At 36.6% G+C, this 144,179-nt stretch overlaps 7 protein-coding genes across 13 annotated transcripts; 2 read left to right on the plus strand and 5 right to left on the minus strand.

Moving 5' to 3' along the window:
- Positions 1-2,850: 2,850 nt before the first annotated feature.
- On the plus strand, positions 2,851-9,836 carry LOC122045867 (thylakoid lumenal 29 kDa protein, chloroplastic-like). 2 transcript variants are annotated; one of them, XM_042606270.1, is made up of 11 exons: positions 2,851-3,038; positions 3,140-3,259; positions 4,943-5,027; positions 5,094-5,128; positions 5,230-5,295; positions 5,400-5,440; positions 5,557-5,687; positions 6,063-6,169; positions 7,756-7,893; positions 8,524-8,658; positions 9,462-9,836. In XM_042606270.1, the coding sequence occupies exons 1-11, from the start codon at positions 2,976-2,978 to the stop codon at positions 9,570-9,572; spliced, it is 1,032 nt and encodes a 343-aa protein (XP_042462204.1). In that variant the 5' UTR covers positions 2,851-2,975; the 3' UTR covers positions 9,573-9,836. The 2 variants fall into 2 exon arrangements, with proteins under 2 accessions (XP_042462204.1, XP_042462205.1); XM_042606271.1 differs by having other exon boundaries at positions 3,143-3,259.
- A 384-nt stretch (positions 9,837-10,220) lies between these two features.
- Positions 10,221-49,456, minus strand: LOC122045868 (protein virilizer homolog). Its single transcript, XM_042606272.1, has 31 exons — positions 49,417-49,456; positions 43,962-44,031; positions 43,771-43,854; positions 39,753-39,841; positions 39,040-39,163; positions 36,056-36,718; positions 35,595-35,963; positions 35,407-35,511; positions 34,909-35,091; positions 34,591-34,732; positions 34,264-34,445; positions 33,565-33,650; positions 33,447-33,495; positions 33,311-33,377; positions 32,740-33,221; positions 32,559-32,658; positions 31,231-31,364; positions 30,493-30,560; positions 30,206-30,422; positions 29,896-30,111; positions 29,651-29,803; positions 29,520-29,573; positions 29,232-29,443; positions 29,062-29,128; positions 26,876-27,171; positions 13,805-13,973; positions 13,569-13,638; positions 12,196-13,493; positions 11,244-12,077; positions 11,091-11,162; positions 10,221-10,616 (listed from the first exon to the last, which is right to left on the minus strand). Exons 2-31 carry the CDS (start codon positions 43,968-43,970, stop codon positions 10,596-10,598), a joined length of 6,615 nt encoding a protein of 2,204 aa, XP_042462206.1. The 5' UTR covers positions 43,971-44,031; positions 49,417-49,456; the 3' UTR covers positions 10,221-10,595.
- A 2,081-nt stretch (positions 49,457-51,537) lies between these two features.
- LOC122045870 (protein virilizer homolog) lies at positions 51,538-90,801 on the minus strand. Its single transcript, XM_042606273.1, has 31 exons — positions 90,762-90,801; positions 85,274-85,343; positions 85,083-85,166; positions 81,065-81,153; positions 80,353-80,476; positions 77,368-78,030; positions 76,907-77,275; positions 76,719-76,823; positions 76,221-76,403; positions 75,903-76,044; positions 75,576-75,757; positions 74,877-74,962; positions 74,759-74,807; positions 74,623-74,689; positions 74,052-74,533; positions 73,871-73,970; positions 72,543-72,676; positions 71,761-71,828; positions 71,474-71,690; positions 71,164-71,379; positions 70,919-71,071; positions 70,788-70,841; positions 70,500-70,711; positions 70,330-70,396; positions 68,144-68,439; positions 55,113-55,281; positions 54,877-54,946; positions 53,504-54,801; positions 52,552-53,385; positions 52,399-52,470; positions 51,538-51,943 (listed from the first exon to the last, which is right to left on the minus strand). The coding sequence occupies exons 2-31, from the start codon at positions 85,280-85,282 to the stop codon at positions 51,923-51,925; spliced, it is 6,615 nt and encodes a 2,204-aa protein (XP_042462207.1). The 5' UTR covers positions 85,283-85,343; positions 90,762-90,801; the 3' UTR covers positions 51,538-51,922.
- A 7,665-nt stretch (positions 90,802-98,466) lies between these two features.
- On the plus strand, positions 98,467-99,914 carry LOC122045872 (pentatricopeptide repeat-containing protein At5g61370, mitochondrial-like). The gene has a single exon (XM_042606277.1). The coding sequence runs from the start codon at positions 98,512-98,514 to the stop codon at positions 99,904-99,906; it is 1,395 nt and encodes a 464-aa protein (XP_042462211.1). The 5' UTR covers positions 98,467-98,511; the 3' UTR covers positions 99,907-99,914.
- Positions 99,915-100,435: 521 nt separating this feature from the next.
- Positions 100,436-107,767, minus strand: LOC122045871 (UDP-xylose transporter 1-like). Of its 5 annotated transcripts, XR_006130141.1 has the most exons (12): positions 107,252-107,736; positions 106,427-106,564; positions 106,129-106,351; positions 103,771-106,042; positions 103,481-103,579; positions 102,409-102,531; positions 102,127-102,270; positions 101,850-102,034; positions 101,704-101,771; positions 101,490-101,622; positions 101,215-101,376; positions 100,436-101,094 (listed from the first exon to the last, which is right to left on the minus strand). XR_006130141.1 is itself a non-coding variant. In XM_042606276.1 (7 exons), the coding sequence occupies exons 1-7, from the start codon at positions 102,251-102,253 to the stop codon at positions 100,589-100,591; spliced, it is 1,062 nt and encodes a 353-aa protein (XP_042462210.1). In that variant the 5' UTR covers positions 102,254-102,262; the 3' UTR covers positions 100,436-100,588. The 5 variants fall into 5 exon arrangements, 2 of the variants coding, with proteins under 2 accessions (XP_042462210.1, XP_042462208.1); XR_006130140.1 differs by having other exon boundaries at positions 103,771-106,351; positions 107,252-107,767; XR_006130139.1 differs by having other exon boundaries at positions 103,771-106,564; positions 107,252-107,767.
- Positions 107,768-112,283: 4,516 nt separating this feature from the next.
- LOC122045873 (non-specific lipid transfer protein GPI-anchored 7-like) lies at positions 112,284-114,565 on the minus strand. 2 transcript variants are annotated; one of them, XM_042606279.1, is made up of 2 exons: positions 114,174-114,565; positions 112,284-112,575 (listed from the first exon to the last, which is right to left on the minus strand). In XM_042606279.1, exons 1-2 carry the CDS (start codon positions 114,547-114,549, stop codon positions 112,496-112,498), a joined length of 456 nt encoding a protein of 151 aa, XP_042462213.1. In that variant the 5' UTR covers positions 114,550-114,565; the 3' UTR covers positions 112,284-112,495. The 2 variants fall into 2 exon arrangements, with proteins under 2 accessions (XP_042462213.1, XP_042462212.1); XM_042606278.1 differs by lacking the exon at positions 112,284-112,575 and adding an exon at positions 112,594-114,026.
- An 11,241-nt stretch (positions 114,566-125,806) lies between these two features.
- On the minus strand, positions 125,807-127,625 carry LOC122045874. Its single transcript, XM_042606280.1, has 2 exons — positions 127,213-127,625; positions 125,807-126,494 (listed from the first exon to the last, which is right to left on the minus strand). The coding sequence occupies exons 1-2, from the start codon at positions 127,230-127,232 to the stop codon at positions 125,891-125,893; spliced, it is 624 nt and encodes a 207-aa protein (XP_042462214.1). The 5' UTR covers positions 127,233-127,625; the 3' UTR covers positions 125,807-125,890.
- Between the last annotated feature and the right edge of the window lie 16,554 nt (positions 127,626-144,179).

Here is a 144,179-nt window from a genome sequence, read left to right on the forward strand (position 1 = left end):
ATAAATGACAAGATCAAGCAAATAGAGGTAAACAGAAGCATGCAATCTATTATTATTGTTATTTTTCTAACCAGACATAATGAAAATTTAAAGAATTTACCTCTAATAGAGGCCTAACTTAACACTCAATGAAATTATTATTTGTTTTCTATCATCAAACACAAGATAAATTTATAGAAACAATTAAGCATATAAAATATAACTTTAATCTACTTCATAATTAAGCAGTCTAAATCATTTTCCTTTTTCTTTTCATAGTGGTATATTTAATCGTGCATAAGAAAAATAAGTAGGAAGAAACTCCGCCTAGGTCAATAGGGGAGCCTGATCGGCTCGTTGTGGAGTGGCGGCGGAAGCAAGAGCGACAGTCAAGGAGCAGAGGTGGCCATAGTGACAGCAAGGACAACGGCGACATGGGAAGGGACGACGGCATGAGGGGAGTTTTAAAGTGTGCTTGGTTCAAATTATCATGTATAACTTTGGTTATGTGATTATCAGGTAATCACATAATCAAGGTTATGGGAAATAAAACATAATCAAATGTTGTTTGATTCAATCTAGATAATAAAAAAAAAACTTATTTGTTTGAAGATTTTAATGAATAATCTAGTTTAATATTTTATTATATTATCCTTAGTTACAAAACCAACTATATTTATTTTTTTTCACGTTTTTCTTTATATATTTATATATATTTTTTTTATTTTGTTTGTTTTTTTATGTTTTTTATTTTTTTAAGTTTTTTTTTACATTTTTTTGTTTTTTAAATTTTTATGTTTTTTACATTTTTTATTTTTTTATGTTTTTTATTTTTTATTTTTTATTTTTTATTTTTTATTTTTTTTAGATTTTTTACATTTTTTTGTTTTAATTTTTTTTTATTTTTTTATTTTTTTTATAAAAAAAATTACGTTTTTTAAATTTTTTTATTTTTTCTATTTTTTTTAATGATTTTCTATTTTTAAGTTTTTTTATGATTTTTTTATTTTTTAAATTTTTTTATGTTTTTTTTTATTTTAATTTTAATTTTTATATTTTCCTATTTTTTCTTTATGCTTTTCTTTGTGTTACATTTTTCTCTTATCCGAAAATATTTTGGATAAAAAAAAATTCGTTAACCTCGGAATCAAGAAAAATCTCAGTTTTTCGAGGTTTTTCGATTTCTGATTGCATGTTCCTTTTGTTGACGTGTCGGACATGAAACATTACTTGGGAATCATCAATTACCTAAATCAAAAAAAAAAATTGTTGATAATTTTAAATGGATAACTAAGGTTATTAAGAATAATCCTAATCAAACGCAGAATTATTTTTATTAAATCGAACATTAATTTTGGAGAGAAGAAGAAGGATAGCAAAAAGAGATGTCAGGGGACAAACAAATGTGTGTTTTAATCTCACTTTTTCGAAAAAAGTATATGAAGTTTCAACAATTACAACTACATCCCATTTTTAGATTTTTTGTTTACTTTCGTAGATATAACACACTATTCTCAAAATGCTTAATTGTGAATCCATTTAAATGGATGATTGTTGCTAAGGTTTTTTTTGGTTTGAGGTGCACGCACCAAGGAAAAGGGAGTTTATAATGAACATTTGAGTGGATGAATTGGCCGACCTTATCTTTTATAGTCATCCTCGATATATATATATATATATATATATATATATATATATATATATATATATATATATATATATATATATACGGAAAAATATTATCCTACGACACACATTCGTATGGATCGGTGTGGTGGATCGATCCACTGATCGATTCACCCTCGCTAGATCGATCGGTGGATCGATCCAGTAGGCGCGAGAAGACGAAGCGGGGCTGTAGACGCGAGAAGATGAAGCGGGCCAGAATCGCCGTCGATTCTAGCCGTGATCCGGTCGGAATCCGATCGTTGCCAGAATTGGCAGCGCTACGTCTGCTAGCGTCGCGGTCGATTTTGATCACGAAACGGCCAGATTCCAGCCTCCATCTGGCCAGAATCCGATCGCGATCCGATCGGATTCCGACCGGATCGCGGCCAGAATCGACAACGATTTTGGCCCGCTTTGTCTTCTCGCGCCTGCTAGGGATGAATCGATCAGTGGATCGATTCAGCCCCGTTGGATCGATCAATGGATCGATCCAGCACTAATTTTGATGAGCGCCGCACCAAATCACACGGAGCGTGCAGCAGAATAACAGGCAAGCTAAGGTTAGCGTCAAAGAAACAATATCTAACAATCCCTAACAGATCTTAGGTGAGGGTGTAGTTAAGGCGTCAAACAACCGCGAAATTAGTCAATGTGTCCCGATAATAAAATGTGGACTTATTGTAATGTGTTACCCATATTAAATGAGAGGATCGATAATAAAAAAACAAACTTCTTTTACTAACGTATCGATCCTCTCTATGAGTGGTTGATTTCAAATCTTGTATCATACATACAACAGGTGATGTTGTAGAAGGAGAGGGTCGGTCAGGCAGTATTTACAAGCACAATGCAATGCAAAAACAATGACAAAGAAGTTGGTGCATCGCCTAGAATCTCCTTCTAATTGTTATGGATTTACTAGTCTTCGTTTGTAGAAATAATATTTTATTATCTTGTCAACCTAATATAACAAGCACTGCACTCAGGGTCCTCTTGTTATCATATTTCTTTAGTGAGTTAGTTAGTTAGTTGGGCTAAAATTAATATTGATGCATGAATTCAATTAAAAATTTCTTTAAAAAACAGTTTGCAATGAAATTTGAATATATAAATAGTTGATACAGATTGATTTATTTATAAATATTCATTAATATACTATTAATAACGATATATACGAATTGGATAAGGGAGTGAGGTGGTTGACGCCAAGCGTCCGTCGCCTATTTGGGTCCTTTCGCGATAAGAAGATTACGCTTCGCTATCCGTCCGCTTCGACGCCATGAGCGAAACCTAGCGCGTGGTGTCGCAGTGAAGCATCAATTCGAAGAATGGCGGCAGTTTCCTTCCTCTCCGCCCCGACTTTACTCCGCTTCCGTCCTCGCTCTCTTCTAGTATGCTTGCGACTCTCTTGCTTTGCATTCTCTTGCCGCTTTGATGTGCATTTGTGTGGATTGCACTAAGTTTGTTGTTTTTTTGCCCTATTACCTGATAGAAGCAAAGAGGGGTTTGCTGCTATCTCAAAGCCGATGACTTTGCCCTTGCCGACGCAGGCGAAAGATGCCTGCCGACTAGAAGGGATGTTCTTAAATGCTTGGGTGCTGCAGTTGGCATGGTATGTCTATCATTTTCGGCTGCATTTGGATCCCATCTGCTTGTTATTCATGTATCTCATCTGCTTGGAGCATAATAAAAGATTGTTTAGGTAGTGTCTGTGTAGCTATATGTTCCTTCAATGTCCAAGAATAGGGGCGGAGCTAGGATCTGAGTTCAGTGTTGCCAACAATATAATATATATAGTTAATAAGGGTGGCCAGGTGCAAGAAGCCCCGCCAATACGGGGTCACATGAAAGAGTCTATTGTACACTGTCTTTCCCTGCTTTGCAAGAGGTTGTTTTCGAGACTTGAATCTACGACCTCTAGGTCACATGACAACAACTTTATCATTGCGCCAGGCGGCTCGAGAGACTACCACATCGCTGCCTTGCATTTTTTTAGTTGAATAAAAAAAAAGTATAGAATTACCTTAGAGCAGAATTCCTTGCTTGCTACAAGAGGGAAGGTGATGAACGAGAAGTTTAGGTTTAATGTAAAAAATTAAATCATAAGATTAATATGTTTAATTAATTAATATTTAAATATAATGACATTAATAAAAAACTTATTTGTGAAACAAAAAAAAATGATACAGAAAATGTTAATGTCGTGTTTAAATTTACAACTAACCAACATAAGAAAGGGATGGAGGAACTAGTGGTTCTCGCTCGAGGGTGGTGTCCTCACTCCTAGATCCGACCTGGGTCCCTTTGGGTCGAGGCTTCTGCCTCATCAGTAGCGTTGTCGCCGCCGCCGCTTCTGGGGGGTGTTGGAAGGCCCAAAACCCGGTTCGCATCGTTCATCTTATGGTGCGCAAAAGATGTTTGATCGATGACAATGGATCTCAGATTTCGCTACAAAATTTTCACATAATAGCAGTAAGCTTTTCTTCCATATATTATTTTTCATCGTTCAATTTATTTTGATCTTAATGTTTTTATCGTTTGAATTTGATCTCAAAGCGGTTTTTGACCACATGAATTTTTGTTGATTAAATTGATTATCAATGGTCTAACAATTTAAGTTCGTTATTGTGCTCAATCGACTTGACTTAATTGGTGTGTTTCTCAAAAGCCACCAATTTAGTTATTTATTATCAATTGAATTGGTGGTTTTTTTACCATAGCTTATGGCGTCAACTGATTAAATATCAAAAATCAAACACATGGAAATGTTAAGATGATGCCTAGAGAAATTGTAATTTTCTAAGTGGTGGGCATAAAATTGATGAGAAAATAGGTTTTGGGGCACATGGGCAGAGCTTTATCTGGGCCCATGCCTCCACCCATGTTCGAGAATGTAAGAGAATCTAGGCGTGTAAACAAGAATAATCTTTATCCCTTGTGAATTCCCCTGACCTTCCTCTTTGTTGAAGAAAATGAAGAAATGATGTTTTTTTATTATATTCCATTCCAGAAACTTGTTTCTACATTGTAAACAAGAATAACCTCTATTCCTTGCAAATTCCACGCAATGTACTTGCTATTAGTAGAAGATTGAATATTGCAAAAAGAAATAATAATATTTTTTATTCATGTCCCACATTCTGATTTAATATTGCTAGAGCTGGTTCTTCCCTTGTGAAATCAGACACATTCTTGGGCTATGATTATGCTTTTGCATTACTTGTTCCTGTTATGCAAAAACCTGTTGATGCATTGAAAGAAAGATCAATGACCCTATGCTAATTGTGCCAAATAGGAATTGGTTGCAACCTCAGGGCCATTCGCCGAAGTTTCCTATGCTGCTGATTTGATTCAACGTCGGCAGCGTTCTGAGTTCCAATGTAAGCTTCACTTTTTGAAGTAAGCACATTTTCTCAGGATTAAGTTTCCTTTTATTTTGGTTGCAGCAAGTATCAAAGATACTCTCTCTAAAGCTATAAAGGTAGCTGTAACATAAGCTTTGTCAAGCCTCATATCAATGATGGGCTAAATTTTGAATCTGGTATATCCTGAGATGTTTACTTTTTTTTGCATCATTTAAAGGAACATTCAGATCTTATTCCATCCATACTTATTCTCGCACTGAATGATGCCATGACATATGACAAGGTAACACCTCTATTACTCATCCAAGATAGGAGGATACTTTTCCTTTCATTTCATGTAATACAGTTAAGCTGTGCAGTCAGCTGAGTTTGAAAGTATATTTCTAGGCTACAAAATCTGGAGGCCCCAATGGATCAATTCGCTTAAGGTATGTGTATGATTACACACAAAAAAGTCTCATTTCTATAGATTTTCTGTATCTTCTACTCTCAGATTTGGTTGCATAACCAGATTCTTCCATTAATCCTTTTTCCTTCTCATTAGCCCTGAAATAGGGAGACCTGAAAATAGCGGGCTTTCTGCTTCATTGGATCTCCTAGTTGATGCCAAGAAAGAGATAGACTCATATTCCAAAGGTGGTCCAATTTCATTTGCAGACCTTATCCAGTATGCTGGTGAGCTAATTGTTAGTGTAGAAGCAATATATTGAAAAGATACTAATTCTTACATAGAATGTCCAAGATCTTCTGCTTCGAAGACAGTATATTAAAGTTTATCATCTTAATCTACAATGTGCAGTTTTTATGATATATCCTTTATGAAAAAATAGCAGGCTTTAGGAGTTAGGACTACTTTTTTCATTTCTTATCTACAATGCTTCCATATTAAGGATTGATAACTTGGAACCTGTGCTGATAATATTTAGAGCGAAGTGATATGGTCATAGTTTAGTGACCTCAGTCACTTGTATGTTTGTATTATAATTTCCATTGAATTTGCAGCATTTATAATGGACTTTTATTTGACTTTAATGAACTCTATAAACACAGCCCAATCAGCTTTAAAGAAAACCTTTATTGATTCTGCAATCAAGAAATGTGGAGGGAAGGAAGACAAAGGAATATTTCTTTATTCGGTATATGGCTCTAATGGTCAGGTTGGTTCCTTAAATGAGAAATTTATTTATTTTTCCAAAAAGAGTTAATACTATTTTCTTATCCTCCCCTAGAAATGCTAATAAGTTCATCATGATCAAATGACAACACCTCAAGAAACTTACTTGATTTAGAACATGGGTTGATTCATTTGTAACCAATATCTCAAGTAACCTACTTGACTAAGAGCGTGGGTTGATTCATCTAGTGTAAACATCTTTTTTCTCTGGTATCTAGAGACATATTTGAATTTTATATCATTTCATTTATTTTATTTTGTTATTGTAATAATGGATAGAATAATCAATTGCTGAGGTCCCCATGATTCTCATAAGTTGATGTCTTTTTACAATGTCATGCCTTTTGATTTTGGGTGCAAAACCTCCACCTATAGATTGGAAGGCAATGTGAGAATTATGAATTGAAATATTCTTGAAATCTCTCGTCTTCTTTCTGTAATATTCTTTTTTTGGTTATCTATTCTCCTCTTCTTTGCTCTTTTCTTCTTCCTCCGTTTTCCTCTATTTTTTTCACCCCTTTCTATCCTCCTCTTCTTCATTCTTTTCTTCTTCCTCCGTTTTCCTCTATTTTTTCACCCCCTTCTTTCTTCCTGTATCAAATTCATTCTCTCCTATTCTCCTCATTATCGCATATCCTTTTCTAATAAAATAGCATGCACCTATGAACTGATACATGATAAAGAAAGAGGGCAGTGAATTGTTTATCAGTAAAATTTATCATTGTTTATGAAATATATGGATGACAAGTAACAACTTCCATCCAATTTTTAAGAATGATTCAAGAAAAAACTGTGTTACAGTGCACCAGTTGAGCACGCATTAGCAAAATCAGTGAAGATATCCATCAATTTGTTTTAAATAGCAGCTGGATCTGCCAGATATTAGATATTATTATGATTCTTATGACTGGATAATGCCCCAATTCATGATTGGTATGTTTATCCTTTCTATTATGATCCACTATGTCTTCTGTGGGCAAAATCCTCTAGACTTTTAGTCTCGTGTATTGGTATTAACAACTGTTGGTAAGAACCCCCTTCAGTTCACTATTGAATTTCAACCTCAAGTGCTAAGCACCATTGTGCTGGAGGAACAAATGCTAAGTTGCGATCTATCTCCTTAATTCCATTTACTCCAATATAGAGGATGCTAATTTTGTTGTAGTTTTTAACGTCACGCTGGTGTCAAATCATTACACAATCTTTTTTATTTTTTAAAGAGATGCAGCATCTTTTTATGTGGGAGTCATTGTTAAATATACTGTGTCCCTACTGCCGGTAAATCTTACAGATATTTCATCAGCAAGCTGATCATGCTGCAGAGTTTTTAATTTTTAATTCAATTTTCAGTTTACCTTTTCATGGGAATTGACTGATGCCTCCACAGTTTCTGAAAGAAAATTGAGGTCATCTTTGGTACATTCAATAAGAATTGAATCATTTAATACAGAGAAAGTAGAGATGTGAGTGGAGAACCTGTATTAGATGAACTGTGTTGAAATTCTCTATTTGATGAGCTGTGTTAAAACATTCTGAAGATGAAATGATGCACCTTTCCCATTTGTTCAGTGGGGCTTGTTTGACAGACAATTTGGGCGAAAAGATGCTGAGGCTCCTGATCCAGAAGGAAGAATCCCTCAATGGAACAAGGCTTCCGTTCAGGAAATGAAAGAAAAGTTCATTGCCATTGGCTTTGGTCCTCGCCAGGTACTTTCCTTACAAAATTTAGCCGCCATTTGCAACTTATTTAGATGTTCAAAATTTCAATTCCAGACCAACATCTGATAAAAAAACTGATATCATTTAATAAGATTTGTCAGGACATCTAGTTTCTATTTATGCCCTGCTAACTCTTCAACAAAAGTCCTATCGTATCAATGTGGCAAAAGACGATTCACTCACCCCAGCGCCCCCACCAACCTATCCCTGGGCCATCCCTGAGCCAAGGCATGAGGGAAGATATGCTCGGATGCGCCGAGTTTCGACCCCATGACCTAATGTGGCAACACCCCATGTCTTGACCACCACACCGTCCCAAGGGGACAACTCCTGCCATATCAAGACCCAACAAGAACTGCTCATCTAGGATTTTCAACATGCAAATCATTCTCCTAATATGATTCTGTGAGATAAGAGCATCCTTTTTAGTATAAATGATAGCACATTTGCAAAATTCTTTTGAGCGTCCAACATACTTTCTTTCCTCTAGAATCTAGGATTAACTCTAGTAATCGACATCTGAATTCTTTGGATCTCTCCATCAGTATATATATCCCTCAATTTATTTTTAAACTTTTTGCTCATATATTTCTTAAGAATTAGTTCACAATTTTGCAGCTTGCAGTGATGTCTGCATTTCTCGGTCCTGATCAGTTGGCAACAGAGAGCTTTTTGTCAACTGATCCTGATGTCCGACCATGGGTTGAGAAGTATCAACGAAGCCGAGAAACTGTATCTCAAACCGATTATGAGGTGATTATAATTACGAATACTAAACTTCAGCAATTGTTTTTATTAGCCTTTGTCATTTTACTGTTCCTACTACAACTGGCTATTCTTAGTCTTAGGGTTATTTTCTTTTTGTTTACTGTAGAAATTTCATGTCGAACAAAAAATTGATTGTGTTCTTCAAATGAAACCCAGTTCAATGTGATTGATCTATATCACCTACCCAGCCTATTGGTTCCAGATGTGACAGACCCATCGAACCCAACAGTCATCCCCCTACACAAACTGATCTGCTTAACTCGTTTGGCATGCCCCTCCCAACTGCTTTCGATCAGCTTGCATCTGCAATCCAAGCAACTTGACTAGTTTGTTAGCTCAGTTTGACCATTTTTTTTTTTTTGGCTTGTTTGGCTCGTTTAGCTTAACTAGTCCGTCTTGGATCCTTCATCTATCATGGCTCAACAGGATTGCCTGACCATCTCTGCTTGATTGGTTCGTTCAGCTCAACTAGCCCAATCACTTTGCTCTGCTTGATTTGCTTGAGCGATGCACTCAGCCTGAGTGGTGTGCTCGATTATTTGTCTGGCCCCACTGATGAGTCTGCTTGTTCCGCGTTCATAATATATATTTTGGAGGGTTGACTTGGGTAAGAAAAGCATATTTGACAAAACAAAGAAGAAGAAGCAAACTTTTATGTCACATAGATCCTCCTACGTCATTAAATTTGATCCCTTCTTAACCAACAGTGATAGGTTTCTTTAGTAGGTGCACATACTTGCAAAAATTCATTACCACTGTTGTGATCTAATGGTTGTCGTTCATTTCAGGTTGATCTTATAACAACACTCACAAAACTGAGCACTCTAGGCCAGCAAATAGATTATGAAGCATACACATATCCTCCGAAGAAGATCGAGTTGAGCAAATTAAAATTGTGAAGAAACTCTTAGGTGCTTGCCTCTGTGATTAGTGGGTATTTATGCATAAAGCTTGGAGCATTGGTATAGGCAGCGCAATTCTTGGCAATGGAAGTTTTGTTGTTCTTCTCAAGTTGTAAAACTTAGTTATTATATAAATATAGTCCCTTGTTCTAGGGAAAACATTAGTGATGGCAATTTCTCTACAAACCAACAATGATATTAAGCTTGTTCTGTTTCAGACTTGTTTAGATGTGTTTTTTTAACTCGAGTACGAGTTTTTAACTTTTGGTCTCATGAGATCTTCACAATCGTGCATGGTTTGGTAAGTCTCATTTGGTACCTCAAACCGGACGAATATTGTAGAAATCAACTTTTAATGTGCATAAATTATACTCAAAATCTACTTGGTAAATGATTTCGAGGAAAAATTATCTACCTAAATTATAAAAAGAAACAAAAATGTGCATAATTTGGATCATTAAACATTTCTAAACACCCATTATGATATGAAAAGTAATATGTTGCAACATAACATTTCAGTTTAGTTCTATACATTAATACAAAAAAATGACGCTGAATGAACTGTTATTAGCTTAGATTTAAGCATTTAAGATTAACAAGTACTTCTAACTTGTAATAGATCATGCAACAATGTAAAAAAAAAAATACAAACAAAAGATTGTGAGATAAACCAGAATCGTTGAGAATTCACATGTGGGATTTTGTCTCGTTTGTAAACATGCGCCCACCATTGTCTTTAACCTATGCTCCCTAAAAATTCCATGGGAGAAATTCGAGTAATACAAGTCACCCAGATGGGAAAATTCCCAACAGGATTGAACACAAATATTACAACTGCACGAATAATGTACAAAAATGTTTGAACACGTAAAAAAAAATAGATATTTATTGTTTTTGCAGGGTGACATGGAGGAAGCCTTCTGTCTGCTTCTGCCGAAAATCGCACAAAATGCATTGCTAGGATTCTAACTTCATTTGGCTTATAGAAGAAACACGCATTCTCGGTTCCTTTTCTAAGGTCTACTGTTGGCCTAGTCGTTCCTGCATGAGCAAAGTTGGAACAATCAGACAGAATCAGGATCGGTGTTGTTAAAACTGGGGTAGGTGAACAAGTGGCACTTTCAGTTCCAGTTTTTCCAGTTAGCTGGGCATAATCTGGTTCAACCAGGATATGGTTTTGCTTCAGGTTCAAGATTAAAAAGTGGAACCAGCCAGTCTGATCAAATTTTGAAAACAGGAAATAGAACAGAATAGGACAACCATTAGCAGTTCTAGGTTTGAAGACCATTCAAATTGTAGAAATGGGAATATATTGAACAATTAATGAAAGGTGGAGCATTCATAAGTATGTAACCATGACAGCTGCATCTTAACTACGAAAATGAAGCTTGAATGCCAAGTAGCACAATTTTTTAACTGTTTTGTAATAAAATACTTGAGTAAAGAAGACAAGATCATCTCATAGTTTACTAGTAAAAGAAAATGAATTGAGATAAAGTTGGACATGGATGAAACCTGAAGCATTTGCATTAACTTTGGATGCTGCTCCAAAAGCTGGCAAAGCTTGTCCCGGTCACTCAGCAAGGACTAGCAAACCAAAAAAAAACTCAGACGCAGGAGCAAAAAATACAAGACCATGGAAAATACAACTTAGTATCAGACAGACACCTGGATGGCTTCGGGAGAAGAAAAATATTGCTGCAAAGTCATCCCTGAATCTTTTTGTTGAAATTGGGAATTTTCAGCTTGGAGATTTTGAGCCGGTTGTTGAACTTGCTCAAGCATTGACTGCGTGGGTTGCAAGAGAGATTCCTGTTGTTGTGTTTGATAATAAAGTTGTACTCGTGGAACCTGAATTTGCTGGGGAACCTGCAATTGATTAACCTGAACTTGGACAGGATTTTGCTGAAGCTGTATGGCTTGATCAGATTGGGTTTGCAAATGTTGATTGGGCAGTGCAAGTTGCTGAGCAGGGCGTGGCAATTGTGGTTGAGGTGGTGGTGGCCGGGGTAGTACAGACTGCAAAGCAAACTGAGAGCCAGTAAAATGTTGTGAAAGGCTAGATGTGTTTTGGATATTCTGCATCGACGATGAACTGAAAAATGTCCCAGATACAGAAGCAGGCCGGTTTATAAATAAAGGAGGTGAAAACATAGGTAACGAATAAGATGTGAAGCTATTTCCAGATACAGACAAAGCTCCATAATTTGTGCTATTCAGGTTATTGGAAGCTATATGAGTCTGGGCTCCGGAATTGGTTATTGGATTGCTAACTTGAGCCTGGGAACCAGAAAATATTTTAGATGAATGATTAACTGAAGCAGAGAATGGTGGTGGCACAGGAGGGAGAGGCGGCACTGATTGTACTGAGGTAGTAGAAGTAAAGCTGTCAGAACGAAATCTACTGCTAGACGTCATATTCCAATGTAACTTGGAATCAACACCAGGCTGAGCATTTGCAAATGAACTACTGCTAGTTGATGGTGCATTATCTGATTGAGGCTGCAAAACAAAAATAGAGAGCTCATTTTCCCAAATAATCAAAAAGGTAACCTCTGAGTTATAAAAAGTTCATCATTATTACAGATGTGGTCATATTATAAAATTTGCTGATACCTACATCAAAAAATCGTGGAGGGTATCCTGAAGGGATTGGAGGTTGCATATCCCTTCCACTGTTTGAGAAAGGCAATGTGTGGCTTCCAGCAGGCTCTAAAATGTGAGTTGATGCAGCAACAGGAGGGGGCATTGGGGGCAAAGGAGGCTGGTTCATTAGAAGTCTTGATTTGTCATGTGATACAGAAGATATGGAACCGTCAGTACCTCTCTGTGGGCTGTTACTATGATGAAGTGTTGAGGATGACAAAGGTGCAGCAGGGGATAGATTCTGTGTGTGGTGTGAAAATCCCATAGTCTTTGACAGATGGTGAATAGAAATTCTTGACCCATCATTAGGAGACACATATTTTGATTCCTCAGATTGCTCACAAGAAGAATTTTCACCAGCCATGCCAGTAAAGTTCTCTGAAGAAGCATGCACTTCTTGAGACGCTGGAACTTCAGACATTGAAGCTAATTTCCCTAAAGGATTACCAGCACGTAAGCTTCCATCTCTACTTGATGAAGGTGGTTCTACAGAAAGCCGAGTTGTCTCGTCTGCATCACCTTCAATATCTGCAGCAACCAAACTTGGCGAACTTTCTCCAATGACAACAGGGGGACACAAACTTTCGTCTGGTTGAGGGAATGGTAATTGTTCGTCAGATTCTGATTCCTCATCAAACACAATATTGATCCCTTGAAGATCATCGTCTAGATCTGTCTTCATTGGCTGTGGTTTATCTGGCTTACCAGAATAGCTGGAATTGGCATGCATCAAGTGCTTGAACTGTGAGCTATCACCGACTGCTGTGTTCATAGTGTTTTGGCGCTCCTTTTGTCTTGCCATAAATTCATCCACATGTATCGACGGAGGTCTTCCACTAATGGAAATCCCACGAACAGAACTTCCTGCATTTGGTCCATTACTTGCACCGTCAATGTTTCTCTCCCTAGCAACATAATCATCAACATGCATGGAAGGCGGTCTACTGGTGTTAGGCTTCCTATGGCGAAATGTGTCTCGCCGCGTAGGTGCTGAAGAAGCACTAGCAATACTCATTCCTCGAGACAATGCACTAGATCCAACCGCTTCAGGCCCAAGGCTCTCACGTGCACGTTTGTTTGGTCCATCTGCCAAAGCCAATTTTCTTCTAGAAGAGAGGGCCGGTGTCAATTGTCTATCAAGAGAAGAATCAACACAGTCCCACATGAATTTCTCTGCAAATTCTCCGGTAGAAAATTCATTACTAATTTCTTTAACATCTTGGTTCAACATCCAAATGTTTGACAATGGTAATTCATCAGACCTTGACATTTCTGTCAAATATGGCATCATAAGTGATGGAATAAGTAAAGATTGAACAATAACACAAGGGTTATAAGAATCTTCACCTGAAACAGAGCCAAAAGAACTGGAAGGGCCTTGCAATAACGATAACATCGACTTTAAGGAATCCTTGACCTGCAAGTTAAAGTGTGCAAATAATAGACAAAAAGCCATTATACCCTACTATTGGGGTTGCCTACATAAATATAATCCCTCATTGTAACTTATGCTATATGTACTAAATTTTAATCGTATAACCTAATATTTCAGGGAAAAAAAATAGAAATTATACTAATCATACCTGACAGAGTGTTGCCTTTCCTACCAATAGAGCTATATCCTCATCATCAATAATTTTCTGCTCCAAATTTTCAATTGTATCACACACATTTTTCAACTTCTCATCTTCAGTATGATTGACATCAGATGAAAGCCCAAAAAGGCATTTTAAAATCGAGATTCCGTCCAACCTAAGGCAATATAACCAAAATGACACACCATAACATCATACATACCTTACATGGAAATTTGGATGCCATAAGGAAGAATAAACAATATGGAAATACAAATGAAGACACTTAAAGGCTAAAGGGAACCAATAATGGATAAGTTGAGTGTTATACATCTCAGACAATTATATTATAGATGTATAACTTTGTAAAGTGAGTTTATGCATATATTACATTACTACTCGCACTTCTCTTGATTTTCATGTTTTTCCCCCCAAATGCACGAAAAGATGGCCTTTAAGTGTCATACTCTGTCATGAACTAAATAGTCTTAGTCCCTCTACATCAAACCAATTGATAATTTATAAGTTGTTGGATATTTTTTTGTAGTTAATTAAGGTGCTTATGATTTTAACTTTATTCTATTATTGTGACTAATGCTTATGCTAGAAATTCACAAAGATTTCCAAGGGCCATGATTGAAGGAACATCTGATGGAACTCTTTTGTATATAATGTTTAATGATTTTTGTACTCTTCTATTGTGTTTAATATTTGAATTTCTTAATTATCTAGAATTTGATAAGGTATCACCAGTCATGTTTAAAATTGTTATAGATTTTTGTATGGATTGAGCAATAATATAACAATGAAACTATGAAATTTTAGTCTGTAATCTTGGATTTGATCAAGAATTTTCTATTAAACCCTTCAAATTCTGGTATCCGCTATTTTTTCACAGAAATTTACTGTGATAAGCTTTTGTTAATGTTTTCCACTGTTGTTCTTAATGCTGTTTGAATATTTTAAAATTTCTGCTATGGTGTTTTAGTTAGAAAAACTCCGCCTCCGCCTATGACCAACCAGTCATGGCCGGTCCCAAGTCCGAATAAAGGAATGGTTGCGCTAGGTTGTCAGGTAGCATTAAAACTATGGTTGTTTAATGAATGTATCAATTAAACTGTTTGCTAATACTATGCTATTCTCCGGAAGAAACGCATTGCAGGATCCGACTTTAACGTCTCGACAAGGACCGCTATATCTCCCAAACTAGAGGGTAGCGCTAAATATACAAGAGTTTGCATTGCAGGGTCCGACTGTAATGTATCAGCAAGGACCACTACATCTCCCTGAGAACTTGGGTGTAATGTTAAATAGGCAAGAGTTCTCACACCATAGGTTGAATAAGAACAAATATGATAGAAAAACTAATAATATAAGATTTGGAACATAGGAAACCTGACTGGTAAATCAATGGAGGTAGTAGATACGATGATTAAGAAAAGAATTAGTATTTTATGTGTACAAGAGACAAAATGAGTAGGGGAGAAGACAAAGATGATAGAGAACTCGAGTTTTAAGTTATGGTACACTGGAAAGAGAAAAGCAAGAAATGAAGTGGGTATTGTTATAGATAGTTCGCAAAAGGATGAAGTTGTAGAAATAATTAGAAAAGAGGATCGAATTATAGCCCTTAAGATAATAATGGCGAAATAAACTATGAACATAATTAGCATATATGCACTGCAAGCAAGTAGGATTCTGTGAAGCTATCAAATCAAAATTTTGGGACGACTTATATGAAGTATTACAAAACATTCCATCAAATGAAATAATTTTAATAGGAGGGGATCTAAATGGGCATGTCAGAATGAAAAATGAGGAATATAAGAGGGTACATGGGAGTTATAGGTTTGAAACGAGAAATGAAGAGAAAACTATATTAGATTTTGTGATATAATATAACCTTATATATTAGCTAATGCATTTTTGAAGAAAAGGGAAGAACACTTAATTACATTCAAAAATGAGAATAATAAATCACAAATTAACTTCCCAACATAGGTCAGTAATATTGAATATACGCCTCAAGCATAATATCAATAGAAAGAAAATATATACGACTCCTAGAATTAAGTGGTGGAAGTTAAAGGATGGGAAATAAAATATATTTAAGGAAAAGGCATGAGTACAAGTATTAGGTGAAATATATGGTGACTCTAATATGACATGGGATAAGATGGTATCAAAATTAAAAATAGTAGCTAAAAGTGTACTTGATGAGTCAAAGAGACATGCACCACTAAATAAAGAATCTTGTGGTAAAATGAGAAAGTATAAGATAAAGTGAAGGAAAAAACAAACAACTTATAAAAAATTATTTATTCGTAACAACGAGGAAAATTTTAAAAATATATACAATAGCTAAAAAACAAATACTAAGAAAGTAGTGAATGAGCAAAGAATAAAACTTTTGAACGATTATATCAAAAATTAAATACAAAAGAAGGGGAAAGAGGCATTTATATAATAGCTAAGTAAGAGAAAGGAAGACAAGTCTAAATAAAATATATTAAAGATGAATGTAATAGGATAATAGTAAGCGATGGAGAAATAAAAGGACGATGGAAGAGATATTTTATCAATTTTTTAATAAAGATTTAGCTGACCAATTTAACTTAGGTATTTTAAATAGGTAAAATAAGTATAGAAATTTAAATTTTTATCGTAGAATTCAAATTTCAGAAGTAGAACAAGCTATAAATGGGATGCACAATGGAAAAATCGTTTGATCAAATGATATTCCGATAGAGGTATGACAGTTCTTAGGGAAACAAGGTATTAAATGACTTACAAAATTATTTAATATGATATTGAATTAGAGGATAAGTACTCTAGTTCCTTTATATAAAAATAAGGGAGACATAAAATTATACAAATTATAGAAATATTAAACTAATGAGTAATACCATAAAACTTTGAGAAAAAATAATAAAAAAATTAAGGAAACCACGATGACTGAAAATCAATTTGGGTTCATGGCTGGAAGGTCGACAATAAAACATATACATCTTCTTAGATAACTAATTGAAAAATATCGAGAGCAAAAACAAAATCTACACATGGTATTCATTGACTTAGAAAAACTTATGATAGAGACCCAAGAGAAATTATACGCAGAATGTTAAAAAAGAGAGATGTTAGCGTAACATATATTGAACTAATTAAGGATATGCACGAGAATATAACGACCAGAGTAAAAACTTCATGCAAAATAACTGAAGCATTTCCAATAAAGATAAAGTTACATCAAGGATCAGCCTTAGTCCCTATCTTTTTATCCTAATTATGGACGGACTCACTACACACATTCAAAACACGGTAACGTGATGCATGTTGTTTGCAAATGATATTGTTTTGGTATATAAACAAATGAAAGAGTAAATGCTAAACTAAAATTTGGACGGAAAACACTAGAAGGGAAAGGTTTTAGACTTAGTAGAATAAAGACCGAATATATGAAATTTAAGTTTAGCAATATTAAATATAACGAGACAATTGTTAAGATAGGAGATAATGAGTTATCCAGAAATGAGAGTTTTAAATATTTAGTATCATTTTTGCAAAACGATGGAGGGATTGAGAAAGATGCCTTACATAGAATACAAGCAGGATAATTGAAATGGAGGAAAGCATCGAGTATTTTATGTAACCGTAAAGTACCTCTAAAACTTAAAGGAAAGTTCTATAAAATCATAGTTAGACATACTATGTTATATGGAGCTGAATGTTGGGTTATAACTAGAACACATGAGCAGAAGATGAGAATCGCAGAGATGAGGATGCTAAAGTGGATGTGTGGACATACGAGGATGAGTAGAATAAAAAATGAGAACATTAGAGAGAAAGTTACATCTGTTGAGGGAAAACGAGAGGCACGTTTAAGATGGTGCAGGCATATACTTAGACAATCAATAAATGCTCCTCCAGTTAAGCGATGTGAAACAATAACAAACACGCATATCAAACGAGGAAAAAGTACAAAAAAGACTTGGTTAGTAACAAAAAAAAATAAGATAAAATTTATTTAAGTATAAATGATGATATAGTAGGAGATAAAGTTCAATGGCATAAAACGATCCATATAGTCAACCCCATCTAGTGGGATAAGGTTTGGCTATTAATAGTTGTGTTTTAGTTACAAACAATCTAAACAAATGGCATAAGTGCAACCGTTAGAATTGAATCGACATCTGTTGGGGGAATGGTGGAAGGGATTGAGTTATTGATGTGAGATGGATCCAGAAAAAAAGGGTGCCAGAATTTAGGACAAAGTGGTTGAAAGATATGAAATAAATTGCTTGCAGCTTAGTTTACTTCTAGTGACTGTGAATTTGTGCTTGTTATGTGCAAATTCAAGTATTTAATTCTTGTCCATGGGATCTTGGTGCTAGCATCGGTTAATAATGCAGTAAATTGTTATGCCAAGTGTCTTCATCACTTTGAGCCGGGACATTTGAATGTCTACTAAGAAACCTCAGAAGCTCAAAGCATAGTTACCATATTTTCTTTAACATGGACGATAGTTGATGGTAAATATGAGGCCTAACAAGTGCAAAATTAATTTGAAACAACTCAAAGCAACAGATAGGATGGCAACATACTAAAAAAATTTATTATCACAAACTGCATTCATTTCCTTGTCATCAAAACAGCAAGTTATTAAAGGACAACTGAAGATCATAGATGTTACAGCACCTCCTTTCAAATGACACTTCTACCTTCTATCTTCTTTTTATTTTTTTTAATTTTACTTTTTAAATTAATTTTATTTATTATTTATTTCATCAATACTTATATATTTTTAAATTTTATTTAATTTTTATTTAGTTTTATTTTTTTAACTAATTTTATTTATTATTTTTTCCATAGTTATATTTTTTTCAATTTTATTTAATTTTTATTTAATTTTATTTTTTTAATCAATTTTGTTTATTATTATTTTCATCCATATTTTATTTTTCAATTTTATTTAATTTTTATTTAATTTTATTTTTTTAATCAATTTTATTTATTATTTTTTTCATCAATCAATACTGGTATTTTTTTCAATTTTATTAATTTTTATTTAATTTTATTTATTATTTTTTATCAATTTTATTTATTTTTTTATTTTATTTAATTTTTAACATATGTCATAATCTCTCCCTTCTTTTAAATTACCTTCCTAATTCGACACTTAAACTATCTTCATCCAACTCTTGACACACATCAGCACCTTCTCTCCCTTTAAATCATCCCTTCCTTCAACTCTTGATACATTTAAATTACCTATCCTCGAACCATTGACACATGTCAAAACACCCTCCTCCCTTTAAATTATCCCTCTTCAACGCTTGACATATATCAGAACCTCCCCTCCCTTTAAATTACTCACCCTCTAATCCTTGACACATGTCAGAACCTCTCATCCCATTAAATTCCCCCCCTTCCAACCCTTGACACATATCAAAATCTCTCATCCCTTTAAATTACCCCCTTCCAACCCTTGACACATGCCAGAACTTCTCTCTCTTTAAATTACCCACCCTTCAATCCTTGACATATGTCAAAACACCCCTCTCCCTTTAAATTATCCCTCCAACCCTTAACACATGTCAGAACCCCCCCTCCCCTTAAATTACCCATCCTTCAATTCTTGACACATGTCAGAACCTCCCCTCCCCTTAAATTACCCATCCTTCAACTCTTGACACATGTCAGAACCTCCCCCTTTAAATCCTCCTCTCACACTTCATTTTTAGTCACTCTTCAGTCACACCTCCCTCCACTGCTATCTCCCTCTCAACCTCTCCTTCTCTTTTCTTGAAACATAGTTATCTTCTTAGCCATTACTTTTCGTAATTCATAGAAGAAAATTATGGATGACTATTTGAGTTTATTTTCAGATAGTTGGTCAATTAAAAATAATGTTCCTAGTGGAAAGAGTATCTCCAACAATAGTCGCGATTATACAGTCGAATTTACCATAGATCAGGTTAGTTATTATCGTTGTTTTATGCATATTCGTTATTTATTTTATAAGTAGAGAAATTATGTTAAAATTGGATAATGTCATACTTATACATCTTTGTTATAATTTTTTATATAGATATTTAAAAGTAGAGAAGATATGATAAATTGGGAAAAAGAAAGTTGGCCTGAAGAATGGTATTGTAGTGATTATTAAAAATTCTGCTAATTTAAAAGTGGCAAACTGCCAAAATGTCATCTTATGTGTGAAAGAGGTGGAAAATACAAACCGCCATGATATCTAGTTGATGAGCAATCCTTAAAAAAAATACTAAGACTAAAAAATGTGAATGTCCATTTGAGCCAGGAGGTATACTAATACCTCCTGATGATGTGATGTGGAGTTTAAGGGTTGTCTATGGTTTTCATAATCATAAATTAGCAGAATATATTAATGGTCATAAATACCCGTGTAAGTTAAAACCAATAGAGAAAGAATTTATGCTCAACATGGCTAACAGCACACCTCATGAAATTCTTAGTATTTTGAAGGAAAGAGACTCATCAAACACTACGGGGATCAAAAACATTTACAATACCATTTTCACAAATAAATCCGCTAAACGAGGCGGCCTAAATTCTATTCAGTATGTCTTGGAGCAATTAATCAAGAAAGAATACCTCCATAATTACCGTACAAATCCAAACACCAACGAAATCACAAATATTCTTTGGGTTCATCCAAAAAGTCTAGAGTTGTCTGTCAAGTTTTCGTCTGTGTTGATCATTGATGCCACATACAAGACCAATGAGTATCAAATACCATCATTGAAGGTTGTGGGCATCGCATCCACAATGCAAACTTATCACTTATGTTCGCATATCTTACTAATGAGTTGATATATGTATGCACCTCGGGAGCAATTCAAATCAAAAGTATAGTCACTTTATAGCTTTATTATTTCAATTTTGTTCATTATAGTACTTTTCAATTCTTTTCAGTATTAAAACACAATGCATTTTTTTCTTACAGGACAGAGTCTGCACATGCGAGACTGAAGTTATATTTGGGAGATACTATGTCATCCTTACAAACATCTTTTGAAAAAATACATAAGATGTTGAGAATTCAGTTCGGGGATATTAAGAAGTCGTTCGAGAGATCTCTCAACATTTCACGCCATCAACATTTACATGATGACATTTTCAGTCAAATAAGGTGTCGGATTTCATTAGAGACAATGGAGTTAATTTTTGATCAGCTAAAATGTGTTGAGAAAGCATCTCACCAGCTAGCCGAGATGCAACTGTTCTATCAAAATTGTATACGGATTGTCATGCGAGCACGATCTTGCACATTACCGTTACTTTTTCATTCCAATTCCGCTACAGAGTATAAACGCGATTGTTTATGCACGTACATCAGGACATCTCACGTTGTTGAGATATTAGATGGGATGGATCCACATATGCGAAAGCATATGATAGACAATTTTTTCGATATGATAGATTCATCTCAAAGTACAGCTCAAGTCCCTTCATACAACACAGAACATAGAGATCGACCTACGGATAGAGATGAGCAAAGTGGGCGTCGCATACCTTCTTTTGCAAATGCATCCACTTCAGAATCTAGGATCTAGGGTCTCTCAAACTTAGGGAGAGGAAGACGTGGAAGGGGGTCAAAGGTTCACAATACTCAAACGACCCATGATCACTCTCCAGTTCTACCCATCCATGATACTTATATTGAGAAATTACCTATACCTCTACAGCATTATATTTCTTACACTGTTGATGTTAAACCTGATGGTCATTGTGGATTTAGGGCAATAGCTGCACTAATTGGGTATGGTGAAGAAGATTGATTTCAAGTACGATTTGAACTTATAGAAGAGATTCAACAAAATAAGGATCTATATGATCAATTTTATTCAGATCGAAATTTGGTAGTCAATCTATTATTCTCATTGAATTGGTTCAAGCCATCGGCACTAGAAATGTATTGGATGGACTCTATGTCATTGTATCAAGGTGCTATCTTGTACTACATACATTTGGTGAGAATGTTGGGAGTTTTTTTACTCACTTTCCATTAAGAACTCCAGTTCCAAACTAAGAGCGTCGAGAAATAGCTATTGCCCATGTTGGCAATCACTTCGTGCAAGTTTTCTTACACCCTCATTACCCTGTACCACCCATTCCAACGTGATGATGGTGACATTCATCGAACGAATCTAACTGATGAGTCACTCGTTATAGGACACGTGTTCATTTATGGTACGAAGTAATAGGTACACCACCACCAAACGCGTCAGGAGCAGAATTTAGAGGCAATATTGATTACAATTTCTATTTTTATATATTTTTGTTTTTTTTTATTATTACATGTACTCTTTATTTGAAAAAAATGTTTGTTCCTAAGTTATGATATTAATTGTTAGTATTTTTTTGTTAGTTTCAAATATATAATTTTTATTTTGATCCATATTGTTATACTTTTTTTAATCTTTACAAATAATAACTGTTAAAATCTACAACTAAAAAATAAATAAAAGATTATAAACATATAATTAAAAAAAATATTCAAAAAAAATAAAACTGTTAAAAAAATAAAATTAATAAAAAAAATAATCTAGTTAAAAACAAAACAAAACCAATAATAAAAAAAAACAAAACTAAAAAAAAATCCCATAGAAGCCTTTAAAAAAAAATCCCATAGAAGCCTTTAAAAAAAAGCACTCTCATATAGAAAGGGTATAAGCGTAAAAGGCTAGAAACAAAGAGCAACTTTAGGGTGGAGCGGGGGAGGAGAATGTGTCAGGGGAGGTGCGAAAAGCACCTCTCGATGTTTACCCACTTCAGTCAGTGCATAAAGAAAACCTATTTGAGTTTTTTCTTGTTCCTTTTCAAGAAAAATTGGCTGAAAATTGGTAATCTGCACAATACATGTGAGCACATGACGATTTTGACAAAGGTTGAGCCACAGCTACCAAATCAAGGCAGTGATCCCAACGATATATTTGAGTTACTAAACCATTAAATTATTAAGAAGCAATGGCCATCGGTCATTTTAGATAATAACAAAAGTAGAGAAGTATAAAATTAGGGACGTGCCACTTGATTAGATCCAACCAACACCTCTGCCACTATGAAATTGCAGTACATCAGCAATAAAAAATTTCACAGAAAAAAGTCCATCTTAAATTCTGATATTTATATGTGATAGCCACTGCCATCACAGTGCCAGGCAACTTTATTGTGCACCTAGTCAGATCAATCCATAGAATCATTGGTTCAACTAGTCACGCCAAATTACTAGGTTAGACCAATTGATCTGAATCAAGACAACAGTGTTGAAAAGAGATAATGGGAAATAAAGGATTAAAATAATAGAGATGATAAGGATTACATAAAATGAGGAATAAAATCATAAACTTTCAAATTAAGTACAATGTAATTATTTGGCTTAATTTAGGGTTTTTTTTTCCTAAGGTAGAGATCATAGAGTTGTATATATATTTGTATCATCTTTCAATGAGAAATACATAGATTTCTTCATAATTCTTTTATACTTCCATTGATTTCATGGTATCAGAGCAAGGTCCCAATCACATCAAGAATTCGACCATAGATTCGTCAAATTCTCTTGGAACCATCGTCGCAACTTTGGGTGTGAATCATTTTCTACATATTGGTCAAATTTCAAAGAATGGTTTCAAGCCGTGCTTTTGGTGATTCGAGGAAAAAGAAAAATGGGTTATATAACTCGTGAAACACCAATCCCATCTAGTGATGCAACGTACAATGCATGGAAAATCGAAAATTCCATTGTTATGACTTGGTTAATCAATTCAATGGAGCCTCAAATTGGAAGAACTTATCTATTCTATAATAATGCTCAAGAAATATGGAAGGTAGTCCAAGAGATGTACTCAGATCTTCAAAACACATCCTAATATTTTGAAATCTGATCAAATATGCATAACATGCAGCAAGGATCAATGTCAATGACTGAGTATTACAATCGTCTGATTGATCTATCACAAAAAAATGGATCTTTTTTACACAATTCCATGGAAGTGTGTTGAAGATGGAGTGTAGTATAACAAATCCCTTGAAAAATATCAGATATTCGACTTTTTTCAAGGCCTCAACAAAGACTTGGATGAACGCATTCTAGGAGTCAAACCTCTTCCTTCACTCCATGAAATATTTTCTCAAATTCGACGAGAAGAAAGCAAGAAGAAAGTTATGATGAAGCCTTCCACTCTTAACGTTGTAGAAGAGCAACCACAAGGATCCGCCCTTGGCAGCCACTCAACCACAATTTCATAAACAGAGAGAAAATAAACTATGATGTGAGCATTGTGGGAAGTCAAATCACACCAAAGGAACTTGTTGGCATAAAAAAATCCCCAGGTCAAGGGATAGGAAAACCATCAGCTCACAAAAAAGACGGTAAAGTCCCTATTACTCATGAAGACTCCTCTCGCACCTTTTACTCATGAACAAATGGAGATTTTGAAGTCCCTACTCCACAAAAACCAAAATCCTGAAATTTTGGACTCCACTTCTAAGGCTTCAACCACCCAACAAGGTAATATCTCATCAACCTTATTATCACAAAGGAATGATAAAGATAAATGGATTGTTGACAATGGTGCATCTGATCACATGACATGGCAATGTATAGTTTTTTCAAATTACAAAACATGCACCAATGAAGTAAAAGTTTTAGTAGCAAATGGAAATACAATTACAGTGGCAGGAATTGGAGATGTTCTTGTTCCAGGACTTCAATTGAAATATGTCTTGCATGTTCCAAATTCAAAATGCAGTTTCTTATCTATTAGCAAAATAATTAAGGAACAAAACAGTAAAGTAACATTTCTTTATAATCATTGTGTATTTAAATATTCGTCTTCGGGGAAGATGATTGACAATGTTGAAGAACTTAGATTGAGAATTACATCAATTAGATGTTTTAAATGCATTTCTAAATGGGACTCTAAATGAAGAAGTCTATATGAAGATACCCCTGGGTTCGAGAACAAGGAAACATAAGGAGTTTGCAAGTTGAAGAAGTCCCTATACGTATTAAAGCAATATCCTAGGGCGTGATTCACTCGATTCAGCACTGTCATGAAAAGCTTGGGTATACACAGAGTCAAGCAGATCAGTCTCTATTCATTAGACAGTCAAGGGATGGAAAGAAATCTATTTTGATTGTGTATGTTGATGATATGGTGATCACGGGTGATGACAATGATGAGGTTGCAAACCTGAAAGGGCTGCTACAATCTGAATTCAAGGTAAAAGACCTTGGAAGACTTCAATATTTCCTTGGAATGGAAATAGTTAGAAACAAAACTGGGACTTTCATTTTACAAAGGAAATATACCATCATCTACTAAAGGAAATAGGAAAACATAGCTGTCGTCCAGCAAGTACTCTAATGGAAAAAAATTGAAGGCAACAAAATACAAAAGATGATGCTCCACTTAATAAAGAGAGGTATCAACGTCTTGTCGGAAAACTAATCTATTTATCACTTACTAAGCCTGATATTGCCTATAGTGTTAGCATAGTTAGTCAATTTATGCACGCCCCCACTGTGAGACATCAAATTGCAGTGGACTAGATTCTTTGATATTTAAAAGGGACTCCAGGGGAAGGTATACTTCTCAAGAAAAGTGATAATGGAATAGTTGAAGGATTTCCCGATGCTGATTAGGCTAGTTCACTTGAAGATAATATTGGACTAAAGTTTGGGAGAATGTTGTTACATGGCGGAGCAAGAAACAAACAGTTGTTTCAAGTAGTGTAGAAGCAGAATATTGACTCATCGCACAAGGGATGTGTGAATTAATTTGGATTGAACGACTATAGTCAAACCAATATGTTCAATTTGAAGACCACATGAAGTTGTATAGTGATAGTAAATCAATTAATGCAGTGGTTCACAATCCTATTCAACATGATCGGACTAAGCATGTTCATATCGACAGAAACTTTATAAAATATGAGATTGAACATGGGAAGATCCATCTTTACTATGTACCTTCAAAATCATAAGATGTTGACCTTCTTACTAAACCATTACTAAAGAAAATGTCGGAAGAAAATGTGTCGAAGTTGTGAATGATCAATATCGATTCACCAATTTGAGGAGTGTTGGAAAGAGATCATGGAAAATAAGGAATCAAAATAATATCAGAAAAAAATGATAAGGATTACGTAAAATAAGGAATAAAATCATAATCTTTCAAATTAGGTATGATATAATTATTTGGCTTAATTATAGGGATTTTTTCCTAAGGTAGAAATCATAGAGTTGTATATATATTTGTATCATCTTTCAATGAGAAATATACAGATTTCTTCATAATTATTTTCTACTTCCATTGATTTCAAACAGAAGCATGGATTAACCCAACATATAAAGGTCGAAACCCAATTGCGGCGCACCGGGATTTTCTTCCAATGGGATGACAACACTAAGAATGTGGCCGCTTGGATAGGCATCTGCGAGCGCTTCCCAATTTACCTTGGTAGCCGATGGAAAACTTTCTGATAACCTCCAGGATTAGTCAGTTCGAAGAGCGAGATACCTAGATTCAAAAAAAAATACAGCTCATCCCCATCCTCAAAGTCTTCTTACTTCTTTCCTCTTATTTAGAGCCATCAGCATGACACGAAGGCTATATTGTTTCTACAGCAGATATTTTAAACCTTGTATAGAATTGCTTAGTATTGCAACAGAAGGCCTAGTCCTAATTGGCAGAATTGGTCAACACCGATATGGATAGTTTGATTTGAGTATCAGGCTAATGGCAATGGTCAATCTGATTTTTTTCTCAGGAATGACGTCTCACAAAGAAAAGAAAGATTTAGAAGTTTAAGAAAAAACTAGAGATACAAAGAGAATAACTATAAAGTATAAATTACTTAAATTACATTATAAATTCAAGGATATCTAATAAAATTTGCTCAAATTGAGAGTGAAAATGAATGAAATTGAGTAAAAAATTGTTAAATTAGCGGTCACTTTAAACCAATGGCATACATGGATAGGAAAAAAAACATCATAAAACAAAGAAATTCACACTGTGGCAAGAACAAACTTACTTGTCATCTTGTGCGGTTAGATGTAATGCAGACAGAGACAATGAACAAAGTATATCAACCACAACAGCCTCAGAACCCTCCTTGGCATCTAATGACTGGGCAAGTTTTATCAAGCAAGAAAGGAAAGGAGAAGATCTCCAATCGTTCGCAACATACATATTTCCATCACTAGTCCCCTCATCACGTTTTTGTTTATCAAAAACTACAGACGCAAGAGCACTTCTTCCCTGACAGCATGAAACTATTGCCATAAAAGTGAGAAGACATGATAGCAACTCCCTTCCTACAGGTAAAACCTGGTAATGCAAAAGGTTAGATGGTCATTGTTCTTAAAGAAATTAAAACATTTCCATTGAAATCCAATAAAACTATAAAAGGATACAAGTTGAGCTACAAAAAACTTGATAATGGCAATCTGATATGGCAAACACATCATTAGTTATATTATTTAGATGAGTTACTAGAATCTGTTGAAAAATATTTTACCTATGTTTGGTGCACATTAAGGAAAACAGTTTCCCTTCACAAGGTCAAAACAATCAAGAAGTTTGCCCAAGCAGGCCTGCTCAATCAAATTGACCAGAATGCATCGGCTTGTGTACAAGTAGTTTCAGTTTTGTATTAACTATTACAGTTGCCTCTAATTATTTCTATAATTATTTCAATCGCATGTCTTGTTTCACTCGAGTGAAACCATACAACCCATGATCATAGCGCTTTGACAGGCTACCTCTTGCAATTCTAGAAACAAATACAGGATGTTAGAAGATGCTTTGGTAGGCACTTAGAGTAAGGTTAAGCTTTAAAACTATAACTTGGAGTCAGCTTGCTCATAAAGATGATCTTCAAGAGTAATTAATCCTGCATCAGATTTTGTTAACTAATTTGGTAAAAAGTTACACATAGAAAGAGATTTGGTCCAGCAGGCAGACTGCAAGACAGCTATAACAGCACCCCCATCAGAAATTAACACCTAGCTTAAAACTCTCATATTTACTCAAACCAAGCATAAAACTGCAAGGTCCTTAGCTTACTTTTCATGATCTTAGAAAGTTAGGAATCAAATCTCATAGTTTAACTTTCATATTTAAATACTTTATGAATAGTTGATAGTTGTTCAAGAGTACCAACTAGTCCACAAATAATTGAGAATAATTGAAGTTGCTTGTATCAAGTTTTAAACTTGGTGGGCGACACAGTTGCAGTGATCCATCAAAATGAAACTATTTTGGTATCGTTCATTCGTTCTAAAGTGCCAACATATGGTGCATGTGGGAAATTGAAGGTGAAGAGAGAAAGAGATGAAGAAGAAGAGAAGTTACCTAAGCACTAATCCTCAAGTGGATAGTACGATTTCAACACCATAGCACCATGTTGTTCTAACACTCTGCACACTTCAGATATGCTGAAGCATAACAAGACTATTGAAATTATAAAAAGGCAGCCCGGTGCACGAAGCTCCCGCAGTGCGGGATCCTGGGGAAGGATCCATTGTACGCGGTCTTACCCTACTTTTTGCAAAAGACTGTTTCCAGGATTCGAACGCGTGACCTTTTAGTCACATGGCAACAACTTTACCGTTGCGCCAAGGCTCCCCTTCAAATGGATTAGATTTAATTTTGTTAAAGCTTACTACGACATATTCAAATGGATTTACTCCAATAAATTCTTCACTTAAATTTTCTAGTATTAATAAGAGTATATGATATATCAATTAGTAATTGAATCAAAATTGACTTTACTCATTTTACTTCAAGGCATTGAGATGAATTTATACAAAGTTTACTCTAATCTTCCACTTGTTACTTGTAAAATGAAGCTACAACAATTAGATAATCAACTGTGTTAAGCTTAAAAAAATAGCAAATATTCTTTATATCCATCTTGATGCATACCAAGGCATATATAATGCTAGCATACATGATATCAATACAAGTGGTAATTTTGCTAATTTATTGGAAGAGTACATTTTGACTGACTCCCGATACAATACAAGATTCGAACCACGGTTTGTATGATGGTCAATGCAATAGCAATCTTACATAAGAAAATGGCATAAATGAATGCAGGGTAAGTGTGGAATGAGTCAAGTGATCTTGCAAAATAAAAATTGATGAGGTTAACACTACCATAAAAAACACTCCCAACAGTTTGTAACAAAATTAAGAACAAAATTTCAAACTTACCTGTAATAGTACAAGGATTTGATGTACAATAAAGAAACTTTCTTCATTGATGATGCTATCTACTTCCCTATAAATTCAAAGAATACTATTATATATACTCACAAGATGAATATATGACATGATATCAGAATAGGAAAAAAGGGAGAAACCAAATATAATAATTTACTGACCTCTCTAGTGATGGACTTTGTTTTACAGGGGATTGTGAAGTGAACACCAATGACAGAGACTTTAATACAGGAAAGCTCCAAGTAAGCATAGAAATGTTTTTAGAGGGAACTCTACTATCAAGAGATAGCTTTCCCTCCGTTTTAAATATATTACAGCATCTTAGAAGAACTTTTCCCATTATTCTTAATGCCTGCATCTTAAGTAATAACAACTGGAAAAGACAAACTAACTGAATCAGTACTTTCTGGTTGAAAAAAAAAAGCACAGTGAAATATAACCTAAGTCACCTTGGCGTGGGGATGTTCCAACAAACTAGAAATGAAATGCAGTAACTGATACACCTGAAAAATAAATAAAATTATGATGATATGTTTAAGTTCTCTTTAGAAAGTAAATTATAATGATATTGTTACATAACCTTAAAAGTATCCATTTCTGATGAGGAGGTTTCATCAATATGAGAATCCAGCCAAGAAAATATTGGGCGCAGCAGGACAACTGCACATTCTTCTTTTTGGCAAGCAATGCGAATAATGAAAACCCGGAGCATATCTTGTATAACAAGTAGAGCCTATAGAAAGCAGCAATTAAGCTATGTGATGTGAACCAATTTAAAGTATAAGAGAAATTCAAAAATCTGCAGCATCTGAAGTCAATACATACAGAAAATGCAAAATGCAACACAATTTGGCCAACTCTGTCAAGTTGGGGTGTCAACCGAATGAGTAAAACTGATGTGTGTTCCGGATGCAAATGCCAGTTGATGTCTTTTTCTGCTTGAGGGCCTAATAATGTCCCAATACTCAAGGTTCGAAGTGCGCTTAGCGGAGGCATTTCATTTTTCCACAACCAGATGTCTTCATCTGGAAATAGATCACCCTTCACATGGAAATGAAACACAAATGGTAATATCAAGACATTAAAATCTTTTGAACGTTAAATGAAGAATTATAAGTCATTAAAAGATGCAAACCAGAAGGCAAAAGATACTGCAAGCATCTTTTGGACCCAAAGCAAGTGATGAAGTTGCCTGAACACTCTCGAGAATGCAGTGAAAAAGGCCAGGTGTCCAACCAAAGACTGGCCAGCATGCAAGTGACGATGTAAGCAGATGACAAACAGCACTAAAACCAACAGTGGAGCTTGGATAGGGGAATGACAAATCTGCGGCACATGCTGCTAATTTCAGACTGCAAAATAAAAGTTCATCTTTAGATGTGCAGAGCAAGTGATCATTCTAAGGAAAAAAGAATACTTTACCTTACTTCTCGGTGTAACTGCAAAAGGGCATTCATTAATTTTTTGTTGCGATATTGGTCTTTAGCGTCCTAAAATGAGAAATGTCATGTAAGGGAAATGCTGTAAATTCTCATCGACAGAAGGATTCTTATTGAATATGTTTAATTTAAACCGACACAGAAACCAGTCATACATCATATTGTGGCATAGAAACATGAATCATAAATCAGCAAAAAATAGCAATATCATCTTGTTAGTATTATCATAACATAAATAGCTTGATGATAACTATGATAACAATGAATAAAAGTCAAGACTTGTAAAGAGACAAGAAATAGTTCTTATGAGGATATGCCCACTAAAAACTAGCTGCTTAGCAGATAAAATAAATAAACCAGTAAATAAAAAGTATGCAAAGAAAATATTATAAGAACCACCTAAGTCATAACAAATTTATGTAGACACGCCTTCAATTAAGTGTGCATAATCAACAAGCAAAAAGATGAACAAAATCAAACAAGCACCTACATCATAAAGTGGTTTGAGATGTAAAAAAAAGTAGTGGGCAAAGGAATGTGTGTAGGTATAACAAGCATCTACATTAAGGATGCAAAATCAACAAGAAGAATTAGTTTGAGATGAACAAAAACAATCCAAAAAGAATACCATGAAATAAAAGTGGTTTCCCGAGGAATTAATTTTTTTTCTAAGAATAAGAATTGTCTGTTGCTGCATGTTGAGGGTAATCAAAGTACTTACTTGTAATTTCTTAAGAAGATTTATCAGCAAGAGAAGCGAAGGAATCATCAGATCAATGAGACTCTGATCATGACTTCTATCCAGGAGTATATCAGTGGTTGTATTGTATTCTGCGCCATCATCGACAAGATAATCTGAAGTTGGAGTAGATCACAAAACTTAGACAAACATTGAATATACTGAAGTTGGCAGTATCTGAAGAAAGCAATTAGATACATTTTCAAATCAAATGGTTCAAACAATAAACTATATATTGATCATCATGAAAAAAATTTTGTTAAACTACCTTGTTTCACTTTCTTGCAAAGTTTATGCCCAGTACTAATTTCAAAATGTTCTGCTGTTGAGTTTACCAGGTCAAATAGGAAGCTATGATTCATTTAATAGTTCCTAATAAATCCAAAAACATCCAGTTTTGTATAGAACCAAAACAAAGCTGAGAATCTTTTAGAACCTCATGGCTCCATACCCTATTTGTAACTCAACAGAAAATATAAAAGCTTCCTGGAAGAGGTTCTTCAATGTATATCTTGTTTAATCGACAATATGAAATGAATGAAACATATATATTAATCAACGATTTACATCAAGATACCATCAGTTTAAATCATTGACTGGACAAATATAGTCTAGGGTCAAACAATGGCAAACCATGGTACAGATCTACAATGCTGATCATTTCACTGCTGGAGAAAATATCTCAACCAACATCACCAAAGCTTAAGCGTCTGTTGCTCCATTGCTGGAGGAAGAAGAAAACCACCTCAAATCAAAAGAAGACTCATGTCATTGTCACAAGAGGAAGAAGCTGCCCGCCTTGATTCTTTGGCACTTCATCATTGGAGGAAGTTCACTTCATCAATGGGAGAAGGCCACTTCAGTGTGTTCTAGACAAGCAGAATCATGCAAAGACTATAATGCAAAATTCCAATGACTCAATCACTTCTGTGTTCTGGTTGATCAATGGCACAAATGTTCCACCCATATTGACCAACACAGTGGTTTTTTAAACCGTGCTCTTTGCTAAGCAAACAAATCACTAGCATGATGACCTATTAATAACAAAATGAATCTCATGCACTATAGGTGGCCTTTATGCCAAAGCAACTTAGTTAAATGTTATCCATTTGCAATAGACAAGCCCATTATGCTTAACCAAAGCACCACTTGCTTAAGCAAAAATTGGGTTGTCAAGAGCAAAAAAGACGCACCAAAAGATAAACTATTCATTCAAAGAATTGGTGGACCTTTCCTTTGGATAATTAGAATGGAGGAAACTGCGCTAACAACAAAGGAGTCCAATATTATAAAAACATTAAAGACCTCACCATAACTATTTGACAATCGTTCAACCATTGATTTGCAATTGACTAGCACCACATATACAAGAGTCACTGCTCCTTCTTCAAAAAGAGAAGCTGCTACAACCTTCAGAAAAGAAAATAATCAGATGAAATAAAAAATCATATCCGGAAAAGAGGATATGGTAATGCTGGGGAAAGAACATACTGGATCATCTGATATAAATGCCAGTATTCGAAAAGTTGTTGTCAGTTGAACTATAGAACTATTACACAGGGTAACTCCATCAAAGTACTTATCCGAGACAAGTTTCCCAAGAAGATTATCAACAATCTGAGCATCTGAGTTGTTTGTCAAGTCACCAATAACATTTTCGACATCAATTGTGTCAGATACTAGTATACTAGACGAACTAAGATGAGCATCTCCACCAGAAGCCAAAACAGCAGCATATCGTAGAAGGCCAATAGCCCCATTTTTATGATAAACAACACCAGCATCTATCCACTCTAGCAACCTTGTGGGTGCATCTTTTCTGTTGGTCCCATGAGAAGAAAAGTGTAAAGCCTTATGAAGTTCCACAGCATGTCCAATCCAAGAACTGAGGGATGATGCAGAAGAGTCTGTCACGATGATTTCAAATATTTCTGCAGCTGAATGGAAGATGGCTAGACTCAAAGGGGAAGTTTCTGAATTCAGTAAAATAATAGATTTAGTAAAACCAGCAAGTTTCTAGGCAGGCAATTAGAAGAAATCAACATAAAAGTACTATCAATACCATTTCTTTTAACAGTTGGCTCTAATTCTGTGTATGATCGCAGTGTGTCCAACAAAACTGATACCACCTGCAACATCAAACTGATTACCATCAGAAGGTAAAAGATCATTTTGAGAACAACATGATCATAAAATACCTCAGGAAAGTGACACAGAACTAACAACGCTTGCCGACCAGAGTCAGACCTGTATTTTAACTCTGATTCAAAAAAGATATAAAGTTTATACACAAAGCACTAGTCTATGATGTAGAACCTGGAAATGGCACAAAGCTCCCATAGAATCCACAGAAGTTCATCAGAATGTGGATCTGTTGCAAGCAACAGATCAATAGCAATTCCCTAAAAAAATAAAAATAACAGCCAATGAGAGCAGAGGAAAAACAGTAGGATCCCCAACAGTAATCATCGCTAATCCCCAGTAGAAGATCCATTTTGAGAAAAGTAGAAACAAGGGGGGAAAACAGACTTGGAGCAAAAAAAAATTGGTCAAGTTCCGATTACATAAAATAAAGTTCATTCATGGATAATGTCCAGTAGCTCATATGAAAAAGCATTGTAATCATAAATAACGTTTCAAAGTGTTATTTTAAAAATTATACCTTAGTACAATAAAAAGATGATTCCGTTACCACCTAAGAAATAAAATTTTGAGTTAAAAATAAAGACCAATTTACACAAGAATTAACCATTGTAAACCAACTTTGATGGGAACCCACTATGACATGATTGACCCTTGATATGACTATCAAAGAAGAAAAACATAGGATTACATTAAGGAACCAGGACTCTGTATCCTGATCACTCAGGAAAAATTCATAAAAGTCTGTTTCTCTCAAGCCTATTAGACTGTTGACTTTTCTTGAGATATTGCATCTGAAATATTTTTGATGGGGCATGCATGTGCCAAACTAGAGATTGTGTCAATAAAATCAGTTTAGTTAACCATACTAACCACTTTGAGATGAAGCTCAGTGATCATGGCAACTTCCTGTGGATGACAAATGAATCCCTTTGATAGAAAAACTGCTGCCTGTCTAAGAGTCATGCACTCTTTTTTTGTTGTCTCTTCAACATCTTGAAGAGAAAGAACCAAAAGTTCAGTTGCTTCACGATGAGCAAGTAAGAAGCAAAGACCTGAAAACCAATTAAGTTAAATTAACGACATTAGGGTCAATGCCATATTAAAATAAGCCCCATAAACACCTATTGGGGGTCGGCTAATAATGACCATTGCTGTGACAAATGAAACCAAAATGAAAAAGGAATAAGAAGAGAGAACCTGAACGATGAAAGAGAAAATTAAGAAGAGCATATTCAACTGAAGTTGTAATCTCCATAAAAACATCTGCTTGCTTGTCATTTGATGAGCGCAAAACAGGAGATGATAAGAGGGCTGCTGAGAGTGGGAAGAAACCCCTTTCCTATTGCCGTAATGTAAAAGCAATCATAAGCCTCAGTAAATATTTGTTAATAATCTGCTTTTCTAAAACTCAAATGAGCATTCCAAAGATAGCAGATAATAATCAAAAAAGAAACACACAACAAGAAATATCATTAACTTCCATGGCCTTCTGAAGTTTACACAAAAAAAAAATACCTCAAGAAGTGATAGCAAGCACAAGTCAACATCCCATCTTGCAAAAGTATATTTAGAAGTTGTTATGCCGTCAATAGTAGCTTTGTACGACAAGAAGCCTTCTGGTAGCCCCAAAATAGATAATTTTTGTGCAAAGGTGGCAGGTGATGGATCTTCAATAGGCTCATATAGGTTTATCAATTTCTGAGTGATAATAATTATCAGCAATTAGCTAATGCTTAATTGAAGTAGCTAAATCTACAACATAATAATACTTGTCAGCAAAATCAAATTTGAGACACTGGTCACTGGAACAGTACTTATAGTTTCATGCAAGTATAACAACAAGCAATGTAATGTTTCAAATACAATACAGGTCTAAGGCCATGCCATCACAGTGCTTGTAGGTTGTAGCTTCTGCTATGGCATGGCCCTGGCTTGTACTGCAGCATGCCACCGGTGTCCTAAATATGATCAGCTCGTGTATACTAAAGATCTAATCAGTAGAGAAAAACAAACCGCGATTTGCTTAAGATGAGAACTGGCAGCGACAAGTAATTCAATCCCCTCAGCCACCATCACATGATCACGAGATGGATTATCCAATAGAGACAATACTACAGACTGGAACATCAAGAAAAACAACAATTATAGTTTCTTGGACGGCAGTTAGTGGGAAACTAGCACCAAAAAAGCTATATACTAACCTCATATCTGGCTGCAACTTCATAGACCCGCAAACGGTGCAATATATATGATGCAAGAGAAGCAACATCATGCCGTTGCTTCCCCAACAATAGCCTTAGCAAAATTGAATAACCATTGCTGTTACCATCTGGGTAACTCTCATTTCCACGCGGCCACCAGCCTAAAAATCCTTCGCATCCTATGCCATGCCGAGTAGCACATTCAACAACACCTAGCAACATTAATACGACGGCCGGAGAATTTTGCATCTTGCAGTCTAATAAATGAACAATTGTTTCCATGCCACCGCTATTTACAAAATGAAAGCATCCCTTTCTCCAACAGCAAAAGAGAAGAGCCAATCCCAATAGTAGAATCATTTGTTTGTTCTGAAAATAAAAACACTAATAACAGTGAAAAAGAAACTTTCTTTCCAACAAGAACTTTTAAAATTCAGATATCAATGAAGCAAAAGATTTACCTGAGAGACTAATTGCAACTCAGCATTTAAAGTGCTCTTAAAGGTGTCAAATTTGTTAAACATGCCAATTAGCAAATCAGAGATAAGTGCTTCAGCTGTCTCCGAACCAGCTATATCATCTGGTGACCAATTGTCTGTAAATACACCCTTGAATCTACCAAGCTCAAGAAGTTCTTTACTAGCCTGAGGAACAGCATCATTTAATTTCTCTGAATCTCTCTTGTAGTCAGTGATTCCTAATTCCATATTTTGGTCCCAGTAAAAGGTGCTGGTGCTACTCATGTTCCTAACACAGGACAGGACAGCTGATACAACATTACCTACAATCTCAGAAAGCTGATTTTCCACATCAGGAACTTCACTAAGCTTGACAGCTAACAGCAAAAACTGCTTCAAATGAGGAGAAACTTTGAATTTAGTAAAAGGTAAACTCATGAATTTTAAGGACGCAGTGGGCTCTACAAACAACAACTTGTTTGAATGCAATGCTGGTGGAAGATCTTCAAGTTTTCCTTCTGATGGGGAACAAACAACATTTGCAAGTGAATTGTCCATATCAAATCCAATATTAAATTGTCCAAGATCTTCAGCAGTATTTCCATAAACAATAAGAGTAAGACTTCGGTAACTTCCCCTGACAACCAAATGATTTGTAACTATGGCCTGCATCATCAGGTGTAACAACAATAAGCACAGTGGATAATCACCTTAAAAATTGAACTTTTAACAATGACTTCAAGATACACACACACACCATCACAAAGCTAACAAATATATGCAGTATATTTCAAAATTGCAAAATGGACAAACATGAAAATAAACTTCTACCAGCATTGATATGTACTGGCTTGATCCTAAGTAGATAGCTTTCAAAACAATACTAAGACTAGATTAAAAGCAGTGCTTAAATATTTCAATCCCATGACGGTCACGAGGATCCATCAGGCTATTAAAATATCGGTGTTTTATCATCGGAGAGTACGATAACAAATTCAAAACAATTAAAAGAAAAAAAACACAGTTGTAAATTGTAAGTAGTGTTGGCACCATAACATACCAAAGCACCAGTTTTATGTCCACTGTGGACCACAAAAATTGGTTGGTCTGTCTACTGGTCCATGCTCGGACTGGTAATTACTAACATATGCCAGCACAGGCTGAAGTTTTTGTGCCCATGTCAGAGGTTACCAGTATAGATAAAACACAGGTCAAAACAAACAAGAAGATATCTTTCAGAAAATTTGTTAGTCGTAAGCCAATTGGCTTAACTACAGAATAGTTAAAGTACTACCTGAGAGTGTTGTTACCTAGAGTCTAGTATGAGTATATGACATGACATCGACATGGATGTGGATTCAAGTGTCTGACTCAACTATTTATAAAACTTCAACACGTGATCAATAAGGATGTTGACTGCCCAATCAAAGTATCATGTGTCAAGAGTACAGAATGGGTAAATGAAGAGCCCAGGCATAAGTAGAGACGGCAACAAAGATACTTGCCAACCATCCTTGTGAAGGGGAATCAAGCCAGTCTTCTGTGGAAATAGAGAATTTAAACCAAGCCATACATACTCGGACAATTGATATCCTCCGTAAGTTAGCCTGTTCCATGCAAAATCCGCCCACTGTTCACCAACTTCCAGAAAATTAGAACAGAAGTGATAAGTTCACCAACCCTCAACAACCATAATCCAAAGTTCTCCAGCGACTAGCTTCCTTCGCAGCAGCCAAACCATCTGCTCCCAATCTCCTTTTCATGGTATCTCTAATGATCAAAATGATACTTGATCTTCTAGTCATCCCTAACCTCTATTTAAGAAAATCTTCCATCGAGACGATTAAATGCTCCATCAAGTAACACCAGGCATTATTCAGACTTGAACATCATCTCATAAGTCATACCATTGTACTAACAACAGATCACTAGATGATCTTTCTCTATTTCATCTTAGAACTGTCGTCTAAAATGTCATATATCAACAAACCATCTCTTTTCAAGGTATTAAAAAGGGCTATGAATAGGTTGAAAATTTTAAAACAAGAAAAAAGGGGAGGAAGGAGCAAGAAAGGCAATATAACTTCTTCTCTGTTTCTCATAGAACTGTCATCTACAATCTCTTACATCGCATAAACAAGTAACCCCAAATATTTGCAAGGTATTAAAGATGTGTTTAGATAACTAAGAAGCAATACTAACCAGGCTATGAAACAAGATTACTAAGAAGCAGTACAATAATCATGCTTGGCTCAAATTGTTTAAATAACTAATCAAACCTAATTACAGTTAAGCTAACCTCAGCTCATTTACAAACCTAGCCTTATCCATGGATAATTAATGGCATGCCATGTCATTGCAACCTACTTAATTAAGGTTCTGAAAAGAAAGAATAGTTGGAAAAGAGACATAGTCTACTTAACTTCTACCACGCAACAGTCACAGGAGATTTCATTTTCCATTGATGGTAAATTGGTAATGTCTATTTTTCTTGCCAAATAATTTAAATTTCTTTAACTGAAATAGTTTGGAGAAATACCAAGGAGAATGAGAGCACAACTGTAACATAACTGGAGATACTAAAATTATGCATGAGTTCTTTGATTCCAAGTACAATATACTTCAAAGAATAATTCTCATGAAAATGAAAATGAAAAAAAAAACATTTTTATAATGATCAACTAAGTAGACGCAATCCTTTGCTAAAATTTTTGAAGGAATTATTAGCAATTTCCAAATGGAATATAGACAGCCATCCAAGACTTTAAAATCACATTGAAGCTAGTTGTTACAAAACATGATTATGAACAATCAATATAAATTTAGAAATACAAACTGGTAACCAAAGAAAAGCTCTTTCCATACTAATATGCTTGTCATTGCATTTAAAAGTAGCAATTCATCCTTGTTAAAAAAATATTGCAGACACAAGGATTCAGTGGAACAATAGCACAAACTTGAAATTAGATGAAGAGATAATAAAATACCTCAACTTCCAAAACATTGGATGAAGAGTGTGAATAAAGAAAAGGCTGGCAAAGGCGCCTAAATCTCGATTCACCTTCACAATGAACAAAAATCTCTAGTGCAAAGGAAGGGGGTGAAGTGGCCCTGCATGAGAAATTTCAAAAGATTTCACATGGTAGAGCTTCATACTTGCTTAACTAAATTAAAATACGTGACCCTATGCAAGATTAACAAATTGGTGGCATGAAATTTAAATGAGATTGGTCAGTTTGCAAAGAGATAGACTGATTCACAAGACCCAATATCCAGAGAAAATTTTTGATTTTGTTCAAAGAGTGTATTTTCGTCAGGAAGTTGTTTGCCACTGATAGCTTTGGCTAAAAATCCAGTCCAACTTGATTGATCAAAATTGCAAACACACATTTTGGATCAATGGCTAGAATTATACTACAATAAATCTGAAGTGCAAACTGAAGAGGAAAAAACTGGGAGTTGTTAGCAATTTAGCAATTTCTAACTGCAGATAGAATCATGCTGAAATAAAAACAATTCATAAAACTTGAATTATTACAAGTATCTTTATTTTCCCACTTTCTTCTATCTAGAACAAATTCAATTTTAAAAATCTAAGTGAATCTACAAGAATAAGGCACACAGATGAAATCAATTGAACCATAATACTTGTCTTAATGTAATATTCACTGGTATGTATAGAAGAACTAGTTAATTTTACCCAATAAGAGATACATTTGGTGCAGAAGGGGATGCATTCTGCTCAACAAACTCACAAGCAGTAATGACAACAGGTTCTGCAAAAATGACCTGCATGGAAAGAACTTAAAATCAGCAACATGGAGCTTATCCTGCCAGCAAGTGTCATGTAAGAAAATGTTGTTAGTAAAATCAAGATCTTTTAAACTATTTTTAATTATGTTAAATAAGATTGTATTTGGTTATACTCTGCATTTCACGCAATCAACTATGGTTGATTCAACTTGCCTAGCCATAGAAATTTTTCATATTTGAACATGTCATGCCATCTTAACCTATGTTTTCTCTGGTATTACATCTAATGGAGCCACAGCAAGATTGAGAAAAAAAATGAAGGAACTTGAAGGTAGGAGTGAGTGGATCACTAGCCCATAGAGTTGCCTGCACCCTTACTTGTGGAAAAAGAAGTCAACGCGACAAATCTCCATCACTGAAGAAGAAGCTGTCGTAATGAAGCTGAATCCACAAATCCCTCAAGCAAGTAGTCATATCCAAGAGGAAGGAAGGTTGCTAAGGAATGTGGCCAATCTGGTGACTCGATCCATTTCACATGCCCGTTGGCAGACAACACAATCATAAAAACCAGCACAAAAGGAAACTTTAATCCATGCTCCTTTTAGAGTCATAGTATCAGTGAAAGTAACTTGTGTTAGATACAATGTTGTATTGTTTCGTAATTCATATTTTGTATAAAGTGAACATGATATTATTGGATTTATTCTTTGTAAGGTAAACAAGTCGTCCTACATATCAACACAAATCCGTACCATGCCAATATTCATTTTAAGTAGTTTTTGACTTTTTAAAACCATTTTTGGATGGATAGCTAGATCCTTGGAATGAATAATAATACAAAGCACAACCTAGAGAAATCAATTGCTATATCCCATCTCTGGTTCTTTCTCTTATTGTCCAGTGTTCTAAATGGTGACTAATGCGGCCGCCTAGGCGGGAGGTGGGCACCAACCGCACCGCCTCAAGCAAAGGCAATGCTTTAGATTGTAACTCACCTGCTTCCGCCATTGCTGGCCCGGAACCACCACTGATATTGTCGTTTCGCTATCGCGACGCATTTGGAGTCCGTATGTTTTGCGCAAGCTTAACGAAGGGCACGGAAGCGTCGTGCAAGCCTAAACATGTCGCCTGAGCCCAACAATGGGCCTGGACACGTCGCTGGCAACACACGGTCCGGTGACACGTCAGACTCGTTGCCCGGCCGAAACAGAGTACACTGTTTAATTAAACTTAGGTTAATAATTTTAATCAACTTTTAGCTATGGGATAATTTAAATAAACTTAATTAAAGCCTAATAAAAATATCCCATTAAAGGAGGAGGGCTACGTTAGGTATGGCAAATATTCAATAAATAAATCCATTAAACTATTGTGCTAATGCTAAGTAGTTCCCCGAAAGGAACGCGTTGCAGGGTCCGATTGTAATGTCTCGACAAGGACCGTACATCTCCATGAAAACTTGAATGTAGTGTTAAATAGGTAAGAGTTCTCACACCATAGGTTGAATAAGAACAAATATGATAGGAAAACTAATAATCTAAGATTTGGAACATGGAACATAGGAACCCTCACTGGTAAATCAACGGAGGTACTAGATACGATGATTAAGAGAAGAGTTAGTATTTTGTGTGTACAAGAGGCAAAATGGGTAGGCGAGAAGACAAAAATGATAGAGAACTCGGGTTTTAAGTTATGGTATACTGGAAAGAGTAAAGCAAGAAATGGAGTGGTATTGTTATAGATAGTTCATAAAAGGATGAAGTTGTAGAAATAGTTAGAAAAGGGGATCGAATTATAGCCCTTAAGATAATAATGGCAAAACAAACTATGAACATAATTAGCATATATGCACTGCAAGTAGGATTCTGTGAAGCTATCAAATCAAAATTTTAGGACGACTTATATGAAGTATTACAAAACATTCCATCAAATGAAATGATTTTAATAGGAGGGGATCTAAATGGGCATGTCAAAATGAAAAATGAGGAATATGAGAGGGTGCATGAGAGTTATAGGTTTAAAACGAGAAATGATGAGAAAACTATATTAGATTTTGCGATAGAATATAACCTTATATATTAGCTAATGCATTTTTGAAGAAAAGGGAAGAACACTTAATTACATTCAAAAGTGAGAATAATAAATCACAAATTGACTTTCTTATAGTTAAGAAGAATGATAAAAAAATTTGTAAAGATCAAAGTCATTCCTAGGGAAAGCTTAACTACCAAACATAGGTTAGTAGTATTGGATATACGTCTCAAACATAGTATTAATAGAGAGAAAATATATACAACTCCTGAAATTAAGTGGTGGAAGTTAAAGGATGGGAAGCAAAATATATTTAAGGAGAAGATAGAAGTACAAGCATTAAGTTAAATATACAATGACTCTAATACAGCATGGGATAAGATGGTATCAAAGTTGAAAATAGTAGCTAAAAGTGTACTCGGTAAGTCAAAGGGACATGCGCCACTAAGGAATCTTGGTGGTGGAATGAGTAAGTTCAAGAGAAAATGAAGGAAAAATGAATAGCTTTTAAGAAATTATATATTTGTAAGAACGAGGAAAACTTTAAAAAATATACAATAGCCCAGAAATAAACTAAGAAAGTAGTGAGTGAAGCAAAGAATGAAACTTTTGAACGATTATATTAAAATTGGATACAAAATAAGGGTAAAGAAACATTTATAGAATAGCTAAAGTGAGAGAAAGGAAAATAAGAGATCTTATCCAAATAAAATGTATTAAAGATGAATGTAATAGGGTATTAGTAAACAATGGAGAAATAAAAGAGCGATGGAAGAGGTATTTTAAGTAGGTCAAATAAGCATAGAAATTCCAATTTTAATCGTAGAATTCAAAGTTCAGAAGTAGAACAAACTTTAAATGGGATGCACAATGGAAAAGTCGTTGGACTAGATGATATTCCGATAGAGGTATGGTAGTGCCTAAGAAAACAAGATATTGAATGACTTACAAAATTATTTAACATGATATTGAAAACAAAAAAAAATACCTGATTAATGGAGGATAAATACTCTAGTTCCCTTATAAAAGAACAAGAGAGACATGCAAAATTGTGCAAACTATAGGGGTATTAAACTAATGAGTCATACCATGAAGATTTGGGAAAAAGCAATAGAAAAAAGATTAAGGAGACCAAAAAATCAATTTGAGTTCATGTCTGGAAGGTCGACAATAGAAGCTATACACCACCTAGGCAATACCGTCTAGGCACTGCCTAGGTGATAGGCGAGACCTACCATCGTCTACCGCCATTTACAACACTGATTGTCCTTTTGTTTTTCAATCTTGCCACAGAAGTCAATGAGATAAAAACAGTCAACAAGAAGGAAATGGGCAGCAAAAGAAAAACAAATACGCCCAAGTAGACAATTTGGCAATGTGACTGATGGCCAAGTATCACATGTCAAACAAACGATTAAATGGATGCAATGCATGCAGGGTTTAATGGCTTATTAACAGTAGAAATTAGAGGAAAGAATATAAGAAGGAAATCCAGAAGGGTATGACTTGCAGAAATAGTATCAAATTACACCACAATTCAGAATTATTTTAGAAAAGTAGATCATCATATAAAATGAGCCAGTCTAAAAATTCATTCATTTTTAAATGTATGCATAAACTTAAGTATAACAATGATCAATAAACTTTCAAAAAATATGAAATAATTTTCAACAAAAAACTGTTATAGACTAAACTTAAGTCCAACTTCTCCTTAATAAATAATTCATTGATATAAAATCTGGAACAATCCAACCAAGATTATTATCATGTAAATCATGAAATTCCGGCAGTACAAAAAGAATGCAAATATTAAAGGTTAAAAAAAACATAGGCAGGTAAAAGGAACAGTAGATGATGGTTTAGAAATCAGAAAGGCATAACAAGATGAAAAAAACAAGTGAGATGGTATAACAGATCTAAAACAAGTCACTAACCTCATCAACATATTCATCGAGTTGAGAATGAACGAATGATTGAGCAAACAAGATGCATGGTTCAGAACGACCCATATCTTGTGCCTGGAAAAAGAAAATCATCAACTATTCTGTCAGCTATTGACCCCTGCAATCCATCATAGCAAATTGCAGATCCTAAAAAATGCCACTTAGTTTGAGCAGATCAAGACCTTTTTCATGTGATCGATGTTATTGCCAAAGGTTCCAAGAAAGGAAGCTGATGAAACCCATTCACCGCATCTATATGAACCAGAAACCCAAATTGTCAAGTATGGTTACAGTATTTTCAAAGCATAATTACGGACTTATCTAAGTTCCATTGTCAATCTAATGTCCTTCCACAAATTTAAAAATTCTTTCATTATATGTTAATCTTTCACGATTAAGTAGTATTTGTTTTTTCTGCACCTAATGCTAGAAAACCAAACTTTGTTCACAACGCATGTATGCATAATTGCAAATCAAACTTGTTTATGCCAGCAACATAAGATACAGACAAATCAGTTAATGATACCAGTACCAAACAAAATGTTATTCATTTAAAACCATGTTTTTATAATGCACAAGAATTTACAACTTGTGAATGTATGCCAACTGACAAACTCTTGGAACACCAAAGCGAACATACAAATTGAGAGAACGAGATTTTAAATGTTAGGTATTTCCTTTATTTGGTTATTGAAATGCAGAAAACTAACAAACAGAGGATGTACGTTACCCTAGTAATATACAAGCGCCAATTATCAAAACAAGAAAAAACTTATCTTAGTTGCAAATGAGAAGCCCATGACCCTCATACTTTGTATCGAACTTGCATGAGTATGGATTCACTCAATTTTCCACATAATATGAATTCATCAAGCTTGTAAGATGAGAAGCAATATTGTTAATGAACCCAACGATCAAAACCAACGTCTAACCCTATATAAGTCTATGCGGAGAAAAATAGACGAGAATAAATTCGCGACCCTCGTACTTAGTAGCGAACTTGTCTGAGTATGGCATTCACTCAAATTTTCCATAAAACACGAAGTCACCCAAGATTTCGTGACGATAAGCGAAATGGTTGATGAACCCAACAAGAAAAATTAAAACCTAACCTTACTGGTAATCGTAAAGAAAACTAGATAAGTCTGAATCCAACGTTGACAGTGTGAGAAGGGAGTTGTGAAGGGACGTAATTAAAGATTATAAATGTTGGGGGAAGGGAAAAAAAGCAGGGTGGAGAGACAGGAGAAGCGGAGGAGGGAGAGAAGACGGGAGAATGGGAGACCCATACCTTATTAGTGCTTGGAGGTAGAAATCACTCGAAGACAAGGGCTTCCGAAGGCTACTGGCAGCGTCGGAGGCGGTGGACGTCGACTAGGGCAAGCGGAGGCACAAGGTCGGGAAATCGAAGGACGAAGGGGAGAGGGCGTGGTGCGGTGGTTCAGAAAGAATAAAATTGATTATTTCTTGGTAATTGCCTTTAAAGGCTTTTTCTTTAGAAATTTTAAGAAACGCCCTTTATTTTGATTAGCAAAAAATACTGATCCGGTGACGAGGAGGGGCCCGCTCAGTAGAGGGATCAATGGCATGGTGAAAGTCAAAGTCAAGATGGTCAACACCCCGATAATCATCTTCCGATCGGGCAACCCCCTTTCCCGACCGGGAGGAAGAATCGTCGAACCTACATGAAGCAGATGTTAGCATAGCTCGATCATGTACCGAGCTTCCGACGCTCAAACAGACAAGGTATGTGTCGAGCGGCAAGCCCACTCGGACTCATATCGGCAAAACAATGACGACTGAGCATACTACATTCACACACAGCTTCTCCGTTCTACATAGCAGAGGAGTTCAGATAGTGAGATGTTGGTCGAGCGGTCATTCTGCTCTGCCCGAGGACAAGATCGTCCGGGCGATCGATAGCTGGCCGAGTGGCCATTCCGCTAGGCCCGAGGACAAGATCGTCCGGACGACCAATAGCTGGTCGAGCGGCTCTTCCGCTCAACCTGTAACAGACAAAAGGAGGATCAGAGGATATCCTTCTGGGACCTATGCTGCCGACAGACGGCATGCTTGGCGATATGGTCAAGCTGAAGATCTTATGACGGAAGCTTCCATTGTCTTGTCAGAGATATGCTCGGGTCGTTAGGGTATGGTATTAGGGACACTTTTCTCGCACGTCTCTTGAAGATATGCTTTGAGAAGCGTGCACGTCTCGAGAACCGTGTACGCGCTCCCCGAAAGTCCTATATAAAGACCCTCCAAGATTCGACGGGAGGTATGCATAATCTCTACTGTAGCTACAGTTACTCTACCATTTTGCTTCCTCATTTTTTCTATATCGTCGGTGTTTGACTTGAGCGTCGGAGGGTCATCGCCGAAGAATCCCTTCCCGGCTCGGCACTGACGTTGCTGTGGTTGTAGGTTTCACTGACGAGAAGTCCACTAACGGTCAACAAGAGTATCACATCTACAGCATTCATCGCCTTGACTCTAGGATATGATCAAATACCTTTAACCTCTTATCAAGTAGTATTTTGCTATCCTATATTTAAAAAATATCACTTAACCCCCTTACCAAAGTCAAATATGAAAAAATTTGTAAAAGATAATTATGTACCTATCTTTTTTATATTTTTTTGATAATTTTAAAAGGAAAAAAATATATTGCATTGGCGTGGAATATAATTACATATATTTTTTAGAGTTGGTTTTTTAATTATTAATTAATTGAATCGATGGTGTACACAGGGAGAAAATATACATAAATGGAAAAAAAAATATAGAAGCATCTAGTGATGGTGGCCTTCATCACTCGCTTGGATTTTTTGGTTGATGTCAATGTTGTTGGTGCGGTTAGCACTAACGGTTAAACTCAGATTTTGATAAATGACAAAGTAGGTTAAGTTAGGTTTGTTGTAATCTAACACTTTGACTAAGTGTGCAGGAGAAGTCCATATAGGTCGACGGGCTGACCGGATATCTGGTACGAGTCCCAGCTAGGTCGACGGGCCGACCGGATAGCTGGCACGAAACCTAGCTAGGTCGATGGGTCGACCGGATAGTGTTGGAACCCCGTGGTTGTTTAGATGTGATCAATCAAGTTAGATTAGGTCCTATTTGTTATTTGTTACAAATTTTTTCATATTTGACTTTGGTAAGGGGGTTAAGTGATATTTTTTAAATATAGGATAGCAAAATACTACTTGATAAGAGGTTAAAGGTATTTGATCATATCCTAGAGTCGGCGATGAATGTTGTAGATGTGATACTCTTGTTGACCGCTAGTGGCTCTCGTCAGTGAAACCTATAACCACAGCAACGTCAGTGCCGAGCCGGGAAGGGATTCTTCGGCGATGACCCTCCGACGCTCAAGTCAAACACCGACGATATAGAAAAAATGAGGAAGCAAAATGGTAGAGTAACTGTAGCTACAGTAGAGATTATGCATACCTCCCGTCGAATCTTGGAGGGTCTTTATATAGGACTTTCGGGGAGCGCGTACACGGTTCTCGAGACGTGCACGCTTCTCAAAGCATATCCTGAAGAGACGTGTCAGAAAAGTGTCCCTAATACCATACCCTAACGACCCGAGCATATCTCTGACAAGACAATGGAAGCTTCCGTCATAAGATCTTCAGCTTGACCATATCGCCAAGCATGCCGTCTGTCGGCGGCATAGGTCCCAGAAGGATATCCTCTGATCCTCCTTTTGTCTGTTACAGGTTGAGCGGAAGAGCCGCTCGACCAGCTATTCGTCGCCCCGGACGATTCGTCTCGGGTTTTAGCGGAATGGCTACCTTGGCCAATGACGATCGCCTTTATCATCTTGTCTCTCGCAGAAAGGCAGAATGCATCAGCCACCAACATCTCACGACATTCGAACCTCCGCCATGAGAACGGAGAAGTCAGCAGCAGAATGTAGGTCAATGCCATTGTTTTGCCGAGCATGAGTCCGAGTGGCTTGCCGCTTCGATACATACCTTGTTCTGCTTGAGTTTAAGCCTTATACGATCGAGCGCATGCATATCCGCCTATGTAGGTTCGACGATTCTTCCTCCCGGTCGGGAAAGGGGGTTGCCCGATCGGAAGATGATTATCGGGGTGTTGACCATCTTGACTTTGACTTTCACCGTGCCATTGATCCCTCTACTGAGCGGGCCCCTCCTCGTCACCGGATCAGTATTTTTTGCTAATCAAAATAAAGGGCGTTTCTTAAAATTTCTAAAGAAAAAACCTTTAAAGGCAATTACCAAGAAATAATCAATTTTATTCTTTCTGAACCACCGCGCCACGCCCTCTCCCCTTCGCCCTTCGATTTCCCGACCTTGTGCCTCCGCTTGCCCTAGACGCCGTCCACCGCCTGACACAGATATTTCTTGAAGCCCTCATTGCCGAGTGATTTCTACCTAAGCACTAATACAAAGGGTCTCCCATCTCCTGCCTTCTCTCCCTCCTCCGCTTCTCCTGTCTCTCCACCCTGCTTTTTTTCCCTTCCCCCAACATTTATAATCTTTAATTACGTCCCTTCACAACTCCCTTCTCACACTGTCAACGTTGGATTCAGACTTATCTAGTTTTCTTTACGATTACCAGTAAGGTTAGGTTTTAATTTTTCTTGTTGGGTTCATCAACCATTTCGCTTATCGTCACGAAATCTTGGGTGACTTCGTGTTTTATGTAAAATTTGAGTGAATGTCATACTCAGACAAGTTCGCTACTAAGTACGAGGGTCGCGAATTTATTCTCGTCTATTTTTCTCCGCATAGACTTATATAGGGTTAGACGTTGGTTTTGATCGTTGGGTTCATTAACAATATTGCTTCTCATCTTACAAGCTTGATGAATTCATATTATGTGGAAAATTGAGTGAATCCATACTCATGCAAGTTCGATACAAAGTATGAGGGTCATGGGCTTCTCATTTGCAACTAAGATAAGTTTTTTCTTGTTTTGATAATTGGCGCTTGTATATTACTAGGGTAACGTACATCCTCTGTTTGTTAGTTTTCTGCATTTCAATAACCAAATAAAGGAAATACCTAACATTTAAAATCTCGTTCTCTCAATTTGTATGTTCGCTTTGGTGTTCCAAGAGTTTGTCAGTTGGCATACATTCACAAGTTGTAAATTCTTGTGCATTATAAAAACATGGTTTTAAATGAATAACATTTTGAAAAACTAACTACATCTGCGATGGGGTCCCTGCTGCTCGTACTCCAGCTACCACTCACACAAGTGGTCGAGTGCGGCACGACAGGACAAGCGACATCAACTCCAGCTACCACTCTCTCGAGTGGGCGAGGATGCGGCATGCATGAAATGACATGATGCAAACAATGCAATAGTCATCATATATATATAAGCAGAAACATGTATGTTATATGAAGCCAGCATGCTCAATATCGTACATAAATAAGCAACAGTTCAAACATACAAACATAGTATCTAGTATCTGCTACGGATCATGGACAACAAGAAGAGACTGTTTGGATATAGAAACGAATTTCTCAAAGATTTCGTGGAAGTATCAAGCACAGAAAAGTAAGAGTGGAGTCAAGGTAAACAATCCTTATCCAAAATAATTCATGCACTAAGGTCAAAGTACTAAAAGAAAACAAAGCAAGAAGTACCCGCCTTTATATGTAGATCGTGTCAACCGTCTTCAATCAACATCCTGCAAATCGCGTAATGTACAATTTAGCTAATTTCATAAACGACACTAGCTAAACCGAAACCCAACTTAAACCACCATAAATTCCAACTTTCTAAAACCTATTTTCGAAATCCCAGCAACACAAAAGAGACTTTCTATCTTAAGAATCAACTCAGCATTTCTAGAACAGGCCCAAAATTTCCAGCAATGCAAGGAAAACAAATCCATAACCCAATCAAATTCAAATCAGCATACCCAAATCTATTACGAAATTTCAGCAACACGAGGAAAATGTCACAACTTATCCAATCAAAAGTTATCTAGAAATTTCGGAATCCATAACAAAGAGCACACATCTCCATTTTCTATTTCTACTTCTGACAACAATCAGCCCACAACAAGATTAAAGAGAACACAAAAGAAAGCTTCATGGAGCAACCAATAAGAAAACCCATAAAACCTCACCCAAAATCCATTGCAAATCATTGGAGCAGAACAATATCAAATTAAATTCACCTTCTAAATCAGTCTAACATTTCAGAAGTAGTAAAAAGTAGCAACAACATCTTCGATCAAGCTCAAAAACACTAGCAATCTGTCCCAACTCTCGAAAGAAACCGAAAGGAACAAACCATCATCAAAACTAGCCGAAACTATCAAGACTTGGTCCTGTATTCACACTAACTAGAAGAAACCAATCACGAATAAATCCAATCGCAAAGACCCAATATCCCTTGTGAGAACTCGAGAGAAATCACAGAGTGAAACCAGAACAACATAGAAAACTCGAATCACATATCCTTCGACCAAGTAATCACATACGCAAGTATATCAATGCCTCCTAAACATCCATCCCTTACCCTATGGATCTCACACTAACATAAAGAAATGAACTTGCCGGATCCATTAGGGCATAGCGTGAAGGGAGAAGGCCGGCGGCTACTGTGGTGGTGCTCGAGCGAGGGAAGGAAGACGCCAGTTGCTGTGATCGCTGGCTGTCTGGATCGCGTGAGGGAGAGCTCGGCGGGGGAAGGAATCGGCACGAGAGGCGGCCGCGGCTGTTGATCGCGCGCGGCGGCGATGGGTGGCACAACAAGGTCACGGGAGGGAGAGGGATGGCGGCAGCGTCGGGCTTAGGGCACGGGAACGCGAACTCGCCGGAGGTTGTGATCGACGGGTTGACTTGGGTAAGAAAAGCATATTTGATGAAAACAAAGAAGAAGAAGCAAACTTGTCACATAGCAGATCTCCCACGTCATTAAATTTGATCCTTCTTAACCAATATATAGGTTTCTTTAGTAGGTACATACTTGCAAAATTCATTACCACTGTTGTGATCTAATGGTTGTCGTCTATTTCAGGTTGATCTTATAACAACACTCACAAAACTGAGCACTCTAGGCCAGCAAATAGATTATGAAGCATACACATATCCTCCGAAGAAGATCGAGTTGAGCAAATTAAAATTGTGAAGAAACTCTTAGGTGCTTGCCTCTGTGATTAGTGGGTATTTACATAAAGCTTGGAGTACGTATAGGCAGCGCAATTCTTGGCAATGGAAGTTTTGTTGTTCTTCTCAAGTTGTAAAACTTAGTTATTATATAAATATAGTCCCTTGTTCTAGGGAAAACATTAGTGATGGCAATTTCTCTACAAACCAACAATGATATTAAGCTTGTTCTGTTTCAGACTTGTTTAGATGTGTTTTTTTAACTCGAGTACGAGTTTTTACCTTTTGGTCTCATGAGATCTTCACAATCGTGCATGGTTTGGTAAGTCTCATTTGGTACCTCAAACCGGACGAATATTGTAGAAATCAACTTTTAATGTGCATAAATTATACTCAAAATCTACTTGGTAAATGATTTCGAGGAAAAATTATCTACCGAAATTATAAAAAGAAACAAAAATGTGCATAATTTGTATCATTAAACATTTCGAAACCCATTATGATATGAAAAGTAATATGTTGCAACATAACATTTCAGTTTAGTTCGATACATTAATACAAAAAAATGACGCTGAATGAACTGTTATTAGCTTAGATTTAAGCATTTAAGATTAACAAGTACTTCTAACTTGTAATAGATCATGCAACAATGTAAAAAAAATACAAACAAAAGATTGTGAGATAAACCAGAATCGTTGAGAATTCACATGTGGGATTTTGTCTCGTTTGTAAACATGCGCCCACCATTGTCTTTTAACCTATGCTCCCTAAAAATTCCATGGGAGAAATTCGAGTAATACAAGTCACCCAGATGGGAAAATTCCCAACAGGATTGAACACAAATATTACAACTGCACGAATAATGTACAAAAATGTTTGAACACGTAAAAAAAAATAGATATTTATTGTTTTTGCAGGGTGACATGGAGGAAGCCTTCTGTCTGCTTCTGCCGAAAATCGCACAAAATGCATTGCTAGGATTCTAACTTCATTTGGCTTATAGAAGAAACACGCATTCTCGGTTCCTTTTCTAAGGTCTACTGTTGGCCTAGTCGTTCCTGCATGAGCAAAGTTGGAACAGTGATCAGACAGAATCAGGATCGGTGTTGTTAAAACTGGGGTAGGTGAACAAGTGGCACTTTCAGTTCCAGTTTTTCCAGTTAGCTGGGCATAATCTGGTTCAACCAGGATATGGTTTTGCTTCAGGTTCAAGATTAAAAAGTGGAACCAGCCAGTCTGATCAAATTTTGAAAACAGGAAATAGAACAGAATAGGACAACCATTAGCAGTTCTAGGTTTGAAGACCGTTCAAATTGTAGAAATGGGAATATATTGAACAATTAATGAAAGGTGGAGCATTCATAAGTATGTAACCATGACAGCTGCATCTTAACTAAGAAAATGAAGCTTTTAACTGTTTTGTAATAAAATACTTGAGCAAAGAAGACAAGATCATCTCATAGTTTACTAGTAAAAGAAAATGAATTGAGATAAAGTTGGACATGGATGAAACCTGAAGCATTTGCATTAACTTTGGATGCTGCTCCAAAAGCTGGCAAAGCTTGTCCCGGTCACTCAGCAAGGACTAGCAAACCAAAAAAAAACTCAGACGCAGGAGCAAAAAATACAAGACCATGGAAAATACAACTTAGTATCAGACAGACACCTGGATGGCTTCGGGAGAAGAAAAATATTGCTGCAAAGTCATCCCTGAATCTTTTTGTTGAAATTGGGAATTTTCAGCTTGGAGATTTTGAGCCGGTTGTTGAACTTGCTCAAGCATTGACTGCGTGGGTTGCAAGAGAGATTCCTGTTGTTGTGTTTGATAATAAAGTTGTACTCGTGGAACCTGAATTTGCTGGGGAACCTGCAATTGATTAACCTGAACTTGGACAGGATTTTGCTGAAGCTGTATGGCTTGATCAGATTGGGTTTGCAAATGTTGATTGGGCAGTGCAAGTTGCTGAGCAGGGCGTGGCAATTGTGGTTGAGGTGGTGGTGGCCGGGGTAGTACAGACTGCAAAGCAAACTGAGAGCCAGTAAAATGTTGTGAAAGGCTAGATGTGTTTTGGATATTCTGCATCGACGATGAACTGAAAAATGTCCCAGATACAGAAGCAGGCCGGTTTATAAATAAAGGAGGTGAAAACATAGGTAACGAATAAGATGTGAAGCTATTTCCAGATACAGACAAAGCTCCATAATTTGTGCTATTCAGGTTATTGGAAGCTATATGAGTCTGGGCTCCGGAATTGGTTATTGGATTGCTAACTTGAGCCTGGGAACCAGAAAATATTTTAGATGAATGATTAACTGAAGCAGAGAATGGTGGTGGCACAGGAGGGAGAGGCGGCACTGATTGTACTGAGGTAGTAGAAGTAAAGCTGTCAGAACGAAATCTACTGCTAGACGTCATATTCCAATGTAACTTGGAATCAACACCAGGCTGAGCATTTGCAAATGAACTACTGCTAGTTGATGGTGCATTATCTGATTGAGGCTGCAAAACAAAAATAGAGAGCTCATTTTCCCAAATAATCAAAAAGGTAACCTCTGAGTTATAAAAAGTTCATCATTATTACAGATGTGGTCATATTATAAAATTTGCTGATACCTACATCAAAAAATCGTGGAGGGTATCCTGAAGGGATTGGAGGTTGCATATCCCTTCCACTGTTTGAGAAAGGCAATGTGTGGCTTCCAGCAGGCTCTAAAATGTGAGTTGATGCAGCAACAGGAGGGGGCATTGGGGGCAAAGGAGGCTGGTTCATTAGAAGTCTTGATTTGTCATGTGATACAGAAGATATGGAACCGTCAGTACCTCTCTGTGGGCTGTTACTATGATGAAGTGTTGAGGATGACAAAGGTGCAGCAGGGGATAGATTCTGTGTGTGGTGTGAAAATCCCATAGTCTTTGACAGATGGTGAATAGAAATTCTTGACCCATCATTAGGAGACACATATTTTGATTCCTCAGATTGCTCACAAGAAGAATTTTCACCAGCCATGCCAGTAAAGTTCTCTGAAGAAGCATGCACTTCTTGAGACGCTGGAACTTCAGACATTGAAGCTAATTTCCCTAAAGGATTACCAGCACGTAAGCTTCCATCTCTACTTGATGAAGGTGGTTCTACAGAAAGCCGAGTTGTCTCGTCTGCATCACCTTCAATATCTGCAGCAACCAAACTTGGCGAACTTTCTCCAATGACAACAGGGGGACACAAACTTTCGTCTGGTTGAGGGAATGGTAATTGTTCGTCAGATTCTGATTCCTCATCAAACACAATATTGATCCCTTGAAGATCATCGTCTAGATCTGTCTTCATTGGCTGTGGTTTATCTGGCTTACCAGAATAGCTGGAATTGGCATGCATCAAGTGCTTGAACTGTGAGCTATCACCGACTGCTGTGTTCATAGTGTTTTGGCGCTCCTTTTGTCTTGCCATAAATTCATCCACATGTATCGACGGAGGTCTTCCACTAATGGAAATCCCACGAACAGAACTTCCTGCATTTGGTCCATTACTTGCACCGTCAATGTTTCTCTCCCTAGCAACATAATCATCAACATGCATGGAAGGCGGTCTACTGGTGTTAGGCTTCCTATGGCGAAATGTGTCTCGCCGCGTAGGTGCTGAAGAAGCACTAGCAATACTCATTCCTCGAGACAATGCACTAGATCCAACCGCTTCAGGCCCAAGGCTCTCACGTGCACGTTTGTTTGGTCCATCTGCCAAAGCCAATTTTCTTCTAGAAGAGAGGGCCGGTGTCAATTGTCTATCAAGAGAAGAATCAACACAGTCCCACATGAATTTCTCTGCAAATTCTCCGGTAGAAAATTCATTACTAATTTCTTTAACATCTTGGTTCAACATCCAAATGTTTGACAATGGTAATTCATCAGACCTTGACATTTCTGTCAAATATGGCATCATAAGTGATGGAATAAGTAAAGATTGAACAATAACACAAGGGTTATAAGAATCTTCACCTGAAACAGAGCCAAAAGAACTGGAAGGGCCTTGCAATAACGATAACATCGACTTTAAGGAATCCTTGACCTGCAAGTTAAAGTGTGCAAATAATAGACAAAAAGCCATTATACCCTACTATTGGGGTTGCCTACATAAATATAATCCCTCATTGTAACTTATGCTATATGTACTAAATTTTAATCGTATAACCTAATATTTCAGGGAAAAAAAATAGAAATTATACTAATCATACCTGACAGAGTGTTGCCTTTCCTACCAATAGAGCTATATCCTCATCATCAATAATTTTCTGCTCCAAATTTTCAATTGTATCACACACATTTTTCAACTTCTCATCTTCAGTATGATTGACATCAGATGAAAGCCCAAAAAGGCATTTTAAAATCGAGATTCCGTCCAACCTAAGGCAATATAACCAAAATGACACACCATAACATCATACATACCTTACATGGAAATTTGGATGCCATAAGGAAGAATAAACAATATGGAAATACAAATGAAGACACTTAAAGGCTAAAGGGAACCAATAATGGATAAGTTGAGTGTTATACATCTCAGACAATTATATTATAGATGTATAACTTTGTAAAGTGAGTTTATGCATATATTACATTACTACTCGCACTTCTCTTGATTTTCATGTTTTTCCCCCCAAATGCACGAAAAGATGGCCTTTAAGTGTCATACTCTGTCATGAACTAAATAGTCTTAGTCCCTCTACATCAAACCAATTGATAATTTATAAGTTGTTGGATATTTTTTTGTAGTTAATTAAGGTGCTTATGATTTTAACTTTATTCTATTATTGTGACTAATGCTTATGCTAGAAATTCACAAAGATTTCCAAGGGCCATGATTGAAGGAACATCTGATGGAACTCTTTTGTATATAATGTTTAATGATTTTTGTACTCTTCTATTGTGTTTAATATTTGAATTTCTTAATTATCTAGAATTTGATAAGGTATCACCAGTCATGTTTAAAATTGTTATAGATTTTTGTATGGATTGAGCAATAATATAACAATGAAACTATGAAATTTTAGTCTGTAATCTTGGATTTGATCAAGAATTTTCTATTAAACCCTTCAAATTCTGGTATCCGCTATTTTTTCACAGAAATTTACTGTGATAAGCTTTTGTTAATGTTTTCCACTGTTGTTCTTAATGCTGTTTGAATATTTTAAAATTTCTGCTATGGTGTTTTAGTTAGAAAAACTCCGCCTCCGCCTATGACCAACCAGTCATGGCCGGTCCCAAGTCCGAATAAAGGAATGGTTGCGCTAGGTTGTCAGGTAGCATTAAAACTATGGTTGTTTAATGAATGTATCAATTAAACTGTTTGCTAATACTATGCTATTCTCCGGAAGAAACGCATTGCAGGATCCGACTTTAACGTCTCGACAAGGACCGCTATATCTCCCAAACTAGAGGGTAGCGCTAAATATACAAGAGTTTGCATTGCAGGGTCCGACTGTAATGTATCAGCAAGGACCACTACATCTCCCTGAGAACTTGGGTGTAATGTTAAATAGGCAAGAGTTCTCACACCATAGGTTGAATAAGAACAAATATGATAGAAAAACTAATAATATAAGATTTGGAACATAGGAAACCTGACTGGTAAATCAATGGAGGTAGTAGATACGATGATTAAGAAAAGAATTAGTATTTTATGTGTACAAGAGACAAAATGAGTAGGGGAGAAGACAAAGATGATAGAGAACTCGAGTTTTAAGTTATGGTACACTGGAAAGAGAAAAGCAAGAAATGAAGTGGGTATTGTTATAGATAGTTCGCAAAAGGATGAAGTTGTAGAAATAATTAGAAAAGGGGATCGAATTATAGCCCTTAAGATAATAATGGCGAAATAAACTATGAACATAATTAGCATATATGCACTGCAAGCAAGTAGGATTCTGTGAAGCTATCAAATCAAAATTTTGGGACGACTTATATGAAGTATTACAAAACATTCCATCAAATGAAATAATTTTAATAGGAGGGGATCTAAATGGGCATGTCAGAATGAAAAATGAGGAATATGAGAGGGTACATGGGAGTTATAGGTTTGAAACGAGAAATGAAGAGAAAACTATATTAGATTTTGTGATATAATATAACCTTATATATTAGCTAATGCATTTTTGAAGAAAAGGGAAGAACACTTAATTACATTCAAAAATGAGAATAATAAATCACAAATTAACTTCCCAACATAGGTCAGTAATATTGAATATACGCCTCAAGCATAATATCAATAGAAAGAAAATATATACGACTCCTAGAATTAAGTGGTGGAAGTTAAAGGATGGGAAATAAAATATATTTAAGGAGAAGGCATGAGTACAAGTATTAGGTGAAATATATGGTGACTCTAATATGACATGGGATAAGATGGTATCAAAATTAAAAATAGTAGCTAAAAGTGTACTTGATGAGTCAAAGAGACATGCACCACTAAATAAAGAATCTTGTGGTAAAATGAGAAAGTATAAGATAAAGTGAAGGAAAAAACAAACAACTTATAAAAAATTATTTATTCGTAACAACGAGGAAAATTTTAAAAATATATACAATAGCTAAAAAACAAATACTAAGAAAGTAGTGAATGAGCAAAGAATAAAACTTTTGAACGATTATATCAAAAATTAAATACAAAAGAAGGGGAAAGAGGCATTTATATAATAGCTAAGTAAGAGAAAGGAAGACAAGTCTAAATAAAATATATTAAAGATGAATGTAATAGGATAATAGTAAGCGATGGAGAAATAAAAGGACGATGGAAGAGATATTTTATCAATTTTTTAATAAAGATTTAGCTGACCAATTTAACTTAGGTATTTTAAATAGGTAAAATAAGTATAGAAATTTAAATTTTTATCGTAGAATTCAAATTTCAGAAGTAGAACAAGCTATAAATGGGATGCACAATGGAAAAATCGTTTGATCAAATGATATTCCGATAGAGGTATGTGAGTTCTTGGGAAACAAGGTATTAAATGACTTACAAAATTATTTAATATGATATTGAATTAGAGGATAAGTACTCTAGTTCCTTTATATAAAAATAAGGGAGACATAAAATTATACAAATTATAGAAATATTAAACTAAAGAATAATACCATAAAACTTTGAGAAAAAAGAATAAAAAAATTAAGGAGACCAAGATGACTGAAAATCAATTTAGGATCATAAAAGGCAGGTCGACAATAAAACATATACATCTTCTTAGATAACTAATTGAAAAATATCGAGAGCAAAAACAAAATCTACATATGGTATTCATTGACTTAGAAAAACTTATGATAGAGACCCAAGAGAAATTATACGCAGAATGTTAGAAAAGAGAGATGTTAGCGTAACATATATTGAACTAATTAAGGATATGCACGAGAATATAACGACCAGAGTAAAAACTTCATGCAAAATAACTGAAGCATTTCCAATAAAGATAAAGTTACATCAAGGATCAGCCTTAGTCCCTATCTTTTTATCCTAATTATGGACGGACTCACTACACACATTCAAGACACGGTAACGTGATACATGTTGTTTGCAAATGATATTGTTTTGGTATATAAACAAATGAAAGAGTAAATGCTAAACTAAAATTTGGACGGAAAACACTAGAAGGGAAAGGTTTTAGACTTAGTAGAATAAAGACCGAATATATGAAATTTAAGTTTAGCAATATTAAATATAACGAGACAATTGTTAAGATAGGAGATAATGAGTTATCCAGAAATGAGAGTTTTAAATATTTAGTATCATTTTTGCAAAACGATGGAGGGATTGAGAAAGATGCCTTACATAGAATACAAGCAGGATAATTGAAATGGAGGAAAGCATCGAGTATTTTATGTAACCGTAAAGTACCTCTAAAACTTAAAGGAAAGTTCTATAAAATCATAGTTAGACATACTATGTTATATGGAGCTGAATGTTGGGTTATAACTAGAACACATGAGCAGAAGATGAGAATCGCAGAGATGAGGATGCTAAAGTGGATGTGTGGACATACGAGGATGAGTAGAATAAAAAATGAGAACATTAGAGAGAAAGTTACATCTGTTGAGGGAAAACGAGAGGCACGTTTAAGATGGTGCAGGCATATACTTAGACAATCAATAAATGCTCCTCCAGTTAAGCGATGTGAAACAATAACAAACACGCATATCAAACGAGGAAAAAGTACAAAAAAGACTTGGTTAGTAACAAAAAAAAATAAGATAAAATTTATTTAAGTATAAATGATGATATAGTAGGAGATAAAGTTCAATGGCATAAAACGATCCATATAGTCAACCCCATCTAGTGGGATAAGGTTTGGCTATTAATGGTTGTGTTTTAGTTACAAACAATCTAAACAAATGGCATAAGTGCAACCGTTAGAATTGAATCGACATCTGTTGGGGGAATGGTGGAAGGGATTGAGTTATTGATGTGAGATGGATCCAGAAAAAAAGGGTGCCAGAATTTAGGACAAAGTGGTTGAAAGATATGAAATAAATTGCTTGCAGCTTAGTTTACTTCTAGTGACTGTGAATTTGTGCTTGTTATGTGCAAATTCAAGTATTTAATACTTGTCCATGGGATCTTGGTGCTAGCATCGGTTAATAATGCAGTAAATTGTTATGCCAAGTGTCTTCATCACTTTGAGCCGGGACATTTGAATGTCTACTAAGAAACCTCAGAAGCTCAAAGCATAGTTACCATATTTTCTTTAACATGGACGATAGTTGATGGTAAATATGAGGCCTAACAAGTGCAAAATTAATTTGAAACAACTCAAAGCAACAGATAGGATGGCAACATACTAAAAAAATTTATTATCACAAACTGCATTCATTTCCTTGTCATCAAAACAGCAAGTTATTAAAGGACAACTGAAGATCATAGATGTTACAGCACCTCCTTTCAAATGACACTTCTACCTTCTATCTTCTTTTTATTTTTTTTAATTTTACTTTTTAAATTAATTTTATTTATTATTTATTTCATCAATACTTATATATTTTTAAATTTTATTTAATTTTTATTTAGTTTTATTTTTTTAACTAATTTTATTTATTATTTTTTCCATAGTTATATTTTTTTCAATTTTATTTAATTTTTATTTAATTTTATTTTTTTAATCAATTTTGTTTATTATTATTTTCATCCATATTTTATTTTTCAATTTTATTTAATTTTTATTTAATTTTATTTTTTTAATCAATTTTATTTATTATTTTTTTCATCAATCAATACTGGTATTTTTTTCAATTTTATTAATTTTTATTTAATTTTATTTATTATTTTTTATCAATTTTATTTATTTTTTTATTTTATTTAATTTTTAACATATGTCATAATCTCTCCCTTCTTTTAAATTACCTTCCTAATTCGACACTTAAACTATCTTCATCCAACTCTTGACACACATCAGCACCTTCTCTCCCTTTAAATCATCCCTTCCTTCAACTCTTGATACATTTAAATTACCTATCCTCGAACCATTGACACATGTCAAAACACCCTCCTCCCTTTAAATTATCCCTCTTCAACGCTTGACATATGTCAGAACCTCCCCTCCCTTTAAATTACTCACCCTCTAATCCTTGACACATGTCAGAACCTCTCATCCCATTAAATTACCCCCCTTCCAACCCTTGACACATATCAAAATCTCTCATCCCTTTAAATTACCCCCTTCCAACCCTTGACACATGCCAGAACTTCTCTCTCTTTAAATTACCCGCCCTTCAATCCTTGACATATGTCAAAACACCCCTCTCCCTTTAAATTATCCCTCCAACCCTTAACACATGTCAGAACCCCCTCCCTTAAATTACCCATCCTTGACCTTGACACATGGACCTCCCCTCCCTTAAATTACCACCCTTCGACTCTTGGCACATGTATCGAACCTCCCCTTTAAATCCTCCTCTCACACTTCATTTTTAGTCACTCTTCATTCACCTCCTCCACTGCTATCTCCTCTCAACCTCTCCTTCTCTTTTCTTGAAACATAGTTATCTTCTTAGCCATTACTTTTCGTAATTCATAGAAGAAAATTATGGATGACTATTTGAGTTTATTTTCAGATAGTTGGTCAATTAAAAATAATGTTCCTAGTGGAAAGAGTATCTCTAACAATAGTCGCGATTATACAATCGAATTTACCATAGATCGGGTTAGTTATTATCGTTGTTTTATGCGTATTCGTTATTTATTTTATAAGTAGAGAAATTATGTTAAAATTGGATAATGTCATACTTATACATCTTTGTTATAATTTTTTATATAGATATTTAAAAGTAGAGAAGATATGATAAATTGGGAAAAAGAAAGTTGGCCTGAAGAATGGTATTGTAGTGGTTATTAAAAATTCTGCTAATTTAAAAGTGGCAAACTGCCAAAATGTCATCTTATGTGTGAAAGAGGTGGAAAATACAAACCGCCATGATATCTAGTTGATGAGCAATCCTTAAAAAAAATACTAAGACTAAAAAATGTGAATGTCCATTTGAGCCAGGAGGTATACTAATACCTCCTGATGATGTGATGTGGAGTTTAAGGGTTGTCTATGGTTTTCATAATCATAAATTAGCAGAATATATTAATGGTCATAAATACCCGTGTAAGTTAAAACCAATAGAGAAAGAATTTATGCTCAACATGGCTAACAGCACACCTCATGAAATTCTTAGTATTTTGAAGGAAAGAGACTCATCAAACACTACGGGGATCAAAAACATTTACAATACCATTTTCACAAATAAATCCGCTAAACAAGGCGGCCTAAATTCTATTCAGTATGTCTTGGAGCAATTAATCAAGAAAGAATACCTCCATAATTACCGTACAAATCCAAACACCAACGAAATCACAAATATTCTTTGGGTTCATCCAAAAAGTCTAGAGTTGTCTGTCAAGTTTTCGTCTGTGTTGATCATTGATGCCACATACAAGACCAATGAGTATCAAATACCATCATTGAAGGTTGTGGGCATCGCATCCACAATGCAAACTTATCACTTATGTTCGCATATCTTACTAATGAGTTGATATATGTATGCACCTCGGGAGCAATTCAAATCAAAAGTATAGTCACTTTATAGCTTTATTATTTCAATTTTGTTCATTATAGTACTTTTCAATTCTTTTCAGTATTAAAACACAATGCATTTTTTTCTTACAGGACAGAGTCTGCACATGCGAGACTGAAGTTATATTTGGGAGATACTATGTCATCCTTACAAACATCTTTTGAAAAAATACATAAGATGTTGAGAATTCAGTTCGGGGATATTAAGAAGTCGTTCGAGAGATCTCTCAACATTTCACGCCATCAACATTTACATGATGACATTTTCAGTCAAATAAGGTGTCGGATTTCATTAGAGACAATGGAGTTAATTTTTGATCAGCTAAAATGTGTTGAGAAAGCATCTCACCAGCTAGCCGAGATGCAACTGTTCTATCAAAATTGTATACGGATTGTCATGCGAGCACGATCTTGCACATTACCGTTACTTTTTCATTCCAATTCCGCTACAGAGTATAAACGCGATTGTTTATGCACGTACATCAGGACATCTCACGTTGTTGAGATATTAGATGGGATGGATCCACATATGCGAAAGCATATGATAGACAATTTTTTCGATATGATAGATTCATCTCAAAGTACAGCTCAAGTCCCTTCATACAACACAGAACATAGAGATCGACCTACGGATAGAGATGAGCAAAGTGGGCGTCGCATACCTTCTTTTGCAAATGCATCCACTTCAGAATCTAGGATCTAGGGTCTCTCAAACTTAGGGAGAGGAAGACGTGGAAGGGGGTCAAAGGTTCACAATACTCAAACGACCCATGATCACTCTCCAGTTCTACCCATCCATGATACTTATATTGAGAAATTACCTATACCTCTACAGCATTATATTTCTTACACTGTTGATGTTAAACCTGATGGTCATTGTGGATTTAGGGCAATAGCTGCACTAATTGGGTATGGTGAAGAAGATTGATTTCAAGTACGATTTGAACTTATAGAAGAGATTCAACAAAATAAGGATCTATATGATCAATTTTATTCAGATCGAAATTTGGTAGTCAATCTATTATTCTCATTGAATTGGTTCAAGCCATCGGCACTAGAAATGTATTGGATGGACTCTATGTCATTGTATCAAGGTGCTATCTTGTACTACATACATTTGGTGAGAATGTTGGGAGTTTTTTTACTCACTTTCCATTAAGAACTCCAGTTCCAAACTAAGAGCGTCGAGAAATAGCTATTGCCCATGTTGGCAATCACTTCGTGCAAGTTTTCTTACACCCTCATTACCCTGTACCACCCATTCCAACGTGATGATGGTGACATTCATCGAACGAATCTAACTGATGAGTCACTCGTTATAGGACACGTGTTCATTTATGGTACGAAGTAATAGGTACACCACCACCAAACGCGTCAGGAGCAGAATTTAGAGGCAATATTGATTACAATTTCTATTTTTATATATTTTTGTTTTTTTTTATTATTACATGTACTCTTTATTTGAAAAAAATGTTTGTTCCTAAGTTATGATATTAATTGTTAGTATTTTTTTGTTAGTTTCAAATATATAATTTTTATTTTGATCCATATTGTTATACTTTTTTTAATCTTTACAAATAATAACTGTTAAAATCTACAACTAAAAAATAAATAAAAGATTATAAACATATAATTAAAAAAAATATTCAAAAAAAATAAAACTGTTAAAAAAATAAAATTAATAAAAAAAATAATCTAGTTAAAAACAAAACAAAACCAATAATAAAAAAAAACAAAACTAAAAAAAATCCCATAGAAGCCTTTAAAAAAAAGCACTCTCATATAGAAAGGGTATAAGCGTAAAAGGCTAGAAACAAAGAGCAACTTTAGGGTGGAGCCGGGGAGGAGAATGTGTCAGGGGAGGTGCGAAAAGCACCTATCGATGTTTACCCACTTCAGTCAGTGCATAAAGAAAACCTATTTGAGTTTTTTCTTGTTCCTTTTCAAGAAAAATTGGCTGAAAATTTGGTAATCTGCACAATACATGTGAGCACATGACGATTTTGACAAAGGTTGAGCCACAGCTACCAAATCAAGGCAGTGATCCCAATGATATATTTGAGTTACTAAACCATTAAATTATTAAGAAGCAATGGCCATCGGTCATTTTAGATAATAACAAAAGTAGAGAAGTATAAAATTAGGGACGTGCCACTTGATTAGATCCAACCAACACCTCTGCCACTATGAAATTGCAGTACATCAGCAATAAAAAATTTCACAGAAAAAAGTCCATCTTAAATTCTGATATTTATATGTGATAGCCACTGCCATCACAGTGCCAGGCAACTTTATTGTGCACCTAGTCAGATCAATCCATAGAATCATTGGTTCAACTAGTCACGCCAAATTACTAGGTTAGACCAATTGATCTGAATCAAGACAACAGTGTTGAAAAGAGATAATGGGAAATAAAGGATTAAAATAATAGAGATGATAAGGATTACATAAAATGAGGAATAAAATCATAAACTTTCAAATTAAGTACAATGTAATTATTTGGCTTAATTTAGGGTTTTTTTTTCCTAAGGTAGAGATCATAGAGTTGTATATATATTTGTATCATCTTTCAATGAGAAATACATAGATTTCTTCATAATTCTTTTATACTTCCATTGATTTCATGGTATCAGAGCAAGGTCCCAATCACATCAAGAATTCGACCATAGATTCGTCAAATTCTCTTGGAACCATCGTCGCAACTTTGGGTGTGAATCATTTTCTACATATTGGTCAAATTTCAAAGAATGGTTTCAAGCCGTGCTTTTGGTGATTCGAGGAAAAAGAAAAATGGGTTATATAACTCGTGAAACACCAATCCCATCTAGTGATGCAACGTACAATGCATGGAAAATCGAAAATTCCATTGTTATGACTTGGTTAATCAATTCAATGGAGCCTCAAATTGGAAGAACTTATCTATTCTATAATAATGCTCAAGAAATATGGAAGGTAGTCCAAGAGATGTACTCAGATCTTCAAAACACATCCTAATATTTTGAAATCTGATCAAATATGCATAACATGCAGCAAGGATCAATGTCAATGACTGAGTATTACAATCGTCTGATTGATCTATCACAAAAAAATGGATCTTTTTTACACAATTCCATGGAAGTGTGTTGAAGATGGAGTGTAGTATAACAAATCCCTTGAAAAATATCAGATATTCGACTTTTTTCAAGGCCTCAACAAAGACTTGGATGAACGCATTCTAGGAGTCAAACCTCTTCCTTCACTCCATGAAATATTTTCTCAAATTCGACGAGAAGAAAGCAAGAAGAAAGTTATGATGAAGCCTTCCACTCTTAACGTCGTAGAAGAGCAACCACAAGGATCCGCCCTTGGCAGCCACTCAACCACAATTTCATAAACAGAGAGAAAATAAACTATGATGTGAGCATTGTGGGAAGTCAAATCACACCAAAGGAACTTGTTGGCATAAAAAAATCCCCAGGTCAAGGGATAGGAAAACCATCAGCTCACAAAAAAGACGGTAAAGTCCCTATTACTCATGAAGACTCCTCTCGCACCTTTTACTCATGAACAAATGGAGATTTTGAAGTCCCTACTCCACAAAAACCAAAATCCTGAAATTTTGGACTCCACTTCTAAGGCTTCAACCACCCAACAAGGTAATATCTCATCAACCTTATTATCACAAAGGAATGATAAAGATAAATGGATTGTTGACAATGGTGCATCTGATCACATGACATGGCAATGTATAGTTTTTTCAAATTACAAAACATGCACCAATGAAGTAAAAGTTTTAGTAGCAAATGGAAATACAATTACAGTGGCAGGAATTGGAGATGTTCTTGTTCCAGGACTTCAATTGAAATATGTCTTGCATGTTCCAAATTCAAAATGCAGTTTCTTATCTATTAGCAAAATAATTAAGGAACAAAACAGTAAAGTAACATTTCTTTATAATCATTGTGTATTTAAATATTCGTCTTCGGGGAAGATGATTGACAATGTTGAAGAACTTAGATTGAGAATTACATCAATTAGATGTTTTAAATGCATTTCTAAATGGGACTCTAAATGAAGAAGTCTATATGAAGATACCCCTGGGTTCGAGAACAAGGAAACATAAGGAGTTTGCAAGTTGAAGAAGTCCCTATACGTATTAAAGCAATATCCTAGGGTGTGATTCACTCGATTCAGCACTGTCATGAAAAGCTTGGGTATACACAGAGTCAAGCAGATCAGTCTCTATTCATTAGACAGTCAAGGGATGGAAAGAAATCTATTTTGATTGTGTATGTTGATGATATGGTGATCACGGGTGATGACAATGATGAGGTTGCAAACCTGAAAGGGCTGCTACAATCTGAATTCAAGGTAAAAGACCTTGGAAGACTTCAATATTTCCTTGGAATGGAAATAGTTAGAAACAAAACTGGGACTTTCATTTTACAAAGGAAATATACCATCATCTACTAAAGGAAATAGGAAAACATAGCTGTCGTCCAGCAAGTACTCTAATGGAAAAAAATTGAAGGCAACAAAATACAAAAGATGATGCTCCACTTAATAAAGAGAGGTATCAACGTCTTGTCGGAAAACTAATCTATTTATCACTTACTAAGCCTGATATTGCCTATAGTGTTAGCATAGTTAGTCAATTTATGCACGCCCCCACTGTGAGACATCAAATTGCAGTGGACTAGATTCTTTGATATTTAAAAGGGACTCCAGGGGAAGGTATACTTCTCAAGAAAAGTGATAATGGAATAGTTGAAGGATTTCCCGATGCTGATTAGGCTAGTTCACTTGAAGATAATATTGGACTAAAGTTTGGGAGAATGTTGTTACATGGCGGAGCAAGAAACAAACAGTTGTTTCAAGTAGTGTAGAAGCAGAATATTGACTCATCGCACAAGGGATGTGTGAATTAATTTGGATTGAACGACTATAGTCAAACCAATATGTTCAATTTGAAGACCACATGAAGTTGTATAGTGATAGTAAATCAATTAATGCAGTGGTTCACAATCCTATTCAACATGATCGGACTAAGCATGTTCATATCGACAGAAACTTTATAAAATATGAGATTGAACATGGGAAGATCCATCTTTACTATGTACCTTCAAAATCATAAGATGTTGACCTTCTTACTAAACCATTACTAAAGAAAATGTCGGAAGAAAATGTGTCGAAGTTGTGAATGATCAATATCGATTCACCAATTTGAGGAGTGTTGGAAAGAGATCATGGAAAATAAGGAATCAAAATAATATCAGAAAAAAATGATAAGGATTACGTAAAATAAGGAATAAAATCATAATCTTTCAAATTAGGTATGATATAATTATTTGGCTTAATTATAGGGATTTTTTCCTAAGGTAGAAATCATAGAGTTGTATATATATTTGTATCATCTTTCAATGAGAAATATACAGATTTCTTCATAATTATTTTCTACTTCCATTGATTTCAAACAGAAGCATGGATTAACCCAACATATAAAGGTCGAAACCCAATTGCGGCGCACCGGGATTTTCTTCCAATGGGATGACAACACTAAGAATGTGGCCGCTTGGATAGGCATCTGCGAGCGCTTCCCAATTTACCTTGGTAGCCGATGGAAAACTTTCTGATAACCTCCAGGATTAGTCAGTTCGAAGAGCGAGATACCTAGATTCAAAAAAAAATACAGCTCATCCCCATCCTCAGAGTCTTCTTACTTCTTTCCTCTTATTTAGAGCCATCAGCATGACACGAAGGCTATATTGTTTCTACAGCAGATATTTTAAACCTTGTATAGAATTGCTTAGTATTGCAACAGAAGGCCTAGTCCTAATTGGCAGAATTGGTCAACACCGATATGGATAGTTTGATTTGAGTATCAGGCTAATGGCAATGGTCAATCTGATTTTTTTCTCAGGAATGACGTCTCACAAAGAAAAGAAAGATTTAGAAGTTTAAGAAAAAACTAGAGATACAAAGAGAATAACTATAAAGTATAAATTACTTAAATTACATTATAAATTCAAGGATATCTAATAAAATTTGCTCAAATTGAGAGTGAAAATGAATGAAATTGAGTAAAAAATTGTTAAATTAGCGGTCACTTTAAACCAATGGCATACATGGATAGGAAAAAAAAACATCATAAAACAAAGAAATTCACACTGTGGCAAGAACAAACTTACTTGTCATCTTGTGCGGTTAGATGTAATGCAGACAGAGACAATGAACAAAGTATATCAACCACAACAGCCTCAGAACCCTCCTTGGCATCTAATGACTGGGCAAGTTTTATCAAGCAAGAAAGGAAAGGAGAAGATCTCCAATCGTTCGCAACATACATATTTCCATCACTAGTCCCCTCATCACGTTTTTGTTTATCAAAAACTACAGACGCAAGAGCACTTCTTCCCTGACAGCATGAAACTATTGCCATAAAAGTGAGAAGACATGATAGCAACTCCCTTCCTACAGGTAAAACCTGGTAATGCAAAAGGTTAGATGGTCATTGTTCTTAAAGAAATTAAAACATTTCCATTGAAATCCAATAAAACTATAAAAGGATACAAGTTGAGCTACAAAAAACTTGATAATGGCAATCTGATATGGCAAACACATCATTAGTTATATTATTTAGATGAGTTACTAGAATCTGTTGAAAAATATTTTACCTATGTTTGGTGCACATTAAGGAAAACAGTTTCCCTTCACAAGGTCAAAACAATCAAGAAGTTTGCCCAAGCAGGCCTGCTCAATCAAATTGACCAGAATGCATCGGCTTGTGTACAAGTAGTTTCAGTTTTGTATTAACTATTACAGTTGCCTCTAATTATTTCTATAATTATTTCAATCGCATGTCTTGTTTCACTCGAGTGAAACCATACAACCCATGATCATAGCGCTTTGACAGGCTACCTCTTGCAATTCTAGAAACAAATACAGGATGTTAGAAGATGCTTTGGTAGGCACTTAGAGTAAGGTTAAGCTTTAAAACTATAACTTGGAGTCAGCTTGCTCATAAAGATGATCTTCAAGAGTAATTAATCCTGCATCAGATTTTGTTAACTAATTTGGTAAAAAGTTACACATAGAAAGAGATTTGGTCCAGCAGGCAGACTGCAAGACAGCTATAACAGCACCCCCATCAGAAATTAACACCTAGCTTAAAACTCTCATATTTACTCAAACCAAGCATAAAACTGCAAGGTCCTTAGCTTACTTTTCATGATCTTAGAAAGTTAGGAATCAAATCTCATAGTTTAACTTTCATATTTAAATACTTTATGAATAGTTGATAGTTGTTCAAGAGTACCAACTAGTCCACAAATAATTGAGAATAATTGAAGTTGCTTGTATCAAGTTTTAAACTTGGTGGGCGACACAGTTGCAGTGATCCATCAAAATGAAACTATTTTGGTATCGTTCATTCGTTCTAAAGTGCCAACATATGGTGCATGTGGGAAATTGAAGGTGAAGAGAGAAAGAGATGAAGAAGAAGAGAAGTTACCTAAGCACTAATCCTCAAGTGGATAGTACGATTTCAACACCATAGCACCATGTTGTTCTAACACTCTGCACACTTCAGATATGCTGAAGCATAACAAGACTATTGAAATTATAAAAAGGCAGCCCGGTGCACGAAGCTCCCGCAGTGCGGGATCCTGGGGAAGGATCCATTGTACGCGGTCTTACCCTACTTTTTGCAAAAGACTGTTTCCAGGATTCGAACGCGTGACCTTTTAGTCACATGGCAACAACTTTACCGTTGCGCCAAGGCTCCCCTTCAAATGGATTAGATTTAATTTTGTTAAAGCTTACTACGACATATTCAAATGGATTTACTCCAATAAATTCTTCACTTAAATTTTCTAGTATTAATAAGAGTATATGATATATCAATTAGTAATTGAATCAAAATTGACTTTACTCATTTTACTTCAAGGCATTGAGATGAATTTATACAAAGTTTACTCTAATCTTCCACTTGTTACTTGTAAAATGAAGCTACAACAATTAGATAATCAACTGTGTTAAGCTTAAAAAAATAGCAAATATTCTTTATATCCATCTTGATGCATACCAAGGCATATATAATGCTAGCATACATGATATCAATACAAGTGGTAATTTTGCTAATTTATTGGAAGAGTACATTTTGACTGACTCCCGATACAATACAAGATTCGAACCACGGTTTGTATGATGGTCAATGCAATAGCAATCTTACATAAGAAAATGGCATAAATGAATGCAGGGTAAGTGTGGAATGAGTCAAGTGATCTTGCAAAATAAAAATTGATGAGGTTAACACTACCATAAAAAACACTCCCAACAGTTTGTAACAAAATTAAGAACAAAATTTCAAACTTACCTGTAATAGTACAAGGATTTGATGTACAATAAAGAAACTTTCTTCATTGATGATGCTATCTACTTCCCTATAAATTCAAAGAATACTATTATATATACTCACAAGATGAATATATGACATGATATCAGAATAGGAAAAAAGGGAGAAACCAAATATAATAATTTACTGACCTCTCTAGTGATGGACTTTGTTTTACAGGGGATTGTGAAGTGAACACCAATGACAGAGACTTTAATACAGGAAAGCTCCAAGTAAGCATAGAAATGTTTTTAGAGGGAACTCTACTATCAAGAGATAGCTTTCCCTCCGTTTTAAATATATTACAGCATCTTAGAAGAACTTTTCCCATTATTCTTAATGCCTGCATCTTAAGTAATAACAACTGGAAAAGGCAAACTAACTGAATCAGTACTTTCTGGTTGAAAAAAAAAAGCACAGTGAAATATAACCTAAGTCACCTTGGCGTGGGGATGTTCCAACAAACTAGAAATGAAATGCAGTAACTGATACACCTGAAAAATAAATAAAATTATGATGATATGTTTAAGTTCTCTTTAGAAAGTAAATTATAATGATATTGTTACATAACCTTAAAAGTATCCATTTCTGATGAGGAGGTTTCATCAATATGAGAATCCAGCCAAGAAAATATTGGGCGCAGCAGGACAACTGCACATTCTTCTTTTTGGCAAGCAATGCGAATAATGAAAACCCGGAGCATATCTTGTATAACAAGTAGAGCCTATAGAAAGCAGCAATTAAGCTATGTGATGTGAACCAATTTAAAGTATAAGAGAAATTCAAAAATCTGCAGCATCTGAAGTCAATACATACAGAAAATGCAAAATGCAACACAATTTGGCCAACTCTGTCAAGTTGGGGTGTCAACCGAATGAGTAAAACTGATGTGTGTTCCGGATGCAAATGCCAGTTGATGTCTTTTTCTGCTTGAGGGCCTAATAATGTCCCAATACTCAAGGTTCGAAGTGCGCTTAGCGGAGGCATTTCATTTTTCCACAACCAGATGTCTTCATCTGGAAATAGATCACCCTTCACATGGAAATGAAACACAAATGGTAATATCAAGACATTAAAATCTTTTGAACGTTAAATGAAGAATTATAAGTCATTAAAAGATGCAAACCAGAAGGCAAAAGATACTGCAAGCATCTTTTGGACCCAAAGCAAGTGATGAAGTTGCCTGAACACTCTCGAGAATGCAGTGAAAAAGGCCAGGTGTCCAACCAAAGACTGGCCAGCATGCAAGTGACGATGTAAGCAGATGACAAACAGCACTAAAACCAACAGTGGAGCTTGGATAGGGGAATGACAAATCTGCGGCACATGCTGCTAATTTCAGACTGCAAAATAAAAGTTCATCTTTAGATGTGCAGAGCAAGTGATCATTCTAAGGAAAAAAGAATACTTTACCTTACTTCTCGGTGTAACTGCAAAAGGGCATTCATTAATTTTTTGTTGCGATATTGGTCTTTAGCGTCCTAAAATGAGAAATGTCATGTAAGAAAAGATAATTTTCTATAAAAAATTTTGAAAGTATGCAGCCAAGGGAAATGCTGTAAATTCTCATCGACAGAAGGATTCTTATTGAATATGTTTAATTTAAACCGACACAGAAACCAGTCATACATCATATTGTGGCATAGAAACATGAATCATAAATCAGCAAAAAATAGCAATATCATCTTGTTAGTATTATCATAACATAAATAGCTTGATGATAACTATGATAACAATGAATAAAAGTCAAGACTTGTAAAGAGACAAGAAATAGTTCTTATGAGGATATGCCCACTAAAAACTAGCTGCTTAGCAGATAAAATAAATAAACCAGTAAATAAAAAGTATGCAAAGAAAATATTATAAGAACCACCTAAGTCATAACAAATTTATGTAGACACGCCTTCAATTAAGTGTGCATAATCAACAAGCAAAAAGATGAACAAAATCAAACAAGCACCTACATCATAAAGTGGTTTGAGATGTAAAAAAAAGTAGTGGGCAAAGGAATGTGTGTAGGTATAACAAGCATCTACATTAAGGATGCAAAATCAACAAGAAGAATTAGTTTGAGATGAACAAAAACAATCCAAAAAGAATACCATGAAATAAAAGTGGTTTCCCGAGGAATTAATTTTTTTTCTAAGAATAAGAATTGTCTGTTGCTGCATGTTGAGGGTAATCAAAGTACTTACTTGTAATTTCTTAAGAAGATTTATCAGCAAGAGAAGCGAAGGAATCATCAGATCAATGAGACTCTGATCATGACTTCTATCCAGGAGTATATCAGTGGTTGTATTGTATTCTGCGCCATCATCGACAAGATAATCTGAAGTTGGAGTAGATCACAAAACTTAGACAAACATTGAATATACTGAAGTTGGCAGTATCTGAAGAAAGCAATTAGATACATTTTCAAATCAAATGGTTCAAACAATAAACTATATATTGATCATCATGAAAAAAATTTTGTTAAACTACCTTGTTTCACTTTCTTGCAAAGTTTATGCCCAGTACTAATTTCAAAATGTTCTGCTGTTGAGTTTACCAGGTCAAATAGGAAGCTATGATTCATTTAATAGTTCCTAATAAATCCAAAAACATCCAGTTTTGTATAGAACCAAAACAAAGCTGAGAATCTTTTAGAACCTCATGGCTCCATACCCTATTTGTAACTCAACAGAAAATATAAAAGCTTCCTGGAAGAGGTTCTTCAATGTATATCTTGTTTAATCGACAATATGAAATGAATGAAACATATATATTAATCAACGATTTACATCAAGATACCATCAGTTTAAATCATTGACTGGACAAATATAGTCTAGGGTCAAACAATGGCAAACCATGGTACAGATCTACAATGCTGATCATTTCACTGCTGGAGAAAATATCTCAACCAACATCACCAAAGCTTAAGCGTCTGTTGCTCCATTGCTGGAGGAAGAAGAAAACCACCTCAACTCAAAAGAAGACTCATGTCATTGTCACAAGAGGAAGAAGCTGCCCGCCTTGATTCTTTGGCACTTCATCATTGGAGGAAGTTCACTTCATCAATGGGAGAAGGCCACTTCAGTGTGTTCTAGACAAGCAGAATCATGCAAAGACTATAATGCAAAATTCCAATGACTCAATCACTTCTGTGTTCTGGTTGATCAATGGCACAAATGTTCCACCCATATTGACCAACACAGTGGTTTTTTAAACCGTGCTCTTTGCTAAGCAAACAAATCACTAGCATGATGACCTATTAATAACAAAATGAATCTCATGCACTATAGGTGGCCTTTATGCCAAAGCAACTTAGTTAAATGTTATCCATTTGCAATAGACAAGCCCATTATGCTTAACCAAAGCACCACTTGCTTAAGCAAAAATTGGGTTGTCAAGAGCAAAAAAGACGCACCAAAAGATAAACTATTCATTCAAAGAATTGGTGGACCTTTCCTTTGGATAATTAGAATGGAGGAAACTGCGCTAACAACAAAGGAGTCCAATATTATAAAAACATTAAAGACCTCACCATAACTATTTGACAATCGTTCAACCATTGATTTGCAATTGACTAGCACCACATATACAAGAGTCACTGCTCCTTCTTCAAAAAGAGAAGCTGCTACAACCTTCAGAAAAGAAAATAATCAGATGAAATAAAAAATCATATCCGGAAAAGAGGATATGGTAATGCTGGGGAAAGAACATACTGGATCATCTGATATAAATGCCAGTATTCGAAAAGTTGTTGTCAGTTGAACTATAGAACTATTACACAGGGTAACTCCATCAAAGTACTTATCCGAGACAAGTTTCCCAAGAAGATTATCAACAATCTGAGCATCTGAGTTGTTTGTCAAGTCACCAATAACATTTTCGACATCAATTGTGTCAGATACTAGTATACTAGACGAACTAAGATGAGCATCTCCACCAGAAGCCAAAACAGCAGCATATCGTAGAAGGCCAATAGCCCCATTTTTATGATAAACAACACCAGCATCTATCCACTCTAGCAACCTTGTGGGTGCATCTTTTCTGTTGGTCCCATGAGAAGAAAAGTGTAAAGCCTTATGAAGTTCCACAGCATGTCCAATCCAAGAACTGAGGGATGATGCAGAAGAGTCTGTCACGATGATTTCAAATATTTCTGCAGCTGAATGGAAGATGGCTAGACTCAAAGGGGAAGTTTCTGAATTCAGTAAAATAATAGATTTAGTAAAACCAGCAAGTTTCTAGGCAGGCAATTAGAAGAAATCAACATAAAAGTACTATCAATACCATTTCTTTTAACAGTTGGCTCTAATTCTGTGTATGATCGCAGTGTGTCCAACAAAACTGATACCACCTGCAACATCAAACTGATTACCATCAGAAGGTAAAAGATCATTTTGAGAACAACATGATCATAAAATACCTCAGGAAAGTGACACAGAACTAACAACGCTTGCCGACCAGAGTCAGACCTGTATTTTAACTCTGATTCAAAAAAGATATAAAGTTTATACACAAAGCACTAGTCTATGATGTAGAACCTGGAAATGGCACAAAGCTCCCATAGAATCCACAGAAGTTCATCAGAATGTGGATCTGTTGCAAGCAACAGATCAATAGCAATTCCCTAAAAAAATAAAAATAACAGCCAATGAGAGCAGAGGAAAAACAGTAGGATCCCCAACAGTAATCATCGCTAATCCCCAGTAGAAGATCCATTTTGAGAAAAGTAGAAACAAGGGGGGAAAACAGACTTGGAGCAAAAAAAAATTGGTCAAGTTCCGATTACATAAAATAAAGTTCATTCATGGATAATGTCCAATAGCTCATATGAAAAAGCATTGTAATCATAAATAACGTTTCAAAGTGTTATTTTAAAAATTATACCTTAGTACAATAAAAAGATGATTCCGTTACCACCTAAGAAATAAAATTTTGAGTTAAAAATAAAGACCAATTTACACAAGAATTAACCATTGTAAACCAACTTTGATGGGAACCCACTATGACATGATTGACCCTTGATATGACTATCAAAGAAGAAAAACATAGGATTACATTAAGGAACCAGGACTCTGTATCCTGATCACTCAGGAAAAATTCATAAAAGTCTGTTTCTCTCAAGCCTATTAGACTGTTGACTTTTCTTGAGATATTGCATCTGAAATATTTTTGATGGGGCATGCATGTACCAAACTAGAGATTGTGTCAATAAAATCAGTTTAGTTAACCATACTAACCACTTTGAGATGAAGCTCAGTGATCATGGCAACTTCCTGTGGATGACAAATGAATCCCTTTGATAGAAAAACTGCTGCCTGTCTAAGAGTCATGCACTCTTTTTTTGTTGTCTCTTCAACATCTTGAAGAGAAAGAACCAAAAGTTCAGTTGCTTCACGATGAGCAAGTAAGAAGCAAAGACCTGAAAACCAATTAAGTTAAATTAACGACATTAGGGTCAATGCCATATTAAAATAAGCCCCATAAACACCTATTGGGGGTCGGCTAATAATGACCATTGCTGTGACAAATGAAACCAAAATGAAAAAGGAATAAGAAGAGAGAACCTGAACGATGAAAGAGAAAATTAAGAAGAGCATATTCAACTGAAGTTGTAATCTCCATAAAAACATCTGCTTGCTTGTCATTTGATGAGCGCAAAACAGGAGATGATAAGAGGGCTGCTGAGAGTGGGAAGAAACCCCTTTCCTATTGCCGTAATGTAAAAGCAATCATAAGCCTCATTAAATATTTGTTAATAATCTGCTTTTCTAAAACTCAAATGAGCATTCCAAAGATAGCAGATAATAATCAAAAAAGAAACACACAACAAGAAATATCATTAACTTCCATGGCCTTCTGAAGTTTACACAAAAAAAAAATACCTCAAGAAGTGATAGCAAGCACAAGTCAACATCCCATCTTGCAAAAGTATATTTAGAAGTTGTTATGCCGTCAATAGTAGCTTTGTACGACAAGAAGCCTTCTGGTAGCCCCAAAATAGATAATTTTTGTGCAAAGGTGGCAGGTGATGGATCTTCAATAGGCTCATATAGGTTTATCAATTTCTGAGTGATAATAATTATCAGCAATTAGCTAATGCTTAATTGAAGTAGCTAAATCTACAACATAATAATACTTGTCAGCAAAATCAAATTTGAGACACTGGTCACTGGAACAGTACTTATAGTTTCATGCAAGTATAACAACAAGCAATGTAATGTTTCAAATACAATACAGGTCTAAGGCCATGCCATCACAGTGCTTGTAGGTTGTAGCTTCTGCTATGGCATGGCCCTGGCTTGTACTGCAGCATGCCACCGGTGTCCTAAATATGATCAGCTCGTGTATACTAAAGATCTAATCAGTAGAGAAAAACAAACCGCGATTTGCTTAAGATGAGAACTGGCAGCGACAAGTAATTCAATCCCCTCAGCCACCATCACATGATCACGAGATGGATTATCCAATAGAGACAATACTACAGACTGGAACATCAAGAAAAACAACAATTATAGTTTCTTGGACGGCAGTTAGTGGGAAACTAGCACCAAAAAAGCTATATACTAACCTCATATCTGGCTGCAACTTCATAGACCCGCAAACGGTGCAATATATATGATGCAAGAGAAGCAACATCATGCCGTTGCTTCCCCAACAATAGCCTTAGCAAAATTGAATAACCATTGCTGTTACCATCTGGGTAACTCTCATTTCCACGCGGCCACCAGCCTAAAAATCCTTCGCATCCTATGCCATGCCGAGTAGCGCATTCAACAACACCTAGCAACATTAATACGACGGCCGGAGAATTTTGCATCTTGCAGTCTAATAAATGAACAATTGTTTCCATGCCACCGCTATTTACAAAATGAAAGCATCCCTTTCTCCAACAGCAAAAGAGAAGAGCCAATCCCAATAGTAGAATCATTTGTTTGTTCTGAAAATAAAAACACTAATAACAGTGAAAAAGAAACTTTCTTTCCAACAAGAACTTTTAAAATTCAGATATCAATGAAGCAAAAGATTTACCTGAGAGACTAATTGCAACTCAGCATTTAAAGTGCTCTTAAAGGTGTCAAATTTGTTAAACATGCCAATTAGCAAATCAGAGATAAGTGCTTCAGCTGTCTCCGAACCAGCTATATCATCTGGTGACCAATTGTCTGTAAATACACCCTTGAATCTACCAAGCTCAAGAAGTTCTTTACTAGCCTGAGGAACAGCATCATTTAATTTCTCTGAATCTCTCTTGTAGTCAGTGATTCCTAATTCCATATTTTGGTCCCAGTAAAAGGTGCTGGTGCTACTCATGTTCCTAACACAGGACAGGACAGCTGATACAACATTACCTACAATCTCAGAAAGCTGATTTTCCACATCAGGAACTTCACTAAGCTTGACAGCTAACAGCAAAAACTGCTTCAAATGAGGAGAAACTTTGAATTTAGTAAAAGGTAAACTCATGAATTTTAAGGACGCAGTGGGCTCTACAAACAACAACTTGTTTGAATGCAATGCTGGTGGAAGATCTTCAAGTTTTCCTTCTGATGGGGAACAAACAACATTTGCAAGTGAATTGTCCATATCAAATCCAATATTAAATTGTCCAAGATCTTCAGCAGTATTTCCATAAACAATAAGAGTAAGACTTCGGTAACTTCCCCTGACAACCAAATGATTTGTAACTATGGCCTGCATCATCAGGTGTAACAACAATAAGCACAGTGGATAATCACATTAAAAATTGAACTTTTAACAATGACTTCAAGATACACACACACACCATCACAAAGCTAACAAATATATGCAGTATATTTCAAAATTGCAAAATGGACAAACATGAAAATAAACTTCTACCAGCATTGATATGTACTGGCTTGATCCTAAGTAGATAGCTTTCAAAACAATACTAAGACTAGATTAAAAGCAGTGCTTAAATATTTCAATCCCATGACGGTCACGAGGATCCATCAGGCTATTAAAATATCGGTGTTTTATCATCGGAGAGTACGATAACAAATTCAAAACAATTAAAAGAAAAAAAACACAGTTGTAAATTGTAAGTAGTGTTGGCACCATAACATACCAAAGCACCAGTTTTATGTCCACTGTGGACCACAAAAATTGGTTGGTCTGTCTACTGGTCCATGCTCGGACTGGTAATTACTAACATATGCCAGCACAGGCTGAAGTTTTTGTGCCCATGTCAGAGGTTACCAGTATAGATAAAACACAGGTCAAAACAAACAAGAAGATATCTTTCAGAAAATTTGTTAGTCGTAAGCCAATTGGCTTAACTACAGAATAGTTAAAGTACTACCTGAGAGTGTTGTTACCTAGAGTCTAGTATGAGTATATGACATGACATCGACATGGATGTGGATTCAAGTGTCTGACTCAACTATTTATAAAACTTCAACACGTGATCAATAAGGATGTTGACTGCCCAATCAAAGTATCATGTGTCAAGAGTACAGAATGGGTAAATGAAGAGCCCAGGCATAAGTAGAGACGGCAACAAAGATACTTGCCAACCATCCTTGTGAAGGGGAATCAAGCCAGTCTTCTGTGGAAATAGAGAATTTAAACCAAGCCATACATACTCGGACAATTGATATCCTCCGTAAGTTAGCCTGTTCCATGCAAAATCCGCCCACTGTTCACCAACTTCCAGAAAATTAGAACAGAAGTGATAAGTTCACCAACCCTCAACAACCATAATCCAAAGTTCTCCAGCGACTAGCTTCCTTCGCAGCAGCCAAACCATCTGCTCCCAATCTCCTTTTCATGGTATCTCTAATGATCAAAATGATACTTGATCTTCTAGTCATCCCTAACCTCTATTTAAGAAAATCTTCCATCGAGACGATTAAATGCTCCATCAAGTAACACCAGGCATTATTCAGACTTGAACATCATCTCATAAGTCATACCATTGTACTAACAACAGATCACTAGATGATCTTTCTCTATTTCATCTTAGAACTGTCGTCTAAAATGTCATATATCAACAAACCATCTCTTTTCAAGGTATTAAAAAGGGCTATGAATAGGTTGAAAATTTTAAAACAAGAAAAAAGGGGAGGAAGGAGCAAGAAAGGCAATATAACTTCTTCTCTGTTTCTCATAGAACTGTCATCTACAATCTCTTACATCGCATAAACAAGTAACCCCAAATATTTGCAAGGTATTAAAGATGTGTTTAGATAACTAAGAAGCAATACTAACCAGGCTATGAAACAAGATTACTAAGAAGCAGTACAATAATCATGCTTGGCTCAAATTGTTTAAATAACTAATCAAACCTAATTACAGTTAAGCTAACCTCAGCTCATTTACAAACCTAGCCTTATCCATGGATAATTAATGGCATGCCATGTCATTGCAACCTACTTAATTAAGGTTCTGAAAAGAAAGAATAGTTGGAAAAGAGACATAGTCTACTTAACTTCTACCACGCAACAGTCACAGGAGATTTCATTTTCCATTGATGGTAAATTGGTAATGTCTATTTTTCTTGCCAAATAATTTAAATTTCTTTAACTGAAATAGTTTGGAGAAATACCAAGGAGAATGAGAGCACAACTGTAACATAACTGGAGATACTAAAATTATGCATGAGTTCTTTGATTCCAAGTACAATATACTTCAAAGAATAATTCTCATGAAAATGAAAATGAAAAAAAAAAACATTTTTATAATGATCAACTAAGTAGACGCAATCCTTTGCTAAAATTTTTGAAGGAATTATTAGCAATTTCCAAATGGAATATAGACAGCCATCCAAGACTTTAAAATCACATTGAAGCTAGTTGTTACAAAACATGATTATGAACAATCAATATAAATTTAGAAATACAAACTGGTAACCAAAGAAAAGCTCTTTCCATACTAATATGCTTGTCATTGCATTTAAAAGTAGCAATTCATCCTTGTTAAAAAAATATTGCAGACACAAGGATTCAGTGGAACAATAGCACAAACTTGAAATTAGATGAAGAGATAATAAAATACCTCAACTTCCAAAACATTGGATGAAGAGTGTGAATAAAGAAAAGGCTGGCAAAGGCGCCTAAATCTCGATTCACCTTCACAATGAACAAAAATCTCTAGTGCAAAGGAAGGGGGTGAAGTGGCCCTGCATGAGAAATTTCAAAAGATTTCACATGGTAGAGCTTCATACTTGCTTAACTAAATTAAAATACGTGACCCTATGCAAGATTAACAAATTGGTGGCATGAAATTTAAATGAGATTGGTCAGTTTGCAAAGAGATAGACTGATTCACAAGACCCAATATCCAGAGAAAATTTTTGATTTTGTTCAAAGAGTGTATTTTCGTCAGGAAGCTTTTGCCACTGATAGCTTTGGCTAAAAATCCAGTCCAACTTGATTGATCAAAATTGCAAACACACATTTTGGATCAATGGCTAGAATTATACTACAATAAATCTGAAGTGCAAACTGAAGAGGAAAAAACTGGGAGTTGTTAGCAATTTAGCAATTTCTAACTGCAGATAGAATCATGCTGAAATAAAAACAATTCATAAAACTTGAATTATTACAAGTATCTTTATTTTCCCACTTTCTTCTATCTAGAACAAATTCAATTTTAAAAATCTAAGTGAATCTACAAGAATAAGGCACACAGATGAAATCAATTGAACCATAATACTTGTCTTAATGTAATATTCACTGGTATGTATAGAAGAACTAGTTAATTTTACCCAATAAGAGATACATTTGGTGCAGAAGGGGATGCATTCTGCTCAACAAACTCACAAGCAGTAATGACAACAGGTTCTGCAAAAATGACCTGCATGGAAAGAACTTAAAATCAGCAACATGGAGCTTATCCTGCCAGCAAGTGTCATGTAAGAAAATGTTGTTAGTAAAATCAAGATCTTTTAAACTATTTTTAATTATGTTAAATAAGATTGTATTTGGTTATACTCTGCATTTCACGCAATCAACTATGGTTGATTCAACTTGCCTAGCCATAGAAATTTTTCATATTTGAACATGTCATGCCATCTTAACCTATGTTTTCTCTGGTATTACATCTAATGGAGCCACAGCAAGATTGAGAAAAAAAATGAAGGAACTTGAAGGTAGGAGTGAGTGGATCACTAGCCCATAGAGTTGCCTGCACCCTTACTTGTGGAAAAAGAAGTCAACGCGACAAATCTCCATCACTGAAGAAGAAGCTGTCGTAATGAAGCTGAATCCACAAATCCCTCAAGCAAGTAGTCATATCCAAGAGGAAGGAAGGTTGCTAAGGAATGTGGCCAATCTGGTGACTCGATCCATTTCACATGCCCGTTGGCAGACAACACAATCATAAAAACCAGCACAAAAGGAAACTTTAATCCATGCTCCTTTTAGAGTCATAGTATCAGTGAAAGTAACTTGTGTTAGATACAATGTTGTATTGTTTCGTAATTCATATTTTGTATAAAGTGAACATGATATTATTGGATTTATTCTTTGTAAGGTAAACAAGTCGTCCTACATATCAACACAAATCCGTACCATGCCAATATTCATTTTAAGTAGTTTTTGACTTTTTAAAACCATTTTTGGATGGATAGCTAGATCCTTGGAATGAATAATAATACAAAGCACAACCTAGAGAAATCAATTGCTATATCCCATCTCTGGTTCTTTCTCTTATTGTCCAGTGTTCTAAATGGTGACTAATGCGGCCGCCTAGGCGGGAGGTGGGCACCAACCGCACCGCCTCAAGCAAAGGCAATGCTTTAGATTGTAACTCACCTGCTTCCGCCATTGCTGGCCCGGAACCACCACTGATATTGTCGTTTCGCTATCGCGACGCATTTGGAGTCCGTATGTTTTGCGCAAGCTTAACGAAGGGCACGGAAGCGTCGTGCAAGCCCAAACGTGTCGCCCGAGCCCAACAATGGGCCTGGACACGTCGCTGACAACACACGGTCCGGTGACACGTCAAACTCGTTGCCCGGCCGAAACAGAGTACACTGTTTAATTAAACTTAGGTTAATAATTTTAATCAACTTTTAGCTATGGGATAATTTAAATAAACTTAATTAAAGCCTAATAAAAATATCCCATTAAAGGAGGAGGGCTACGTTAGGTATGGCAAATATTCAATAAATAAATCCATTAAACTATTGTGCTAATGCTAAGTAGTTCCCCGAAAGGAACACGTTGCAGGGTCCGATTGTAATGTCTCGACAAGGACCGTACATCTCCATGAAAACTTGAGTGTAGTGTTAAATAGGTAAGAGTTCTCACACCATAGGTTGAATAAGAACAAATATGATAGGAAAACTAATAATCTAAGATTTGGAACATGGAACATAGGAACCCTCACTGGTAAATCAACGGAGGTACTAGATACAATGATTAAGAGAAGAGTTAGTATTTTGTGTGTACAAGAGGCAAAATGGGTAGGCGAGAAGACAAAAATGATAGAGAACTCGGGTTTTAAGTTATGGTATACTGGAAAGAGTAAAGCAAGAAATGGAGTGGTATTGTTATAGATAGTTCATAAAAGGATGAAGTTGTAGAAATAGTTAGAAAAGGGGATCGAATTATAGCCCTTAAGATAATAATGGCAAAACAAACTATGAACATAATTAGCATATATGCACTGCAAGTAGGATTCTGTGAAGCTATCAAATCAAAATTTTAGGACGACTTATATGAAGTATTACAAAACATTCCATCAAATGAAATGATTTTAATAGGAGGGGATCTAAATGGGCATGTCAAAATGAAAAATGAGGAATATGAGAGGGTGCATGAGAGTTATAGGTTTAAAACGAGAAATGATGAGAAAACTATATTAGATTTTGCGATAGAATATAACCTTATATATTAGCTAATGCATTTTTGAAGAAAAGGGAAGAACACTTAATTACATTCAAAAGTGAGAATAATAAATCACAAATTGACTTTCTTATAGTTAAGAAGAATGATAAAAAAATTTGTAAAGATCAAAGTCATTCCTAGGGAAAGCTTAACTACCAAACATAGGTTAGTAGTATTGGATATACGTCTCAAACATAATATTAATAGAGAGAAAATATATACAACTCCTGAAATTAAGTGGTGGAAGTTAAAGGATGGGAAGCAAAATATATTTAAGGAGAAGATAGAAGTACAAGCATTAAGTTAAATATACAATGACTCTAATACAGCATGGGATAAGATGGTATCAAAGTTGAAAATAGTAGCTAAAAGTGTACTCGGTAAGTCAAAGGGGCATGCGCCACTAAGGAATCTTGGTGGTGGAATGAGTAAGTTCAAGAGAAAATGAAGGAAAAATGAATAGCTTTTAAGAAATTATATATTTGTAAGAACGAGGAAAACTTTAAAAAATATACAATAGCCCAGAAATAAACTAAGAAAGTAGTGAGTGAAGCAAAGAATGAAACTTTTGAACGATTATATTAAAATTGGATACAAAATAAGGGTAAAGAAACATTTATAGAATAGCTAAAGTGAGAGAAAGGAAAATAAGAGATCTTATCCAAATAAAATGTATTAAAGATGAATGTAATAGGGTATTAGTAAACAATGGAGAAATAAAAGAGCGATGGAAGAGGTATTTTAAGTAGGTCAAATAAGCATAGAAATTCCAATTTTAATCGTAGAATTCAAAGTTCAGAAGTAGAACAAACTTTAAATGGGATGCACAATGGAAAAGTCGTTGGACTAGATGATATTCCGATAGAGGTATGGTAGTGCCTAAGAAAACAAGATATTGAATGACTTACAAAATTATTTAACATGATATTGAAAACAAAAAAAAATACCTGATTAATGGAGGATAAATACTCTAGTTCCCTTATAAAAGAACAAGAGAGACATGCAAAATTGTGCAAACTATAGGGGTATTAAACTAATGAGTCATACCATGAAGATTTGGGAAAAAGCAATAGAAAAAAGATTAAGGAGACCAAAAAATCAATTTGAGTTCATGTCTGGAAGGTCGACAATAGAAGCTATACACCACCTAGGCAATACCGTCTAGGCACTGCCTAGGTGATAGGCGAGACCCACCATCGTCTACCGCCATTTACAACACTGATTGTCCTTTTGTTTTTCAATCTTGCCACAGAAGTCAATGAGATAAAAACAGTCAACAAGAAGGAAATGGGCAGCAAAAGAAAAACAAATACGCCCAAGTAGACAATTTGGCAATGTGACTGATGGCCAAGTATCACATGTCAAACAAACGATTAAATGGATGCAATGCATGCAGGGTTTAATGGCTTATTAACAGTAGAAATTAGAGGAAAGAATATAAGAAGGAAATCCAGAAGGGTATGACTTGCAGAAATAGTATCAAATTACACCACAATTCAGAATTATTTTAGAAAAGTAGATCATCATATAAAATGAGCCAGTCTAAAAATTCATTCATTTTTAAATGTATGCATAAACTTAAGTATAACAATGATCAATAAACTTTCAAAAAATATGAAATAATTTTCAACAAAAAACTGTTATAGACTAAACTTAAGTCCAACTTCTCCTTAATAAATAATTCATTGATATAAAATCTGGAACAATCCAACCAAGATTATTATCATGTAAATCATGAAATTCCGGCAGTACAAAAAGAATGCAAATATTAAAGGTTAAAAAAAACATAGGCAGGTAAAAGGAACAGTAGATGATGGTTTAGAAATCAGAAAGGCATAACAAGATGAAAAAAACAAGTGAGATGGTATAACAGATCTAAAACAAGTCACTAACCTCATCAACATATTCATCGAGTTGAGAATGAACGAATGATTGAGCAAACAAGATGCATGGTTCAGAACGACCCATATCTTGTGCCTGGAAAAAGAAAATCATCAACTATTCTGTCAGCTATTGACCCCTGCAATCCATCATAGCAAATTGCAGATCCTAAAAAATGCCACTTAGTTTGAGCAGATCAAGACCTTTTTCATGTGATCGATGTTATTGCCAAAGGTTCCAAGAAAGGAAGCTGATGAAACCCATTCACCGCATCTATATGAACCAGAAACCCAAATTGTCAAGTATGGTTACAGTATTTTCAAAGCATAATTACGGACTTATCTAAGTTCCATTGTCAATCTAATGTCCTTCCACAAATTTAAAAATTCTTTCATTATATGTTAATCTTTCACGATTAAGTAGTATTTGTTTTTTCTGCACCTAATGCTAGAAAACCAAACTTTGTTCACAACGCATGTATGCATAATTGCAAATCAAACTTGTTTATGCCAGCAACATAAGATACAGACAAATCAGTTAATGATACCAGTACCAAACAAAATGTTATTCATTTAAAACCATGTTTTTATAATGCACAAGAATTTACAACTTGTGAATGTATGCCAACTGACAAACTCTTGGAACACCAAAGCGAACATACAAATTGAGAGAACGAGATTTTAAATGTTAGGTATTTCCTTTATTTGGTTATTGAAATGCAGAAAACTAACAAACAGAGGATGTACGTTACCCTAGTAATATACAAGCGCCAATTATCAAAACAAGAAAAAACTTATCTTAGTTGCAAATGAGAAGCCCATGACCCTCATACTTTGTATCGAACTTGCATGAGTATGGATTCACTCAATTTTCCACATAATATGAATTCATCAAGCTTGTAAGATGAGAAGCAATATTGTTAATGAACCCAACGATCAAAACCAACGTCTAACCCTATATAAGTCTATGCGGAGAAAAATAGACGAGAATAAATTCGCGACCCTCGTACTTAGTAGCGAACTTGTCTGAGTATGGCATTCACTCAAATTTTCCATAAAACACGAAGTCACCCAAGATTTCGTGACGATAAGCGAAATGGTTGATGAACCCAACAAGAAAAATTAAAACCTAACCTTACTGGTAATCGTAAAGAAAACTAGATAAGTCTGAATCCAACGTTGACAGTGTGAGAAGGGAGTTGTGAAGGGACGTAATTAAAGATTATAAATGTTGGGGGAAGGGAAAAAAAGCAGGGTGGAGAGACAGGAGAAGCGGAGGAGGGAGAGAAGACGGGAGAATGGGAGACCCATACCTTATTAGTGCTTGGAGGTAGAAATCACTCGACGACAAGGGCTTCCGAAGGCTACTGGCAGCGTCGGAGGCGGTGGACGGCGACTAGGGCAAGCGGAGGCACAAGGTCGGGAAATCGAAGGGCGAAGGGGAGAGGGCGTGGCGCGGTGGTTCAGAAAGAATAAAATTGATTATTTCTTGGTAATTGCCTTTAAAGGTTTTTTCTTTAGAAATTTTAAGAAACGCCCTTTATTTTGATTAGCAAAAAATACTGATCCGGTGACGAGGAGGGGCCCGCTCAGTAGAGGGATCAATGGCACGGTGAAAGTCAAAGTCAAGATGGTCAACACCCCGATAATCATCTTCCGATCGGGCAACCCCCTTTCCCGACCGGGAGGAAGAATCGTCGAACCTACATGAAGCAGATGTTAGCATAGCTCGATCATGTACCGAGCTTCCGACGCTCAAACAGACAAGGTATGTGTCGAGCGGCAAGCCCACTCGGACTCATATCGGCAAAACAATGACGACTGAGCATACTACATTCACACACAGCTTCTCCGTTCTACATAGCAGAGGAGTTCAGATAGTGAGATGTTGGTCGAGCGGTCATTCTGCTCTGCCCGAGGACAAGATCGTCCGGGCGATCGATAGCTGGCCGAGTGGCCATTCCGCTAGGCCCGAGGACAAGATCGTCCGGACGACCAATAGCTGGTCGAGCGGCTCTTCCGCTCAACCTGTAACAGACAAAAGGAGGATCAGAGGATATCCTTCTGGGACCTATGCTGCCGACAGACGGCATGCTTGGCGATATGGTCAAGCTGAAGATCTTATGACGGAAGCTTCCATTGTCTTGTCAGAGATATGCTCGGGTCGTTAGGGTATGGTATTAGGGACACTTTTCTGACACGTCTCTTCAGGATATGCTTTGAGAAGCGTGCACGTCTCGAGAACCGTGTACGCGCTCCCCGAAAGTCCTATATAAAGACCCTCCAAGATTCGACGGGAGGTATGCATAATCTCTACTGTAGCTACAGTTACTCTACCATTTTGCTTCCTCATTTTTTCTATATCGTCGGTGTTTGACTTGAGCGTCGGAGGGTCATCGCCGAAGAATCCCTTCCCGGCTCGGCACTGACGTTGCTGTGGTTGTAGGTTTCACTGACGAGAAGTCCACTAATGGTCAACAAGAGTATCACATCTACAGCATTCATCGCCTCGACTCTAGGATATGATCAAATACCTTTAACCTCTTATCAAGTAGTATTTTGCTATCCTATATTTAAAAAATATCACTTAACCCCCTTACCAAAGTCAAATATGAAAAAATTTGTAAAAGATAATTATGTACCTATCTTTTTTATATTTTTTTGATAATTTTAAAAGGAAAAAAATATATTGCATTGGCGTGGAATATAATTACATATATTTTTTAGAGTTGGTTTTTTAATTATTAATTAATTGAATCAATGGTGTACACAGGGAGAAAAATATACATAAATGGAAAAAAAAAAAATATATATAGAAGCATCTAGTGATGGTGGCCTTCATCACTCGCTTGGATTTTTTGGTTGATGTCAATGTTGTTGGTACGGTTAGCACTAACGGTTAAACTCAAGTTTTGATAAATGACAAAGTAGGTTAAGTTAGGTTTGTTGTAATCTAACACTTTGACTAAGTGTGCAGGAGAAGTCCATATAGGTCGACGGGCTGATCGGATATCTGGTACGAGGCCCAGCTAGGTCGACGGGCCGACCGGATAGCTGGCACGAAACCTAGCTAGGTCGATGGGTCGACCGGATAGTGTTGGAACCCCGTGGTTGTTTAGATGTGTGATCAATCAAGTTAGATTAGGTCCTATTTGTTATTTGTTACAAATTTTTTCATATTTGACTTTGGTAAGGGGGTTAAGTGATATTTTTTAAATATAGGATAGCAAAATACTACTTGATAAGAGGTTAAAGGTATTTGATCATATCCTAGAGTCGAGGCGATGAATGTTGTAGATGTGATACTCTTGTTGACCGTTAGTGGGCTTCTCGTCAGTGAAACCTACAACCACAGCAACGTCAGTGCCGAGCCGGGAAGGGATTCTTCGGCGATAACCCTCCGACGCTCAAGTCAAACACCGACGATATAGAAAAAATGAGGAAGCAAAATGGTAGAGTAACTGTAGCTACAGTAGAGATTATGCATACCTCCCGTCGAATCTTGGAGGGTCTTTATATAGGACTTTCGGGGAGCGCGTACACGGTTCTCGAGACATGCACGCTTCTCAAAGCATATCCTGAAGAGACGTGTCAGAAAAGTGTCCCTAATACCATACCCTAACGACCCGAGCATATCTCTGACAAGACAATGGAAGCTTCCGTCATAAGATCTTCAGCTTGACCATATCGCCAAGCATGCCGTCTGTCGGCGGCATAGGTCCCAGAAGGATATCCTCTGATCCTCCTTTTGTCTGTTACAGGTTGAGCGGAAGAGCCGCTCGACCAGCTATTGGTCGTCCGGACGATCTTGTCCTCGGGCCTAGCGGAATGGCCACTCGGCCAGCTATCGATCGCCCGGACGATCTTGTCCTCGGGCAGAGCAGAATGACCGCTCGACCAACATCTCACTATCTGAACTCCTCTGCTATGTAGAACGGAGAAGCTGTGTGTGAATGTAGTATGCTCAGTCGTCATTGTTTTGCCGATATGAGTCCGAGTGGGCTTGCCGCTCGACACATACCTTGTCTGTTTGAGCGTCGGAAGCTCGGTACATGATCGAGCTATGCTAACATCTGCTTCATGTAGGTTCGACGATTCTTCCTCCCGGTCGGGAAAGGGGGTTGCCCGATCGGAAGATGATTATCGGGGTGTTGACCATCTTGACTTTGACTTTCACCGTGCCATTGATCCCTCTACTGAGCGGGCCCCTCCTCGTCACCGGATCAGTATTTTTTGCTAATCAAAATAAAGGGCGTTTCTTAAAATTTCTAAAGAAAAAACCTTTAAAGGCAATTACCAAGAAATAATCAATTTTATTCTTTCTGAACCACCGCGCCACGCCCTCTCCCCTTCGCCCTTCGATTTCCCGACCTTGTGCCTCCGCTTGCCCTAGTCGCCGTCCACCGCCTCCGACGCTGCCAGTAGCCTTCGGAAGCCCTTGTCGTCGAGTGATTTCTACCTCCAAGCACTAATAAGGTATGGGTCTCCCATTCTCCCGTCTTCTCTCCCTCCTCCGCTTCTCCTGTCTCTCCACCCTGCTTTTTTTCCCTTCCCCCAACATTTATAATCTTTAATTACGTCCCTTCACAACTCCCTTCTCACACTGTCAACGTTGGATTCAGACTTATCTAGTTTTCTTTACGATTACCAGTAAGGTTAGGTTTTAATTTTTCTTGTTGGGTTCATCAACCATTTCGCTTATCGTCACGAAATCTTGGGTGACTTCGTGTTTTATGGAAAATTTGAGTGAATGCCATACTCAGACAAGTTCGCTACTAAGTACGAGGGTCGCGAATTTATTCTCGTCTATTTTTCTCCGCATAGACTTATATAGGGTTAGACGTTGGTTTTGATCGTTGGGTTCATTAACAATATTGCTTCTCATCTTACAAGCTTGATGAATTCATATTATGTGGAAAATTGAGTGAATCCATACTCATGCAAGTTCGATACAAAGTATGAGGGTCATGGGCTTCTCATTTGCAACTAAGATAAGTTTTTTCTTGTTTTGATAATTGGCGCTTGTATATTACTAGGGTAACGTACATCCTCTGTTTGTTAGTTTTCTGCATTTCAATAACCAAATAAAGGAAATACCTAACATTTAAAATCTCGTTCTCTCAATTTGTATGTTCGCTTTGGTGTTCCAAGAGTTTGTCAGTTGGCATACATTCACAAGTTGTAAATTCTTGTGCATTATAAAAACATGGTTTTAAATGAATAACATTTTGAAAAACTAACTACATCTGCGATGGGGTCCCTGCTGCTCGTACTCCAGCTACCACTCACACAAGTGGTCGAGTGCGGCACGACAGGACAAGCGACATCAACTCCAGCTACCACTCTCTCGAGTGGGCGAGGATGCGGCATGCATGAAATGACATGATGCAAACAATGCAATAGTCATCATATATATATAAGCAGAAACATGTATGCTACATGAAGCCAGCATGCTCAATATCGTACATAAATAAGCAACAGTTCAAACATACAAACATAGTATCTAGTATCTGCTACGGATCATGGACAACAAGAAGAGACTGTTTGGATATAGAAACGAATTTCTCAAAGATTTCGTGGAAGTATCAAGCACAGAAAAGTAAGAGTGGAGTCAAGGTAAACAATCCTTATCCAAAATAATTCATGCACTAAGGTCAAAGTACTAAAAGAAAACAAAGCAAGAAGTACCCGCCTTTATATGTAGATCGTGTCAACCGTCTTCAATCAACATCCTGCAAATCGCGTAATGTACAATTTAGCTAATTTCATAAACGACACTAGCTAAACCGAAACCCAACTTAAACCACCATAAATTCCAACTTTCTAAAACCTATTTTCGAAATCCCAGCAACACAAAAGAGACTTTCTATCTTAAGAATCAACTCAGCATTTCTAGAACAGGCCCAAAATTTCCAGCAATGCAAGGAAAACAAATCCATCACCCAATCAAATTCAAATCAGCATACCCAAATCTATTACGAAATTTCAGCAACACGAGGAAAATGTCACAACTTATCCAATCAAAAGTTATCTAGAAATTTCGGAATCCATAACAAAGAGCACACATCTCCATTTTCTATTTCTACTTCTGACAACAATCAGCCCACAACAAGATTAAAGAGAACACAAAAGAAAGCTTCATGGAGCAACCAATAAGAAAACCCATAAAACCTCACCCAAAATCCATTGCAAATCATTGGAGCAGAACAATATCAAATTAAATTCACCTTCTAAATCAGTCTAACATTTCAGAAGTAGTAAAAAGTAGCAACAACATCTTCGATCAAGCTCAAAAACACTAGCAATCTGTCCCAACTCTCGAAAGAAACCGAAAGGAACAAACCATCATCAAAACTAGCCGAAACTATCAAGACTTGGTCCTGTATTCACACTAACTAGAAGAAACCAATCACGAATAAATCCAATCGCAAAGACCCAATATCCCTTGTGAGAACTCGAGAGAAATCACAGAGTGAAACCAGAACAACATAGAAAACTCGAATCACATATCCTTCGACCAAGTAATCACATACGCAAGTATATCAATGCCTCCTAAACATCCATCCCTTACCCTATGGATCTCACACTAACATAAAGAAATGAACTTGCCGGATCCATTAGGGCATAGCGTGAAGGGAGAAGGCCGGCGGCTACTGTGGTGGTGCTCGAGCGAGGGAAGGAAGACGCCAGTTGCTGTGATCGCTGGCTGTCTGGATCGCGTGAGGGAGAGCTCGGCGGGGGAAGGAATCGGCACGAGAGGCGGCCGCGGCTGTTGATCGCGCGCGGCGGCGATGGGTGGCACAACAAGGTCACGGGAGGGAGAGGGATGGCGGCAGCGTCGGGCTTAGGGCACGGGAACGCGAACTCGCCGGAGGTTGTGATCGACGGGTTTTGGGGAGAAGAGTTCGTGAGAGGGAGAGGGCTCGGGGAAGAGGATTCGGCGCCAGAAGAATTGGCCGCGCGAGGGGTTTTTTTTTGAGGAGAAGGGTTCGGTCGGGGAAAATTTATAACTTAAGGATATTCCATCAAACCCTAGATCAATTCCTCAATCAATTCCCATCTTCGAATATTCCAAACAGACTTTTCTTAAATCCATTAATGTGCCCTCTCTGATTAAATTCATACGAGCTCCAAATAAATCTCAGAAAATTTCTAAAAATTCCTAGAAATTCTAATAAGATTATTTGTTTATTAAACCTTATTTTTAATTATTATCTGATTCGGTAGTTTACAATGAGTCTGCCAAAGACCTTTGGGAAAAATTCCTGGAGCTCCACGAAGGCGCCTCAGAAGCGAAGTTAGCAAGGCGGGACATCCTCCGGACTCAGTTGACGAATCTCCGGATGAAAACGGCAGAAGGTAGCGCAACTCCAAGCGAGAATCAAAGAGCTGATAACTCAGCTAAATAACCTCGAAGAATCGGTAACAAACTGAGATTCGACCCGGTACGCACTCAACGCCTTCCCAAGATCTCCAAAATGGGCGTCCTTAGTAGATGCATACTATATCTCTAAAGACTTTGAGGTAAGTACTTTAGAAAATTTATTTTCTACATTTGAACTTCACGAGTCTCGAATTGCAGAGCCAAGTCAAGCGAAGTTAAATCTCAATGTTGCGCTACAAGCCGAGATTGACGATCCCGACTCTGAAGCGTCAATCAACGAATCTGAAGCGACTCTATTGGTAAGAAAGTTAAATAAATTTATTAAAACTAATAAATTTAGATCGCAGTCAAAAAGACATCAACACAACAAAAGGGTGGCCCGTTGCTATAATTGCAATGAAGAAGGACATATCAATGATGACTGCCCGAAGATGAAGAAAAAGAACAACGAAAAAGAAAGATTGACATCCTCTAAATGCAAGAGTCTGAAGGCTACATGAGATGAATCATCATCCTCGGAATCAGAAGTCGAAGCCTTCTCGGGATTAGCACAGATGACCAACCATCTTTTCGAAGAAATTAGCTCGGAGATGAACATAGATGAAGGGGGAGGATCATCAGATGAAGAAAGTTACGATGAAGGGGGAGCATCAGAAATAGAGGTAAGTTAGGTACATAATTTAACTCCCAAGCAGTACTTTCGATTTATCAAAGTGCTTACTAAAGACTTAGTAAATCAAAAAAAGAAATTACAAATTTAAAAATACTATTAGAGAATTCTAACTTAAAAAATGAGAAATTAAAATTAGAAATTGAAAATTTGAAAACTGAATATGCATGTTTAAAACCAAACCGTTTTTAGAAGTCAAAACTCAAAATTTATGGAAAATTAAATTGGTATATTAGAAAATATTATGGTCAACTTAGAAAATACCTAAAGGATATGTACCCTCTAAGTTTTTAATTAATCCAGTAGGAGGGAACCTATACTGGGTTCCAAAATATTTTCTAGATTAAATATTTTAAGTTAGTGCTTTCAGCAAAAAAAATTGAACAGTGAATTTCTTAATGAGGCTTTGTCTAAGAAAGTGGTTGTTACTCCAATAACCAAGAAAACCTAGTGCCTCTCCACTGCTTGGAAGCCGAATATATAAATAGAATGTTTAATTAACTTACTGATAAAACATTCAAATTAAATAATATTTTAAAAAGTTTTTTTTAACATTCTTTTTGTGGTCTAAAAATTACCTAAGTTAGAATAATTATGGAAAATAACTTAGAATTTGTTAAACATCTTTACTTAGAAGTTATTTTGAAAATGTTTTATCAAAACTATAATTGTTTTGAAAATGTCTTTTTAAAAGAAAAACTTGCCATTTGTACCTATTTTTTTTGATGTGATCAAAAGGAGAGAGATAGATACAAGTTCAGAGAAGTTTAGGGGGAGTCCTATTTTGTTTAGGAGAGTAAATTAAATTCTAAATTTTTTTACTTAGTATTAAAATTTTTTTATTGCAATCTTCATGCTTAAAATGCTAGTTTAATAATTTCTTTAAATTATTACTTGTTTGTTTTACCCTAACTTTAATTTGGGTTGATGCACATTAAAAAGGGGGAGATTGTTGGACCCCGTGGTTATTTTGATGTGATCAACCAAGTTAGGTTATGTCATGTTTGTTATTTGATCCATGTGTCTAAGTGTGCAGGAGCTTAAGAGCATAAGAAGTCGAGCGGAAGACGCAACTAGCGAGAATGACAGCACGGGAAGGGAGCTGACGGCCTCGGTGCGTCCGAAGGACGAAAGAGCTGCGGAAGAGTACATCGGTGGACGAGAAGAACATGCACGATGTTTGAGGGACGAGAAGCCGGGACAGAAGCCTACTTGAGGAGAAGGCCGGAAGTTTGGTTCGGGTGAGCACTATTCCGGATGACCGAGATCACTCAAGCAAGCGGAGCCGGAGCAGAAGACCTGGATCGAGGCGAACTGAACCAGAGCAGAGGGCCCGGACCGAAAAAGTCAACGAAGTTGACTTTAAGGTCCGGGCGTCCGGAATGCTATTTTATCCAGATCACGGTCAAACCGCAATCCGTGCGAAGGGGATAAAGTTTTATCTCCCAAGGGCGCCCAAAACCCTTCTAGGTGCCCCGACCAAGGCTATAAATACAGTCTTAGTCTAGAACCTTAGATCATCTCTTGAATCAACTATGTATTTAACTTCTAAGCAACTGTCTGAGCTACAAGTGTGTAAAAAACTTCTCTGCCTTAAGAGAAGGAGACTTTCTTAGTGTGTTTTCCAACCGCCTTGGATTAACAACCTTCTTGGTTGTAACCAAGTCAACTCGCTAAGTCTTCCTGCTTTTCTTTATTTTATTTTTATTATTATTGTTGCTATTATTTTAGAGTTGAAAAGTTTGAGAAAGGTATCTTTGATTTGCAGGCAATTCACCCTTCCCCTATTACCGGCCCCGCTGCGCCAATAGATAGCTGGCACGAAGTATAGACAGGCCGATGGGCTAACCGGATGTTTGGCAGGTAAGTTAAGGTAAGTCACTGGAGGGGAGTGATTTGGTGAGGATGCATTCCCAGTCAGGGGACTTAGAGGTCGATCTAACTTAGAACTATTTCGGAAATCTAAGTTGGGATCGTGACTAGATTTTGCTCTTTTGGAGACAAAATCTAATTACTATTATGTTTAAATATAATTGTGCTAATACTTTATTTTGTAGAGTAGTATAACTTTTATTTTATCCCGGACTATGGGTGTAAATGAACTAGACCGCTCGTGAGCTATTCGAAGCTCGATTTGATAAAAGCTCGTTTGAGTTCGTTTAATGATGCTCGTTAAGATAAACAAACCAAGCTCAAGTTTCGCGATACTCGGCTCGTTAGCTTGTGAACACGTTCGTTAAGCTCATGAATAAATTTTTAAATTTAAAAAAATAGTTTTGATATTAAATTTATAGATTTTACACTCTACTTATGAAAAATATAGACAAATATATTAAATTTATTTATTAGAATAAAATTATAAATTTTAATAAGAATATTATAATTTTCTCTAAATATATAATTTAATTTTTAATGAATATTTAAATTTATAATTTATACTTATTAAGCTCGTTTAGGCTCAATAAAAGCTCGAATAAGCTCATGAGCCATGAATATATTCGTTAAATAAAGCTCGAGCTCGGCTCGATTATAAATGAGGCAAGTTTAAACATTCAAGAGTTCGGCTCGGCTCGGCTAGATTACACCCGGACTAACATTTTCTTGCAGGAAAACGAGTTTTTGGAAATGGTGGTCTGGGCGCCTGGAGATGGTCCGGGCACCCGAAAGGGATCCGAGCGCCCAAAAGGGATTCGGGCGTCTGGAATGCAAAATTCTATCTTAACGCAAACGTAGAGTGCACTGGTTGGCTGGGCCTACATTAAAGTCCATGCGCCCGGAAGGGACCCGAGCGCCCGGAGCTTCTTATATAAGGAGGTCACCTCTTGGAGCAAACAACAATAACTTCTTCTACGACTGTTCTGCTGCGCTATGCTCCTGCGATGCTGTGAAGCTTTTCCGACAACTTGTGACTCATTTCCTTTTTCTTGTTGTCGGTATTAGTTTAATAATTCCTGTACTTATTTTGTAATCATTTTTTTGAATTATTAGTGATTGCCCAACGAAAGCACTCAACGAGTGCGGGCCTTGGAGTAGGAGTCGACGAAGGTTCCGAACCAAGTAAACTTGGTTGTGTTAGCGTTGCCCTTACTTTCCTTATTTCTGCTACATACTCGAATTAATTTTCGAATTCTTAAAGATCGCTATTCACCCCCCCCCCCCCCACCTCTAGCGAACTCTACGATCCAACAAATGCATCCGTTCTTGATGTCTTACAAAGCAAAACTTGTCAGCTGAGAGTTAGCATTGTCAGTATTAACCTCTCTAATAATCAAGTCAGTGATGAACTGAGATGTGAAGCTCACATGCATGCATCAGAAAGTAAAAGAGCTCAAAGAAGATAAAGAAAATTTATCTTAATGTAAGAAAAGAAAATTATGCCTTCGCCTTTTTTTGCGAAACTTTATGTAATCATGGATAAGGGCGGATCTAAAATTCTAAATTTAGAGGGAAGTAAAGAAAATAATTATTATATATTGTATTCGAAGGCTACGTAGCTGGGGCAACGAAAATATACATTTTAACTACTTAATTTTATTTTATTTGCATAATTAAATATTAATTTTATATATTGTTGGAGGTTCCATACAATTTATTGATTTTAATTAGTATTTCAGCATTCATCCACATGTTAAAAATATCAATTAGGGCCTTAACTTATCTTGAATTAAATAATCGATCAGTTTCTGTCGATTTCTAGGGTTGTAAAAAATTCAAATATGCTATTTATTGATATTTTATCCAAATGTATTAAAATATTATCAAAAAATAAACTAAACTCTAATCGTCGTGGGTGACAATTTTTGACCCGACACGAAAACACGACCCGAATCGAACATGAAAAATTCAGGTTAGGGTTGGGTAGTTTCGGGTTCAGGTCGAAATCGGGTCGACACAATTGACCCAATTAATAAACAGGTCGGGTTCGGGTCAACCTAAAATGACCCAATTACAACCCGCGAACCCGTTTATAAATAATTATAAATTTAAACTTAAATTATAAATTTAAAAAAATTAAAAACCCTAAGCATAGAGATATGCTATTGATTGCAATGTTGCTATGACTTATCATTTATGATATGGATTTTCATTTTGGGTAGATAAATGTTATTTTTAATTTATAATTTATAATTTAATATACAAAATTTCCTTAATGAATTCATGTCATGTTCGGGTCAAACGGGTCGGGTTCGGGTCAAGTGCAAATCAATAGATCAGGTTCAGGTTGAATAGTTTGACCCGAATTAATAATCAGGTCGGGTTCAGGTTGTCATTTGCTAACCCGCCAACCTGCCAACCCGAACCCGTCAACTCGAACCTGAATCGAATTGTCACCCCTAGTCGTGGGCTTGATATAATTTGTATATCAAGTCTATATTATGCATGCACACATCAAATAAAAAATAGAGGAGAGAGGAAAGAAAAGAGAGAAGAGAAAAAATAAAATTGATTGCATGTATACGAGAGAGGACATAGAAGAGACAGTGAGTAATGACAGAGAAAATGAAAAAGTCAAATTTATCAAAAGGATAAAATAAGAAATACATTTAAAAATGTACATTTTTTTTTGGTAAATATCAAAGTAGTATGCGTTTTTGATAAATTTAAAATCTATATGCGCTTTTTGATAAATTGTCATTTAATTTTGTATCCTTTTTCAATAATATCCTTATTGATGAATGATATGAAAACAAATAGTGATAATTTAAAGAAAAGGTTTAAACAATAAAAAGTGATTTAGAATTCTAGCAATAAGCTACTATTATCAAGTTCATTTTATAAAAAATTAATTTAATATTATACTTGATTGTAATAAAAAAGTAAAAAAAAAAAATGTTTTCTAACTTCATCGGCTTAATGTATTTATAGATCCAAAGTATTTATAGAAGTTTTTCTGCTCGTAGTATTGTCAATCATAAAATATGAGATTAAAGAGAATAAGAAAAAATTAATGAGGTAAGAGTGATTAATGAGAAAAATTTTCAATAATATGTCACAAATAAGTCTCAAACTCTAGATTTTTTATTGATTGATAAGAAAAATTCTCAATAATATATTGTACATTTTTAACTACTATAGATTCCTATTGATATATCTATGAAAATTGCTAATAAATTTAAAATTATTTTCATTATGAATAAAAAAGATATTAATTTAATTTAATTTTAGACTTTATCAAATTAATTGAAGAGTTAGTTAGTAAAATGTCTAGATTTTTAATAAAATAGTAAAATTAAAGAGTATTTAAATAAAAAATTGAAGTTACATATTATTAATAAAATGTTAGGGGCGTTTTAAGATTATTGTCAAATACTGGAGTGCATTCTAAAAATTTCCCTCGAATCCGCGATTGGACCCGAGTGATCGAATCGAGGTCTTCGAGCTGCGGCAATGGCGAGACTGCTCGCCTTCAGAGGACTCGTCTCCTCTTCATCCTCTTCGACGCCTCATCTGCGTCATCACCATGACTCGCTGGTCCGCATCGTTGCCTTGGGCGTCGGCAGCCTCGACGACATGGTGGCGGCCCTCGACCGCTCCGGCGTCCCAGTTAACCAAGACTCACTCAACGCGGTCATCGACACTTGCAAAACCGAAGCCGGCGACGGCGGGAGCGGCAGCGGAAGAAGACTTCTGCGATTCTTTTCTTGGTGCCTGCCTCGGGTTCCCCAAGAACACCTCGGAGACGATGTCTTCAACCGCGCCATCCGGGCCTTCGCGGCGATGAAGGACCTCACGGCCATGGGGATCGCCATTTCCCGTCTCCACGAGGAACGCCGGATGATGACTTTGGAGACGTTCACCCTAGTCTCCGACACCCTCGTTAAGTCGGGCGAGGAGGAGGACGCCGTTCGCCTCTTCCGCGGTCTGGTTCGAGCGCGGCTGCTGCAGATCCCGGACGGCGGAGGCGAAGGGGCGAGCAGGGGGCTGCTCGTCATGGTACACGCCCTCTGCGCCAGAGGGCACGCGGGGATGGCACGGGGCGTCGTGTGGCGCCACCGGCGCAATCTGCTCTCGGGAGGGGGCGAAGCCACTCGGATCATACAGCAGAGTCTCCTCCACGGATGGTGCGTCCGGGGGGACGTCAAGGAAGCGCGCCACGTGATGGATGAGATGAAATCGCTAGGTTTTCCTCCCACCATAGCATCGTACAACGATCTCCTCCTCTGCCTGTGCCAGAAGAACGTCAAATCCAATCCGTCCGCCCTTGTTCCGGAAGCCACAAATTTGATGACGGAGATGAGGACATCAGGGGTCCCCGCCGCCACCGCTAGCTTCAACATCCTACTATCTTCCCTTTCCAGGGTTCGGAGGGCCAAGGAAGCTTGCCGAATCCTATACCTGATGCAACAGGGGGAGGCAGAATGCTCTCCCGACTGGGCAAGCTACCACATCGTCATCAGACTCATGTATCTGACTGGAAGATTTGTCAGAGGCGATAGGCTTCTCAAGGAGATGCTCGAGGCTGGCTTGCTTCCTGGGACAAGTTTCTACCATAGTCTAGTAGGTCTCTTGTGCGGTCTGGAGAAGGTGGATCATGCACTCCAGACGTTCGACCAAATGAAGAGATGTGGGCAGTACAATGCGCCAACATATGAGTTGCTAATAGAGAAGCTCAGTAGGAGTGGAAGGTTTGAACAGGCAACCAATCTGTGGGAGGAGGCAACAGAGAGGAATGTCATTCTTCAATGCTCGAGAGACTTGTTGGATCCTTCCAAGACAGAGGTATTCAAACCAGTGGCAGCTGAGAAAAAGTTAAGATCACAGAGCTATAGCAAGGTCTCATAGTCTTCCTTCCCAGTACAAGAAAAATGGCTCTCCCAATTCCTAATGCAAGCTTGAAAAGGAGAATGGCTTGCACATTCTAAGGGTAGATTTCTTTGCTTTAACATTGGTTAGGTTTCTTTGCATTTCAAGCTTCTTATATTTATCACCACACGAATTTGTAGTTGCTATGCAACCACAAAAATCGATGTGCAAAATTGCTGATTGAACATAAATGCAATTCATGTTTCCACTTATCACTTTATTGAATGATTAGGGTTGTGTTAGATTGACTACAAACTAATTGATTATCTTCTTTATTAGCTCTCATTTTAGGACACTGCTAAATGCCATGTTTTGTCGAGCAACCCATTTGAACATCTGATTAGGAGGCATATGATTGTGTGATGAGGAGGCTTGCTACATTAGAGTATATCTCATTTTATAGGACATTGCCTAGATGTTATGTTTTGTTGGACAACTCATTTGAGAGCCTAAGCAGGAACTTGCAAACATTCTTCGACTTGTATATACACAAATGTTAGCACGACTATGAGACAACTTCCGTATCAACTATTATTGCAGAAACAAGTGAGGTTTTATACTCATTTAAAAAAAATCAAGTAAACCTAATTCAACTGCTTTTAATATCAGAACAAGAAACCTATCCATATATTTATCTCTGGAGATATAATTATGCATTGTGTCACTCAAAAGAGTCCTTGGAAGCTGCAGGGATTCCATTTGATCTTTTTGTCTCATTGTGGTCTTTATCTTGGTTCTTGCTTGCCAGGAGCGGCACTGTCTCTTTCTGTGCCATCTGCAATAGCAACAACCATGTTATCGTCAAAATGCCAAGTGAAACACATACTTTGAGGACATATATTTGCAAGAAGAATTAGTATATTAAATCGATCACAAAGAATGCCTGAGGAACACCTGCGAAATGGGCAAAGAATCGTTTGCTGATTTCTTCTTGCTCTCTTGCACAGAGAAATATGAATACAGACCCATTCCAAAGACGGCGGTCAGGATTCCCATAATGTTTCTAGCTGTGAAGGGGTCGTGAAGTATAATGTAGCCGAAGGAAAGAATGAGGCAGGTCTTGACGTGGCCAAGAACTTGATATGTCACTGGTGATGTCGTTCCAATTACTAGGAAGGTGCTGAAGTTGACAGAAACCGCGATCAAGCAAGACAAGACAATGAACACCTTCAAGAAGAATTTCACACAGCGAGTTAACATTTTCTTGCTAGTTGAACAAGGTAGAGAAAGGAAACCTAGATAGTGTGTCAATGTTGGAATACGGGATATGTTAATTAACCAGCATACCAGAACCATAAAGGAATAGTTGTAGGCAAACACGCTTCGCTTGGTGAGCAGTCTGTCCACAGATGGGCCAGTGGCAAATAGAATCGCTGCTTGGAATGGTGATGATTGATACAGAAGCTGTGTGGATGAAACCTTCAACCTCTTTTGAATTGTGTTCGTCATCTACCATTCAATTTGATGGTCAAGAAAAACCGAATTGAACTTTGACCTGTTTATTGGTTTTTCCTTCTTTTTGGAAAATTTGTGTAACAAATAAGAATGTGCAGGAAGGATACAATTTGTCCAACACATGTAGTAGCAATAGCCAGAAACGAGAGGATTGAGCCGACAAGGTTGAGGTTCAGATCTGTGACCGATGCAATGCCAACTCCAAAGAGCAGGACAAGAAGAGAGAACTTTATGCTCTTGCTGGAAACAAATTCTAGTAAGTTTCCAGCACCCAGATATCCAGTAAGAAAAGGAGTTTGATATCGAAATTCTCCATCAAACCTGAATTTTTTCTTCAGGAATATAGTCTCCAGCAGGACTGTGAAAGGGATGATGGCTAGTTTAGTCATCTGCAATTCGGTAAGATAAACTGCTGTTATAAATTTATGTTCTTAGCAATGGTTAGGTTTGTGTAGGAAACTACTGGCCTGGTAGAATCCAACCGAGTTGAAGCCAAGGCAGAGGTTAAGGAATCCAATGGAGGTGCCGTTAAGAATCCCGAAGAGAACCACTGTCTTTGCATCAATCAATTTGGGCTCGAAGAGGTGGAAGCGCTGTGCAACATGGAGGGTGCAGAAGGTCACCATTAGATGCCAGCTTGTCAGGGTTGTAGCTGCCAATGGATAATTCAATAGCACAACAATCAAATATGGCTCCAACAATGTTTGAGATCTTGTTTTAATTCTTGTATTAGGAGCTACTGACCGTAAGGGAAGCCAAGGCTGCTCATGAGAGCTTTGTTGCATATGACAATGGAAACCGAGGAGGCAACTGAGAGAGCTAGAGACCCAACCATCCCAATCTGAAACCCTGAACCCTCCACGGAGGCCATATTTTCCTGATTAATACCTGAAACAACGATGCATATGCTATCAGATTCTTTCGTGCCAATTTGATATGCTTGTTCAGAAATAACTATGACATATCATGATAATAAATGCCTTGATTCATGAAGAGAAAAAGAGCAAAATGGGAAGAAAACTTTGCCTCAGTGCAAATCCCAAGTTGGCAAACCCTGTGTGGTGGTGATCACCACTGGCGACGACTGCCGGAGTAGATCTCTCTTTATCTTGTTATCTTCTATTGATTTTTGAGATGAGAAGTTGTAATCTATGAGCATGGCAAGAAATGAGAAGGGGGTTATATATGTTTGGTATGTTCAAAGAGAAATTTCATGTACATCCTTGAAAGTTTATCTATTTTTTAGAATGGCCTCAAGATTATAAATTATTATGTTTTTTTAGTATGGAAAGGACCTTGGAATATAATTTACTTATCATTGTATCCAATAATTGTTGTTGATAAAATCATAATAAAGTTTAGAATGAATTTAATCATTCATGCCTTTAAACTTTAAGTTTGCATTGCAATAGAATCAAAAAAATTGGAAAATAAAAAATAACATTGTTGAATTAATTAAGGTTGTTAAGAGTCGATTATTTGGTGAGATTGCAAGCAAAAGCAATGACACCAACTAATTGGTAAGTGGTTGATGGAAGCTTTGGTGGTTGGTGGATCTTAGAGTTCACTCCAAAGTCATCCAACAATTAGAGGGATCATCCTTTATCACTCATTAACATCTTCCTTTGATTAGTCTTCTCACATGGAAAAAAGGGGTTGATCATTGTGTTTGGTTGGATTCTTGTCACTTTGATATATATATATATATATAAATCAAAGTTTTTTTTTAAAAGAATCATCATTGTGTTTGGTTGGATTCTTTTAAAAAAAAACTTTGATTTATATATATATATATAAATCAATTTTTTTTAAAAAAGAATCCAACCAATAATGAAATTTTGTCACATTTAAATATATTACTGGTTTGCACACAATTATCTATTGTCAAAAAAAAAAAATAGTGATACATAAGATCTAAAATAACTGTTGCACAATGAGATAAAAGAGTTACATATGAACTTTATGTCTTGAACTTGTGTAGCAATGAACAAAGTAGACGTTCATAAAGGGAGCCAAACTGAAGTTTGCAACAAGTTCTTTAAAAGATTGGTCTAGATCAGCTAATGCAATTAGTTAAAGAATAGTCCAAAAAGCTAACCTCGTCCAACCAGGTCTCGATAAAGAGTTGTCTAATGTGCCAGTCAGTGCCCTCGATCAATGCCAATAAGCGGCATTATAACATTGAACAATGTATTTGCTGGAGGAAACAGATAGAGCCAAGTTAATTGACCGAAGTGTGCAGAATCAGTTCATACATCACAAGATTCGGGCAGGGTATAAGCATTAGTGTTCATAAAGGGTGCCAAACTGAAGTTTTTAACAAGTTCTGTAAAAGATTGGTCAAGATAAGCTAATGCAATTAGTTAAAGAATAGTCCAAAAATCTGACCTCGTCTGACAAGGTCTCAACGAAGAGTTGTCTGATGTGACGAGTCAGTGCCCTCGACCAATGCCAATAAGCAGCGTTATAACATTGAAGGAAACAGATAGAGCAAAGTCGCTTGACAGAAGTGTGCAGAATCAGTTCATACGTCACAAGATTCAGGCAGGGGATAAGCATAAACGGCATGATTGATAAACCTTCCAATAGAGCTGGGACATTAGACGAAATCTGACTGACTCCATGTCGCTAGAGCAGGGACATGGTCAACCACATCAACTAGGAGGAAATCAATTTTGGGATATCAGATGATGGAGTTGCAACTAAGATTTGCAAGTCACCCCAAAAATCTTTACTTGAATGTTCTTTGTGTCCTTGATCATCGGGCTGTTTATGTTAACACTGCTCAAGTATCGGAACTTCGGGTAAGAAGCAGCTAAGTAAATTCTTCAAATAGGCAAAATGTAATCAACTCAACAACGTTTGAGAGGGAGGTCATCAACCACAGCATGATCAACTAGGAGGAGATCCATCTCGGCATACTAGACCCAGAAGAGGGTAAGCTTCCTGGTAACTTTGTTGCTTCTACCAGACTAAGAAATAATGGCAAAGTTAATTTTATGTTGATTTTGTATGAAGCAACACCAATTGTAATAATAATCACAGATAACATATATCTTAAATAATGCCTCATGCTGTCTGACAAAGGAGGATTCAAGGGATTGCGAAGCTTGAACAGTGTGCTCCTGTGATCGTAGCTACAATCCTGTTTTAACCAAGAAGGCAAGGAGAGTACACAATGACTTGTAATCATTGGTTTTAAGGAAGGCATTATACATCACAAGGGACAGTTCCTGATCTGGATATATGCCGATACCTAACATCTTATTAAAGAATATTTTTGCATCGTGTACAAAGTCCCGTTTACATAGTCGGTTGATTATTGCACTAAAATCTTTGATTGTAACCTCATATCCAGATTTCAGCATTTCATCTAAGAGCACAAAGGCTTTATCCGGCATTGCCATCCCACAATATGCTTGAATGACTGTCATATAGCAAAATTTTCTCAATCTGATACCCTGATGCAAAAGAAAATACAAAACCTCCTCTGCTCTGTCAACTTGACAATTTAAACAAAGACAATCAATGAGATAGGTATAAGTAACAGGAGTAGGCACCAGTCCACCATTTATCATTATATCATATATGTGGAAAACCATTTTTGAATTTCTCTGTTCACAAAAACCTTTCATAACTGTATTATAGGTGATCGAGTCGGCACCTATACCCAATGTAACCATATTGTTCAGTTTATCAAAAGCCTCTTTTACTTGACCACTTTTACAAAGCGCCTTAATAACTACACTATAAGTAATTTTATTGGGTATGATTGCTCTCCCATCCATTTCCTCAAGCATCATCCTCATGGAATTGATATCCCCAATTTCACAAAATCCATCAATAAGTGTACTGTAGGTTGTGGCTGTAGGAGCCAATCCATGCATATCCATTTGCTTCAAAAATTCCTTTGCATCGGTTGGATTTCCAATCTTACAAAAGCCATAAATCAAGGAATTATAAGTCACAACTGTAGGAGTTACGGCCGACCTAATTAGTTGCTCATATATTCCAAGAGCTTCTTTGACATCACCAACTTTTGCAAAACCATCGATAACAATGTTATATAATGTAATGTCCAATGCCTGACCATTAGCAACTAGGTACTCCAAATACCACTTCGCTTCTGACATCAAACCTTTCTTGCACATGCCGGAAAGAATTGTTCTGTGAAATAATGAAATAGGCATCACATTGTTTGAGCGTATAATCTGGCATAACTGAAGTGCCTTGTTTATTTCTCCTAATTTGCAATACCCACTTATGAGGATGGAATATGCTACCAGATCCATATCGAGGTTATTATCTTTTATCTCATTGAGCAACTCTTCAACTTTCGCAATCGATGCTCTTTTGAAAAGGGCAATGAAGAGAACACTGTAAGTCACAATATTCAGCTTGCATCCCCTATCAAGCATATCCATCCTCTTCAATCCTTCATTGACATTGCCTTCATCACAAAGACCACTTATCACAATAGTATTAGTAAAGAGATCAGGCTGCAGTCCCTGTTTTATCATCATTCTAATGAGCATCCAGATCTCACGCATCGATCCAATTAAGCGACACCCATTTATAAGAGTATTATACATAACCACATCAGCCTCTATGCCATCATTTTGCATGCGCTCAAAGAGTTCCAAAGCTTCTTCCACCTTTCCTGCTAGACACAATCCATGCATAAGCGCATTGTAACTATATTTATCTGGAACAAATCCATACTTAAAGGAAAGAGAGAGGAGAGACCATGCGATCAAGATAAAGCCAGAATTACATGCTCCGGATATGAGAGAATTGAAGGTAATCAAACAAGGGTAAAATGATTTCTCTTTGCTTATCTCTTGGAAGAATGATATTGCATCTTGCACTCTTCCTTGTTTGCAGAGACCATCAATAAGGAGATCAATTGTGTGCCCTCCACAATAAACCCCACTAGCTTGGATTTCTCGATAAAGATCAAGAACAATATCTGTATATTTTGCACTGTATAAGAAACTGTGATAAGTAGATACAGAAGCTTGCATGTCCAAGATAGCCATCTCACGTAATACGAAACGAGCATCATCAATCATTTTTGATCTAGCATATATATTTGCCAGCATATCCCACACAATGCTGCTGGAATCCCAATGTCTGAAATGAGTCAACAAGTGCTCGCAGAATAATGGTGCCGATCCAGCTCCTTTTCACATTTAAAAATAAAAAGAAGGTAATTTGACAATAAGCAACAAAGAAGCCATGATCATTCAAGCAAACATATATAATCAAATAAAAGGACAAAGAATTATAGCAACCAGCAATTGGTACAATTTATAGGTTCATAAGTAGTGTAAATGATAGAAAATTAGAAATAACTAGAAGCATTAAGAGGTTCATCATATGTTTTCCATCTTGTTGTAACTCAGCTAGTTGCAAGGTTTCAAAATGTGTATGCAGGAGCCAGGAGCCAAGAGCCAAGAGCCATATGCAGTGAGTAAAATAACATTTATATCGATACCTAAAGTGTTCATCACTTGCAAAAGTTAACACTTACAAGTTACAATCTCCTAAACAAGGTAATACAGGGTTTCGTAAGTTTAGTCAAGTTTACATTGGTTTAAAACCAGATATGATTCTTTAACTGCATTGTAAATCTTACTAATGTTATCAATAGTCATTGCAATGAAAAACTAAGAAGATGAGACTGATAACATTACATCATACAATGTTCACAAGGATTTCCTTGGTCAATCAAATATGTGCGAGAATAGAATACTGATTATGAAAAATGAGAGACATAAACCAACCATTTTTAGAACTATATCAACTCTTGCCAGAAAATATGATTTTTTTTATAGGGTAAAGGAATGGTAGAAGAAACAAGAAAAACCTTGGTCATACACCATCTGTCGCAAAACCCTTATAATGTCGTCCAATCTCCCGTCTCTGGCCAAGGCGTGGCAAGCCTCCAACCTCGATATCCAGTATCTCACATGAAATTTAGGGCACGGTACCATTTCCTTCTTCAGAGCCCCATGTTGACTGATGCCCTCGTGGACGAATCCACACGGAACAATCCTTTCGGCCTCTGGTTTGAGTAAAGGGACAATTTTTCCCAAGAAATTCCTGGTCTCTGAGGTAGAAGAAGAACCGGGCACAAGCTCCTGCTCCTCCTCGGAGGCAACCTCCGCCGCCAGACACGAGAGCAGGTGACAGCTTGTGGAGCAGCGGCGAGGAATTCGCGGTAGAGATGAGAGATTCGGCCGGAACAGCATTGAAGCATCGAAGACCTAGGGTTTCATAGTAGATATAGAAGCGCTCCGCCGCCCGCCAACGTCTTCGTCGGGAGGAGTTCCCGACCACCGACTCCGTCGCATGCTTGGAGGAGAATCGAATTAGACCGGTCCGGTCCGGTTCCTTTAGAGGTAAAATAATAAAATAAAATAGCGCCCATAATTATCAGCCTAAGAAAAACTAGGCCCTGAGGTAAAATTATAGGTTTGTCCATTAGGATCCTCTCTCTTGACTTAAAAAATTAAATATATATTAAAATAATTAATTATATATATAATTAAAGAAATTATATATTAAAGAATATTTTACATGATTTCTTGAAATAATTTATTCAACAATTAATATTATTTAAAATGTACTCTTCTGACATTTTTTTTTTTGAAGCAAAGTCATCAATTATATCGTTATATAAGATATCTTTCAATATGTCTTTTCCATGCAAAGGATCGCTAAGTCATTCAATTTCTCTTGACTCATTGTAGTTCTCAAATAATATTTCAATAATTTTAATTTTGAAAAGCTCCTTTCAGCTGATGCTACAGTCACAGGAATAGTCAATAAAATTTGATAAGCAACCACGACCATAGGAAAAATATCCATTTTCAATGCAAACTCTAAAATTTTAATGGTTTAGCGTCCCGGCTATGCGCTTTCAACTGTGTACCTGCATTTACCTCTCTCCATATCCATGGGACTGACTCTAGGGGGGCCGCTGATGTGGCGGTTCCACATTTTTTTTTCTAAAATTTTAATGGTCGTCCAAGATTTATTTGTGTCGTATGCTTCCAGAGGTAGCATCTCTTGCAACATTCATAATTCCAAAAGTAGATCATATGCATCAATATCAGACAGATCATCCTTTTTTAGAGCAGATTCAAGATTCACACAATATTTTCTCAAATCATCTTCATCCAATGCCATTAACTGTTCTCCATCGAAAGAGAATCCAAACATCTCTTCAAAAGTATTCAATTGTTCAAACCCATTCCTCAACTCCATAAGAGCAATATCTACCACAACAAGAAAATAATCAGTCCTAAAGCATTCTTTAGCTTTTTGTGGTTCTCTTTCAGTATTAGAAATCTCATCAAATTGTCTTTTTCTAGAAGTTTATCGTCGCTCAGGAAATACAGGATCAACTCCTATATTGGAAGCAATTTCTTTAGCAGAATTTATGACAAATGCAAATCCTTTGTCCCTATAATTCTAAAAAAAAAAAAGAAACAAACCCTTTCAATTGTTTCACTGCAACATCAATTCGCATCATTTCAGATTGTAAGGATTTACTGACCGAGTTTATGTTGTAGAGAATATCATACCAAATTACCAAGCTTAACAAAAATTCAAAGCTGCTAAGTTCATGTGTTGCTAACAATCTAGCATCCCTTGATAATCTTGTATCATCAGTTAAATCAGCTACCTTAAGTAAAGTTTCTCTGATTTGCCCAACTTGTGATTTAATGGTTTCGACACTTTCGATATGACTTTCCCACCTTGTGGTGCACAATGATTTAAGTGTCAAATTATCCAAACAATCAAGTAAAATACTCCAATGCTTTGTAGAATTGGAGAACACTGTATATATGCATTGACATGCTCCAAAAAAAGATTTTGCTTTAACACAAGATTTTACCATATCACAAATCACTAAATTAAGACAATGACTACCACATGACATGTAAAATGCTCTCGGATTTATATCAAATAATCTTTTCTGAACGCCTTGGTGCTTTCATTCCATATTAGAATCATTATCATAACCTTGTCCTCTAATATTATCAATATCAAGGCCAAGAGAGTGTAATGCATCACATAATTCATTGAAAAGACTTAATCCACTCGTGTTTCCAACATTCAGAAATTCTATAAAGTACTCCTCAATTTTTACAGGAATACATGACACATCAACACACCGTATTATTAAAGTCATTTGTTCCTTGTGGCTTGCATCAGGAGTACAATCAAGTATCATCGAATAATACTTTGCTTTCTTGACATTTTCAATGATTACACTTTTCAATTTTAATGACATATTTATTATCAACTCATTTTGAATTTTATGATTGAGGTAATGAAGATGAATTTCTTTTCCTTTAATGAGCCGAAGATGTTCTTGCATTATAGGATCAAACTCGGCAATAATCTCAATCAAGCCCAAGAAATTACCTTTTGAACCATCTTCCAAGTTTTCATTATTTCCACGGAATGTCAGGATATTTTTAGTCAAATATTTTACCACTGCTACAATTCTTGTCAAAACCGCTCTCCAACGGTATGTTTCATTTTTAATCTGTGTTTGCAGTTCTCTATCAATTGTTTCATTTTTCCTCAATCTCATATGTAACTCCACCATGGATCTTAAATTAGCAAGATGTTCACGACATTGTTCATGTTCTCTAAGTTTCTCACTTAGATGTTTTCAATCTCTAGATCCCTCTTTTGCTAATTGACTTCGTGATTGCAATGTTTTGAAAAGCTTACAACAGAAACAAAATACTTTATCTAACTCTTTTGAATAAACTAGCTATTTTCTTCCATGATTTGTTTTGTTTGAAAGCACTCTATTATAATGTTATGAGGAAAAATGTCTACCAAATTCTTCATGAGGGTATTCAAAATTAACTTCTCTAATTGGGCCTTTTTCAACGAGTAAATCCCTCATTTTTGTATCAAGGTCATCATAAAATCTTGGATAAAATATATTTAGAGAAAGATCTATGTTTCCATCTTCCTCATTATTATTTTTGTCTTAATCCATATCTTTAGTATTTGCAATATACACATCTTCTATTTGTTCTTCAGAATGATTTGTTGGTGTGCTCTGATTATTTAAATCATCAATCAAATTTTCTTGCTCTGTTTTTGTTTCCTTCAAAATAAATTTATCCATATAACCTTTCATTGATTGAGTCATCTTCTTTTCTGTTGTTTTTTTTTCCCTTTTAGCACTTCCAGAGGAGTACTTTCTAGGCATCATTTTTCTTTAAATTCTGGTACACCAAGCACAAACATAATAAGATAAAAGTGATAATTTAATTTCTGATATAACATAGAAACAAAAAATGAAATAAATCATGTTTTGCTAAGGAATTTTAACACAAATAAAACTTAAAAGCAAGAGTAATTATATAATTTCTAAAAATGACTAACGGAAAAAAAAAACATTTATGAACCTATAACACATATTATCATTCATAGAGAATTGAAATATGCAACACAAACAATACAATCTGATCGAAAATAATAAAACTGTGTTATCTGCTGATAAAGCACAGATCCAAAACAATAGAAAAAACAATAGTAACCATGCAACATATATTGATGATAACAAACAAAAAGGTTATTGGAGATGAAGAATAAGACATCAAAATCCACTATACCTTCCTAGTTACAAATCTCTTGTCAATTTCAATCCAGTTGTTCTTTTTCGATCAAGATGATCCAATACTAAATACTTTTGGGTCTAATTTTACCTGAATCAATAGCCAAACCAAATAAACAGGAAATGATGCTGATCAAAATAAGCAATACAACTTCAAAGTTCAAAGATTATATAGGTCAGAGTCGTGCCTACATCTGTATTTGTAGAAAGACACAGATGTTGACGCCACTGTATAAAAGTCCAAGTTATTTTTTTATATTAAACGGTTTGAAAATATTAACATATTTTTGAACTATCCGGGAAAAAAAATCAAAGTGTACTGATCGAGGAAACACACATCAAAAGAAAAAAGAAAAAAGGGAAATCTTTTTTCAATAAATCTATCATTTTTTCACTTTAGGGCTTTCAGAGAACATTGGATCAAAAAAATTAGGGAAAGCATTAAAATATCAAAATGTCTTAGAAAAGATGAGATGAGAAATATGTAGAAGAAGAAAAGTAGTCTTTATATTTAAGACTTCGAACATTAACAATCAAAAATTGAAGGAGAAGATCAGAATTCAGAAGAACAAGGCTAAGCTTTGAAATACCACAAGTAAGTCCTTAAACGAAAAACCAAAAAAAAAAAAAAAAAAAATGAAGAAGAGGAAGAAATCAAAGTGAAGGTGCAATGATTTACCACATGTCGTCGTGCCATCGCGGGGCTTCGGAGATTGGCAGTGATGACAATGAGGGAGGGCGCGACAAGAGGGAGGACGACTAGGCAAGAGAGGGCTAGGGAGAGAGGGAGGGCAAGAGAGCTTCACTTCGGGCCTTCGGCGAGGAGGGAGAGGGCTAGGACGAGAGGCTTTCAATTCGGCGAGGAGAATTCTAAGATATTAAAATAAATTATTTTCTAATATAATTTAATCAAAAATATTATATATACTTTAAAGTTATTAAACAGTTGTTACAATAATTTTAAAATAATTCTAATCGTATTGAAACAATTTTAATCATGCTGAACAATTTTAATCAAGTTTATAAATTTTTTAAAATATATAATTACGCTATATATAATATTTTTGATTAAATTAAATCAATTTTTTTCAGTACGTGAAAACAATTACTTTATAACCGCTACTACTAAGAATATTTTTTAAGATGAGAAATATAGTACAAGAAAATAAACTCTAAATAAGATATTGTTCTTGTATATATGATCAATAGATCCTCTCATCATCTCTGTCCCATGTAGTCCAACAAATAACAAAAATAATCTATTTTTCGATTCAAATGTTTTACATAAATATAACTCTTTCATAAACAAAAATTACAAAGAAGCTTACACTGAATACAAATATTACAACTGGAAGAAGATAAACCTAAGAGCAAGTGTTCAACACAAGGGGGAAAGAATAACTAAGGGAGCATTTACTACAAGAACTCAGCAAAGGAAACATCAAGGATGACAAGATATTAAATGGCAATGATCCACCAACTGACAAACAAGACTGGAACTCCAATCCATTTCCTATGAATCATGTTTCCACCAGCACCTGCAGCCACAGCAATCCACAAGTTAGTAATCTATTCAGACTTCTGTTTTCATTTTCATTTTCATTGTAGCCCTAATCAATTATATAATTTCCACACACAAAAAAAAAAAATGGAAATGTGAACATGCCAATCTAATTTCTCAGTTTTGGGGTGATTATGTCAAGGAGTGTTTCTGAATTTGCCCATAAATGTTAAATGAATTCATGCACACTAAGATCTCTGTTAGTGTCCAACTATATGAGACAATAATAACTCTCTCTAACCTCATCAGGACATATCTTGTATTTACTTGGCTGGCGATGAGAGGCGCTTGGGGCGAGAGAAATCATCTTTTGCTTCATTGTATTTACTTAGGTTTAGGTTTGCCCCTAGGGGGTGCGATGGTAAATAGATGGATGAATTTTCAAGCAACGAGGGTTCAATTACCACAAAACGTAAATAAATGTCTACAATGCTTGAACCAATGGTGGCGTTGACCGTCCCCCGTGCCCCATCTGTGTTTACTGGATTTATCCGATAGTCGGTGAGAAACTTTTGTGGAACGGGCCGGCCACTTCTAGATGAATGAAGGGTAGAAATACCTAGACACTTGGCTTTTATTGTATTTACTTAGGTAGATAGAATTAAATTCTACACAAAGATCACGAAGCTGGCATACTCCCTTCCATTATTTTCCTTGTGCAGCCATGGCCCTTTCCCTTGACCTAGCCCTCTCCGCCACGTGTTTTGCCACTACAGTCATTAGAATACCCAATGGAGCAGGCTAAAGACCTCAGCAAATGTTCTTGTGAGTCTAGAGAAGAATACAACAAGTAAAACATAGACAAGCAGAACAATAGGAACCACCTGAAGATCTTATTTAGTTCATTTTTTTTTTTTTAACTTTTGCTTCTCAAACTTAAATTTTAAGATTATTTTTTGTATAAACAAAAAAATTTGGTCACGCAATTCTCTGCATGTGTATTATTTTCTTGTGTATATTGGTATCCCAATCTCCACATATTACACATCTTTATCAACCATGTCATGCTATTGACTTGACTTGCAGATACTTTGATCAAGTCATATATGTGTTCGACCATAATTCCAGTTCAACGAGCTTGACTAAGTTCTAAGGTAGAATTCCAACTTTGTGTTTGACAAATTGTTGCTATCTGCTTGTTGTTCTTAATCAGGAGCCTACTGAGTTTGACCAACTACAATACTTTAATTGAAACAAGAAGAAGATGAAAAAGTCATCTGCTTGAGAGAATAAGAACAATTTCTATTCGACTTGAAAAAAAAGTAGAAATTTTGGATAAATCTAAGTACTGGAGAAGAAGAAGAAGTAGAAATCATCTGCTTGTAATAATAAGAACAATTTTGATTCAAATTGAAAAGCAAAAATTGAAATTTTGGTAAAATTCAAGTACTGCTGGAGGGGGAGGAGGTGTGCGGGATGACGATGGACCTGCTTGTTCAACCATCAAAGAAGTAATTTCAATCAGTAAAAACCCTAATCGATTCCCCAATCCCATAAACAACAAAGCCCTAATTAACTAGGCGAAGAATCGAGATCTGGTCGCGGTTGCCCTAATTGATAAGAGTGATTACTGACCGGAGGAGCAGCCGTTGAGGTTGGCGATGCCGCAGGCCCTGGCGATATGGGTGGTCCTCTCGATGGTGAGGTTAAAGGCACTGGAGACGCTGGGGTCGGTGAGGATGGCGCAGAGGCAGTCGAGCTCGTTCTCGACAGCGTTACGCATTGGGATGCAGCAGGAATCCGACGGCGTTCCCGTCGTCAAGTTGAGGTACTGCCCGCAGGGGACCAGTTCCGCCGCACAAGTCTGAGAAGTTTGCGCTTCCACTTCTCCCGGCGGCAAAAGGACCAGCGCCAGCAGAAGCGTCGCCATTAGTTTCTCCATGGATCTACTGCTTTGTGACAGGACAGAGTAATTAAGGGAGCATTGTGCCATTGTTGTCGTCGCATGCATTTAAGTAAGCAACCCATCGTCCAGATGTGATGGAGGGGTTAGTATTTAAGAAAATAAACAATTCGAATTTAAATAAAAATAAATATTTAATGTATGTAAGTTATATTTTAAATTTAGAAAAAAATTTGAATGATATGTTGAATATTTTATAGCTGTGATAAAAAGGTGAATACGTTTGTCCCAGCGTCCCCGTCAATTCATCTGAGGGCCAGATGAATATTTTATCGTGGCACTATAGCTCATGTCTTTAATAATCATATACAAATTGAATGTAACAAAATATTAATTTTGAATATTATAGATATTAATATTTCTTATAGGGAGCATTTCTGATTATCTAAGTTAATTAAAATTATTTAAATTTTATCAATATGGTCTCTATTGTGAAATGATTTTCAATCCATAATCAAAGTTAAATATTTTTAATTAAGTTAATAAAAAATATATAATTTTAGCATAATAATATTTTATGTGTAATAATTTTAATTAATATAATCTAATTTATTTTCACATTGTAACAATGATGTAAAGTGTCCTTTTATGTTACTAGTTATAGTAACTACTAAGTTATTACAATAAGTTGAAAGAGTATTTTCAAAATTTTTAAAAGATACTAGTGTTGTTTTAATATTTTTTTTTAAAAAAATACTCGTTTTTTTTTTAAAAAGTACTCTTAATTTTTACCCCGTATTTCTATTGGATGTTCTATTTTAATATTTAAAAATTAATTTATACTGCAGAAACACTAAGCTAAGTCAGCTTGACTCATGCCCGAGCTCAAGTCAAATCTGCTCGACTCAAGGCCGAGCTCAAGACCAACCAGCCCAATTCAAGTTTGGAGTCGAGTCGGGCAGCAGACTAAAGGGAGAGCCATGGAACCATAATCCGACCTAAGTTAGGACTGACGAGACTCAGCCAACCGAGCGAACAAGTAAGAAATGTGGAGTAGGCGCATTCTCAATACTTGTGCGGATATGGTATAAACACAACCCAGAGACATGGGTTGACATGTAGGAAGTACACAGAGTGCACAATGAGGATTATCTCATTCTCTTAGGATAGTTAAAAATGTGTCCACGCATGCAGGCTAAACTAATCTATGGATCGGGTCTTAACTAGATCTGACCTTGGCTAGTAACTGGCTCAACGGATTAATTACACATTGACCCGATTCAACAGGTCATTTACACATTGATCGGGTTTAATGGGCTTGCCCCGATTAATCGGCAAATTAATAATTAATCTCGTTGATTCATTAATTTTTCTATTTTTTATTTCTATTTTCTAATTATAATTTTATTTAATATATTTACAAGATTTTAGTAATATTAATTTTGTGGTTCAATATTATTTAACTTATTGTATCTTTTTATTTAAATTAATTTTTAAAGATATTTGTTTTGAATTTTGTGATATGAGACTAGAGTATGTAAAAATTTAATTAAATTGAATAAATCGACTGCTCAATTTATTTAAAAATTTATTTTTTTAAAATAAATTATTTAATTCAATTCAGTTTAGATTTTAAAATTTCATATCCAATTAAATCAAATAAATCAAATAAACTGAATTTTTAGACAAATTAAAATTTTAAATTTTAATTTTAGACCAAAATCAAATTTTATTAAAAAAAATAATTTTTTAAACAAATTCAATTAATTTTATTAATTCAGTAAAAAATTGAATTAATTGATACTTTATTAATTCAATTTATTCGATTATTTTTTAAAATTTGGTAAATTCAGTTTGTTCGAAACAAAATTAGTTTAATTAGATTCAGTCAATTTGATTTGATTAGGTTTTAATAATCTACATCCTACGTGCTACTATTCAACCTTTTTATTTAAATATTTTTGTTAACCTATTATCTTAAAAAATTTTATATAAAACTATCTACCATTAAAGCTAATTTTATATTATATTTATTTTTAATTATTTGATATGGGATTATTCTATTTTTAATTTATTAAATTTATTAATCTTATTTAACTGTCTTAATCTTTTAATTTTTCAATGGTCTTATTTTATTCATTTAATTTTGAATTTATAAAAAAAACTATATATATATATATATATATATAGTGTTGATATCCTGCGCGTCGTACAGTGTGCGACTGTGCGTGCGTGCAGGATTCAACACTGTATATGAGTTTTTTTTAATTGTTTTTATTTTTTTTAATTATTTGTTTAGGAATTAAAAAATAATTGAAAAAAATAAAAAATAAAATATATTTTTAAGAGTTTATTTCTAGGGTTCAGGCTTTGGTTACAGTGTTAAAACTATTTTTTTTTTTAGATTTTACCTCTGCGGTTTAAGCTTTCCAATTAAGTTATAGTGTTTGGTTTTAAAAAAAAATTAAAATAAAATTAATTTAAACATTTATTGAGTATTGTAATATGTTAAGGGGATATATTAAGATATTAAAAATTTATATAAGGAAATGTTAAAGTTTTTAATTGATTTTTTAAATTTAAAATATTAAAAAAATCAAAAAAATAAAAAAAAACTGAGCGATCTCCTGCGCGCGCGCACAGTCGCGCACTGTGCGAGCGCGCAGGAGATCAAAACTCTCTCTCTCTCTCTCTCTCTCTCTCTCTCTATATATATATATATATATATATATAAGACGAAAGTCGACTGAGATGGCGTCGGTGTTGATGGAGAGGTGACTTGGACACACCTAGCATACTTACACTGGAAAAGCGGACCCCCCATGTGGAGCTCCAGGACAGTGGTAACGAGACTGTCGGTACTTAGGCTCTACGCACATTCAGACGAGCACACGAAATGTTAGAGATTAGAACCAGGGAAAAAGTCCCCGGTGCAGACCCTCCGACGCTCAAGTCAGGTATTATTTTCCTCAGAAGAACATTGTATGAAGAAAAAAAAAGAACTATAGAAGACGAGTGCGAATGTGCGCGTACCTGACTAAGGAAGAGGACCTCCCTTTTTATACGACGCTGCGTACCTTCAGAGCCTGCATGTTGTCAGAGAATGTCGGGTGTCAGGGGTTGTCGGATGAGAGAAGGCGTACGGTGGCCTCCTATTGGTGGAAGGAATGCTCCATTCGCAGATGATGACAGACCATTGGAATATTCCCTGACGTATAACAGTTATTCCCTGATAGGAGGTTACGATTCTCTGACATTATTGTCGCCTAGTGTTTTCTGTCCCACTCGGGTTTAGTTACAGACAGCTCGGGCTGACTGTTCGGGGATGCTAGCTGACTCGAGTCTTGATGAGGGAGATGAGCTATGGTGAGGGTCCCATCTTTCACACTTGGATCACTGAAGGGCCAACCGGGAGTTGTTTTACTGAAAGTACCAGGCCTGGCTATGCGGACTGAACTACGGAAACCCAACCAATCAGCGCAGACCAGACATTACTCCAAGTTGCATCTTATGCTTCAGATCTGGGACCCTAATCTGTCTGTACTCGATCGGGAATTATGCGACCGATGACGTCAAACGGTCTAACTCATTCTTTCCTCTCCTAACTGTTAACTGTCACGTCCCTTTAACTTCTAATCGTCACGCCCCCTTGACTTCTGACTGTCACACCCCCTTGACTTTTGACCGTCACGTCTCCTTGACTTCTGACTACCTGACCTTCTCGCCCCCTCCTCCCGCCTTTATGCACCGTATCACAAGCCTGCCCTCCAAGTCTAGTCGAAGGAGGTCTAAGTCCGATTGACTAGACCCAAGTCTCCTTGTTGCTTCCTTCGACATACAGGGGACTGGGGTGTGGTCAACTATCTCAATAAAGGTTCAGTCCTTCGCGAGTACGAAGATGGTAGCTCCTTCTGCACGACGGCTCTCGTGCAGTTATTGATCCGGTGCCATTGGCGCTTGCATTGAGGCGATAATTCGGAAGGCCGATTAGGAGGTCGAGAGTGTCGGGACCTTGACGTCCGCTAAAGGGGGGGGGTTGAATAGCGTCTCACCCAAATCGATCGCTTCTTCCTACACTTGTTAGTTACGCAGTGGAAAATAAAAACAAATAAGTAGAAAGATAATCTAAATATAAGACAAGAAATGCAAACCAAGCTACACGATCATTTAATGTGGTTCGAAAATTAGGGCTCCTACTCCATGGTTGCCCATAAGGTGGACGATCCCGATCCGTCAGTGGATGACTCCCCAGTAAACTCCGACTAGCTAGCTCACGTAGCTCCTTGTGGGTGGAGAAACCTCACCACAACTCTCACAAGAACATTTGAGATGCTAGGGCACAAGTATACTACTAATAGGGGTTAGCCACCTCTATTTCGTCAACCTCAACCAAGCTCCCAAGTCTTGGTTATATAGGCCACGGGTTGAAAAATCCCGCCTACTAGTTGACTGCTAAAACCATCAGTCGACTGCCCTCTGTGAAAATTCGACCGTTACAGCCCAACGACTCGATATCAGCCCTCTGTTCGCTCTCAGTTGACTAATGAAACCACTAGTCGACTACTACAGTAACGCTACAGTACTGCTACAGTAAACCCTAATCCTAGGATTTAACCCCTGAGTACATTCACTCAGCACTCGTCCTCGCCTGACCAACCTAAACCTAGCCTTCTAGCCTTCTCCATCAGCCTTGCGCCCCTCGGATGTCTCTCCATCCTTTATGTATTGCCTTTTGGAGCTTCCATCGACCTTGTCATTGCTGTCGAGTGTTCCTTTGCTAAGAGGTCGCGCCTCCGGGACTTCATCCATTGCCAAGTCACACTTGGACTTACGTTGACAAGACTACATGCTTGGACTTACACTGCCAAGACTCATCCTTGGGCTTTCCTCCTTTGCCAAGATCAAACTTGGACTTTCCTTGTTGTACCTGTATCCTGCACACTCACAATTCATATCAAATACAACAATAAACATAACTTAAACCTTTGGCCAAACATCAAAATTTAAGGTACCCAGATTGCTCCAACAGTTAGTTGTAAGAGCATGCTCACTTATAACTCGCACTGGGATGAGAGTCTAAAATTCCGACCGAGAAGTCGTTGGTCGTGAGAGCATGCTCACTTATAACTCGTGTTGGGGCGAGAGTCTGGAGTCCCGACCAGGAGGTCATTGGTCGTGAGAGCAGGCTCACTTATAACTCGCGCTGAGGTGAGAGTCTGGAATCCTAACCGAGAGGTCGTTGGGCATGAGAGCATGCTTACTTATAACTCGCGCTGGGACGAGAGTCTGGAGTCTCGATCGAAAGGTCATTGGTCGTGAGAGAATGCTCACTTATAACTCGCGTTAGGGCGAGAGTCTAGAATCCCGACCGAGAGGTCATTGGTCGTGAGAGCATGTTCACTTATAACTCGCGCTGGGACGAGAGTGGAATGCCGACAGAGAGGTCGTTGGTCGTGAGAGCACACTCACTTATAATTCGTGCTGGGGCGAGAGTCTGGGACACCGACCGAGAGATCGTTGGTTGTGAGAGCATGTTCACTTATAACTCGCGTTGGGTGGGAGTCTAGAATCCTGACCGAGAGGTCATTGGTCATGAGAGCATGTTCACTTATAACTCGCACTGGGGTGAGAGTCTGGAATCCCGATTGAAAGGTCGTTGGAGATTGAAGAAAATGCGCCCGTGGACTTAGCCCAATCCACCTATGATCATGAAGCGTATTGCACAAGACATTAATTAAATTCGAATCTCACTCTGATCCCAAGGTTGGAGCGATGCGCCATTTTTTTTCAATGCTTCCCGCCACCTCCTACTCCATTTCCCGAGATAGCCGCATGGAATTTTTGATCCTCGAGGTATGGTCTCCAGTGAGGCATGGTGCCACTGTTCTCATATCAACTCCATGATTTCCCTGTCCTTTCCATTATAAATGTCACTTCATAGGAAGCTGACATGTGTCCCATGAACTCTGCTTGATATGATGACTGACGCACGCTTTCTGCACGCGACCCGATGACGCTTCTCTCCCTTGATCTGACGGCTACAGTGCACCCCGCTGTTTTGATTGTCCGGCTTGAATCCCCATGCTCCTTAAGGGTTTTGGTTTAAAAATCCTAAAAGCCTCCGACAACTATGTAGGGGATCGGTCGACCGGCTTGAAGGGGAGTTGGATAGACGATGCCCCCAAATCGATTGATCTTCCTACACTTGTTAGTATGTGCAGCGGAATATACAAAACAAATAAGCTAAAGGAAATTAAACTAAAGACAAGAAAGAATGCAAACCAAGTTACACAATCATTTACGTGGTTTGGAGATAAAGCTCCTACTCCACGGTGTGTCCTTGAGGTGTACGATCTCTATCCGTCGGTGGATTACTCCGTGGAAGACCTCCGGCTAGCTCACGTAGCTCCTTGTGGGTGGAGAAACCTCACCACAAGTTCCACCAAAGACTCTTTACAAGCTAGGGCACAGGTAGACTACTAATAGAGATTAGCCACTTCTATTTCGTCAACCTCAACCAAGCTCCCAAGGCTTGGTTATATAGGCCGCGGATTAAAAAACATCGCCTACCAGTCGATTGCTAAAACATGCATTCGACTGCCCTCTGTGGAAATTCGATCGTTACATCCCAACGGCTCGATACCAGTCGACTGCTAAAACTAGCAGTCGACTGCTCCACACTAATCGAACGAACAGAACCATTCTGTTCGCACCCAGTTGACTGCGCAGTCGACTGTACCAGTCGACTGCTAAAACATGCAGTTGACTGTTACAGTACTGCTACAGTACTGCTATAGTAACGCTACAGTACTGCTACAGTAAAATCCTAGAACTATGATTTAACTCCGAGTACAATATCTCAGCACTTGGACCCTCGCCCTTACGACTCATTTGACGCTTCCTTTGCAGCTTTGACCTCTTGCCTTCAAGCCTACTTCCTTTGGCTCTCGTCCCTCGGATGCATTCAAGCCCGTGGCTCGTCCCTAATGCCATCCTTCGCGTATACCTCGAAGTCGCTTCCCTCGGCCCTTGTCCTCGCTGCCTTATCCACAATCCCTCGGATGCTCCAACCTTCACTGGACCCGAAGCCATCAACCTGAGTCACATGTGTATCCTGCAAACCTGTACAATTCAAATACACATATCAAATACAAGGGTGAACCTAACTTAAATCCTTTGCCCAAACATCAAAACACATGGTCGCATGGACCATTGGGATTGCTCCAACAATCTCCCCATTTTTGATTTTTGACAATACGTTTAAGTTAGGGAAAACACATAGCAAATAAATATGCTAAAACAAATGGACTTACATTGTCAAGGCTACACACTTGGACTTACACCGCCGAATGGACTTACGTTGCCAAGGCTATACACACTTGGACTTACACTACCGAATGAACTTACGTTGCCAAGGCTATACACTTGGACTTACACTGCCGAATGAACTTACGTTGCCAAGGCTACACACTTGGACTTACACTGCCGAATCAAAAACAATGCAACATGCATTTGAACCTATCACAAGGCTCCTCCTACACCTAAGCTCCCCATTGAGCTAGGAATTTTACCACAGGGCTATTTAAGAACCTATCACAAGGCTCCCCTACACCTATGCTCCCGAGCTATGATTTTTACCATTGCAAAGGTATTTTCAGGGTTTCCCAACTAAACCTTACTTCTCCCCCTTTGCCTAACATCCAAAAAGTTCTCCAACAATATCCCAATTGTTGAAAACTTGTCATCCAAATTGATCCTAAACTCATATATTAATCCCCCATGGATTTCATACACCCATACGAGCTAACTCGGTCACAAACAACGCTGAAAGATAGTTTCATGCTGGTATCAGTCGACTGAAAGAAGTACCAGTCGACTGGGCGCTACTAGCTGAGCGAACAGAATGCTTCTGTTCACTGTCAGTCGACTGTTAAAACATGCAGTCGACTGACATACTTTTCAGCCTTTTTCAATATTTCTGACCCAATTTCAGAAATACACCAATAATTCCACATACCTCCAAAAATCTCCAAATTTTATGGAGATGTCTGTTTTACCCATGTCTACTTGGGAAAAATATATTCAAAAATGTATCTATCACCAATCCCAAGATTGACACAAAATCTAAAACTAGCTTAAATGGTTCAATAGAACCTTGACCTAAAGTCCTAGTTTTTGCTTCCTCTTGATGTATTTGCCCATACTAACCCATAATGCATCCTTAGCATTGGTTTGTATGACATCTATACATCCAAAATCAATTATCATGCTATATGACCCCAATGTCATATTTCTTTGTATGAAACACAACCCAATTGTGGCAATTTCTTAAGGTTGAGACTCAAGTCCATTTCCAAACCACTTGGCACATTTCATGACCCAATCTAGACTCCCAAGTAGTACCCACTTGAGATCCATTTTCCATGGGCCCCAACTTGACTCTTAGAGCTCCCCCTAGAGCTCTTAACCTTAGCCACCTCCCTAGGTGACTCATCCACAATGGCTAGGCCACATCAGTGCACTTCTAGTGACACTTGGCCTATAAACCTAACTTTCTTAACCTTGGACACTTTATCCTTGGTTAATTTTTCCTTACCTTTAAATGACTTTCCCTTGCCATTTATTGGCTTCTCCTTGCTATAGTCATATGCAACCCTAACATAAGACTTTCCCTTAGCTTTGGAGGACTCTCCCTTGCCATGATCATTTGCCACCCTAGCATATGATCTCTCATTAGCCTTGGAGGGACTAGATCGGTATCTCAAGCCCGATCTATCATGGTTAGGTCTTTGGCTATCCAACACCATATTTAATTTCTTAGATCCAACATTGAATCTCTTAAGGAATTGTTCTAACTTATCAAGCTTTCCCCTTAAGGCTTGATTCTTCTTCTCTAGGTTCCTAACCCTAGAGTTAATTTGTCCAAATTGGACATTCCTACACCTACCCTTTCTAGGCATATGTCTCCCCTTCTTGGGATTAATGTCTTGGGTCTCCTTAGGTCTATCATTTCTAGATTTTTCATGAATGAGTCTCCTAGGGTTTTGATCTATAATTACCCTACTCCTATCATGATATTTGAAACCAAAATTTTGCATGGGCATATAATGATTAACATTATTTTTCCTAACATTCATGGAGGAATTTAAATTTGACTTCAAATTTAAATTAGGATTTACCTTATCCTTTACCTTTGGAGCTTCCCCTTGACATGAGCCTCCATTCTTCCTCCACTTCTTTTCCCACATTCTTAAATGCCCCAACTTTTTGAGTTCTTTCTTCCTTGGGCATTTGGTGTGGTAGTGTCCTATTTCACCACAAGTGAAGCATCTAATGTGCTTCTTCTCCTTCTTCTTCTTGGCACCATCATTCCTACAACTCAAATTAGTATCTAAAATAATTTGAGTGAGTTTAGGAGTTACCTTCTTACCCATTGGACATCTACTTTTGTAGTGTCCCCTTTCATTGCATCCGAAGCACATAATCACTACAAGAAAACAGGGCTTCAGAGACGAAAAAATCTGTCTCTGAAAGCCAATTTTCCGTCTCTAAAGGAAATTTGAGACGGAATATTCCGTCTCTAAAATCCGTTATTGAAAGCCCCGTTGCTAATTTAGGATACGAAAATATTCCGTCTCTAATTTAAAAACAGATTAGAAACCAGTTTATAATTCTGTTTTTAAATTGACCAAATGAATTTAATTTCAAATACAAATTCCGTCTCTAAATTTTGTTTTGAATCCGTCATTAATCTGTCTTAAATAATATATCAAATATAATTTTAATCTGTTTATAAATCAATAGCTAATTTTTTTTATTATATTCTATTTATATATTCTTATTTACATATTACCTTTACAAGAAACACACACACATTTCAAATAAATTAAAAATATTTAAATAACTAATTTCTAATCCAAAAGTATCATACAATTAATAATGAGATGAATAAATATTCATATCATCCAAATAAATTTCACCATAATCAAATTGTAAGATACTGATAATTTTTTAAATCCACAATAAATTAATGTGTATTTCATCTATCACGTTGCTCACAGGGACTAGATCCTTCTGGATGTGAATGATTATATATCCTATCTCTTGAATCATCTTACGAACCATCTTCATAAGATTTTCTTCAATTTTTCTACCTTCCTCGATAAGCTTTTCTTTACGAATACCAATTTGTTGTCAATAAACTGGGTGTCTTGATTTCTTTTATGCATTTGTTCAAAAACTTCTCGTCCCAAATCTTTTTTCCTACAATCATATATAACATATATGTCAATATAAAATAAAACAAATGAGATAAAAATTGGACTATGTATATAAATTGAAGAATTTTGAAAAAAAAATATTTTTAGGTAAATTATGAGTTATTGCGTCATGTCGATATTGTCAGTGCTAAAATCTATGACTTAACAAGTACATGAATGGAAGATAACTTTTACAAGATAGGATGAGTTGTGAAAATAACAATCATGATAACTGAATTAGTTGAATGCAAGATAATGAATGGAAGAATTGGAGATGAAAAAAATAAAGATTACTAGTATTCAATTTGTTGAAGCATGACAAAGCATGTCTAATCAACACACTATAAACCACATTGGAATGATCATAAAAAATATCATAGGATATAGTACAAGTGTCAACGTTGTCAACACATTTTGGTGATTGAGATTTGCATATGCTCTCGTTATTCATATACACTACACTTTGTCAACATGTTTCATGAAACACAATAAAAGAAAAATTACTAAATCGATCAAACTGGAGCCTGGTATTTCCATGGGGAAATAACATCTCATGACATTATGTAATGTATGAAACAAATGACAATGTTAGCAAAATTTTAATCAAGTTTTAGACCACAAAGAATAAAATGAACAAGTTGTTTATTTTTGTTAAGAAAAATATCCTAATTGATGCTAAAATTTATCAGATCTCAATACCTAAACTAATATAAAATGAGCCATAAAGAAGAGACACATGAATATTTCCTACAAAATTTTTGAAATAGTTAGGAAAAAGTAGTACAAAAGAAAAGAGAAATAAATAAATAGGAGAGATTTGGGCTATTAGGGAAATAAGCATACCCACCACAACTAGATATCTATGCTCGATAGTTTATTATTTCTTAAATTACTTTCAAGTTTCAATTCTCAAGGACACAAGTAGAATCTTCTTGCCTATTTCCATTCTCTGAAATTCGTTTACCTACTTTGAAATAATTTTACAGCCAAAACTACAGTTTCTAAAATGCCCATAATTTTAAAGCAATTTTATGGCAATTTCAATAACCCAATTTTAAAAACCAAGATATGTGGGGACAAGGAAAATGTGAAGCATCAACTATTACCTTCATGATGATCAAATTCAACATCTTTAGATTGGTAAGCATCTATACTCTTTGAATGTGAATCGTCTATTGCAGTGTCTACATCTATCTTCCTCTCTGGTACAGGAATATATTCGACTGTCTGAGGTTTATCGTTAGGTCTTCATCCCGGTCTTGGAAATCTTCCAAACAAGGATCTATATACAAGTCAGAACCAGCAATTACCATACTAGATGCTGCTAAGGCTGATGGGTTAGCATAAACTGCTGAGGCACCAGATATATCTGTAAAATTTGGAACACTTTCTGTGGGTTGCTCATCACATATGTCCCATCCATCAGTAGAAATATGCTGATTTTTAGCAGTTCCAAGGCCATGATTAATATCAGAAATATAAGTAGATTCCTGAAAAGAGTCTAATTTCTCCTTAGCTTCAGATGGCAAAATTGAAGCTGGGATTTGTTTTGCATTGACATGTGATCCATTTGATGTTGCTGCATTTTCAGATATGTAAGGTTTTCCACTTGCAATGGCAGGCATGCTTGGATGTTTCCCTTGAGGTCTGCCCATCTTGACAATATCAGCCATGGAAATATGTGCCGACTTCCCCAACCAATTGTTTTGTAGACCAGATGAAGATTGAACGGATGTTGAAATTACATCAGAAAAGTTGGCTGCATGCAGTGGGATTCCCATGGAAGCAGAAGTGTTGCAAGGAAACAAAGCCACAAATAAGAGATCACAGAGATTCCAAATAACCTAAACATTATTGATCCAACAAGCTAAGCAGAACATCACAGGACATGATATCATGATAATCTAGAACATATACTTCTGCAGTAAAATCACAATGCTAACAGGCTACACAAGTTGATCTGAAGCTATCTTCAAAAAGTTATTTGAAAAATCATACTGGGTATATTTCAGCACAAGTGACGAGCATGGCTATCAATTAATTGGCAACCTAAATAGTTAGGCATCTCTTAGATAAAACTGGTTACCTACTCCTCATATGGATCATAATAAACAAGTGCAATAGCGGTATAAGACATGCAACAAGGAATTTCTTCATTCCAACAAGTCATTCAACAAGCCACTTAACTACAATGATTTATGTAGATTATAAAATGAGAAAACATAGTTAAGATGGTATGAACATCTTAAAAAAAAAGATTTTTAATTACACAAGAACATAAGAGTTACAGGTGAAACGTGTAGAAGAAGACCAAAGAAAATTTTAGTGACCGTTACAAAGTGATTTAAGAGATTTGGATATGCAACAATAGAGCCATGGATGCACTTCAATGGAGGGACAATATTCATGTAGTCAACCCTGACATAGGATCTCATGAAAAGTCTGCACTTTAACAAGCAAAATATTGAAGAGAGGAATAACAAAGATGATGAAAATGGATAAAGTCCAATACCTCAGGATAGCTGTCTCCATCAAATTTCTGCATTTTGAGCAAAAGGACTCTAGTTGTCTTGATGAAATTCTTCAAACCCTAAGTCAGTGGAATACAACTTGAAAGATCAGTATCGCGGTCCGATCTAGGGCACACAGTTGAGGTTGAGAGCATGTGGCTGATGTCGCACTCTGCCTTGTGACCTCACGACCTCGCTGCGAGGCAGCTGCGGCCATGGCGAGGTCGCGCCTTTGCTGCCCTGCCGACAGATTGGGGGGAAGCGGGATAGGAGAGAGGCCTGTCTACCTGAGGAAAAGTAACATGAGTAGATCGGAGATCGGGAGAGAAGATCGCCGACGCCATGGCGGAAGACCATGAACAAGTACCACCAGACCAGGGTTGTGTGGATGCGGCGGGTGTCAAACGAGGAAGAGAAGAAGATTAGGGAAAGAGAAGAAAACAGTTTTTATTTTATTAAAATAAAATAAAAATATAATTATCTAATAATTTTTTTTCTAATTTATATAAATTAAAAACAGAATTCTATCTGTTTAAATTTTTTTAAAACAGATTTTAAAGACAAATATAATTTTATATCCAATTTCATTTTTAATCCGTTTTTATTTTTGTTTATAAAAATATATTTATAAATTTGTTTCTAATTCATTTTAAATTCTGTCTCAATTTTTTATTCGTATATTATATTTTATTTATGTGAAACAGAATATTAATTCTGTTGCAAATCCGTCTCTAATATATTAAAATCTAAAACAGATTTCAATTCCGTTTTAAAAATATGTCTCTGAAACCCTGTTTTCTTGTAGTGAATGTGATCTTTTAACTTTGCTTCGGTGGAGGTACTCACTAGGTTGACTTCTTCCAAGATTTCTTATTCTTCTTCTTCACTTGTCTTGGATTCTTCTTCAACCTTTGAGGATGTAGATGCTATATCTTCCTCATCCACACTTGTGGATGACCTTTCTTCATCCTTTTCCTCAAATGTGACCAAATTCACTTCCTCTTCTTCTTTTGATGTTGAATTGGTCTCCACATCCGATTGATTCTTCTCTACTTGAGCTTCTTCATCCGTTTCTTCAGATTTTTCCTCCTCTTGTGTAGACAAAGGTTCTTCTCATGGAACCTTCTTTATCTTGCTCCACAAATCATGTACGTTCTCATATTCACCTACATGACTCATCATGTCATTAGGTAAAATATCAATTAAAATCGATATTACCTTTGAATTTGCCTTTGACCGTGAGGTTTTCTCCTCCGTCCAATGAGGCGGTCGGAGTCTCTTTCCCTTCTTGTCCTTCGGAACTTCGAACGGCTCTTTGACCACCATCATGGTGTTCCAATCCGTGTTGAAGAAGACCTCCATCTTCATCATCCAATATGTGAAGTCCCATAAGCCTTCGCCTTCAAACTTTGGCGGTTCTATCAAGCCGGTCATCTTTGCTTCCTTGGCGGTTAGTCCGACAGAGAGCGACCTCGCTCTGATACCACTTGTAGGGGATCGGTCGGCCGGCTTGAAGGGGGTTAGATATACGGTGCCCCCAAATCGATTGATCTTCCTACACTTGTTAGTATGCGCAGCGGAATATACAAAACAAACAAGCTAAAGGAAATTAAACTAAAGACAAGAAAGAATGCAAACCAAGCTACACAATCATTTACGTGGTTCGGAGATAAAGCTCCTACTCCACGGTGTGTCCTTGAGGTGGACGATCCCTATCCGTCGGTGGATTACTCCCCGGAAGACCTCCGGCTAGCTCACGTAGCTTCTTGTGGGTGGAGAAACCTCACCACAACTCCCACCAAGGACTCTTTACAAGCTAGGGCACAGGTAGATTACTAATAGAGATTAACCACCTCTATTTTGTCAACCTCAACCAAGCTTCCAAGACTTAGTTATATAGGTTGCGGATTAGAAAACCCCGCCTACCAGTCGAATGCACATGCTGTAACGCCCGAAAATTCTCAAATTGATTTTAGAAATATTCTATTATTTTTCTGAAATTTTAGAATATTTTTTTTGAAATTTTAGAATAGCCGAAGTAGCAAAAATTAAATAAAAACGTAAAATAGCCTAAGCGGGAATCGAACCCGAGACCTATTAGACTCTACGCCTTATAGATGACTCTAGTAACCAAGGGGCCCCAGCAGGGGTGTGCTGAAAGAAGAGGAGAACAATTCTATTTAAGATTTAGTTGGATGGTGTTAAGCACTTAATATAAATAGGAAATTAAGAGAGGAGTTATTATTTTTCCAAACGACAAATCTCTTCTCCCTCAAACCCTCACCGCCGAACCCCTCCTCTCCTCATCCTCTCGGCGCCCAAGTCCAAGAACACCTAGGGTTTCATCCCTAGGGTCGTAGGAGCACATTCCGGCGACGACTCCGGCACAAGGACGCTCCCCTCCGCGAGAGGAAAGCATAGACGTAAGAGGATCGTCGAGAAGACCTTCTTCTCCGGAAACCAAGCGATCGGATTGTAAGAATATTTAGCGCAGAAAGTAAGTAACCCCTCACCTGCAGTATAAGTAGCTAATTGTATGTTTTTACACCCTTAGTTAGCATCTATGTTCTCAGTTTAGCCATAGACAGAATTAGAGCACGCCAAGTGCTCGATAAAACGCCTGGAATAGTTAAATGCTACAGTAAGCATTTTAATAGCTCAGTTAAATGCCCTAGATGCATTTTAAATAGCAAATAGAGCCTTGCTTCAGTGATATAGGACTACGGTCCAATGTGTGAGCTCTCATAGTCGCCTCTAGGTTCAGATAACCTAGTTCTAGGTTCAGATAACCTAGTTCTAGGTTTAGATAACCTAGTAAAATTAAGATATGACAAAATCAGTTTATAAACAATATTTTACTTTATCAGTGGCACTGTACTGGACTTCAGTTGTCCTTGGGTTGGACTCCCATAGTCGTCCCTAGGTTTAGATAACCTAGTAACCCTACTAGATTCGGGACTTGCTACCTCGGGCCTAGTTAGGGATGCGCGCACAGCAAGCACAGTTACTGGGCCCATCAGCAGCATGTTTAGTATTTTTATCTATTTACGAAAATAGTTTTCAAACTTCATAAAATAGATAAGTGAATTCAGCTTAGCTTCAGTTCAGTTTTCTATTGATATAGCAGATAGCTCTATGTTTAGTTCTTGATTGTCATGATTTACATGCTCATGTGCCATGTTTCAGCATTTCTAGTATGATTCTCAGCTTGCATATCAGCATGACATCTTTTAAAAAAAAACATAATTGCGAATGCATGTTTTTGTGAGGTAGATGGTTTCTTACTAAGCTCCCAAGCTTATAGTTGCATTTTCCTTATACTGCAGATAAAAGTAAAGGAAAGATGGAATAGCGGAGGCTGGAGGCAATGCGATGAAGATGTGTGTGAGAAGGAACCTGGAATAAAGATCCTTGGGGGAAAACTAGCAAATTAAGAACTTAGTACTTCTTATAGTATTATTTTTCTGCACTTTTAGATGTTTAAGTGTCTTGATTCATGAACGTATGCACCAAGTTATGCTTAGATTGTTATTTGTCATGATAGTAGATAGCTAACCATGAGTAATGACATGCCCAGTAATAGTGTTATGGTTGTAGTTGAATTCCTGAAAATTCTGTACGAGGTCGGGTCTGATTTCTGCGGAAATCAGAAACCCAATCGATCAGCCGATCGATTGAGCCGTCCTCAATCGATCAGCCGATCGATCGGGAATATAATTCCTGCGAACAGAGAGCCTCTGAATCGATCATCGGATCGATTAGCCAGGCTAGATCGATCAGCCGATCGATCCAGACTTGACCCCGTGCACAGTAGCGAGTTGAGTCGATCAGTGGATCGATCAAACAACTCCAATCGATCAGCCGATCGATTGGAATGTCTGATTTCAGCCAGAAGTGCCTAACTTCAGTTTTTGACCAAATAGAAAGTTAAGCTCCCTTCTTTAGCATATGTATAATTTCAGAAATGTATCCCGAATATAAATTTCAGATTTCATTGTAAATAGCAGAGAGTTTTAAATTAGTTCAGCTCTTTTCCGCACAAGAATAGTTAGCATAATGTAACCCCCGGCCTTACAGCCTAGTTAGTAGAAGACGGGTCGTTACATATACAGTCGACTGCCTTTTGTGAAAATTCGACCGTTACATCCCAACGGCTCGATACCAGTCGACTGCTAAAACTAGCAGTCGACTGCTCCACACTAATCGAACGAACAGAACCATTCTGTTCGCACTCAGTCGACTGCACAGTCGACTGCTAAAACATGCAGTCGACTGCTAAAATATGCAGTCGACTGCTACAGTACTGCTACAGTAACACTACAATACTGCTACAGTAAAACCCTAGAACTATGATTTAACTTCGAGTACAATCTCTCAGCACTTGGACCCTCACCCTTACGACTCATTTGACGCTTCCTTTGCAGCTTTAACCTCTTGCCTTCAAGCCTACTTCATTTGGCTCTCGTCCCTCGGATGTATTCAAGCCCGTGGCTCTTCCCCAATGTCATCCTTCGCGTATGCATCGAAGTCGCTTCCCTCGGCCCTTGTCCTCACTGCCTTGTCCACAGTCCCTCGGATACTCCATCCTTCACCGGACCCGAAGCCATCAACCTGAGTCACATGTGTATCCTGCAAACCTGCACAGTTCAAATACACATACCAAATACAAGGGTGAAACTAACTTAAATCCTTTGCCCAAACACCAAAACACATGGTCGCATGGACCATTGGGATTGCTCCAACAAACTGTCCATCAGCGCTTCGTTTTCCTTCGACCTTTCTTTCTCTGCTCGCTCGCTCTCTCCTTCGTGCATCTCCTTTGTAAATGCTTCTCCTCCCTCATCTTCTGCTCCTTCGCTCTTCGATCCGAAAATGGTCGGAGAAACAGTAGTACTATGTACACGTGTTTCCGTTCTGATTTTGATATGAGTGACCTTAGGACGGTGCAATCTAGTTTGCATCTTTCTGAAGCATACCAGTTTCGCGTTCGGGGACCCAATGATCATCCTTATCCTCCTCCCATCGACTTCATGACCTTCTTCAAAGACTAGCTTCTCGGCGATCTCAGCTTTCCTATCCCTTCTTTCTTTTTCTCCGTGAGTTGGTATTTTGGTATCCCCTTATCACAGTTCGCCCCCAATGCCTTTCGTGTCATGTGTGGAATGGTAATTCTATATCGCCTATATGAGATTCCTTTGACTCCTCAACTTTTTCACCATTTCTATTCCCTTAAGCAATCGGAGCCAGGTGTCTTCATGGTGCAATCCCGGACCGGGTATAAATTCTTTGAGGGCATGCCTTCTTTGAATAAAGGCTGGAAGTCCTGCTTTTTCTATGTCTAGTTGTCTGATTCCGTGCTTGGCCTGTTGAATGACGTCCCAATCTTCCCTCTCCTCTTGAGTTGAGTGATTATCAGCACCGGCTTGCCTGTTTCCTTGCTTTTGAGAAATTGGATGGAGTGCAACTTCGACTTTCTTCTTTGCTACGGGAGAGCGTGTGATACACTTTCGGGCTGAGCCCTATCCAAACGCCTTTGAGCGCACCTTTTGGTAAGATCACCTGACTCTCCTTTCATATCTTCACTAATTGAGATATTTTCTTTTGCTTGCAGAAGTCGTCATGTTCCGAGCCTTCGTCCTTGACTCCTCGACGATGCCGAGTGCAATCCTGCGAAAGCGAGACCGAGAGATTATGTTTGACCAGGAGGTTCCCCAGGCCAGCGCCTCAGTAAGGGCCTTCTCTCAATAGTCGGAGGACCCTGAGGCCCCCGAAGAGGAATCTCTTCCTATCGAGGCAACTGCTGGTGAGCAAGCTTTCTCTCCGGCTCCCGAGCAGCGTTTGCGCCTTCAATGCAAGCGACGATGTGTTACCCCATCAGTCCAATCCTCCCCTCAGAGGCCTCCTATGTCGCGGACGTCCTTTAAGGCCAAAACTCCAGCTTCGTCAGAGGCTGCAGCCTCCTCTCCTATCCCTATCCCGGTCCAGGAGTAGACAACCTCCCGAGCAGAAGGCCAACCCGGAACTTCTACGCCTTCTGCTCCTCCATCCTCGAGCCAACAATCGCCTTCTGCTCCTGCTTCCTCTTCTCGCCCCAAGGAGCGTCTCAAAGGTTGGTATGCCTTCACTTCTTCGTTTCAACTGCCATCCCTCCAAGTGCTGGGTTCCATCCCTTCCTCCAGCACCTCTCCCAACCACGGTCAGGTGCAACTTCATGGTGCCCTGGCCGATTAATGGAAAAGCATGACCAACCAAATTTTGGAATGCCCACAACTGGACTTGGCCGACCAGTTCTCCCAACAACTAGTGTTGGTAAGTTTTATCTGCTTCATCTCCATGTCCTTAGAATATTGTTAATCCTACCTACATTCTTTATAGACTTGTGTTATGGGGCTGAGCCTTTCCCAGTACGTAGCCGGTTTGCATCGGGAGAATGAATCCCTAAGGGCTCGAATTCAAGAGCTAGCATCTCCTGCAGCCCTGGGTCGCGCATTTGACCTAACGACCCCTGAGAGCCTGATTCAGTCTCACCTACAGATGGTGGAGGAGAAAACTCAGACTGCCCGAGACCTGGCCCATGCAGAGTCAGGCTTAAGTCTGAGGGCTTGAGATGCGTCCAGATCTTGGCTGACTTGGAGACGAGAGACACAAAGGTTACCAACCTCTTCTCACAGTTGCGGGAGCTCCAAGAGGCACATGTCTCTATGCGGACGGACCTGACGGCTAAAACGGCAGATCTGTCTGCCAGCACCGATTGGGAGGCTACCCTTCAAAAGTAGTTGGATGCGGCTCAGGATACTCTCAAGTATGTACAGGCGGAGCTCTCAACGGCCAAGGCAGAGACAACAACTGCTAGCCAATAATTGGCTAAGGCACGAGACGACACAGACAAAACTAGGAGAGAACTGAAGGATTACCAGGTGGGCGAGGACTCTCGTTTAGCAGCTCACAAGACCTCCTTCTTATCTTCCCAAGATTTTGGAGCTAAGATAGGCAACCTCATCGACCAAATGCTTTGTTATGGTGGCGCAAGGGCCTTGTTGTAGCTGCAAGAGAAAGGCTTACTCCGATCGACTCCTCTTGCTTCGCCCCAGTAGGGATCGCTGTAGCATCACATGTCCCCGATATCATAAAGGCCTTCAACTCCTTACCACGCGTCCTTTGACCTAACTTTTTTTTGACAAGACCCTTCTGCACGATATTCTAAGGTGATCCAACGACCCACATCACTTACGTGCCTACACTTTGTTAGAGTGTATACTACAAGCCTAGCTTTTGGTATAAACATTTATCTAGAAATAAGAATCACATTGGTCAAATATCTACATTTATGATAAATGTAGTTGTTCAATTAATTTATATTGTAGATAACATGGTGTGTGGTGTCACACACAGAGGATCATGTTATCAGTACCTTATAAATTATAAACAGTAGCTCACGACCATAATGGAAAGGAACAAACCATTGGAAGGTCGTAGTGTAATTAGGTATTAGTTTATCTTAACTATATAATTACACTAGTACACTTAGAGTGTATTGAGTAGGACCATTAGAGGTCGTTTCTTTTATACTGACTTTATAAAGAAACAAAGACCTCAGTTATTATGGAAGTGTGTGCTCTTAATCATAATATAATAACGAGCACATATATTTGATATTTATTTCTTTAATTTATCAATGGGTGAGATTTAGTTCGATGAATCAATAAGCCCGATAAGTTGGGAAATGATATCACTTATAGTGTGTGTTGTTGATTATAGAAGAAAACGCGTGTCCTAGTGATCTAGGTTGAGAATGTCCCCAAGAGGAGCTCATAAGGATTGTCATGTTAAACCCTGCAGTGGACTTAGTCCGACATGACGATGAAGTTGAGTGGTACTACTCTTGAGCTAGATATTAATTAAGTGAGTTGTCAGTAACTTACTTAATTAGTGGACATTTGTTATCTTAAACCCACGGAGACTAACACACTCATAATAAGAAGGAGCCCAAAATGTAATTTGGGATTGGTGCGTAGTTCAATAATAGTTCTTTAGTGGAATGAATTATTATTGATGAAATTAAGTTGTGTGTTCGAAGCGAACACGAATTTCATCGGGAGACCAAAACCAATTCCTCCTCTCGGTCCCTATCGTAGCCTCTAGTATATAGAGATTTATACCCACCGATACCCACCTTCTTACCCATCCAATGGGGCCGGCCAAGCTAGCTTGGAACCCAAGCTAGGGCCGCCAAGACCAAGTGGATGAGTTATGTAGGTGGTCGCCAAAGCTTGGGTCCCAAGCTTAGGTGGCCGGCCACTAGAATATTAAAAGGATTTTTATTAAAATTATTTCTTATGTGGATATCATGATTTTAAAGAGAGTTTAAAAATTAAAAATTTCCTTTTATAACTTTCTATAAAAGATTAAGAGAAGAGATTAATCTCTTTCCTTATTTGTAGATTAAAAGGATGGTTTTAATTTTTGGTAAAAACTTTCCTTATTTGTAAATCATCTACATGTTTAAAAGAGAGTTTAAAATTTGAAATCTTTCCTTATTTGTTGATTAAAGGAGGATTTTAAATTTTAAGAAAACTTTCCTTTTTAACCATGTTCATGATTTAAAAGAAAGTTTAAAAATTAATAATTCTCTTTTATTAGTTTCTACAAAAGATTGAGAAAAGATTTGATATCTTTCCTTATTTGTAGATTAAAAGAGATTTTAATTTTTAGAGATAACTTTCTTTTTATCCACATGTTTAAAAGAAAGATTTTAATTTATTAAATTTCCTTTTTATAAACCAATCATGAAGGGATTAAATTATTGGAGAAATTTTATAAATTTCTGGAGACAAATTAGGAAGTTTTAATTAATTAAAACTCTCCTTGTTTATAGCTTGATGGTGGCCGGCCATGTAAATTGAGAAAAGGAAAATTGTTTTTAATTAAATATATTTTTCCTTTTCATGGTAAAAGAATTAAGGAAGTTTTTAATTAAATTTCCTTATTTGCCAAGACCAAGGATTATAAAAGAGGGGGTAGAGAAGGCTTCATAAAAAGAACAACCTCTATTATTTTCTCCCTCTTTTCTTCCTTGGTGTGGCCGGCCTCCTTCCTTTCTCTTCTCTCCATCTTGTGGCCGGACCTCTCTTCCTCATTGAAGATCAAGTGGTGGCCGGATTTTAGCTTGGAGAAGAAGGAGAGAAAACTTACATCCCTTGGAGCTTGATTGGTGGAAAAAGATCTTCATCTCTTGGAAGCATAGTGCTTGGCCGAAACTTGAAGAAAGGAGAAGAAGGTGCTTTGGTGGTTTCTCATCTCGGAAGATCGTTGCCCACACAACGTCCGAGGTTAGAAGAGGAATACGGTAGAAGATCAAGAGGTCTTTCTAAAAGGTATAACTAGTAATTTTTCTTTCCGCATCATACTAGTTATTTTTGGAAATAATACCAAATACAAGAGGCATGCGATTCTAGTATTTCGAATATGTTTTTCGATGTTGTGTTCTTTTGTTTTCTTTTTCCTTGTGATTTGATTGTTCTTTTCGGTTAACCTAAAGTTATTTTAGGAAATTAAATATTAGCTTTCCATAAAAGGTTTTGTCTAGTCGGTGGTGGTTGCTCCCATATCCAAGAAGGCCATGTGCCTCGCCACGTCAGTACTGGGAACCAATTATGGAAATTAATATTTAATGGAATTAATAACTTAAGGTGATTTGGGTCGAACGTGTTAAGTTCCGCAGGAGACCCAAGTCAAAACCTAAAAGAACGAATAGATTAAGTTTTGGATCAAACGTGTTAAGTTCCGCAGGCGATCCAAAATTTAATTTAAAAGAACACATGGTAGCTAGGAAAAGGTTCAGACCTTTGTACAAAATTTTTGTACAGTGGAACCTCTAGGCTTTCCGAGTAGCAACCAACAATTGGTATCAGAGCTAGGGTTTTGCCTCTGTGTATTTGGTATTAGTTTAATTATGCACATGTCATACATAATTTAGGTAGGTTAATAGTAGGATGTGCTAACTTTGTGGATGCAGGATCCAACTATTATGGCTTATAGTTATTATGTGTGATTGGACCCTTGGACATGTCAAGGGCATTTTATTGTGTGTGCATGATTGTATTATAAAATACAGGAGGCTGTATTTAGTTTTATTAGGATTTTATTTTGATCTAGATACATGTACATTCCTTTTATGGAATATAGGATCAAAATGTAAAATTCTATTTATGTCACGGATCTAATCTTGCAAAGCGTGGAACCTTCGAGGACCAGAGGCGCAGCGAACTAGCAAGATGGATGCGACACTAGACCCGATAGCGGTGGCCAAATATGGCAGTGACTTGGGATGACAACACACGGAGGACAACTAGAGATAAAAGCCATAATAGTTGAAAATTAGATTTTCTATTTATTGCTTTTATATTGTCTTATGTGTGCATGTTGGTTTACATATTTAGTAGGCTAGCATAGTTAAAATTCCTCATTTATAAATAACTAAGTGGGAGAGGGATTTTTAAGTAAATCCCATGGTCTCCATTACTGGTTTGTAAGTGATGCAAACAAGCTTGCGCGTTGGCTCTGAGTGCCTTCCTCCATAACGGATGAGCTTGTTTGTGAATCACTAGAACAGACTTCCATTTTTGGATGACTATAGGAAGTTAATTAAGAGCGTGTGATCTTCCCCAACGGAAGGGGCATAATCTTATTAATGGACTTAGTGTCAAGTAATGGTATACACTTAGACACATCTAATAGTATCCTCCCCATCGGAGTCACTGTTATTATTTGTGTGACCAAATGAAACCAACTATTAATTTGTCATAAAACTAGGTTGACAAGATAATAAAATTAAAGGGTTAAAACCCTCTTACAAATGATTGATTTTGTATCGTCCACACTAACGTGGCATACAAAATTAACGGTGTTGAGATAATGTTATTTGTCATAAGGTTGCGTTGACAAGATAGTTAATGGGTTAAACCCTCCTTTTACAAATGTTGAATTTGTATACGTCCACACTAACGTGGCATGCAAAATTCACGGTGTTTGAGGTGTTGGTAAATTTAAATAATATTGTTTGAGGAATCAATGTTATTTTAAATTCAAAGAGTTTTGACCAAATATTTGATCAAAGACAGATCAACTATTAATTTTATTCGTCATAAAGTAAAGTTGACGAGATAATAAAATTAATGAATAAAATCTCCTCTTCGATTTTGTATACACAAAATTCATGGAGATTTTAAGGAGTTGATCTTGACCAAATGTTTTTGTGATTCTTAGGATGTTTGTCAATCCCTAGTAGTCATACTATAGAAAAGACTTAGTAGTCCCAATTGTAATGATTGGAAATAGGACTTGGACATTAAGGTAGACTGTCTTCTTAGAACTAAGAACAATTTAGGTGTATTTAATTCATTAGTTGAAACATGTCTAGTGGTGTTATCTACCAGAACCTGGAGTGTAGATACAAGATGCCATTAATCATGTCTGCAATTCATTGCAGGGTTCCAGGAAACCCGACAACTAAATGAAAGGTAAATCACCGTCCACATGGGCACTACTGTAAAAGTGGTAACTGTTGCAGTGGGAGATGTTTATCCTTTGATAAGAATAAAATATGGATTTTAAGTAATTGTCTTTACGTACCAAGTTTAGAAAGAACCTGATTTCAGTTTCTAAACTATTATAGATATTATGTCTATTTTGATAACAAAGTTGTTATCAAGAAAAATAGGAAAGTTATCTATTCTGGTATGATGGTTGACAATTTATAATCCAATAAACTTCCACGATGCAACAAATGGAAATTAGTAACACATCTTCTAATTTTAAGAGAAAGCAACCTTCGGAAATGAACCAATTATATCTTTGGCATCTAAAGCTAGGTTATACTTGAGTAGGATTCATTGGTAGCTGATGAACTTTTGGGTTTATTGGTAGTGGAAATCTTTCCAACCTACGAGTCTTATTTGGAAGGAAAATAACCAAGAAGCTTTTAAGTCCAAGGGGTATGGAGTCAAAGATATGTTGAAAACGGTTCATTCTGATTTGTGTGATCCTATGACTATCCAGACAAGAGGTAGTATTGAATATTTTGTCCATTTAATAGACAACTATTCAAGATACAAATAAATTTACTTAATGTACCGCAAGACTAAGTACTTTGATTAGTTCAAAGAGTACAAGGTTGATGCGGAGAAATGTTAAAGTAAAAAGTCACTATGGAAGATCGTAGTGGCAAGTACCTCTTGAGAGATTTTAGGAGTCACTTATCAGAAGTTGGATTTCAATCCCAACTAACTGCATCTGGTACACCCCAACAGAATGGTGTAGTAGAAAGAAGGTAAAGGACTCTTATGGAATAATTAGATAGATGATGAGTTATTCAGAAAATTACCAAATTTGTTTTAAGGATAAACTCTGAAAACGAAAGTGAACATAGTACCTTCCAAGTTAGAACTCACTTGCATATAGATTCAATAGGTGAAAACCTATTTTGAAGCATATTCGGATTCGGGTAATCCAGCACATATGTTAAAGAGAGACAATGATAAGTTGGATAGGAGTTCACTTGTTTGTTATCCTAGATAAACAAAAGTAGGTTTATAGTCTTAAAAATCAGAAGGTCATTGTTGGCATCAATGACTGATTTTTAGAAAAGGACTATATAATGAACCACGTGCTCATAAGTAAATTTGTTCTTAAGGAAATAATAAAGGACATGTCTAACCTAGTACCAACTGTACAAGATGAGATACCACAAGAAAACTGCAACACGTATCACAAATGATACACAATTGCATAAAGTGTCTTGTCACAGTGGGAGGGTAAATAGGTTCATGTTTTGGGAGAGTTTTTGGACTCGATCCCTGAAGGACATAAACCTGATCTCCGGACATATGACGAAGCACTCCAAGATAAATATGCAGCATCTCGGCAAAGAGTAATGAATAATAAAATTAGAATATATGTATTCTAATAAAATCTGGAAGCTTGTAGAATCACCAAATGGTGTAAAAGTCGTTGGGTGTAAAAAGGTCTATAATAGGAAAAGAGGGATAGACAGGAAGGTAGTAACTTTCAAAGCAAGGCTTGATGAAAAAGGAAACTTTTTCACTGGTAGCCATGCTTAAGTCTATCCGGATTCTTTTATCTATTTAGCAAGTGGATGTCAAGACAGCATTCCTTAATGGAAGTCTTGAAGAAAGCATCCATATAAAGCAACCAGAAGGGTTCATTGCAAAGGGCTGAGAGCATCTTGTGTAAAGCTCAATCAGTCTATGGACTGAGGCAAAGCTTCAAGGTCTTGGAACATCCGGTTTATCAAAGTAATTCAGACCTATGGATTTATTTAGTAACCGGATAAGTCTTGTGTATACAAAAGGTGTGATGGAAGCGTGGTGGTATTTCTTGTACTATACGTAGATAACATTTTTGGTAGTTGGAAACAATATCAAAATGTTGTCAGAAGTAAGGGTATGGTTGTCCAAACAATTAGATATAAAGGACTTGGGAGAATGTATATATTCTTGAGATCAAAGTAATAAGGGATCGCAAGAAAAGAATATTTTACTTATCCCAAGCTTCATACATCGGAAAAATCCTTGCTCGTTTTAAAGCATGCAAAACTCCAAGAAAGGTTTCTTACCTTTTCAGGATGGAGTAACTTTATCTAAAGATATGTCTCCGTAGACATTAAAGGAGATAAAGGAAATAAAGGCGATTCTTTATGCTTTGGCTATCGGAAGCCTAATGAATGCTATGCGCTAGATAAGAAATCTGTTTTGCCAAGGCATAGTTAGCAGATATCAAAGTAACTCTGGACAAGGACAGTGATCTGCGATAAAGCATATATTGAAGTACCTTAGATGCACTAGAAATTATATGCTAGTTTACAAGGCGCTATTTTGGTCCTTGTGGGTTGCATGGATTTTGACTTCCAATCGGATAGGGACAATAATAAGTCAACCTCGGGTTTTGTGTTTACTTTAGGAGGTAAAGTCATAACTATGGAAGAGTGATAAGCATAGGTGTTTTTCTGGACTCCACCATAGAAGTTTAGTATATGGCAAGCCTCTGAGGTAGCCATAAAAGCTGAATGACTCAATAACCTCAAGATAGACTTAGATATGATTTCTGGTTTGTCTAAAGATTATTACAATTTATTGTAATAATATTGGTGCAGTAGCAAACTCGAAGAAACCATAAGTCTATAAAGGCAAGTAAACACAATAGAGCGCAAGTACCACCCAATACGAGAAATCGTATAAACGAGGAGAAGTTGTTGCTGCCTAGAATGCATCAGATGATGACCTATAGATCTTTTCACTAAGGTCCTTAAGGCGAGAGCTTTTGATGGACATGTTGAAGGGTTGGGAATCAGATGTATGGCAGCAGATATGGCAGCTTAGTCTTTTAGTATAAGTGGGAGATTGTTAGAGTGTATACTACAAGCCTAGCTTTTGGTATAAACATTTATCTAGAAATAAGAATCACATTGGTCAAATATCTATATTTATGATAAATGTAGTTGTTCAATTAATTTATATTGTAGATAACATGGTGTGTGGTGTCACACACAGAGGATCATGTTATCAGTACCTTATAAATTATAAACAGTAGCTCACGACCATAATGGAAAGGAACAAACCATTGGAAGGTCGTAGTGTAATTAGGTATTAGTTTATCTTAACTATATAATTACACTAGTACACTTAGAGTGTATTGAGTAGGACCATTAGAGGTCGTTTCTTTTATACTGACTTTATAAAGAAACAAAGACCTCAGTTATTATGGAAGTGTGTGCTCTTAATCATAATATAATAACGAGCACATATATTTGATATTTATTTCTTTAATTTATCAATGGGTGAGATTTAGTTCGATGAATCAATAAGCCCGATAAGTTGGGAAATGATATCACTTATAGTGTGTGTTGTTGATTATAGAAGGAAACTGTGTCCTAGTGATCTAGGTTGAGAATGTCCCCAAGAGGAGCTCATAAGGATTGTCATGTTAAACCCTGCAGGTGGACTTAGTCCGACATGACGATGAAATTGAGTGGTACTACTCTTGGAGCTAGATATTAATTAAGTGAGTTGTCAGTAACTTACTTAATTAGTGGACATTTGTTATCTTAAACACAGGGAGACTAACACACTCATAATAAGAAGGAGCCCAAAATGTAATTTGGGATTGGTGCGGTAGTTCAATAATAGTTCTTTAGTGGAATGAATTATTATTGATGAAATTAAGTTGTGTGTTCGGGGCGAACACGGGATGCTTAATTTCATCGGGAGACCAAAACCAATTCCTCCTCTCGGTCCCTATCGTAGCCTCTAGTATATAGAGATTTATACCCACCGCATACCCACCTTCTTACCCATCCAATGGGGCCGGCCAAGCTAGCTTGGAACCCAAGCTAGGGCAGCCAAGACCAAGTGGATGAGTCAAGTAGGTGGCCGGCCAAAGCTTGGGTCCCAAGCTTAGGTGGCCGGCCACTAGAATATTAAAAGGATTTTTATTAAAATTATTTCTTATGTGGATATCATGATTTTAAAAGAGAGTTTAAAAATTAAAAATTTCCTTTTATAACTTTCTATAAAAGATTAAGAGAAGAGATTAATCTCTTTCCTTATTTGTAGATTAAAAGGATGGTTTTAATTTTTGGTAAAAACTTTCCTTATTTGTAAATCATCTACATGTTTAAAAGAGAGTTTAAAATTTGAAATCTTTCCTTATTTGTTGATTAAAGGAGGATTTTAAATTTTAAGAAAACTTTCCTTTTTAACCATGTTCATGATTTAAAAGAAAGTTTAAAAATTAATAATTCTCTTTTATTAGTTTCTACAAAAGATTTGATATCTTTCCTTATTTGTAGATTAAAAGAGATTTTAATTTTTAGAGATAACTTTCTTTTTATCCACATGTTTAAAAGAAAGATTTTAATTTATTAAATTTCCTTTTTATAAACCAATCATGAAGGGATTAAATTATTGGAGAAATTTTATAAATTTCTGGAGACAAATTAGGAAGTTTTAATTAATTAAAACTCTCCTTGTTTATAGCTTGATGGTGGCCGGCCATGTAAATTGAGAAAAGGAAAATTGTTTTTAATTAAATATATTTTTCCTTTTCATGGTAAAAGAATTAAGGAAGTTTTTAATTAAATTTCCTTATTTGCCAAGACCAAGGATTATAAAAGAGGGGGTAGAGAAGGCTTCATAAAAAGAACAACCTCTATTATTTTCTCCCTCTTTTCTTCCTTGGTGTGGCCGGCCTCCTTCCTTTCTCTTCTCTCCATCTTGTGGCCGGACCTCTCTTCCTCATTGAAGATCAAGTGGTGGCCGGATTTTAGCTTGGAGAAGAAGGAGAGAAAACTTACATCCCTTGGAGCTTGATTGGTGGAAAAAGATCTTCATCTCTTGGAAGCATAGTGCTTGGCCGAAACTTGAAGAAAGGAGAAGAAGGTGCTTTGGTGGTTTCTCATCTCGGAAGATCGTTGCCCACACAACGTCCGAGGTTAGAAGAGGAATACGGTAGAAGATCAAGAGGTCTTTCTAAAAGGTATAACTAGTAATTTTTCTTTCCGCATCATACTAGTTATTTTGGAAATAATACCAAATACAAGAGGCATGCGATTCTAGTATTTCGAATATGTTTTTCGATGTTGTGTTCTTTTGTTTTCTTTTTCCTTGTGATTTGATTGTTCTTTTCGGTTAACCTAAAGTTATTTTAGGAAATTAAATATTAGCTTTCCATAAAAGGTTTTGTCTAGTCGGTGGTGGTTGCTCCCATATCCAAGAAGGCCATGTGCGTCGCCACGTCAGTACTGGGAACCAATTATGGAAATTAATATTTAATGGAATTAATAACTTAAGGTGATTTGGGTTGAACGTGTTAAGTTCCGCAGGAGACCCAAGTCAAAACCTAAAAGAACGAATAGATTAAGTTTTGGATCAAACGTGTTAAGTTCCGCAGGCGA

Source organism: Zingiber officinale, chromosome 2B (genome assembly GCF_018446385.1).
Source record: "Zingiber officinale cultivar Zhangliang chromosome 2B, Zo_v1.1, whole genome shotgun sequence".
Taxonomy (NCBI): Eukaryota; Viridiplantae; Streptophyta; class Magnoliopsida; order Zingiberales; family Zingiberaceae; genus Zingiber; species Zingiber officinale.

Excerpts from the sequence above, each read along its gene's own strand:
- LOC122045873 (XM_042606278.1), bottom strand. The coding sequence starts at position 114,549 with ATGCATGCGACGACAACAATGGCACAATGCTCCCTTAATTACTCTGTC. Across the intron at positions 114,027-114,173 it reads CCTCAACGGCTGCTCCTCCG|GTCCATCGTCATCCCGCACA; the intron begins GTCAGTAATCAC and ends TTGAACAAGCAG.
- LOC122045871 (XM_042606274.1), bottom strand. The coding sequence starts at position 102,253 with ATGGCCTCCGTGGAGGGTTCAGGGTTTCAGATTGGGATGGTTGGGTCT. Across the intron at positions 102,035-102,126 it reads CAGCCTTGGCTTCCCTTACG|CTACAACCCTGACAAGCTGG; the intron begins GTCAGTAGCTCC and ends ATCCATTGGCAG. Across the intron at positions 101,623-101,703 it reads TTCCTGAAGAAAAAATTCAG|CAAGAGCATAAAGTTCTCTC; the intron begins GTTTGATGGAGA and ends ATTTGTTTCCAG.
- LOC122045874 (XM_042606280.1), bottom strand. The coding sequence starts at position 127,232 with ATGGAGACAGCTATCCTGAG. Across the intron at positions 126,495-127,212 it reads ATGGAGACAGCTATCCTGAG|CACTTCTGCTTCCATGGGAA; the intron begins GTATTGGACTTT and ends GTTTCCTTGCAA.
- LOC122045868 (XM_042606272.1), bottom strand. Across the intron at positions 36,719-39,039 it reads CCAATGTTTTGGAAGTTGAG|GCCATAGTTACAAATCATTT; the intron begins GTATTTTATTAT and ends CTGATGATGCAG. Across the intron at positions 30,423-30,492 it reads CAGTTACACCGAGAAGTAAG|TCTGAAATTAGCAGCATGTG; the intron begins GTAAAGTATTCT and ends TTTATTTTGCAG.
- LOC122045870 (XM_042606273.1), bottom strand. Across the intron at positions 76,824-76,906 it reads AAGTTGCAGCCAGATATGAG|TCTGTAGTATTGTCTCTATT; the intron begins GTTAGTATATAG and ends TTGATGTTCCAG. Across the intron at positions 76,404-76,718 it reads CTCATCTTAAGCAAATCGCG|AAATTGATAAACCTATATGA; the intron begins GTTTGTTTTTCT and ends ATTATCACTCAG.
- LOC122045872 (XM_042606277.1), top strand. The coding sequence starts at position 98,512 with ATGGCGAGACTGCTCGCCTTCAGAGGACTCGTCTCCTCTTCATCCTCT.
- LOC122045867 (XM_042606270.1), top strand. The coding sequence starts at position 2,976 with ATGGCGGCAGTTTCCTTCCTCTCCGCCCCGACTTTACTCCGCTTCCGT. Across the intron at positions 5,296-5,399 it reads ATGCCATGACATATGACAAG|GCTACAAAATCTGGAGGCCC; the intron begins GTAACACCTCTA and ends GTATATTTCTAG. Across the intron at positions 5,688-6,062 it reads AGACCTTATCCAGTATGCTG|CCCAATCAGCTTTAAAGAAA; the intron begins GTGAGCTAATTG and ends CTATAAACACAG.